Raw genomic sequence first — 144,179 nt, forward strand, 5'->3', positions numbered from 1 at the left:
CCACTGCGCGCTGAAACTCTTGAGACGACCCCCCACCGCACCTGAGTCCGCTTGTACGGCCCCAGCGTCATGCTGAGGACTTGGCAGAATCGGTGGAGGGCTTCTGTTCCTGGGAAGGGGCTGCCTGCTGCAGTCTTCTTCCCTTTCCTCTATCCCTGGGCAGATATGACTGGCCTTTTGCCCGCTTGCCCTTATGGGGACGAAAGGACTGAGGCTGAAAAGACGGTGTCTTTTTCTGCTGAGATGTGACTTGGGGTAAAAAAGGTGGATTTTCCAGCTGTTGCCGTGGCCACCAGGTCCGATGGACCGACCCCAAATAACTCCTCCCCTTTATACGGCAATACTTCCATGTGCCGTTTGGAATCTGCATCACCTGACCACTGTAGTGTCCATAAACATCTTCTGGCAGATATGGACATCGCACTTACTCTTGATGCCAGAGTGCAAATATCCCTCTGTGCATCTCGCATATATAGAAATGCATCCTTTAAATGCTCTATAGTCAATAAAATACTGTCCCTGTCAAGGGTATCAATATTTTCAGTCAGGGAATCCGACCAAGCCACCCCAGCGCTGCACATCCAGGCTGAGGCGATCGCTGGTCGCAGTATAACACCAGTATGTGTGTATATACTTTTTAGGATATTTTCCAGCCTCCTATCAGCTGGCTCTTTGAGGGCGGCCGTATCTGGAGACGGTAACGCCACTTGTTTTGATAAGCGTGTGAGCGCCTTATCCACCCTAAGGGGTGTTTCCCAACGCGCCCTAACTTCTGGCGGGAAAGGGTATAACGCCAATAATTTTCTATCGGGGGAAACCCACGCATCATCACACACTTCATTTAATTTATCTGATTCAGGAAAAACTACAGGTAGTTTTTTCACACCCCACATAATACCCTTTTTTGTGGTACTTGTAGTATCAGAAATATGTAACACCTCCTTCATTGCCCTTAACATGTAACGTGTGGCCCTAATGGAAAATACGTTTGTTTCTTCACCGTCGACACTGGAGTCAGTGTCCGTGTCTGTGTCGACCGACTGAGGTAAATGGGCGTTTTAAAGCCCCTGACGGTGTTTGAGACGCCTGGACAGGTACTAATTGGTTTGCCGGCCGTCTCATGTCGTCAACCGACCTTGCAGCGTGTTGACATTATCACGTAATTCCCTAAATAAGCCATCCATTCCGGTGTCGACTCCCTAGAGAGTGACATCACCATTACAGGCAATTGCTCCGCCTCCTCACCAACATCGTCCTCATACATGTCGACACACACGTACCGACACACAGCACACACACAGGGAATGCTCTGATAGAGGACAGGACCCCACTAGCCCTTTGGGGAGACAGAGGGAGAGTTTGCCAGCACACACCAAAACGCTATAATTATACAGGGACAACCTTATATAAGTGTTTTCCCTTATAGCATCTTAATATATAATAATATCGCCAAATAAGTGCCCCCCCTCTCTGTTTTAACCCTGTTTCTGTAGTGCAGTGCAGGGGAGAGCGTGGGAGCCTTCCTAGCAGCGGAGCTGTGTAGGAAAATGGCGCTGTGTGCTGAGAATAGGCCCCGCCCCCTTTTCGGCGGGCTTCTTCTCCCGTTTTTCTGACAACCTGGCAGGGGTTAAATACATCCATATAGCCCCAGAGGCTATATGTGATGTATTTTTAGCCAGCATAGGTACTTTCATTGCTGCCCAGGGCGCCCCCCCCAGCGCCCTGCACCCTCAGTGACCGTTAGTGTGAAGTGTGCTGAGAGCAATGGCGCACAGCTGCAGTGCTGTGCGCTACCTCATGAAGACTGAGAAGTCTTCAGCTGCCGATTTCTGGACCTCTTCTCTCTTCAGCATCTGCAAGGGGGTCGGCGGCGCGGCTCCGGTGACCCATCCAGGCTGTACCTGTGATCGTCCCTCTGGAGCTAGTGTCCAGTAGCCTAAGAAGCCAATCCATCCTGCACGCAGGTGAGTTCACTTCTTCTCCCCTAAGTCCCTCGTTGCAGTGAGCCTGTTGCCAGCAGGACTCACTGAAAATAAAAAACCTAACAAAACTTTTACTCTAAGCAGCTCTTTAGGAGAGCCACCTAGATTGCACCCTTCTCAGCCGGGCACAAAAACCTAACTGAGGCTTGGAGGAGGGTCATAGGGGGAGGAGCCAGTGCACACCACCTGATCCTAAAGCTTTTACTTTTGTGCCCTGTCTCCTGCGGAGCCGCTATCCCCATGGTCCTGACGGAGTCCCCAGCATCCACTTAGGACGTCAGAGAAAAGGGAGGTTGGATGTGCAGGAATCCTCTCAAAAAGGTCTGAACCTCAGGGAGGGCAGCCAATTGTTTCTGGAAGAAAATGGATAGGGCCGAAATCTGGACCTTTACGGATCCCAACCTCAGGCCCATATACACACCTGCTTGCAGGAAGAGGAGAAATCATCCCAGTTGAAACTCCACCGTAGGAAACTTCATGGACTCACACTAAGACACATTTTTTCCAAATACGATGGTAATGTTTAGACGTTACTCCTTTCCTAGCCTGTATCAGGGTAGGAATAACCTTGTTTGGAATGCCCTTCCGAACTAATATCTGGCGTTCAACCTCCATGCCGTCAAACGTAGCCGTGGTAAGTCTTGATAGGCGAATGGCCCCTGCTGCAGCAGGTCCTCTCAAAGAAGAAGAGGCCTTGGCTCTTCTCGTAGTAGATCCAGAAAGTCCGCGTACCAAGCCCTTCTCAGCCAGTCTGGAGCAATAAGGATCCTTAATAATAAGAACCCTTGTTCTCCTTATGAGCTTTAGGATTCTTGGGATGAGTGGGAGCGGTGGAAACACGTACACTGACTGGAACACCCACGGAGACACCAGGGCGTCCACTGCCACTGCCTGTGGGTCCCTCGACCTGGAACAATAACGCCAAAGCTTCTTGTTGAGACGAGAGGCCATCATGTCTATATGGGGAAATCCCAAAAGGTCTGTTATTTCCTTTAACACCTCCGGATGGAGACCCCACTCCCCTGGATAGAAATCGTGTCTGCTGATGAAGTCTGCTTCCCAGTTGTCCACTTCCGGAATGAAGATTGCTGACAGCGCCAACACGTGTTTTCCTGCCCAGAGGAGGATTCTTGCCACCTCTAACATTGCAGCTCTGCTCTTTGTTCCGCCCTGTTTATGTAAGCCACTGTCGTTACATTGTCCGACTGCACTTGAATGGCCCGATTTTTTAGAAGATGGGTCGCCTGAAGAAGACCGTTGTAATGGGCTCTTAATTCCAGAATGTTGATTGGTAGGCCGACTTCCAGAATTGACCACCTTCCTTGGAAGGTCTCCCCTTGAGTAACTGCGCCCCATCCCCGGAGGCTTGCATCCGTGGTTAGAAGGATCCAGTCCTGAATCCTGAACCTGCGGCCCTCCAGAAGGTGAGTTAATTGGAGCCACCAGAGGAGTGAAATCCCGGCTTTTGGCGACAGACAAATTCTCAGGTGCATGCAGATGAGATCCTGACCACTTGTCCAGGAGATCCAGCAGGAAAAACCTAGCATGAAACCTTCCATACTGGAGGGCCTCATAAGAGGCCACCATCTTCCCCAGAAGGCAATTGCAGTGATGAACCGGCACCCGGGCAGTCTTCAGGACATCCCACACCGATGTTTGCATCACCAACCCTGTTTCTCGTGGAAGAAACAACCTCAACACTTCCGTGTCAAGGCTCAATCCCAGAAAGGACAACTACCTGGATGGTTCCAAAGTGATTTTGGAATGTTCAGAATTCAAACGTGGACTCTGAATAGATGGGTCGTGAGAGTCATGGACCGCAACAGCTTCTCCTTGGACGATGCCTTTATCAGCAGAACGTCCAGATATGGAATCACGTTCACCCCTTGTGTGCGGAGGAGAACCATCATCCTTGCCATCACCTTGGTGAATACCCTTGGTGCTGTGGAGAGGCTGAATTGCAGGTCCTGGAACTGGAAATGACAGTTCAACAGAGCAAATCGGAGACTTGCTTAACGCGGCAGGCAAAACAGAATGTGGGGTTATGCATCCTCGATATCCAGGGATACCAGGAAAACCCCTTCTCCTGATGTCACCGCCCTTAAGAGACTCCATTTTGAACTTGCACTCACTCAGAAAAGGTTTTTTTTAGGTTTAGAATGGGTCTGACCGAACCATCCGGTTTCGGTATATGAAAAGGTTCGAATAGAAACCTTTATTTTGCATATGAGGTGGTAAGGGCACAATGACTTGCGACTCCACCAACTTCTGGACGGCGGCTTGTAGGACCGTCCTGTCTGCCAGCAGAGCTGGTAAACCCGATTTGAAAATCGGTGACGGGGAAGATTTTGAAACTCCAGCCTGTACCCCTGGGACATAGTATATTGCACCCAAGGATCCAGGTCGGACGACACCCAGACATGGCTGAAACGTCTGAGCTGCGCTCCCACCGGCCCCACCACCGGGGCGTGCAGTCCACCGTCATGCGGAGGACTTTAGTGCACCTGAAGCAGGCTTCTGTTCCCGGGAACCTGCAGCAGCAGGGTTTCTTAACATAGCAACATAGTATTTGAGGTTGAATAGAGGCAAGTTGCCCATCGTGTTCAACCTGTTTTAAGTTGTGATGATTCTACATACTTGCTAAAATAATGTTTTATGACTAGTTAGCTACTATAACTCATTTTACCCCCGGATTAACCACGTTGATAATAAGATTTTACTCACCGGTAAATCTATTTCTCGTAGTCCGTAGTGGATGCTGGGAACTCCGTAAGGACCATGGGGAATAGACGGGCTCCGCAGGAGACTGGGCACTCTAAAAGAAAGATTAGGTACTATCTGGTGTGCACTGGCTCCTCCCTCTATGCCCCTCCTCCAGACCTCAGTTAGGATACTGTGCCCGGAAGAGCTGACACAATAAGGAAGGATTTTGAATCCCGGGTAAGACTCATACCAGCCACACCAATCACACCGTATAACTCGTGATACTAAACCCAGTTAACAGTATGAAATATAACTGAGCCTCTCAACAGATGGTTCAACAATAACCCTTTAGTTAAGCAATAACTATATACAAGTATTGCAGACAATCCGCACTTGGGATGGGCGCCCAGCATCCACTACGGACTACGAGAAATAGATTTACCGGTGAGTAAAATCTTATTTTCTCTGACGTCCTAGTGGATGCTGGGAACTCCGTAAGTACCATGGGGATTATACCAAAGCTCCCAAACGGGCGGGAGAGTGCGGATGACTCTGCAGCACCGAATGAGAGAACTCAAGGTCCTCCTCAGCCAGGGTATCAAATTTGTAGAATTTAGCAAACGTGTTTGCCCCTGACCAAGTTGCAGCTCGGCAAAGTTGTAAAGCCGAGACCCCTCGGGCAGCCGCCCAAGATGAGCCCACTTTCCTTGTGGAATAGGCTTTTACTGATTTAGGATGCGGCAATCCAGCCGCAGAATGCGCCAGCTGAATTGTGCTACAAATCCAGCGAGCAATAGTCTGCTCAGAAGCAGGAGCACCTATTTTGTTGGGTGCCTACAGGATAAAAAGCGAGTCAGTTTTCCTGACTCCAGCCGTCCTGGAAATATAAATTTTCAAGGCCCTGACCACGTCCAGTAACTTGGAATCCTCCAAGTCCCTAGTAGCCGCAGGCACTACAATAGGTTGGTTCAAGTGAAAAGCTGATACCACCTTAGGGAGAAACTGGGGACGAGTCCTCAATTCTGCCCTATCCATATGGAAAATCAGATAAGGGCTTTTACATGACAAAGCCGCCAATTCTGACACACGCCTGGCCGAAGCCAAGGCCAATAACATGACCACTTTCCACGTGAGATATTTCAAATCCACAGTTTTAAGTGGCTCAAACCAATGTGATTTTAAGAAACTCAACACCACGTTGAGATCCCAAGGTGCCACAGAAGGCACAAAAAAGGGGCTGAATATGTAGCACTCCCTTTACAAATGTCTGAACTCCAGGCAGTGAAGCCAGTTCTTTCTGGAAGAAAATCGACAGAGCCGAAATCTGGACCTTAATGGAACCCAATTTTAGGCCCATAGTCACTCCTGACTGTAGGAAGTGCAGAAAACGACCCAGCTGAAATTCCTCTGTTGGGGCCTTCCTGGCCTCACACCACGCAACATATTTTCGCCAAATACGGTGATAATGGTTTGCGGTTACTTCTTTCCTGACTTTTATCAGCGTAGGAATGACTTCCTCCGGAATTCCCTTTTGCTTTAGGATCCGGAATTCAACCGCCATGCCGTCCAACGCAGCCGCGGTAAGTCTTGGAACAGACAGGGCCCCTGCTGTAGCAGATCCTGTCTGAGCGGTAGAGGCCATGGGTCCTCTGATATTATTTCTTGAAGTTCTGGGTACCAAGCTCTTCTTGGCCCATCCGGAACCACGAGTATCGTTCTTACTCCTCGTTTTCTTATTATTCTCAGTACCTTTGGTATGAGAGGCAGAGGAGGGAATACATAAACCGACTGGTACACCCACGGTGTCACTAGAGCGTCCACAGCTATTGCCTGAGGGTCCCTTGACCTGGCGCAATATCTAGTTTTTTGTTTAGGCGGGACGTCATCATGTCCACCTGTGGCCTTTCCCAACGGTTTACCAACAGTTGGAAGACTTCTGGATGAAGTCCCCACTCTCCCGGGTGTCGGTCGTGTCTGCTGAGGAAGTCTGCTTCCCAGTTGTCCACTCCCGGAAATGAACACTGCTGACAGTGCTAAGACGTGATTTTCCGCCCATCGGAGAATCCTTGTGGCTTCTGCCATCGCCATCCTGCTTCTTGTGCCGCCCTGTCGGTTTACATGGGTGACTGCCGTGATGTTGTCTGATTGGATCAGTACCGGCTGGTTTTGAAGCAGAGGCCTTGCCAGACTTAGGGCATTGTAAATGGCCCTCAGTTCCAGAATATTTATGTGTAGGGACGACTCCTGACTTGACCAAAGTCCTTGGAAATTTCTTCCCTGTGTGACTGCCCCCCCAGCCTCGAAGGCTGGCATCCGTGGTTACCAGGACCCAGTCCTGTATGCCGAATCTGCGGCCCTCTTGAAGATGAGCACTCTGCAGCCACCACAGTAGAGATACCCTGGTCCTTGGAGACAGGGTTATCAGCCGATGCATCTGAAGATGCGATTCCGACCACTTGTCCAAGAGGTCCCACTGAAAGGTTCTTGCATGGAACCTGTCGAATGGAATTTTGCTTCGTAAGAAGCTACCATTTTTCCCAGGACTCGTGTGCAGTGATGCACCGATACCTGTTTTGGTTTCAGGAGGTCTCTGACTAGAAATGACAGCTCCTTGGCTTTCTCCTGCGGGAGAAACACTTTTTTTCTGTTCTGTGTCCAGAACCATCCCCAGGAACAGCAGGCGTGTGGTAGGAACCAGCTGTGACTTTGGAATGTATAGAATCCATCCGTGCCGTTGTAGCACTTCCCGAGATAGTGCTACTCCGACCAACAACTGCTCCATGGACCTCGCCTTTATAAGGAGATCGTCCAAGTACGGGATAATTAAAAACTCCCTTTTTTCGAAGGAGTATCATCATTTCTGCCATTACCTTGGTAAAGACCCTCGGTGCCGTGGACAGTCCAAACGGCAGTGTTTGGAATTGGTAATGGCAATCCTGTACCACAAATCTGAGGTACTCCTGGTGAGGATGGTAAATGGGGACATGTAGGTAAGCATCCTTGATGTCCAGGGATACCATGTAATCCCCCTCCTCCAGGCTTGCAATAACCGCCCTGAGCGATTCCATCTTGAACTTGAATTTTTTTATGTATGTGTTCAAGGACTTCAAATTTAAAATGGGTCTCACCGAACCGTCCGGTTTCAGTACCACAAACAGTGTGGAATAGTAACCCCGTCCTTGTTGAAGTAGGGGCACCTTGACTATCACCTGCTGAGAATACAGCTTGTGAATTGCCTCTAGCACAGCCTCCCTGCCTGAGGGAGTTGTCGGCAAGGCAGATTTGAGGAAACGGCGGGGGGGAGACGCCTCGAATTCCAGCCTGTACCCCTGAGATACTACTTGAAGGATCCAGGGATCCACCTGTGAGCGAGCCCACTGATCGCTGAAATTTTTGAGGCGGCCCCCCACCGTACCTGGCTACGCCTGTGGAGCCCCCGCGTCATGCGGTGAACTCAGAGGAAGCGGGGGAAGAATTTTGATTCTGGGAACTGGCTGACTGGTGCAGCTTTTTCCCTCTTCCCTCGTCTCTGTGCAGAAAGGAAGCGCCTTTGACCCGCTTGCTTTTCTGAAGCCGAAAGGACTGTACCTGATAATACAGTGCTTTCTTAGGCTGTGAGGAAACCTGAGGTTAAAAATTTTCTTCCCAGCTGTTGCTGTGGATATGAGGTCCCAGAGACCATCCCCAAACAATTCCTCACCCTTATAAGGCTCTCTGTGCCTTTTAAAGTCAGCATCACCTGTCCAGTGTCGGGTCTCTAATACCCTCCTGACAGAATGGCCATTGCATTAATTCTGGATGCCAGCCGGCAAAATATCCCTCTGTGCATCCCTCATATATAAGACGACGACTTATGTTCGCAAAATAGTATCCCTGTTTGACAGGGTTACAGACCACGCTGCAGCAGCACTATCTGCAGGTCTCAGTCTAGTACCTGAGTGTGTAAATACAGACTTCAGGATAGCCTCCTGCTTTTTATTAGCAGGTACCTTCAAAGTGGCCGTATCCTAAGACGGCAGTGCCACCTTTTTTGACAAACGTGTGAGCGCCTTATCCACCCTAGGGGATATCTCCCAGCGTAACTTATCCTCTGGCGGGAAAAGGTACGCCATCAGTAACTTTTTAGAAATTACCAGTTTCTTATCGGGGGAACCCACGCTTTTTCACACTTCATTCACTCATTTGATGGGGGAACAAAACACTGCCTGCTTTTTCTCCCCAAACATAAAACCCTTTTTTAGTGGTACTTGGGTTAATGTCAGAAATGTGTAACACATTTTTTATTGCCGGGATCATGTAACGGATGTTCCTAGTGGATTGTGTATATGTCTCAACCTCGTCGACACTGGAGTCAGACTCCGTGTCGACATCTGTGTCTGCCATCTGAGGGAGCGGGCGTTTTTGAGCCCCTGATGGCCTTTGAGACGCCTGGGCAGGCGCGGGCTGAGAAGCCGGCTGTCCCATAGCTGTTACGTCATCCAGCCTTTTATGTAAGGAGTTGACACTGTCGGTTAATACCTTCCACCTATCCATCCACTCTGGTGTCGGCCCACAGGGGGCGACATCCCATTTATCGGCATCTGCTCCGCCTCCACATAAGCCTCTTCATCAAACATGTCGACACAGCCGTACCGACACACCGCACACACACAGGGAATGCTCTGACTGAGGACAGGACCCCACACAGCCCTTTGGGGAGACAGAGAGAGAGTATGCCAGCACACACCAGAGCGCTATATAATGTAGGGATAAACACTATCACTGAGTGAATTTTCCCCAATAGCTGCTTGTATAAACAATATTGCGCCTAAATTTAGTGCCCCCCCCTCTCTTTTTAACCCTTTGAGCCTGAAAACTACAGGGGAGAGCCTGGGGAGCTGTCTTCCAGCTACACTGTGAAGAGAAAATGGCGCCAGTGTGCCGAGGGAGATAGCTCCGCCCCTTTTTCGCTGACTTTTCTCCCGCTTTTTTATGGATTCTGGCAGGGGTAATTATCACATATATAGCCTCTGGGGCTATATATTGTGATTATTTTGCCAGCCAAGGTGTCAGTATTGCTGCTCAGGACGCCCCCCCCCCCCCCCCCAGCGCCCTGCACCCTCAGTGACCGGAGTGTGAAGTGTGTATGAGGAGCAATGGCGCACAGCTGCAGTGCTGTGCGCTACCTTGGTGAAGACTGAAGTCTTCTGCCGCCGATTTTCCGGACCATCTTCATGCTTCTGGCTCTGTAAGGGGGACGGCGGCGCGGCTCCGGGAACGAACACCAAGGACGGGTCCTGCGGTCGATCCCTCTGGAGCTAATGGTGTCCAGTAGCCTAAGAAGCCCAAGCTAACTGCAAGCAGGTAGGTTCGCTTCTTCTCCCCTTAGTCCCTCGTTGCAGTGAGCCTGTTGCCAGCAGGTCTCACTGTAAAATAAAAAACCTAACATATACTTTCTTTCTAGGAGCTCAGGAGAGCCCCTAGTGTGCATCCAGCGCGGCCGGGCACAGAAATCTAACTGAGGTCTGGAGGAGGGGCATAGAGCAGGCCTGGCCAACCTGTGGCTCTCCAGCTGTTGTAAAACTACAAGTCCCATCATGCTTTGCCACAGTTTTGCTATTAAGGAATGCTAAAACCATTGCAGGGCATGCTGGGATGTGTAGTTTCACAACATCTGGAGAGCCACAGGTTGGCCAGGCCTGGCATAGAGGGAGGAGCCAGTGCACACCAGATAGTACCTAATCTTTCTTTTAGAGTGCCCAGTCTCCTGCGGAGCCCGTCTATTCCCCATGGTCCTTACGGAGTTCCCAGCATCCACTAGGACGTCAGAGAAATTTTAAGTATTATAACCTTGGATAGCTTTTTCATTCAGAATTTTTTTTTAAATCCAATTACAGAGTCTGCCATTACCACCTTCCCTGGCAGGGAATTCCAGATCCTGATTGCCCTAACAGTGAAGAACCCTTTCCTCCGTTGTGTTCGGAACTTTCTCTCCTCCAGTCGCAGCGAGTGCCCACGTGTCCTACACTGTGTTCTTTTAATAAATAATTCTTCTGATAACTCTTTGTGATGTCCCTTTACATATTTGAAGATAATAATAATATCTCCTCTTAGGCGCCTCTTTTCTAGTGTATACATATTCAGCCTAGTAAGTCTTTCCTTATAGTCCAGTCCTTCTTGGGCCTACCTCCCCGAAAGGAGGCGTTGGATGGCCTGGCTTCTCTGGTTTGGCAGCCCCACAGGGCTGTGATGCAGTTGAAGAAAAGGGTTTCTTCAGAGCAGGCGTAGCTGAGGGAAGAAAAGGTGACTTACCCGCTGTAGCCGTGGAGATCCACGCATCTAGTGCTTCCCCAAAGAGAGCCTGACCTGTGTAGGGTAGGGTCTCCACACTTCACCTGGATTCTGCATCGGCAGACCACCGACGTAGCTATAGTCCACGACGAGCTGAGACAGACATGGAAGAAATTCCTGCAGACATGGAACTCAGGTCCTTCATGGATTCACGACCAGCAGGTATAAGCTGGGGTACGTAAGAGAAGGATAATATATAAACATTATAACGTATTAATAACAGACCATCGCTATACCTTCCCAGCGGGTGAGATAGAAATGCATGTGACACAAATTGAGACCATCAATATAGGCATATAAAAAACAGCACGTTGAGATCACTGATTTAGCAGTATCACATGCTGTGACTACTCTTAGTCTCACTATAAATTATATTACCTATATTAACAAATTTACAATTGATGATCTCAAGCTAAGTCAAATATAGTAGAAGATAATTATCATATCATATTGCATTAAGAATTAGGATTTGGGTGATAGGAGGCTACTTGGTATAATCGGTGAGATAGACAGTCACAATAAAGGACCCATTATAATAAATATTACATAGGGCATAAGTACCTGATTAATTTAATTTATGGTTAAAGTGGTGCGCACACTACCATAAACGAGAGACTGTCAGTTAGAACGACAATCTAGTCCTTCACAACTCTCACAGAGGTACTTTCAAAGGATAATTTGTTTCCAACAGGATAGTAAAGAAAAGATCCTTCTGCAACAAAAATGGATACATCTTAAACACTTGAGAGAGTGAAATATGAAAAGGCAGCAGTGACTGAATTTTTAACTTTATTTCACATTTTGTTTATTTTTGCACTTGATTTCACATGCACAATATTTTCGCAGATGTTTTAAGATACGAAATAAAAGTTATTTTTTAAATATCAGTGGTCAAATGTCAGTTTGATATTTGACTTTGAGTTTTGTGTCACAAGGTCCGAGTGTGCCCATGATAGGGAATACTTTCTTCTTCTGGTCTTTATACCTTCATGGATTCAGCCAGAAAACCTGCCAAACCCTGAATGTTACGCAAAAAACAATTTAACATAATTTTTGTCCATTTTATCCAAATCCTCAAGTAATGTGCCTGACCACTTTACTAAGGACTTGGCAATGCATGTACTGGCAATAGTGGGACTTGACATTGCCCCTAAAGCCGTGCACACTGATCTGAGCGTATTATCAATCTTACGGTCAGCCGACTGCAATACCGGTCAGGTTTCCCACTCAGTCCTATCCTCCACACGGAAAAGGAAAAACCACCTGGATCCTCTTAGGTATCTGGAATTTTTCGCAGGATTAACCCATGCTTTTTCTAACATAGCATATAAAGCCTTAGACGCAGGGAAGGTTCCCTTATCAGTGAAGGAAGCCTCCTCAACCTGCTCAGTCGTATCAGAAATACTCAACATATCTGTAATGGCCTCTATCATAAACTGCACTTGTGTAAGATATGCAGTCCCCCCAAACATATCCCCATCACTGTCCGCAATATCAGAAACGGTACCCGTGTCATCCTGCCTAATCTGTGCAAGAACACATGCTTGGGAACATACAGAGGAGGGTCCTGAGGCGACAGAACTGGGCCAGACTGCCACAGAGTCCTGTAAAGCCTGACGTGCAAATTCAGATTGTGCAGCTCAATTAGAAGTCTGAGAAATCACAGATTCGATAGAGGAAAAACACTCAGGTTCCCTTGCTGGTATCTGTGCTAAACCAGTGCTATCCTGATTACATGTAATGGGATCATCCCGTGAGGACATACCCTCTGCAGCACATGACACAGAGACCCTGGACATTGCTTTATGAAGACCACAGATACTCCACACACACACGGGAGGGCAGACAGAGTTTCCCACCCAAGAATGTCAAGAGACACACAGAGATTGGAGCCAACCCACAGACAGCGCTTTTAACACAGTCGTTTTGCAGCCCCCCCACAACCCCCTGGTACCGTGAGAGATAGCTGGAGAGATAGCTCCGCCCCCATAATGGCGCTGTCTTCCCGCTCTTCATAAGATTATACTGGCCTGAGGTTTGATGCTGGCTGTGATCCTGGGACCCCGACAGGCTGTGTGACCAGTGTAGGGTATAGGCGCTGGCTCAGGGCGCCCCTCACAATGTACCGCTTAGCCTCCCGGAGCGCAGTTAATACTGCGCTCCTACCCTGATGCCGCCATCTTCACACCGGCCCCCCGCTTGCTAGGGGGGTTGGTGTCTCACTCGCCACAATCTTCAGCTCTGCAAGGGGGTGGTGACATGCTGCTGGGGTGAGCGATCCCCTGTGGCGGGGAACGATCTATCCCCTCTGGAGCTCAGTGTCCAGTCAGCGGAGACAGTGGCTCAGACCCCGCAGGGCGGACACTGCTCCCCTAAGTCCCTCGCTGCAGGGAGGCTGTTGCCAGCAGCCTCCCTGTAAAACAATAAACTCTAAAAAATAACTTATACTAAGGAAACTCTGGAGAGCTCCCCTAGCTGTGACCGGCTCCTCCGTGCACATTTTCTAAACGGAGTCTGGTTGGAGGGGCATAGAGGGAGGAGCCAGCCCACACTCTCAAACTCTTAAAGTCCCAATGGCTCCTGGTGGACCCATCTATACCCCATGGTACTAATGTGGACCCCAGCATCCTCTAGGACGTAAGAGAAATTTTATTATTCCTTAACATATAAAAGTGCCCTCAGCCTGTATCTTCCAATGCTTGCATTTTTCCAGTAATTTAATGTGTACCAGAAGCCTTTTTAATATATCTAGAACATGGCTACCAAAGGGTGCACTTTATTCATATAGAACTCATTGGTGAATAGGCTGCTACCCATAGTGGATTCAGACACAAAAAAGGCATAAGTAGAAGTGATCTTTATTTTTCATATTTCTCTCTAAACTATGAAAAGTTTAAGACTACTAAATCTAGTTATTTCACCATGTCATCCCTGTCTGAAGCATTTAAGGACACAAGAATTTAAGTCCAGTAGCAGCATATTTATTTAAAAAAAAAGAGAAAAGGCAAAAATGGAACCCGTCTCAGTCCAGTCATAATTCAGTATATATTTAAAGCTTTAAAAAAAATAAAAATAAAAACATTGAAAAGAAATATCTGAAGTGCAAAAAGTGTGTACCGCACCATTACACTGTGGGATATTGACCATCCCAGACACATGCGGTGAGCTCTGTAAATTCCCTGAGCAAGCAGTAGGAGCGGTGCCCTTGAAGGGCTGTACGGAGCAGTCCCGGGCTCCACAGGGTTTAGGCTTTGACCTCAGGAGCTGGCTGTGGCAGTTTGGATTCTGTTAGATTCTTTTCTGGCACATCTGCATCTTGCACAGCTTTGCACTGAAGAGATCTCTCATATTTGGTTTTAAAAAGCAGTCCGTGACCTAAAGACACAGAAAACAATGAGTGCTTAGAATGCAATCTCTCCTAACATGCACAGAGGTGGCACTCTGGAGGTAGAACACTGGTACCCACCTGCACAGTCTGCCATCTCCTTGAAAGCGGTTTTCTTGCAGCAGCTACGACACAGGTGGAATACACACTTATTACCCTGCAAAACAGAAAGGATTACCAGTTCAGACACTGTACCCCACAGGTCATGCTGCAAGACAGTAAAATAAACCTCTGTAGAAGCATCGGCTTCAGGTAATGCTACAGTAATATTTACCAAGCTAAATTACCTCTGATACCTGGAAGTTGCAAGACAATGACTCTCAAAGTGGTCATAATTGCATCTGTGTGGCAGCAGGAGCCAGGTCTCCAAGTTGAAGGAAAGAGCTACCATCAGCGAGAGGTTTGAAAGACTACTTCAGAAATGTAACAGCCCCTAATCTAAGAAGAGGGCTTTCTGATAATAGGCAGCACTAGAACTGCTCCAACCCTCTGTAGTGACAGATTCCATTTTAAAGTGAAAATGTGCAGAGGTAGTACAAACACCCAAAATAATAAGATTTTACTCACCGGTAAATCTATTTCTCGTAGTCCGTAGTGGATGCTGGGAACTCCGTAAGGACCATGGGGAATAGCGGCTCCGCAGGAGACTGGGCACAACTAAAGAAAGCTTTAGGACTACCTGGTGTGCACTGGCTCCTCCCTCTATGCCCCTCCTCCAGACCTCAGTTAGGATACTGTGCCCGGAAGAGCTGACACAATAAGGAAGGATTTTGAATCCCGGGTAAGACTCATACCAGCCACACCAATCACACCGTATAACTCGTGATACTATACCCAGTTAACAGTATGAAATATAACTGAGCCTCAGTAACAGATGGCTCATAACAATAACCCTTTAGTTAGGCAATAACTATATACAAGTATTGCAGACAATCCGCACTTGGGACGGGCGCCCAGCATCCACTACGGACTACGAGAAATAGATTTACCGGTGAGTAAAATCTTATTTTCTCTAACGTCCTAAGTGGATGCTGGGAACTCCGTAAGGACCATGGGGATTATACCAAAGCACCCAAACGGGCGGGAGAGTGCGGATGACTCTGCAGCACCGAATGAGCAAACTCAAGGTCCTCCTCAGCCAGGGTATCAAACTTTTGCAAAAATGTTTGAACCCGACCAAGTAACAGCTCAGCAAAGTTGTCAAGCCAAGACCCCTCGGGCAGCCGCCCAAGAAGAGCCCACTTTCCTCGTGGAATGGGCTTTTACAGATTTAGGGTGCGGCAGTCCAGCCGCAGAATGTGCAAGTTGAATCGTGCTATAGATCCAGCGAGCAATAGTCTGCTTAGAAGCAGGAGCACCCAGCTTGTTGGGTGCATACAGGATAAATAGCGAGTCAGTTTTCCTGACTCCAGCCGTCCTGGAAACATATTTTCAGGGCCCTGACTACGTCCAGTAACTTGGAGTCCTCCAAGTCCCACGTAGCCGCAGGCACCACAATAGGTTGGTTCACATGAAAAGCTGATACCACCTTAGGAAGGAATTGGGAACGAGTCCTCAATTCCGCCCTATCCATATGAAAATCAGATAAGGGCTTTTGCATGACAAAACCTCCAATTCTGATACACGCCTGGCCGACGCCAAGGCCAACAGCATGACCACTTTCCACGTGAGGTATTTTAGCTCTACGGATTTAAGTGGCTCAACCCAATGCGACTTCAGGAAATCCAACACCACGTTGAGATCCCACGGTGCCACTAGAGGCACAAACGGGGCTGAATATGCAGCACTCCCTTAACAAAAGTCTGAACTTCAGGCAGTGAAGCCAGTTCTTTTTGGAAGAAAATGTACAGAGCCGAAATCTGGACCTTAATGGAACCCAATTTTAGGCCCGTAGTCACTCCTGACTGTTTGAATTGCAGAAATCGACCCAGTTGAAATTCCTCCGTTGGGGCCTTCCTGGCCGCACACCTAGCAACATATTTTTGCCATATGCTGTGTTTTTTGATCACATCTTTCCTAGCCTCAATCAGCGTAGGCTGAAAATATAGGAAAAGAAATACCCTAAGGTATTGCTACTCCCAGGCGCTTGATGCGAGGTTCCCCACAGCAGCTATATATATAAGGGGTTGGTCAGACCCCTATTAATGTGAACAAGTAAGGAAGATATTAGCGCTTGTTGGTCACAAATGCAAGGGTGTGTCACAATTAAATCACAATTTATTAAAGGAATATAGATCTAGGTATATTTACTAAAAACTTAAATGCAATGCACAATAGTGGTTAATACCACATAAAAACAATGAGAAAAAGTAGATAGTGTTACTCCCATTGTTGTATCATCCTATTTAAGAACTGATCAAAGGATGGACCTGTTCCTATAAGAGTCCCCTTGGTTAATAAGGTTCAGTGTCCTATCCGTGGGTTTATAGTTACCACCAACGTCTCTCGAGGTAATTAGGCGAATCTGCGTCCGCAAAACACTAGCAGGCAGGTCTCACCGACGCGTTTCGTTGCAATACAAGCAACTTTTTCAAGGTTTGAAAAAGTTGCTTGTATTGCAACGAAACGCGTCGGTGAGACCTGCCTGCTAGTGTTTTACTCCCTCACCTTTTGGAACTATTGGACCTGGACCAAGCCCTCGTTGGATATTCCTATTGGATTTACAAGGACATTCCTATTTTACCGTGGAAAGCCAATATCCACCACCCGCCGAGGAACAGCACTTTTGCGGACGCAGATTCGCCTAATTACCTCGAGAGACGTTGGTGGTAACTATAAACCCACGGATAGGACACTGAACCTTATTAACCAAGGGGACTCTTATAGGAACAGGTCCATCCTTTGATAAGTTCTTAAATAGGATGATACAACAATGGGAGTAACACTATCTACTTTTTCTCAGTGTTTTTATGTGGTATTAACCACTATTGTGCATTGCATTTAAGTTTTTAGTAAATATACCTAGATCTATATTCCTTTAATAAATTGTGATTTAATTGTGACACACCCTTGCATTTGTGACCAACAAGCGCTAATATCTTCCTTACTTGTTCAATCAGCGTAGGAATGACTTCCTCCGGAATGCCTTTTTCCTTTAGGATCCGGTGTTCAACCGCCATGCCGTCAAACACAGCCGTGGTAAGTCTTGGAACAGGCAGGGCCCCTGCTGCAGCAGGTCCTGTCTGAACGGCAGAGGCCATGGGTCCTCTGAGATCATTTCTTGAAGTTCTGGGTACCAAGCTCTTCTTGGCCAATCCGGAACCACGAGTATAGTTCTCACTCCTCTCCGTCTTAGTATTCTCAGTACCTTGGGTATGAGAGGCAAAGGAAGGAACACATACACCGACTGGTACACCCACGGTGTTACCAGAGCGTCCACAGCTATCGCCTGAGGGTCCCTTGACCTGGCGCAATATTTTTTTAGCTTTTTGTTGAGGCGGGACGCCATCATGTCCACCTGTGGCCTTTCCCAATGGTGTACAATCATTTTGAAGACTTCTGGATGAAGTCCCCACTCTCCCGGGTGGAGGTCGTGCCTGCTGAGAACGTCTGCTTCCCAGTTGTCCACTCCGGGAATGAACACTGCTGACAGTGCTAACCCATGATTTTCCGCCCATCGGAAAATCCTTGTGGCTTCTGCCATCACCATCCTGCTTCTTGTGCCGCCCTGCTGGTTTACATGGGCGACCGCCGTGATGTTGTCTGACTGGATCAGCACCGGCTGGTGTTGAAGCAGGGGTCTAGCCTGACTTAGGGCATTGTGAATGGCCCTTAGTCCCAGAATATTTTTGTGTAGGGAAGTCTCCTGACTTGACCATAGTCCTTGGAAGTTTCTTCCCTGTGTGACTGCCCCCCCAGCCTCGAAGGCTGGCATCCGTGGTCACCAGGACCCAGTCCTGTATGCCGAATCTGCGGCCCTCTAGAAGATGAGCACTCTGCAGCCACCACAACAGCGACACCCTGGCCCTTGGGGACAGGGTTATCAGCCGATGCATCTGAAGATGCGACCCGGACCACTTGTCCAACAGATCCCACTGGAAGATCCTTGCATGGAACCTGCCGAATGGAATTGCCTCGTAAGAAGCTACCATCTTTCCCAGGACTCGCATGCAGTGATGCATCGAGACCTGTTTTGGTTTCAGGAGATCTCTGACTAGAGACGACAACTCCTTGGCTTTCTCCTCCGGGAGAAACACCCTTTTCTGGTCTGTGTCCAGAACCATCCCCAAAAATAGTAGACGTGTCGTAGGAACCAGCTGTGACTTTGGAATATTCAGAATCCAACCGTGCTGTTGTAGCACCTCCCGAGATAGTGCTACCCCGACCAACAACTGCTCCCTGGACCTCGCCTTTATAAGGAGATCATCCAAGTATGGGATAATTAAAACTCCCTTTTTTCGAAGGAGTATCATCATTTCGGCCATTACCTTGGTAAATACCCTCGGTGCCAGGGACAGACCAACGGCAACGGCTGGAGTTGGTAATGACAGTCCTGTACCACAATTTTGAGGTACTCCTGGTGAGGTGGGTAAATGGGGACATGCAGGTAAGCATCCTTGATGTCCAGTGATACCATGTAATCCCCTTCGTCCAGGCTTGCAATAACCGCCCTGAGCGATTCCATTTTGAACTTGAACCTTCGTATATAAGTGTTCAAGGATTTCAATTTTAGAAAGGGTCTCACCGAACCGTCTGGTTTCGGTACCACCAACATTGTGGAATTTTATTAACCCCGGCTTTGTTGAAGGAGGGGTACCTTGATTATCACCTGCTGGAAGTACAGCTTGTGAATTGCCGCCAGTACTACCTCTCCTCGAGGGCAGCAGGCAAGGCTGATTTGAGGTAACGGCGAGGGGGAGTCGCCTCGAACTCCAGCTTGTATCCCTGTGATACTACTTGCAGAACCCAGGGATCCACCTGTGAGCGAGCCCACTGGTCGCTGAAGTTCCCGAGACGCGCCCCCCACCGCACCTGGCTCCACCTGTGGAGCCCCAGCGTCATGCGGTGGACTCAGAGGAAGCGGGGGAAGATTTTTGATCCTGGGAACTGGCTGTCTGGTGCAGCTTTTTCCCCTCTTCCCTTGTCTCTGTGCAGAAAGGAAGCGCCTTTGACCCGCTTGCTTTTCTGAAGCCGAAAGGACTGTACCTTATAATACGGTGCTTTCTTAGGCTGTGAGGAAACTTGAGGTAAATTTTTTCCTTCCCAGCTGTTGCTATGGATATGAGGTCCCAGAGACCATCCCCAAACAATTCCTCACCCTTATAAGGCAGAATCTTCATGTGCCTTCTAAAGTCAGCATCGCCTGTCCACTGCCGGGTCCCTAATACCCTCCTGGCAGAATGGACATTGCATTAATTCTAGATGCCAGCCGGCAAATATCCCTCTGTGCATCCCTCATATATAAGACGACGTCTTTAATATGCTCTATGGTTAGCAAATAGTATCCCTGTCCTAACAGGGTAATAGACCACGCTGCAGCAGCACTATCCATGCTGAGGCAATTGCAGGTCTCAGTATAGTACCTGAGTGTGTATATACAGACTTCAGGATAGCCTCCTGCTTTTTATCAGCAGGCTCCTTTCAAAGTGGCCGTATTCCTTGACGGCAGTGTCACCTTTTTTGACAAACGTGTGAGCGCCTTATCCACCCTAGGGGATATCTCCCAACGTGACCTATCCTCTGGCGGGAAAGGGTACGCCATCAGTAACTTTTTAGAAATTACTAGTTTCTTATCGGGGGAACCCACGCTTCTTCACACACTTCATTCACTCATCTGATGGGGGAACAAAACACTGTCTGCTTTTTCTCCCCAACATAAAACCCCTTTTGGTACCTGGGTTAATGTCAGAAATGTGTAACACATTTTTCATTGCCGAGATCATGCAACGGGTGTTCCTAGTGGATTGTGTATATGTCTCAACCTCGTCGACACTGGAGTCAGACTCCGTGTCGACATCTGTGTCAGCCATCTGAGGTAGCGGGCGTTTTTGAGCCCCTGATGGCCTTTGAGACGCCTGGGCAGGCGCGGGTTGAGAAGCCGGCTGTCCCACAGCTGTTACGTCATCCAGCCTTTTATGTAAGGAGTTGACACTGTCGGTTAATACCTTCCACCTATCCATCCACTCTGGTGTCGGCCCCACAGGGGGTGACATCACATTTATCGGCATCTGCTCCGCCTCCACATAAGCCTCCTCATCAACCATGTCGACACAGCCGTACTGACACACCGCACACACATAGGGAATGCTCTGACTGAGGACAGGACCCCACAAAGTCCTTTTGGGAGACAGAGAGAGAGTATGCCAGCACATACCAGAGCGCTATATAATGCAGGGATTCACACTACCCACACTGATTGTTCCCTTATAGCTGCTATAATACACAGATTTGCGCCTAAATTTAGTGCCCCCCCCCCCCCCTCTCTTTTTAACCCTTTGAGCCTGAAAACTACAGGGGAGAGCCTGGGGAGCTGTCTTCCAGCTGCACTGTGAAGAGAAAATGGCGCCAGTGTGCTGAGGGAGATAGCCCCGACCCTTTTTCGGCTGACTTTTCTCCCGCTTTTTTATGGATCCTGGCAGGGGTATTTTACACATATATTGCCTCTAGGACTATATATTGTGCTTATTTTGCCAGACAAGGTGTTAATATTGCTGCTCAGGGCGCCCCCCCCCCCCCCAGCGCCCTGCACCCATCAGTGACCGGAGTGTGAGGTGTGCATGAGGAGCAATGGCGCACAGCTGCAGTGCTGTGCGCTACCTTGTTGAAGACCGAAGTCTTCTGCCGCCGATTTTCAGGACCATCTTCATGCTTCTGGCTCTGTAAGGGGGGCTGCGGCGCGGCTCCGGGACCGAACGATCGAGGTCGGGTCCTGTGTTCGATCCCTCTGGAGCTAATGGTGTCCAGTAGCCTAAGAAGCCCAAAATAGCTCCAATCAGGTAGGTTCGCTTCTTCTCCCCTTAGTCCCTCGTAGCAGTGAGTCTGTTGCCAGCAGATCTCACTGAAAATAAAAAACCTAAAATATACTTTCTTTTCTAGGAGCTCAGGAGAGCCCCTAGTGTGCATCCAGCTCAGCCGGGCACAAGATTCTAACTGAGGTCTGGAGAAGGGTCATTGTGGGAGGAGCCAGTGCACACCAGGTAGTCCTAAAGCTTTCTTTAGTTGTGCCCAGTCTCCTGCGGAGCCGCTATTCCCCATGGTCCTTATGGAGTTCCCAGCATCCACTAGGACGTCAGAGAAAATATGCTGTATCAATACAAGGCTATTTGACTGTGGTTCACTATGGTAGTTCAGACCACATGTTAAAATAAGATTTTACTCACCGGTAAATCTATTTCTCGTAGTCCGTAGTGGATGCTGGGGACTCCGTAAGGACCATGGGGAATAGACGGCTCCGCAGGAGACTGGGCACATCTAAGAAAGATTTAGGACTATCTGGTGTGCACTGGCTCCTCCCCCTATGACCCTCCTCCAAGCCTCAGTTAGGAACTGTGCCCGGAAGAGCTGACACAATAAGGAAGGATTTTTGAATCCCGGGTAAGACTCATACCAGCCACACCAATCACACGTGATAGGAACCCCGGTTAACAGTATGATAACAAAATGGAGCCTCTGAAGAGATGGCTCACAACAAAACCCGATTTTTGTAACAATAACTATGTACAGGTATTGCAGACAATCCGCACTTGGGATGGGCGCCCAGCATCCACTACGGACTACGAGAAATAGATTTACCGGTGAGTAAAATCTTATTTTCTCTGACGTCCTAGTGGATGCTGGGGACTCCGTAAGGACCATGGGGATTATACCAAAGCTCCCAAACGGGCGGGAGAGTGCGGATGACTCTGCAGCACCGAATGAGAGAATTCCAGGTCCTCCTCAGCCAGGGTATCAAATTTGTAGAATTTTGCAAACGTGTTTGCCCCTGACCAAGTAGCTGCTCGGCAAAGTTGTAAAGCCGAGACCCCTCGGGCAGCCGCCCAAGATGAGCCCACCTTCCGTGTGGAATGGGCTTTTACAGATTTAGGCTGCGGTAAGCCTACCGCAGAATGCGCCAGCTTAATAGTGCTACAAATCCAGCGCGCAATAGACTGCTTAGAAGCAGGAGCACCCAGCTTGGTGGGTGCATACAGGATAAACAGCGAGTCAGTCTTTCTGACTCCAGCCGTCCTGGAAATATACATTTTTAGGGCCCTGACTACGTCCAGCAACTTGGAATCCTCCAAGTCCCTAGTAGCCGCAGGCACCACAATAGGTTGGTTCAAGTGAAAAGCTGAGACCACCTTTGGGAGAAACTGAGGACGAGTCCTCAATTCTGCCCTATCCATATGGAAAATCAGATAAGGGCTTTTACAAGACAAAGCCGCCAATTCTGAAACCCGCCTGGCCGACGCCAAGGCCAACAGCATGACCACTTTCCACGTGAGATATTTTAAATCCACAGTCTTAAGTGGTTCGAACCAATGTGATTTCAGGAATGCCAAAACCACATTGAGATCCCAAGGTGCCACTGGGGGCACAAAAGGAGGCTGAATATGCAGTACTTCTTTGACAAAAGTCTGAACTTCGGGCAGTGAAGCCAGTTCTTTTTGGAAGAAAATCGACAGAGACGAAATCTGGACCTTTATGGACCCCAATTTGAGGCCCAACGTCACCCCTGCTTGCAGGAAGTGCAGGAATCGACCCAGTTGAAATTCCTCCGTCGGGGCCTTCATGGCCTCACACCAAGCAACATATTTTCGCCAAATGCGGTGATAATGTCTTGCGGTGACATCCTTCCTGGCTTTGATCAGGGTAGGGATGACTTCCTCCGGGATACCCTTTTCCTTTAGGATCCGGTGTCCAACCGCCATGCCGTCAAACGCAGCCGCGGTAAGTCTTGGAACAGACAGGGTCCCTGCTGCAGCAGGTCTTGTCTGAGCGGCAGAGGCCAAGGGTCCTCTGTAAGCATCTCTTGAAGTTCCGGGTACCAAGCTCTTCTTGGCCAATCCGGAACCACGAGTATGGTTTTCACTCCTCGCCTTCTTATTATTCTCAGTACCTTGGGTATGAGAGGTAGAGGAGGAAACACATAAACCGACTGGTACACCCATGGTGTCACTAGAGCGTCCACCGCTATCGCCTGAGGGTCTCTTGACCGGGCGCAATATCTTTTCAACTTCTTGTTGAGGCGGGACGCAATCATGTCTACCTGTGGTTTTTCCCACCGGTTGACCAGCATTTGGAAGACTTCTGGATGAAGTCCCCATTCTCCCGGGTGGAGGTCGTGCCTGCTGAGGAAGTCTGCTTCCCAATTGTCCACTCCCGGAATGAACACTGCCGTCAGTGCTAACACATGATTCTCTGCCCATCTGAGAATCCTTGTGGCTTCTGCCATCGCCATCCTGCTTCTCGTGCCGCCCTGTCTGTTTACATGGGCGACCGCCGTGATGTTGTCTGACTGGATCAGTACCGGCTGGTTTTGAAGCAGAGGTCTTGCCTGGCTTAGGGCATTGTAAATGGTCCTTAGCTCCAGGATATTTATGTGAAGAGAAATCTCCTGATTTGACCACAGTCCTTGGAAATTTCTTCCTTTTGTGACTGCCCCCCAGCCCCGAAGGCTGGCATCCGTGGTCACCAGGACCCAGTCCTGTATTCCGAATCTGCGGCCCTCTAGTAGATGAGCCCTCTGCAGCCACCACAGCAGCGACACCCTGGTTCTGGCCGATAGGGTTATCCGCTGTTGCATCTGGAGATGGGACCCGGACCATTTGTCCAACAGGTCCCACTGGAACGTCCTTGCGTGGAACCTTCCGAATGGAATTGCTTCGTACGAAGCTACCATTTTTCCCAGGACTCGTGTGCATTGATGTACCGACACTTTTCCTGGTTTTAGAATGTCTCTGACCAGAGATGACAATTCCTCGGCTTTTTCCAGTGGAAGAAACACTCTTTTCTGGTCTGTGTCCAGAATCATTCCCAGGAACAGAAGACGTGTCGTCGGGACCAGCTGTGACTTTGGAATGTTTAGAATCCAGCCGTGCTGTTGTAGCACTTCCTGAGAAAGTGCCACCCCCACTATCAACTGTTCTTTGGACCTCGCCTTTATCAGGAGATCGTCCAAGTACGGGATAATTAAAACTCCCTTCTTGCGAAGGAGTATCATCATTTCGGCCATTACCTTGGTAAAGACCCTCGGTGCCGTGGATAACCCGAACGGCAGCGTCTGGAACTGATAGTGACAGTCCTGTACCACAAATCTGAGGTACTCCTGGTGCGGAGGGTAAATGGGGACATGCAGGTACGCATCCTTGATGTCCAGGGATACCATGTAATCCCCCTCCTCCAGGCTCGCAATAACCACCCTGAGCGATTCCATCTTGAACTTGAACCTTTTGATATAAGTGTTCAAGGTTTTTAAATTTAAGATGGGTCTCGCCGAACCGTCCGGTTTCGGTACCACAAACATTGTGGAGTAGTAACCCTTTCCTTGCTGAAGGAGGGGTACCTTGACGATCACTTTCTGTGAATACAGTTTTTGAATAGCCACCAACACTGCCTCCCTGGCAGAGGGAGTTGCCGGCATGGCAGATTTTAGGAAACGGCGGGGGGGAGACGTCTCGAATTCCAGCCTGTACCCCTGAGATACTACTTGAAGGACCCAGGGATCCACTTGTGAGAGAGCCCACTGTGTGCTGAAAAACCTGAGACGTGCCCCCACCGTTCCCGATTCCGCCTGAGCAGCCCCAGCGTCATGCTGTGGACTTACCGGACGCAGGGGAGGACTTCTGCTCCTGGGAACTAGCTGTGTGCTGCAGCTTTTTCCCCCTTCCTCTGCCCCTCGGCAGAAAGGATGAGCCTCTAGCCCGCTTATTTTTCTGGGGCCGAAAGGACTGTACCTGATAATACGGTGCTTTCTTTTGCTGTGGGGTAGCCTGTGGCAAAAAAGTCGATTTCCCAGCAGTAGCTGTGGAAACGAGGTCTGAAAGACCTTCCCCAAAAAGTTCCGCCTCTTTATAGGGTAAAACTTCCATGTGCCGCTTGGAGTCGGCATCACCTGACCATTGCCTAGTCCATAACCCCCGTCTGGCGGCAATGGACATAGCGCTTATTTTTGATGCCAGCCGGCAAATATCCCTCTGTGCATCACGCATGTATAAGACCGCGTCTTTTATATGGTCAATCGTTAGCAAAATATTGTCCCTATCCATGGTATCAATGTTTTCCGACAGGGAGTCAGACCACGCAGCAGCAGCACTGCACATCCAAGCTGATGCAATAGCGGGTCTCAATATAATGCCAGTGTGTGTGTATATAGCTTTTAGGGTACTTTCCAGCTTTCTATCAGCAGGTTCTTTTAGGGCGGCCGTATCCGGAGACGGTAGTGCCACCTTCTTTGATAAGCGTGTCAATGCTTTATCTACCCTAGGGGGTGTTTCCCAGCGTGACCTATCCTCTGGCGGGAAAGGGTACGCAGCCATTAACCGTTTAGAAATGATCAATTTCTTATCTGGGGAAGTCCACGCTTCCTCACACACCTCATTTAATTCGTCAGATGCAGGAAAAACTACTGGTAGTTTTTTCTCACCAAACATAATACCCTTTTTTGTGGTACCTGGGGTATCATCAGAAATGTGTAAAACATTTTTCATAGCCTCAATCATATAACGGGTGGATCTATTGGAGGGTACACTCGTCTCATCATCGTCGACACTGGAGTCGACATCTGTATCTGTCATCTGAGGTAGTGGGCGTTTTATAGCCCCTGATGACATTTGAGACGCTTGGACAGGCACAAGCTGAGTAGCCGGCTGTCCTATGTCGTCAAACCTTTTATGTAAGGAGCTGACACTGTCACGTAATTCCTTCCATAAGTCCATCCACACTGGTGTCGACCCCGCAGGGGGTGACATCACATTCACAGGCATTTGCTCCGCCTCCACATCATTATCCTCATCATACATGTCGACACAGCAGTACCGACACACAGCAGACACACAGGGAATGCTCTTACAGAGGACAGGACCCCACAAAGCCCTTTGGGGAGACAGAGGGAGAGTATGCCAGCACACACCAGGGCGCTATATAACACAGGGATATCACTATACAGAGTGTTTTCCCCTATAGCTGCCTATAATATATATATACTGCGCCTAAATTGTGCCCCCCCTCTCTTTTTTACCCTTTCTGTAGTGCAGGACTGCAGGGGAGAGCCAGGGAGCTTCCTTCCAGCGAAGCTGTGAGGGAATAATGGCGCCAGTGTGCTGAGGGAGTTGGCTCCGCCCCTTTTTCGGTGGGCTTTCTCCCGCTATTTTATCGTTTCTGGCAGGGGTTAATATACACCTATATAGCCTCTGGGGCTATATATGGTGTTAGTTTTGCCAGCCAAGGTGTTATTATTGCTGCTCAGGGCGCCCCCCCCAGCGCCCTGCACCCATCAGTGACCGCAGTGTGTGGTGTGCATGAGGAGCAATGGCGCACAGCTGCAGTGCTGTGCGCTACCTTGGAGAAGACAGAAGTCTTCAGCCGCCGATTTTCCGGACCACCTTCTTGTTTCTGGCTCTGTAAGGGGGACGGCGGCACGGCTCCGGGAACGGACGACGAGGTCGGGTCCTGTGTTCGATCCCTCTGGAGCTAATGGTGTCCAGTAGCCTAAGAAGCCCAAGCTACCACCACTTAGGTAGGTTCGCTTCTTCTCCCCTTAGTCCCTCGTTGCATTGAGCCTGTTGCCAGCAGGTCTCACTGAAAATAAAAAACCTAAACTATACTTTCTTCTAGGAGCTCAGGAGAGCCCCTAGTGTGCATCCAGCTCAGCCGGGCACAGAAATCTAACTGAGGCTTGGAGGAGGGTCATAGGGGGAGGAGCCAGTGCACACCAGATAGTCCTAAATCTTTCTTAGATGTGCCCAGTCTCCTGCGGAGCCGTCTATTCCCCATGGTCCTTACGGAGTCCCCAGCATCCACTAGGACGTCAGAGAAATATTATTAATTGCATTATATCCAACATTTTCTTGGAGTCCACGCCAGATCCAGTGTTCTGTATCTATAGGAGAGCTATAAATCCTACAGGTAAAACTCAGAAAATTACAATATTGTGTAAAAGTTCATATATTTCAGCAATTCAACTTAAAAGGTGAAACAAATATTATATAGACTCATTACATGCAAAGTGAGATATTTCAAGCCTTTATTTGTTATAATTATGATTGTGGCTTACAGCCTAAGAAAACCCCAAATTCAAAATCTCAGAAATTAGAATATTACATAAAATCAATAAAAAAGGATTTTAAATAAAGAAACGTCGGCCCTCTGAAAATAGGATTTTAATACCTATCGGTAAATCCTTTTCTCTTAGTCCGTAGAGGATGCTGGGAACTCCAAAAGGACCATGGGGTATAGACGGGATCCGCAGGAGACATGGGCACACTATAAGACTTTGAATGGGTGTGAACTGGCTCCTCCCTCTATGCCCCTCCTCCAGACTTCAGTTAGAGAACTGTGCCCAGGGAGATGGACATTTCGAGGAAAGAATTTATTGTTTAAACACGGTGAGTGTCATACCAGCTCACACCTCGAACATGCCGCAGAACGTGGCATTCAATAGAACATCAGCCGACGGCAGGAAAAAACATACAGCAATATGCTGACTGAAAATGTAACACAACCTGTGTGTAAACACGACCAATAATAACATACCGCCAGCCATGACAGAAATAACGTCAGCAACAGACTGACTGAAAAGAAACACCACAGGAGTGTAACCAAAACCAATAACTGCAGATACAGTACACACTGGGACGGGCGCCCAGCATACTCTACGGACTAAGAAAAAAGGATTTACCGGTAGGTATTAAAATCCTATTTTCTCATACGTCCTAGAGGATGCTGGGAACTCCAAAAGGACCATGGGGTTTATACCAAAGCTCCAGACCGGGCGGGAGAGTGCGGACGACTCTACAGCACCGATTGAGCAAACATGAGGTCCTCATCAGCCAGGGTATCAAACTCGTAGAATTTTGCAAAAGTGTTTGAACCCGACCAAGTAGCTACTCGGCAATTTTGAACCGCCAAGACTCCTCGGGCATCCGCCCAAGAAGAGCCCACCTGCCTGGTAGAATGGGCCTTCACCGACTTCGGTAACAGCAATCCAGCCGTAGAAAGAGCATGCCGAATCGTATCACAGGTCCAGCGTTGTAACAGTCTGCTTAGAAGCAGGGGCCCCAATTTTGTCTGGAGCATACAGGATAAACAGAGCCTCCGTTTCTCCAATCAGAGCCTTTCTGGCGACACAAATATTCAAAGCTCTGACTACATCGAGAGACTTCGAATCAGCCAAGGCTTAAGTAGCCACAGGTACCACAATAGGCTGGTTCCTGTGAAAAGCAGAAACCACTTTTGGCAAAAATTATTGCAGAGTTCTCAATTCTATCCACCTGGAAGATCAAATAGGGGCTCTTGTGAGACAAAGCCGCTAATTCCAACACCCGCCTTGCGGACGCCAAGGCCAATAGCATGACCACTTTCCAAGTGAGAAATTTTAACTCAACCTCTCGTAAAGGTTCCAACCAGTGTGACATAAGAAACTGCAACACCACATTAAGGTCCCATGGTGTCACTGGGGGCACAAAAGGAGGTTGGATGCGCAGCACTCCTTTCACGAAAGTCTGAACTTCTGGAAAGGCAGCCAATTCTTTTTGAAAGAAAATTGATAAGGCCGAAATCTGCACTTTAATGGAGCCTAACTTTAGACCTGCATCCACCTTTGCTTGCAAAAAATGGAGAAAACGACCCAGCTGAAATTCTGCCGTAGGAGCCTTCTTGGATTCACACCAAGGCACATACTTCCTCCAAATACGGTGGTAAAGCTTCGCCGTTACTCCTTTCCTAGCCTGAAGCAATGTGGGAATGACTTCACCGGAAATACCCCTTCGGGCTAGGATATGGCGTTCAACCGCCACGCCGTCAAATGCAGCCGCGGTAAATCTTGATACACGCCCGGTTCTTGCTGTAACAGGTCCTCTCGTAGAGGAAGAGGCCAGGGATCTTCTATGAGTAAGACTTGAAGATCTGGATACCAAGCCCACCTTTGCTAGACCGGAACAAAGAGGATCGCCTGAACCTTTTTTCTTCTTATGGTTATCCCCTTCGGAAAGAGTGAAAGTGGAGGGAACACATACATAGACCGACTGAAACATCCATGGTATCGGGAGGGCGTCCACTGCTATTGCCCGAGTGTCCCTTGACCTGGAACAATATCCTTGAAGTTTCTTGTTGAGGCGAGACGCCATCATGTCTAATTGAGGAATTCCCCCAAGACTTGTCACTTCTGTGAAACTTCTTGATGAAGACCCCCCTCTCCTGGATGGAGATCGTGTCTGCTGAGAAAGACTATTTCTCCGTTGTCTACACCCGGAACGAAGACCGTTAATAGAGCGTTTACATGCCTTTCCGCCCAGCGGAAAACTTTTGCGGCTTCAACCATTGCCGCTTTGCTCCTCGTTCCGCCCTAGCGGCTCACTTACGCCACTGCTGTTAAGTCGTCCGACAGAATTAAGACGGGCAGATCGCGGAGATGATGTTCCGTTGTAAATAGCTCTTAATTCAAGAATGCTTATTGCAGACAAGCTTCCCGGCTTGACCTTTTCCCCTGGAAAGACTGCTCCCCAGCCTCGGAGACTTGTATCCATGGACACCAGGATCTAATCCTGGATCCCGAACCTTCGTCCCTCTAGGAGGTGAGAACTGTGAAGTCACCACAGGAGAGATATCCTGGTCCTGGAAAATAGGATTATTTTCCGGTGCATGTGCAGGTGATACCCGGACCACATGTCCAACTGGTCCGCAAAAACCACTCTGGCATTTGTCCTGCTCACCAAATGGCCGCATAGGCAGCAACCATCTACTTCATCAACGGAACGTATTGATGGGTTTACACTGTTGCAAACCTGATCCGACTCTGGATCCTCAAATCTCTTTCCACAGGAAAAAACAAACTCTCAACAGTTCAGTATCTAATCTTATTTCCAACTCCGACCTCTGCGTCGTTGGGATCAACAGTGATTCCGTGTGTTGAAGAGCTGTCAGAGAGAAACAACGATTCGTACCACTTGTTTCTAGACTTCGCCGTAGTCAGTAGAGCATCCCAGTACAGAATAATAATGGCTCTTACTATTGAAGGCAAAACATCATACTGCCATCACTCCGGTGAAATGACAATGACAATCCTGAATAGCAAACCCAGGTAAGCTTAATGCGGATGAAACCGCATTTAAACCCTCTTACTTCTTTTACAGGCTGGAGATCCCTGCCCTGAGAGAATCCAACTTGCAGTTCAACTTCCTAAGTAGAAATCCTTTTGGGATTGTTCTGACTGAGCTGTCCGGGCTCAGAAGCACGAAAAAGCTTGAATAACAGCTTTTTTTTTTTTTTTTTGTGACAGGGACAGCCGGACCATGTCCTGATCCTGAACCAACGCTTGTATGGTGTCGCATACTACCTCCCCGTCCAGAGGAGAATCGGTAAGATCTATTTGAAGAATCAGTGAAGGGAATCATCTGGAAAACTCGAGTATGTCCCCCTTTGGACTCTATTCTTAAGTCACTGTGTCAAGTCCATTCCAGGACAGACTGAAGAGTGTTAGACGAGTACCCACCAGTGTGGGCTTCTCTGTGAAGTTGAATAGGCTGCAGACCTCTTACCTTTTCACCTCCCCCTACCTACTAAGGGGAATAAAAACTGTATCCAACCAGTCAAAAGGACTGTATCCCACAAAAAATGCGTCACCAACCGTTGTGATGGAACATAGCACAAGAAGGTAGACTTACCAGTGGTATCTGCCGAGATCAACTTAACCAAGCCATCCCCAAACCAGATTATCCCTTCATAGGGAAGATACTCCAGGATTTCTCGAAGTCAGTGCAATGTTCTAGATAAGACCCAAGGAATATCCCATTTCTCCCCAGGGTAATTATATCGGATAGCAAGATAACCAACCATTTCTGAATACAAGCACTCCCCCATACGTATGTAATGCAAATATCATCAAAGTATATAATTAAAATATCACTTAGCTTCCTGTATACGGTCCTTTGTGACAGGGCCCCGTGCAGACCAGGGGTTGACTTTCACTTTATTCTATCCACGGCGGGAAAAGAATAAACACTCGGACTCCTCGTGAGGATTCAAGACCATCTTGTCACGGCTGACTTAGTGCTTCATTAACAGAGCGACCAGCACATGAGAAGGAATAACTTTACTTCAGCATTCAGAATAAAATGTAATACAAATATACACATTTAAATACACATATATACACACACATATATGCACTGTATATGCCTATGCACTGTATACATCTTTGCCAGGCTTATTTTATGAGGTATATTGCTGCCCAGGGCGCCCCCCCCCCCTGCGCCCTGCATCCTTGTAGTGCCGCTTGTGTGTGGGAGCAATGGCGCGCAGCGCGACCGCTGCGCGTTACTTCCGAGACTCTGAAGACTTCTGCCGTCACTGAAGTCTTCTGTTCTTCCTATACTCACCCGATTTCTTTCTTCTGGCTCTGTGAGGGGGGTGACGGCGCGGCTCCGGGAACAAGCAGCTAGGCGAACCAAGTGATCAGACCCTCTGGAGCTAATGGTGTCCAGTAGCCTAAGATGCAGAGCCCTTGTACTCAGAAGAAGTAGGTCTGCTTCTCTCCCCTCACTCCCACGATGCAGGGAGCCTGTAGCCAGCAGGTCTCCCTGAAAATAATAAACCTAACAAAGTCTTTTCAGAGAAACTCAGGTGAGCTCCCCTAGTGTGTCCCCAGTCTCTCTGGGAAGAGTCTAACTGAAGTCTGGAGGAGGGGCATAGAGGGAGGAGCCAGCCCACACCCATTCAAAGTCTTATAGTGTGCCCATTTCTCCTGCGGATCCCGTCTATACCCCATGGTCCTTTTGGAGTCCCCAGCATCCTCTAGAACGTATGAGGAAAGTATAATCATGCATATGTACTCAGTACTTGGTTTGTGCCCCTTTTGCATGAATTACTGCCTCAATGCGGTGTGGCATGGATTCTATCAGCCTGTGGCACTGCTGAGGTGTTATGGAAGACCAGGACGCTACTACAGCAGCCTTCAGCTCTTCTGCATTATTCGGCCTCACGTCTCATCTTTCTCTTGGCAATGCCCCATAGATTCTCCATGGGGTTCAGGTCAGACGAGTTTTGCTGGCCAATCCAACACAGTAATCCCACGGTCATTGAACCAGGTTTTGGTACATTTGGCAGTGTGGGCAGGTGCTTAGTCCTGCTGGAAAATAGAGTCAGCATCTCCATAAAGCTTGTCTGCTGAAGGAAGCATGAAGTGCTCTAAAATGTCCTGGCAGACGGCTGCGTTGACTCTGGACTTAATAAAACGCAGTGAACCAACACCAGCAGATGACATGTCTCCCCAAATCAACACAGACTGTGGAAACTTCACACTGGACTTCAAGCATCTTGGATTGTGTGCCTCTCCATTCTTCCTCCATACTCTGGGTCCATGGTTTCCAAATGAGATGCAAAAACGAGATTTATGGTAAGAACTTACTTTTGTTAAATCTCTTTCTGCGAGGTACACTGGGCTCCACAAGGATAGACATTGGGGTGTAGAGTAGGATCTTGATCTGAGGCACCTACAGGCTCAAAGCTTTGACGGTTCCCAGAATGCACAGCGCCGCCTCCTCTATAACCCCGCCTCCCTGCACAGGAGCTCAGTTTTTAGTTAACCAGCCCAATGCAGTAGCAGGAAAAGAGACGACAACGGTTAGTAGCCACATACACCACACTCTCATGACAGGAGAAGTGTCAGCGGCTAATGCCATACCAACCAAAGAAGCCAAGTGCATTAGGGTGGGCCCCTTGTGGAGCTCAGTGTACCTCGCAGAAATAGATTTAACAAAGGTAAGTTCTTACCATAAATCTCGTTTTCTGCTGCGGGGTACACTGGGCTCCACAAGGATAGACACTGGGGATGTCCTAAAGCAGTTCCTTATGGGAGGGGACGCACTGTAGCGGGCACAAGAACCCGGCGTCCAAAGGAAGCATCCTGGGAAGCAGCAGTATCGAAGGCATAGAACCTTATGAACGTGTTCACTGAAGACCACGTAGCCGCCTTGCACAATTGTTCAAGGGTCGCACCACGGCGAGCCGCCCAAGAAGGTCCAACAGACCGAGTAGAATGGGCCGTAATGTGAGCAGGAGCCGACAGACCAGCCCTCACATAAGCATGTGCAATCACCATTCTGATCCATCTGGCCAAAGTCTGCTTGTGAGCAGGCCAGCCACATTTGTGAAATACAAACAGTACAAAGAGAGAATCAGATTTCCTAATGGAAGCAGTTCTCTTCACATAGATACGGAGAGCCCGTACCACATCCAAAGACTTCTCTTTGGGAGACAGATCAGGAGAAACAAGTGCCGGAACCACAATCTCCTGGTTAAGGTGGAACGAGGAAACCACCTTAGGTAAATACCCGGGACGAGTCCTAAGAACGCCCGGTCACGGTGAAATATCAGATATGGGGAACTACAGGACAAGGCACCCAAATCCGACACTCTTTTAGCTGAAGCAATAGCCAGCAGAAACACCACCTTAAGGGAAAGCCACTTAAGATCAGCTGAACCAAGAGGTTCAAACGGAGACTCTTGTAACGCCTCCAAAACCACAGACAAGTCCCAAGGAGCCACAGGCGGGACATAGGGAGGTTGGATACGCAACACACCCTGAGTAAAGGTATGCAAATCAGGTAAGGTCGCAATTTTTCTCTGAAACCACACCGACAAGGCAGAAATATGAACCTTGAGGGAGGCCAGACGTAGGCCTAAGTCCAGGCCCTGTTGAAGAAAAGCCAACAACTTGGCTATACTAAACTTGGAAGCGTCATAATCGTTAGATGCGCACCAAACAAAGTAAGAACGCCAGACCCTATAGTAAATCCGAGCCGAAGCCGGTTTCCGGGCCCGCAACATAGTTTGAATGACCGCCTCAGAAAACCCTTTAGCCCTTAAGACGGAAGCTTCAAGAGCCACGCCGTCAAAGACAGCCAGGCTAGGTCCTGGTAGACACAGGGGCCCTGAACGAGGAGGTCTGGGCGTTGTGGAAGTAGAATTGGACGCTCTGACGATAGGCCTTGCAGGTCTGAGAACCAGTGCCGTCTGGGCCACGCTGGAGCTATGAGAAGCAGAATTCCTTTTTCTTGCTTGAACTTCCGAATTACCCTGGGCAGGAGTGACACAGGAGGGAACACGTACAGCAGCCGAAACCTCCACGGCACCGCCAGCGCATCCACGAATGCTGCTTGAGGATCCCTTGTCCATGCTCCGAAGACCGGAACGTTGTGATTGTGTCGAGACGCCATCAGATCTACGTCTGGAAGACCCCACTTTTCCACTAGGAGTTGAAACACTACTGGATGGAGGCCCCACTCGCCGGCATGTACGTCCTGACGACTGAGAAAGTCCGCTTCCCAATTCAGGACTCCCGGAATGAAGACTGCCGATATGGCCGGCAGTCATCATTCCGGGAGTCCTGAATTGGGGAGTCCTGAATACGTTCCACCCAACGTAGAATCCGTGAGACTTCCTTCACTGCCAGACGGCTTCGAGTGCCGCCTTGATGATTTATGTAAGCCACTGTGGTGGCGTTGTCCGACTGCACTTGAACAGGACGGTTCTGAATTAAATGCTGGGCTAGGTTCAATGCACTGAAGACCGCCCGCAATTCCAGAATGTTGATTGAGAGGAGGGACTCTTCCTTGGTCCACCGACCCTGAAGGAAGTGTTGCTCCAGTACCGCGCCCCAACCTCTTAAGACTGGCATCTGTCGTCAACAGGACCCAGTCGGATATCCAGAAGGAACGGCCCCTGCACAATTGTTGGTCCTGGAGCCACCAGAGCAGCGACAGACGGACCTCCGGAGTCAATGAGATCATTTGAGACCTGATCCGGTGAGGCAGGCCGTCCCACTTGGCTAGAATCAGCCTCTGGAGGGGGCGAGAATGGAATTGAGCATACTCCACAATGTCGAATGCGGATTCCATGAGGCCCAGCACCTGCATCGCCGAATGTATAGACACTTGCGGACGAGAAAGTAAGCAACAAATCCTGTCCTGAAGCTTCAGGACTTTCTCCTGACACAAGAACAACCTCTGGTTGTGAGTGTCCAATAGCGCTCCCAGATGCACCATGCTCTGAGCAGGGATCAGGGAGGATTTCTTCCAGTTGATGAGCCACCCGTGGGCTTGTAGAAACCGGACCGTCATATCTAGATGACGTAGGACAGGCCTGGCCAACCTGTGACTCTCCAGCTGTTGTAAAACTACAAGTTCCATCATGCTTTGCCACAGTTTTGCCATTAGGGAAAGCTAAAACTGTGGCCGAGCATGCTGGGATGTGTAGTTTCACAACATCTGGAGAGCCACAGGTTGTCGAGGCCTAACGTAGGAGAAGTTCTGGGGGAATTTGCCAGGATTAACAAGTCGTCCAGATACGGCAGTATCCTGACCCCTTGACGGCGGAGTACCACCGTCATCACCGCCATAACTTTGGTGAAGACTCGCGGAGCCGTTGTTAAACCAAAAGGTAACGCCTGAAACTGGTAATGGAGGTTGCCAACCGCAAACCTCAGGTATTGCTGATGTGACGCTGCTATAGGAATATGCAGGTAAGCATCCTGTATGTCCAGGGAGACCATGTAGTCCCCAGGTTCCAAAGCCAGAACTACAGAGCGAAGGGTTTCCATACGGAACTTGGAAACATTCACAAACCTGTTCAATGCCTTGAGGTTGAGAATGGGCCGGGAGGACCCATTCGGTTTCGGGACTAGAAACAGCGGAGAATAGTACCCCCGGCCCCTCTGCGCAAGAGGCACCTGTACTACGACTCCTGTATCCAGGAGGGTCTGTACCACCGAATGCAGAGTTTTTGCCTTTGTCTGGTCCAACAGGACGTCTGTCTGGCAAAATCGATGAGGGGGTCGGTTTTTGAAGGCTATGGCGTAACCTCAAGTGACAACTTCCCGTACCCAGGCATCTGAAGTGGTTTTCAACCATTCCTGGGTATACCCTAGAAGCCGGCCCCCCACCCTGGGATCCCCCAGGGGGAGGCCCGCCCCGTCATGCGGCAGGCTTATCGGCCTTGTAAGCTGGCTGACGGGCCGCCCAGGCTAGTTTTGGCTTTGGCTTACCAGGTTTGGAAGTGCGGGCCTGCTTGTTGTACGCCTGACCTTTTGCTTTACCTGAAGGACGAAAGGGGCGAAAGGAAGTACCTTTAGCCTTCGACACAGAAGGAGCGGTACTTGGCAGTCAGGCAGTTTTGGCAGTAGCCAGGTCAGCCACTATCTTATTTAAGTCCTCCCCAAACAGAATATCTCCCTTGAAAGGGAGTACCTCCAGGGTTTTTCTAGAGTCCAGATCCACAGATCAGGATCTCAGCCACAATATCCGGCGAGCCAGGACTGACGTAGTAGAGGCCTTGGCTGCTAGGATACCATCATCAGAAGCCGCCTCTTTAATATAGTGAGAAGCTGTGACAATATATGACAAGCATTGTCTAGCATGGTCAAAAGAGATTTCAGCTTCTAACTCCAAGGCCCATGCTTCAATAGCCTCTGCAGCCCATGTTGCCGCAATAGTGGGCCTTTGTGCAGCACCCGTGAGGGTGTAAATAGCTTTAAGACAACCCTCCACACGTTTATCCGTAGGCTCTTTTAGAGACGTGACGGTAGTGACAGGTAGAGCTGAGGAAACCACCATCCTAGCCACATGTGAGTCTACTGGAGGCGTTTCCCAATTCTTTAGACAGCTCTGGTGCGAGGGGATAGCGAGCAAGCATCTTCTTTTGAGGCACAAACTTCGTACCCGGGTTTTCCCAGGGTTCCTGACTTATATCCACTAGGTGATCAGAGTGAGGTAAAACTTGTTTAACCACCTTCTGATGCTTGAACCTATCTGGTTTCTTAGGAGGGACGGATGGCTCGGGATCATCCGTAATCTGTAGAATTAACTAAATAGCCTCCAAAAGATCAGGAACATCCACATGTGAACCACCCTCCCCATCATCCGTATCTGAGTCAGAACCTGTGGGGTCAGTGTAAGTGCCGTCTTCATCAGATGAGGTGTCAGTGACAGCAGTGGATTGTGAGGAGACAAGCGCTCGCTTAGAGGACCCCTTGGACTTAGGTGAGCGATGGTTAGACTTTTTAGTAGTCAGGGACTAGTTCAACTTCTTCAATTGAGCAGATAAATCGTCCGCCCACGGCGTGTTAGCTGCAGGGACCACATACGGTTGTACCGGCATTGGGGGTCCCATAGGGGGTGTTAGTTTATTAACTAGCGTATGTAGAAGCGTGCAAAAAGCGGCCCACGTGGGTCATTATGTACCTCTGTTGCCACAGTCTCACTGGGGGGCAAGGAGCCCCCAGAACCAGAGCCCACAGTTGCTATATTCTCCTCATAGGGATCTGTGGCTTCAGCAACACCGGCAGTGTGTTCAGCCCCAGAACCGTTACCCTCAGAAGCAGACATGATATAACTTGCAGTATCAGGTAACAGTACAATTGGCAGCAGCACAATACCTCTTACTCAAACCCCTGCGCAGTGTAGTCCGCACTAGCAGAGATAAAGGAGAGATATGGAGACTAAATCACAGAGAAAAATACGTATTAAAGTATATCTTTGTGAAATCCTATATCAATATAAAACCTGACGCACCAAGCCCCCTCAGGTTATAGAATATAGGGATAGCAAGTTGAGTGAAAGACACAAAATGGACACCACTCAGCTATCTAATGCACACACAGATAGTCAGTTTGTACAATGCAGAGGTTATTACTAACAATAATACTGCACTGGACTAGCTTATATATATAGCTATATAGTCAATAGATATAACACTGCACAGTAAGAACTGGATGTATATCACAGGGTAATTGTACTAAAAAACCCTGACTAAATGCACTCTTTCTTAACTAGCACTGTCTAAAAAGGCAGGTAAAATACTTAAGTGTCATGTAAAGTCACAGCACTGACAACCAGGCGGCTTTACACAGGAGGATTTACCCAAGCAGTCCCAGGAACAGTGAAGCGGACAGATAATAACGCCCAGACACTGACAGGGAGTGAGGGAGAGATAGATATGCAGCTCCAGGGCGGGAACATTTGCGGGAAATGGCGCCCTGGGGCTGGGGGAGGGGCTTCAGGTCTAAGCCTTATCCCCCTGCTGGCAAAACCACCGGGTACTGTGGGCTACTGAAAATGGTTTAGAGAGAAAACCTGACCTGCACCCATGCCCTGGTGATCTAGTGGGATCGCCTGTACTGCCACAGTGTCCACCGCCAGCACGCGCGGCCCGCCTCCCACTGACCGCGCCGGATCGGATCGCGATAAAGACCGGGTCTTGCAAGCGGGACCCACTCACCACCTCCCGAAGCGCGGCCACGTGATCCCGTAGAGCCCCCGTCGTGTGTGCCTGACGTGAAGTAAACCGGAGCCTCCTGCTGTAGTTACCCGGCAACCAGGGCTCGGGAGTGTACAGCGCCGCTGGTGAAAGCTGGAGCTGAAGCAGTGAATGTCTTCTGACATTTACCACCGCTGCTGCCCTTGAAGTCTTCACTTTTTTCTTCAAAAAAAGCTCTTCTTAGGGCTGCCTGGAGCAGCCCCTCTGTTATGTGCCTGCTTACTGCAGCACCAACTACCAAACTGAGCTCCTGTGCAGGGAGGCGGGGTTATAGAGGAGGCGGCGCTGTGCATTCTGGGAACAGTCAAAGCTTTGAGCCTGTTGGTGCCTCGGATCAAGATCCTACTCTACACCCCAATGTCTATCCTTGTGGAGCCCAGTGTACCCCGCAGCAGAAATTTGCTCTCATCAGAAAAGAGGACTTTGGACCACTGAGCAACAGACCAGTTCTTTTTTTCTTTAGCCCAGGTAAGACACTTCTGACGTTGTTTGTTGTTCAGGAGCGACTTGACAAGAGATGGAGATGCCGACTTCATTTTCCAGCAGGACTTGGCAGCTGCCCACACTGCCAAAACTTCGTTCAATGACTGTGGGATTACTGTGCTGGATTGGCCAGCAAACTCGTCTGACCTGAACCCCATGGAGAATCTATGGGGCATTGCCAAGAGAAAGATGAGACATGAGACCAAACAATGCAGAAGAGCTGAAGGCAGCTATTGAAGCATCCTGGTCTTCCATAACACCTCAGCAGTGCCGCAGGCTGATAGAGTCCATGCCATGCTGCATTGAGGCAGTAATTGATGTAAAAGGGGGCCCAAACCAAGTACTGAGTACATATGCATGATTATGCTTTTCAGAGGGACGACATTTCTGTATTTAAAATCCTTTTTTGATTTTATGTAATATTCTAATTTTCTGAGATTTTGAATTGGGGATTTTAAGCTGTAAGCCATAATCATCAAAATTATAACAAATAAAGGCTTGAAATATCTCACTTTGCATGTAATGAGTCTATATAACACATTAGTTTCACCTTTTAAGTTGAAATACTGAAATAAATGAACTTTTGCACGAGATTCTAATTTTCTGAGTTTCATCTGTATGTAACTGAAAGAAATCAGCAAGTATTCCAATGTAGCTTAAACACACCATGCACAGCCTAAGGTGTGCAAAATGGCTGTATTATCAGCAGATGGAGAGGTAAAACACAAAAATACATACATAAGAAAAGCCCCCAAACATTATAGGAGATCATCTACAAGTGATACGGTTCTAATGGAGTATTTGTAATAATACTAACATTCCAGATTTTATACCAGAAATAGTCATGTAATTATATATGGCAGTCCCATGTGCAAGTGAAATGCTTGTCATCATGGGTATAATCAAAATGCAACTCTTACTGTGCAAAAAGAAACAGGCTATTGTATGTGATGCATTCAGGATACCGGCGGGCGGGATGCCGGCAGTCCATATCCCAGCATTGAATTCCGCCAACATCAATTGAAATGCCGATGCCAGAATGCAGTCAGCCGGCATTCCAAACGTAAATATGGTGGGGAATGTTAGAGTTAGGCCGCACGAGGGGTGGGGTGGTTAGGTTGGGGGAAACTTCTATACTTACCGAACCCCAGTCGGGATTCTCACCATCGGGATGCTGCTGATGGTCTTCTAACCGCGGTATCCTGTGTATATTCCTATTGTACAACAATCTACCCCTCTCCCTCTATCCATACAGTATAATTACTATGGAAACTAAACCGAAATTGCTGGAAGTACTATGATGATTTTGGAAAAATGTGTATGATGCTCACCTTTGGATTCCCACACTGGTCACATTTTGCATATTTAGCTGGAAAAAACAAACACGATTAATATTTTGTAAGTAGGAGAATATCTTAAGCAAAGGACATATATTATTCCCTTATATTAGACAGATAAAGCATTGTCTGCGTGTCAGAACATGGGCAAGTGCCACATACTGTATATATAATGTAATACAGTGGTTCTCAAACTCAGCCCTCATGACCACAAAAATAGCTCACGTTTCAACGTCACCTAGCAGGTGCACAGGTGTATTCATTCCTCACCGACACATTTTCAAAGATCCACAGGTGGAGCCAATTATTCTACTTGTGATTCTGTGAGGAGACCTGGAATACATGAACTGGGTTCTGAGGACAGAGCGTGAGAACCTTTGATTATCCATTTCCTTGATGCCTACATCAGCCAAGAAAATATGCATTAAAACTGAAACACTATAGATTGCAACTTACGTTTTATAGATGCGTCTAAACTTTTGTTTGGGTTACGCAGCTTTTTCTTCAGTTTGTTCTTTGAAAGCTGTTCCAAATTTGCATCATCTTCTTCCTCCAGAGCCCTTTTGCCGCGTACACCACTTTCCTTTTTCATAATATCTTTTGGCCTTATGACGACAAAACATGCACCTAGGGTTTCTCCATTTGAACGCTCAAAGATAATTCACAAGCTAAGGCTTGACCACTGTTGGTCAATTGCTAATCATGAATAAGCCCAAAATGCTACCATTTTTTGAAAACCAGGGAAAATATTGCAGACAGAAGATAAAAGCTTACGGTGGGCGGACATAAGGTTGGCAAATCCAGTGCGGAAACGGCAAGTCACCTTTCACTTCTTCACCTTCTTTACTTTTAGATATTTCTTCCTAAAAAGCAGATGAATCAGTGGAATAGTGATAAATAAATTACCATATACACGAATAAAACACCCAATTTCATTACCTGGCACTTCACCTTCAGTTCTTTATTTACTGCAATGATGCCTTCTAAGGACTTGGCTTTTGCCAGCTCATCGCGTAGGTCCTGGTACACCTGCAAACTAAAACAAAGGCAGTGAACAGTTACTGAAACGTCTCCTTATACTGCGCCATGAACAGACTCCTATTATTTCTTACTTACAGTTTCTTATATAGCGCAGCATATACAGTTGCGTTTTACAATCTGTCTGAACACAGGATGGAATGAGATATTATGGAAAAGATACCATTGGAAGTCCTAAGGGAGCATGTGACTACAGATACAATTTAAGAGCTTCTGTTAGTTTTACCCATGTGAATGGACTATCCTGATTAAAAGTACTGCATGGTTATTCTACCATCGCATCAGCATACGTTCTCATCCTCTACAGTACAGAATCTACATCACTTATTTAATAAACTCCCGTGATGGTGGTTCGTTCAACAGCTGGCACAGTAATGACGACAATACAAATAATCATTTGTATTTCTAACTTATATAAGTTGTGAGCAATATATGTTAATTTTAAGACCACAGGGCACTATGCATGTGCTTAATGAATGTGGAAATACTCATTAAGAGTATCTTATACAATATTTTTATTTGAAAAGGTGGGTTGGTTTCGTCTATTCTTTGAAGCCTGGAGTATCTGATACTAATTTATCCTTTACCCCCGTATTGGCTGGCATCATCAGAGTGTTAGCTCAGAAGAACTTCAAGCGGGGAGAAATGATACGCACAGTATGACTCTAGGGGGCATTCCTCCTAAGGATGCACAAAGAGTTTCTGCTGCACAGTAATAGAAGGAGCATAATGAGCAACACCAAGAAGTCTCATTACATTCTCAGGAAAGGAGAAATCTACATTTCAATTTCAAAAGGTGCAAACAGACCTCTGGAGAATCAGGCTTTAATGTACTTTACAGTAAATAGTGTAACAATTCTAATACACTTTCAGTATTAGTAGACAAAACAATCTAACACACTAATATGACTGCACACTTCAAAACAGATACACAGATAACAACAACCCAGGAGCATAGGGTTAACCGAGCGTAGGCAACCACTTCAACAAGTGCTCCCCCCCCCAATCAGCATCATAAATAGCAAGATGGTTTTTTTTTTCCATTGCGTTTTGGGATACATATCACCAAGATGAAGATAACATATCAGCACATTACAGACATTATTGTGCGTACAGCAAACTAATGCCTGAAATAACCTGTGAATCTCTATTTCTAATGTGCAATGTCCTTGCTCAGATCTGCCATGTCTAATCAGCTCTAGAGGCGTGTGGATCCCTCTGTAATCAGTTCAATCTGAGTGTCCCGCATTATGTGTACCAATTAATGAAAATAAACACAGCGTGAACAGGAAGGTTACAGCAAATATGAAAGCAAGTAACTCAGCATGCTCCTTCCTTATCCCAATCCAGCAGCTATTTATCCAGTGACAGCAAATTCAGTTTTCGGATATAAATAGGGGTAATACATTAGAAGAAGACTTTATGTTCACCTAGAGCTGCTATGAAGTGTCGAGATGAGTTTTAACTGAATCTTAACCAAGCGGGTGCAATATGCCAGTCAATATTCAAAAAGGGCAATACTCACCTGTGGTGCCAAAGTTTAAAAAGGTGTGCCCGTACAAAAGACAGAGGGCACCGGTATTGCTGTGCAAGCTCTATATATTCCTCTGCCATCTCCCACACCACAGGATTCTTCCCTTCAAACAAAGCTGGATTGTGAAGGTTTCCCTCTAAAACACAAGAAAGAACAGATACACGGACATTAGACACATCTGAGCTCACAGGAGAGTTCATAGTAACATCATATTAGCTCTAGTTTAAAACCCACTCTCTTTCCCCCAAACCCACTTGAGCCGGTTTTATAAAAATATCTTTACCAACAGACGAAATGTTATTATAACCAAGCAGAATAGTGGAAGGTCTTCCCTCTGCTGGCGCTTGGAGATAACGTTATCTCCGAGCACTGGTGATACGGCTCCCCATATAAATTTTAATGGGACCCGGGTCACTGAACCGCTACCTCGGTCGGATTCTTGGGTCACTGGACCGGGTAATTTTTTAAATTACCCTTTTCCACTGAGCCGCAACACAGATAGAACCGGCAATAACCCGGGATATTGCTGCAGGGAAAAAGGGGTATAAATCAATTATTGTTCCTTTGGTGCAAGTATTGGGGTTATCACAAAGTTGTAAACCCAAACACCTTGGTCCTTTATGAACTAAGGTGGTCATAGCGAGTTGTTCGCTCGCTAGCAGTTTTTAGCAGCCGTGCAAACGCTATGCCACCGCCCACTGGGAGTGTATCTTAGCAGAAGTGCGACCGAAAGGATCGCAGAGCGGCTACAAAATAATTTTGTGCAGTTTCAGAGTAGCTTCAGACCTACTCAGCACTTGCGATCACTTCAGACTATTCAGTTCCTGTTTTGACGTCACAAACACGCCCTGCGTTCGCCCAGCCACGCCTGCGTTTTTTCGAACACTCCCTGAAAATGGTCAGTTGACACCCAGAAACGGCCTCTTCCTGTCAATCACTCTGCGGCCAGCATTGCGACTGAAAAGCTTCGCTAAACCTTGTTTGAAACTACAAAATTCATTGTAATAGTACGACGCGCGTGCGCATTGCGCCGCATGCGCAGAAGTGTAGTTTTTTTTCCTAATCGCTGCATAGCGAACGAAAGCAGCTAGCGATCAACTCGGAATGACCCCCTAAGAACTAATTCAAAGCAAAACCATTTTACAGACTTGGGACCAAATTCATTTAGCTGTGAAATCACGGTAATTTTACCATGATTGCCGTTTTTGTGGCTTTCTTGCCGTGAAAAACAGGCTTTACACGGGTATGTGTGCTCCCTCGATTCGCCTAGTCAATTGCATATTTGCAAAAACAGGATTACCGCGAAAATTGTTGCAGAAAGTGAAAAATGGGTAAATCTGCCTGTACCCACCAAAAAAAGCTAAACTAACATCGTATAACAGTATAGAAGTTTATTATTGGTTAGAATAAAAGCATTTCTGGTACTTAAATTTGGTCAAATGGCTGTTATATGCATTTTTTTTTAAAAATGTAAACAAATTATAGAAAGCTATTTTTTTTCCAGCAAAATAAGTGCTAAAATTAAATTTGAGGTACATAAAAATGGGCGTAAGTACATGTTTGGATCATTTTAGGGGACTTAATAAAAAAAATTGGAAACAGACTGATTACTCCCTTATGCAAGTCTAAAAACACTTATCCCACTCATACAGCACCCCAGTATACCTGTCCCATACCTTGTACTCCATATATTCCACCATTTTGCACTTTCACTCCAAAATTCACGTCATTATTGGGCAATTAAAAGTAATTAAAAACTTCTAATTAGTCATTCATGAAGGTGTCCCAAGGGTTCTGAACCAAATCCCGTAATGTTTAACTTAAAATAGGGATTTTTCCCAACTTTTCATCTGAATACTGGCAGTCGGTATCCCGGCGGTCACAATACAGAAGCTGGAATCCGGATGTGGTGAAATGCTGCCGCCGGAATACCAGCAACACAGGCTATTCTCCCTCTGTGGGTATCCAAGACACCCACAGAGGGAGAATATAACCTGTGGCGAGCCACTGTGCCTCGGCGAGCGCAGCGAGCCCACTGTTCTGGAAGCCACACGATTGTATTTTTGAAAAACCATAATAAAATGTGTAAAGTAATTTTAACCCACATTTTAAGTAACTTCTGTCATTTTAACCCACGTATGTGACCTAAAACCGATCACATACCACCTAAGGAAATATAATGTCAGATGCCAATGGAAACTTCCATTCAAGTTTATGGTGCAATTCAAAGGTTCTCTCATGTCTGTGTCCCTTCTGACAGAGGACCAGAGAATTCTCCCAGACTCTTTGCCTAACCAGCCTGTGTCTATTAAGAACAATATCTTAAAAGGATTTGAATAGATGTCTCAACCTGTTTGGGCATCCCTGTTTGTTGCAGTGTCTTCATTCACTGCTTGCCCTTGGACAGGTGAGATGCAGTGCATCTGGAAAGTATTCACAGCACTTCACTTTTTCCACATTTTATGTTACAGCCTTATTCCAAAATGGAATAAATTAATTGTGTCCTTAAAATTCTACACACAATACCAACATGAAAAAAAGAAGTTTTTTTTTTTTTTAGATCTTTGCAAATTTATTAAGAATAAAAAAAACTTTGAAATCACATGTACATAAGTATTCACAGCCTTTACGATGAAGCTTAAAATTGCGCTCAGGTGCATCCTGTTTCCACTGATCATCCTTCAGATGTTCCTACAGCTTATTTGGAGTCCACCTGTGGTAAATTCAGTTGATTGGACATGATTTGGAAAGGCACACACCTTTTTATATAAGGTCCCACACTTGACAGGGCATGTCTGAGCACAAACCAAGCATGAAGTCAAAAGGAATTGTCTGTAGACCTCAGAGACAGGATTGTCTCGAGGCAAAAATCTGGGGAAAGGTACAGAAAAATATCTGCTGCTTTGAAGGTCCCAATGAGCGCAGTGGCCTCCATCATCTGTAAATGGAAGAAGTTCGGAACCACCAGGACTCTTCCTAGAGCTGGCCGTCCGTCTAAACTGAGTGATCAGGGGAGAAGGGCCCTAGTCAGGGAGGCGACCAAGAACCAGATGGTCACTCTATCAGAGCTACAGCATTCCTCTGTGTAGAGAGGAGAACCTTCCAGAAGGACAACCATCTCTGCAGCAATCCACCAAATTAGGCCTGTATGGTAGAGTGGCCAGACGGAAGCCACTCCTTAGTAAAAAGCATGGTGGTGGCAGCATTATGCTGTGGGGATGTTTTTCAGCGGCAGGAACTGGGAGACTAGTCAGGATAGAGGGAAAGATGAATGCAGCAATGTTCAGACACATACTGGATGAAAACCTGCTCCAGAGTGCTCTTGACATCAGACTAGGGCGACTGTTCATCTTTCAGCAGGACAACAACCCTAAGCACACAGCCCAGTTATCAGAGGAGTGGCTTCAGGACAACTGTGTAAATGTCCTTGAGTGGCTCAGCCAAAGCCTAGACTTGAATCTGATTGAACATCTGTGGAGAGATCTGAAAATGGCTGTGCACCAACAATCCCCATCCAACCTGATGGAGCTTAAGAAGTGCTGCAAAGAGGAATGGGCGAATCTGCCCAAAGATAGGTGTGCCAAGCTTGTGTCATCATATTCAAAAAGACTTGAGGCTGTAATTGCTGCCAAAGGTGCATCAACAAAGTACTGAGCAAAGGCTGTGAATACTTATGTACAAGTGATTTCTTAGTTTTTTATTTTTAATAAATATGAAAAAGCTCAAAAAAACCTTTTTTCACATTGTCATTATGGGGTATTGTGTGTATAATTTTGAGGGAAAAAAATTATTTATTCCATTTTGGAATAAGGCTGTTACATAACAAAATGTGGAAAAAGTGAAGCGTTGGGAATACTTCCGGATGCACTGTATAGTGTACACTCTAGTTGTAAGGTGCTGATCAGTGAGGAGGGCATATTGTAATTTTGAAGGACAAAATTTAGACATGATGTATCGCTAGTGTAGCTGTAGCGATACATCATGTCTAATATTTGGAATTACCATATCTGATACCCATAAATCTAATTTGTACCCATACTGGAGCACGATTTCCTGCAGTCTCCTTAGGATCAGGTTATGTGTATGATGAGTATAAATGGGGATACGTACGATTTACCAGCGGACAGGATGCCGGCTGTCATGACCCATACAGTGGTATCTCGTCCGCCAGAATGCCGGCAGCGGGGCGAGCACAGCATAACGTCTTACGGGAGAGGGTCCGTGGGGGGTGGGGGGGGGGCTAATCACAAACCCCAGACTTGGTGGGCACATGGTGCTCCCCAAAAGGATAACTAGGCTTTCCATTGTATCAGCTTCCTGGCCCTCCTAAAATATTTTATCTTTTTTCAACAGTGAGCCAGGCCTTGACGTTCCTCAAATGTCTCTTTGGCGAAGACAGCTAAATTGGACTTCATCCAATTTGTGGTGGACAATCTGAGTAAAATTTGCACTTATTCACATAGACAAACTCCTCCTCCTTAGCAACCTCTAGCACTGACCACTTGTCTATAATATGGGCCTGCTTTCTCAACATCGATCATCCCACCTACAAGCAATATAAGCCACATAAATCATAAGCTCCTACCCAGCACTAGCTGGATTGTCAGGTGGCACAGACATGGTTTCCTCCCACTCAGTTGGACACCACCACCTCCCCTAGATAAAAGGTGATTAGAGCAGGCCTTGTGACAGCTATATCCTGGAGCCTGCATGTTGTGAGAGAGGCCTATGCTAGACACAGTCAGTCACTTTGCTACCATTCAGTTGTCCAGTCTCCTGCTAATACCTTAAACAGAGAACAAGAACACATTATATACAGTACATACAATTCTGAATCCAATATAGATTGAATAACAAACACTGGGTGTTCCTCAGTAATTAGAATATCTTATCTTTAACTGTGTAGTGAGATTTACTGCAAGTCTGTACATGATGTCTGCTTGGTCTCCAAGTATAATTGGAAGGATTTTGCAGGGGATAAAACAAGACAGTCTAATTCTGTATTCATGTCTGAAACCTCTTCCTGTGAAATATGATTTAATAATTGATAGAGGAGACTGTACACACTATTCATTATTATGTCTCCACAGATGAGTGTTCTACGATGCAATGGGACATTAACAGTCAGAATGACAACAACAAGCTAACGTCTGGCAGGTGTTCCAGAGTTTTTCTATAGTTGTAGAATCCTGCCTTATTTATGTAATCTTTGCAATTTCCTATAAAAAAGGGAAATGTAAATATCACATTTAGTAGCCTAAACCCTTTTTTTAAAGAGAATAACCGTTGATTTCTGAAGCTTAGAGGATGGTGTGCATAATAGTCTACAATACCAGATAAAGGGTCACAAACCTGCGCTCATGACACCATGTACTCCGGTTTCCTGAATACAACGGTCCACGTCACAAAGGTATTGTATATTCCCATTTGCAAAGACAGGAATTTTGACCGCATTCCTGTATCACCCATGGAAGGAAAAATATTGTTACTAAAGGACTGTACAAAGCTACTGACAGCTAATGACACTGACAAATATACCCAGAGAAGTACCCACAGTCGGACAGAAGGGAAAGCTGTATGCATACTTTTTATTAGAGAGTAAAATCCTCATTAAGAGCAGCTTTTGTTCGGCCTGTTTGCAAGACAAACATTTATAAAAGCTAGTGTACAGGAAAAATGTGGTGCTCACCAAGCCAACCTATTAGAAGTGAGCTCACTGTCTGAACAGCACTTCCAAAATGACAACTATAATCTGGTTGCTCCACCACAGTACATACAAATGCTTTGAAAGACAAACCTCACAGCTTTAATATGTTCCCATGAAGCGATACCAGTTAGGGGACCTTTCTGTTCCTTGGTGCGACCATGAACTGTAAGCAGCTGAAACAAAACGATATTGTAAGCATCAGCATAGAGGGAAATAGGTTAGATGAAAGACGGCAACATACGGCATAAGAACACCTACCTGACACCCAGCTTTCTCCAGTAGTTTGGCATATGACACAGTTTTTTCAATTTCAGGGAAAACCCGGATCTTGCAAGTGATGGGCACAGATAACTTATGGTGTGCCAGCTGAACTAAGAATCAAAATTCAGAATAACTGACATGGCAGAAAAACAAGGGAGCAGTAAACCATGTAACTTGTAACATGAATATGGAACTTACTCATTTTCTCCACAAGCTCCCATTCATCCTGGAGAAAAGCACCATAGTGACCTGAATAATGAAAGCTATACATATTAATGGCAAACAAACATGATCTACAAGATTAACTGATAATATCAGTGTATCACGAGAAAAATACGTGTGTATTGTATTTATTCTAGGAAGACTACCGATTCACTTAGAGCTTAAAAATATAATGTGTAATAACAAAAACATCCAATTCCTACTGTTGTCTTTATTTGGTACTTTCACTTTAATTCTGACAAAATGGGGATTTTTGTTTACTTACCGTAAAATCTCTTTCTCTGAGTCCATCTGGGGGACGCTGCGCCGTTACTTGTGGGTTAGAGGTGTGTGGTAGTGGAGATTGGCACAGAACTATCAAAAGCTGACTCCTCCCCCCTCTAACCCCTCCCATCTCCTTCCTGCTCAGCCCTGTTCAGTTAACGTTTAGCCAAGCCAAAGGAGATAGACCAGAATAAAAAATTTACCAATTAAACCAGACAAACTATGGGAGGGATCGCAGCGTCCCCCAGATGGACTCAGAGAAAGATTTTACGGTAAGTAAACAAAAATCCCCATTTCTCTGTCCTCCATCTGGGGGACGCTGCGCCGTTACTTGTGGGATTTCCCAAAGCAAGCTAATGAGAGGAGGGAGACGTTGACGGCATAGCCGTCTGTAAAATACGACGCCCAACAGAGGCAGTCTCCAAACTAAAAGTATGAAACCGGTAAAACTTTGTGAACGTATGGACTGACGACCAGGTCGCCGCCCTGCATAGTTGCTCAACAGATGCACCACCGCGAACAGCCCAAGACGCTCCAACTGCTCTAGTCGAATGAGCCCTAATTGAGTCAGGAACCGAAACGTTTGAGGACACGTAAGCCTGTCTGATGGCCGAAGTTACCCAACGGGCCACAGTGTTCTTAGAGGCAGGCCAACCTCGTTTGGGAGCATCAATCAATACCAGCAAGGAATCCGTACGACGGAAAGACTCCGTGCGAGACAAATAAATACGTAAGGCCCGAACAACATCCCAGAGAGCCAAATGGGAATCCTCCCCCTGAGAAGATGACGGATTAAAAGCTGGAAGAACGATGTCCTGATTTAAATGGAATGCTGAAACAACCTTTGGAAGAAATGAAGGTTTTGTCCGCAGCACCACCCGATTTTCATGAAACACTAACAAGGGTGGCCTGCAAGAAAGAGCCGCCAACTCAGACACTCGTCTAGCTGAGGCAATCGCCAAAAGAAAAACAACTTTTTGTGTTAGATAACGTAGTTCCACAGATTCTAGAGGTTCAAATGGAGACTTTTGAAGAGCCTTAAGTACCAAGTTTAAATCCCAGGGAGGAATCGGAGGAACAAAAGGTGGTTGAATTCGAAGTACCCCCTGCAGGAATGTTTGAACCTCTGGAATGATTGCTAATTTCTTTTGAAAAAGGACCGACAAGGCCGAAACCTGACCCTTCAGGGAAGAAAGTTTTAAACCTTTGTCAAGACCCTCCTGGAGAAAGGAGAGCAGGCGAGGAAGTCTAAACAAATGCGGAGTCAAGTTCCTTTTCTCGCACCAAGCAATGTAAATACGCCATACTCTATGGTAAATGCCAGAAGTCACCGGCTTTCTAGCCCGAATCATTGTCTGAACAACCGCACAAGAAAGGCCCTTTGCCTTCAGAATGTTGGATTCAAGAACCAAGCCGTCAAAGCCAGCCGATTTAAATCTGGGTGGCGACAAGGTCCTTGAAGAAGAAGATCTGGTCGCAGAGGGAGGCGCAAGGGATCTCCGACGACCATGCTGCTTAGAAGAGTGTACCACTGTCGGCGCGGCCAATCCGGAGCCACCAGAATTACTGCAAGGCCTTCTCGCCGAATGCGTTGGAGTAGACGTGGGAGCAGTGGAATTGGTGGGAACACGTAACCCAGCTGAAATTGCCACGGAGCTGTTAGTGCATCGATCAGAAATGCTTGAGGATCCTGAGTTCTTGATCCGTAAACCGGAAGTTTTTTGTTGAGGCGTGACGCCATCAGGTCTATGTCTGGCATTCCCCAGCGATCCACTAGAGAAAGAAACACTTCCTGGTGAAGTTCCCATTCTCCCGGATGAATCGTGTGACGACTCAAAAAATCTGCTTCCCAGTTTTCGACTCCCGGAATGTGAATTGCTGAAATCACGGGAATCCAATGCTCCGCCCACGTGAGAATCTGAGCAACCTCTCTCATTGCGGACCAGCTGCGAGTTCCTCCCTGTTTGTTGATGTAAGCCACTGCCGTGGCATTGTCGGATTGCACCCGAACTGGATGGCCCTGCACCATGGTCTGAATCCGAATGAGAGCATACCGGATCGCTCTCAATTCCAGAATGTTGATTTGTAGTTTTGACTCTTGATTGCTCCAGCGCCCCTGTAAATGATGAGTCTGGAACACTGCTCCCCAACCGCTGAGGCTTGCGTCCGTGGTTACCATCATCCAAGACCAGACCGTGAACGGCGCACCCTTCCTCAGATTGTGACTGTGAAGCCACCAGTAGAGCGACTGACGAGTTCTTATCGACAAGCGTATCAACTGCCGTTCGAGACGTGAATCCGTCCGAGTCCAACAGTGGAGAATCTGAGCTTGAAGAGGTCGGGCGTGGAATCTGGCGTATGGAACTGCCTCGAATGAGGATACCATCTTGCCCAGTACCTGCATGCATCTGAGGACTGATACTGCCGGCAATTTTAACAGGGTTCTGATTCTGGCTTGTAAGTCCTGAATCTTGTCTGTAGGAAGAAACACCTTCTGGCTGTTGGTGTCGAATAGAAGACCCAGAAAAACCATTTTCTGTGACGGGAGTAAAGACGACTTTGGAAAATTGATTATCCACCCGAACGACTGTAGAGTCTCTATCGTTAGACGCAGGTTCTGATTGAGAATCTCCGGTGACGGGGCCTTGATCAACAGGTCGTCCAAGTATGGGGTGATGTTGACCCCTTTGCAACGGAGAACTGCGACGACATGACCCAGGACCTTCGTAAACACCCGGGGAGCCGTGGAGAGACCAAAGGGAAGGGCCCGAAACTGAAAATGCCACGGACCTACTGCAAATCTCAGAAGGGATTGATGTCCTGTCCAAATTGGAACATGTAGGTATGCGTCCTTTATGTCTATTGAAGCCAAATATTCCCCTGGCTCCATGGCTGCGATAATGGAGCGAATGGATTCCATCCTGAATTTTTGGGATGAAAGGTACGGATTGAGAGCTTTTAGATTTAGAATGGGTCGAAACGAACCGCCCGGTTTGTCTACGAGAAAAAGACCCGAGTAAAAGCCCCGACCTCTCTGAGGAGCTGGGACCGGAAGGATTACTCCATTTTGTAATAATGTTGCTGTTGCCTGAAGGAGAGCTTGACGTCTGGAGGGGTCGTCTGGGAGAGGTGTGACAAATAGTCGGGCTGGGACTGCCTCTTCGAAATCCAACATATATCCTCTGGAAATGACCCCTATTATCCACCGATCTGGTTTCGATAGGAGCCACACTTCCCTGAAGCGAAGTAAACGAGCCCCAACCTGTATTGATCCCTCCAGAGGGCCCGAAGCGTCATGCCTCAGGCTTGTCGGCAGGCTTACTGGCCGGTCTGCGAGTAGCCTGAGCTCCTCTACCTCTGAATGATCCCCTCCGTGGAAATCTGGAGAAGGGTCGAAAGGACTGGAAGTTACCTCTGCCCTGCGTACGAAAGGACCGAAATCTTGTAGGCTTTGGTTTGTTAGGAGCAGACGGAAGGAAAGGGCTCTTTCCTCCCGTAGTATCTGAAATTATCTTCTTTAACTCTGATCCAAAGAGAAATTCGCCTTCAAAAGGAACTGCCGTCAAGGTCTGCTTTGAGTCCGAATCAGCATTCCAAACCCTAAGCCAAAGAGATCGTCTTGCGGATACTGTTAAGGCAGAAACACGGGACTGTAGCGCCACCGAATCCAATAAGGCTTCGCCCACGTAAGGGCCTCAGAAATCTGTTCTGCTAATTGAATGGCCTCCGACGGATCGTCTGACTGCATCCCAGATACAACCTGTGCAAGCCACTCATCAACGGCTTTAAGCACCCAGGCACTCGCCAGAACTGGACGGAGAGAGACACCTGATAAGGAAAACATAGATTTTAGTAATGCTTCTATCTTCCTATCGGTAGAGTCTTTTAAAGTCACAGACTGTACTGACGGAATAACCGTAGCTTTTGCTAAATGCGAAATAGGGGCGTCTACCTTTGGGGCAGTTTCCCAAAATTTTGTATCCTCCTCTGTAAAAGGATATAGAAATTTTAACTTTTTAGGCGCCTGGAAACGGGAATCCGGTTTTAGCCAGGGTTCTTTTAAAATATCCGCAAAGTGCGAGTAAGAAGGGAAGGCAGTAACCTGTCTCTTCTGTCGTTTGAAGAAAGAGGAAGAAGTCTCGGCTACTGCCTCATCCTGAATATTAAGGGTCTGACGAATGGCTTCTATTAGCAGCCTCACACCTGAACTAGTAGATAAATCCTCATCTTCCCAAGCCGAATTTTCGTCCCCTTCAGGATCTACCTCCCCTTCTTCCAATGGAGATGTCAGAGTATCTAACTCCTCTCCCGGAAATGCAATAGCGGGCAACGGCTGCGTTCGCTTAGAAGCCGCCGAACTACTGGCCGAATTTACAAATTTATTTACAGACTGAGTCAAATCAGTGAGACATTTTCCCATATTCTGGGCCCACAGCGGTTCCACCTGAGTCTGGGTCAAAGCTGCTTCCGACCTTGACTGACGCAAATCTGAAATTGCATCCACCATGGCCTTGACCCAAGGGGGCATTGACTGATCTGTGGATCTGGCCTGCTGATCTGCCGCTGGTGCACCCGAGCATGATGTACAGAGGGTCCCTGCATCAGCACTCCCCTTAGCCAGCTTTGTGCCACATTGTGAACATGAGAAATAAACCACTGAGGTTGTTTTTCCCTTTGTAGGTTTCTCTGGCTTGCTGGTCATCCTTTACTCTGGTGTACTATGTCCCCCAAGTTTGTTAACAAATATCTCTGAGGTTCAAATCCACTAGAATGTGCTTATGTTAATATGCTGCTTTAGCCCACCGGACTAGAGGAGACACTGTGATCCCCCCCCCCCTTTTATACTTGCGGTTTTATGTAATCCCCCTCCGTAGCACAGCGTCCCCCTGTCTGCAGGCAGAGAAGATGGCGCCGTGACCAGCAGCGCGCGGGCAGAGCTGAGCGGGAAGACGGCTCTGCCCGCCTGACGTCACTCCTCTCACTCTCCGTCAAAACCGGAAGTTCGGCTCCCGTGCGCCGCTACACAGAGCGGTTGTCACGGCAGCAGCAGTAACGGTCCAGGGAGTGAATAACACCCTCCCGGACCTAAACACAGTCCTCCACCTCACATTTCACCCCAGATCAGCCTCCGTGCTGTCTGTGGATGGTCGCGCGCTCCGGGGGGGGGGGGGGGGGGGGGCGGATTGTGTATGTCCCCAATAAATTCCATTAGCAATAGGAAAATAGGGACAGCCCAATACTGTCAATGACAGATTGTGGCTGTCCTGTACCTGATGCTGCTTTCTTCTCTCTCTCTGAAGGCCCCAGTGACCAAGGTATAGTGGCCTCCATGCAGCAGTCTGGAATGGGATACTAACCCCTTCCACTGTTATACCTGTCACCTGTAAACAGGGACTAGGTATTTGTGAAAGAAGAAATAAAAAATCTAAAGAGAAATAAAAACTGTGTCTGTACTCCACAGGCACAAAACTAAAACTGAACAGGGCTGAGCAGGAAGGAGATGGGAGGGGTTAGAGGGGGGAGGAGTCAGCTTTTGATAGTTCTGTGCCAATCTCCACTACCACACACCTCTAACCCACAAGTAACGGCGCAGCGTCCCCCAGATGGAGGACAGAGAAATCGCATTTATTTCCGATTAGCTTGTTATGCTTTAATTACTGTAGTTATGTGTCATTTTATATTCTTGACACATGGATAAACACTTGTTGCATTTATTAGTTTTGTGTTCCATTCACTTTAGACTGCAACATTTGACGTTTACACATTATATTTTCTCTCTTTTTTCACCATTCTTTATTTTATACTTCCCCCGTTTTAAGAATTCAGAGATATTTTAATGCATATTAATAAAGTATAACATATTTTTAAATTAATTGTTTCAGTCCCAGGGCCCCCAGGTAAATGACTTACCTTTTTTCTTTAGTTTAAGATACACAGATGGAGCCACGCTAGTCGTGGCTCCATCTGTGACTAGGCGCGCCCACTCGGGTGCGCCTATCGCCGAGAGCTTCCCTGTTCAGCCGGGCGAGCGAGCGACGGAGACTCGCCCCATTCACTTGAATGGAGAGCGTCTACATTCGCACCCCCGGACAGAAACGCTCAGAATGGGAGCATCTCTGTGCACTTTAGGCGTGACTAGGCGGACGGATCGTCTAGTCACGCCAGGAGCGCACGTTTGGAATGGAGCCGCCTCAGATGAGCGCGGCTCCATCTGTATGTCCATATTAAGTAGTGGGTAGCCCCTCATGATAAGCCCTTAATAATGTGGCTGACATAGTTTGGCCTATACTGCGCAAATATGAGAGAGGACCAATATAAAAATAACCGAGACACTTATCTGTAACTGGTGCGGGATTCATTCTTGTATTAGTGTATATTAGATTACTGATTCACTTATGTTTTAGTTTCTGTGTGTACATAAAGAATATTCTTTTTCTACTTATAATAATCTTTATAACTGGCTTATACGGAGTGTGTGTAGAGGAACGTTATGTATATAATTTGTATAGTGGCCACTTTATTAATAAATAATAATAATTAAAATCCTATTTTAACAGTTTCTTATATAGCGCAGCATATTCCGTTGTGCCTTACAATTAGAACAGTAATAGAACAAAACTGGGTAAAAACAGGCAGACAGTGGTAGGAAGGCATTGATACACAAGGATAGATGCTACCTATTGCATAATGGTCCACCAGATTGCGAGGTTCTTAATGGGTTGTATGATATGATCACCCAGCAATGTTGGCCAAGGGACAGGAGGGCGTGAGAGTAAAGAAAGACAAAATATGTGATGTTATGTATACTGTACAGAGAGGATGTAACTGGATAGGGAAGCACTGAAGGTTATGTGGGTGGGTCTGGAATTTGATAGGCTTGTCTAAATAGGTGAGTTTTCAGGGAACGTTTAAAGGTTTGGAGACTAGAGGCGAGTCTTATTGTGCGTGGGAGGGCATCCCACAGAGTGGGTGAAGCCCGGATCAAGTTCTGTAATTTTGAGTGTGAACAAGTGATGCGTGTGGATGAGAGACATAGATCTTGTGCAGAGCGGAGAGGTCTGGTAAGGAGATATTTTGAGATGAGTGAAGAGATGTGTGTTGGTGCAGTTTGGTTAATAGCCTTGTATGTCAGTAAAAGTATTTTATATTTAATACGGTAGAATACCGGTAACCAATGGAGGGACTGTCAGAGCGGATCTGCAGACAATGAACGTCTAGCAAGGAAGATTATCCTCGCAGATGCATTCAAAATGGATTGTAGTGGTGAGGTTTGGGAAGACCGGTCAGGAGACTATTACAATAATCAATGCGGGAGATAATGAGTGCATGGATTAGAGTTTTTGCTGTGTCTTGTGCAAGATATGGTCGTATTTTGGATATGTTTCTTGGATGTATGTAACATGATCTTGAGACAGATTGAATGTGGGGAACAAAGGACAGTTCGGAGGCAGCGAGCTTGTGGGGCAGGGATGATTGCCGAGTTCTCAACAGTGATAGAGATATCAGGTTGGAAACTACTATTGGCCAGTGGAAATATAATTAATTCTGTTTTGGAAATATTAAGTTTGAGGTGGCGAGATGTCATCCAAGATGAAATGGCAGACAGGCATTCAGTGACACGGCCCAATACAGAAGGTGACAAATCTGGGGAGGATAGGTAGATTTGAGTATCATCCACATACAGATGGTACTGAAATCCAAAAGAGTTGATTAGTTTGCCAAGAGATGTGGTATAGATAGAGAAAAGCAGAGGACCTAGGACTGAGCCTTGCGGTACTCCAACTGAGAGAGGTAGCGAAGAGGAGGTGGAATCAGAGAAACGAACACTGAAGAAGCAATTAGATAGGTAGGATGAGAACCAAGAAAGGGCTGTGTCCTGAATACCTAGGGATTGTAGTGTTTGTATGAGAAGAGAGTGGTCAAAAGCAGCAGAGAGATACTACCGGTAAATCCTTTTCTTGTAGTCCATAAGAGATACTGGGGAGACTTAGGGGGTCATTCAGAGTTGATCACTCGCTGCCAATTTTTGCAGAGCAGCGATCAGGTAAAAAACCGGCAAAACTGCGCATGCACCACAATGCGCAGGCGCATCGTACAGGTACACTGAGGATCGGTGCTGGGCGATGGATTTAGCGAAGATTCCATTCGCACAGCCGATCGCAAGGAGATTGACAGGAAAAAGGCATTTATGGCTGTCAACTGACCATTTTCTGGGAGTGTTTGGAAAAACGCGAGCGTGTCCAAGCGGTTGCAGGGCGGGTGTCTGATGTCAATTCCGGACACGAACAGGCTGAAGTGATCACAAGGGCTGAGTAAGTCCAGATCTACTCTGAAACTGCACAAAATGTTTTTGCAGAGCTCGGCTGCAAAGGCGTTCGCACACTTGCAAAGCGAAAATACACTCCCACGTGGGCGGCGACTATGCGTTTGCACGACTGCTAAAAGTAGCTAGCGAGCGATCAACTCGGAATAAGGGCATTACTACGATGGGTATAGATGGGGTCCAAAGGAGCCGGTGCACTTTAAATTTCTTCAACTGGATGTGCTGGCTCCTACTTTCTATGCCCCCTCCCACAGGCAGTTCAAGTCAAGTTCTGACACTTCTGCTCCTCCGGAGGCACAGGCAGTGGGGCCACTGCACAGCCACAGTGTCCACGCCAGCGGCGCAGTCAGTCTCCTGGGACCGCGACCGGATCGCAATTTCGGTGGGTCCCACTTGGGGGACCCTCTTACCTCCTCCCTGAAGTGCGGCCACGCGATCCAGGAGAGCAGCAGCAGTGATGTGTGCCTGATGACCGGAGAGCCTCTGCTGTAAGTACCCGGCAAAGAGGGCGCGGGAGTATACAGCACGGCTGGGGGAGGTGATGGAGCCGCAGCACAGAATATCAGCATGACATACACAGCATCTAGTGCCTGTGCTGCGGCCCTTGAAGTCTTCTTTCTTCTTAAAAAAAAACTCTTATTAGGGCTGCCTAGCGCAGCCCCACCTGTTAGCTGCCAGCACTGCAGGCATCAATTTACAAACTAAACTCCAGTTCCTGGAGGCGGGGCTATAGAGGGGTCGGTGCAGTGCATCCTGGGAACAGTCAAAGCTTTAGCCTGTTGGTGCCTCGAATCAAGATCCAACTCTACACCCCAATGTTATTCCCTGTGGAATACCAGTGTACCCCACTGCAGAAAACTGGGTTATAGTGATATTTCAAACTAATTCCTTTCTTGAAATAGCATCACGTCTTCAATCATCTAAATCAGTCATTACGCCTATTTCAATTTAGAAAAGTAGTCACTGTTTGGTATTATTGTGTGCACCACACTGACCATGGACCAAAGAAAGCAAAGGAGAGAGTTGTTGGAGATCAGAAAGAAAATTATAGACAAGCTTATTAAAAGGCAAAGGCTATACAAACATCTACAAGTAGCTTGATGTGCCTGTGACTCCAGTTGCAAAGTAGTTTAGTTTAAAGTTCTTGGTACTGTAGCCACCCTCCCCGTTTCTGATTGCACCAACCAACGCTTTTTGAGAGAACATGAAATCCACTTTTGAAATAAATAAATAAATAAATAAATAAAAAGCCATACTGCAATTTTGCTAAAATGCATATTGACAAGCCACAATGCTACTGGGAGAATGTCCTTTGTACTGAGGAGTCAAAACTGGAACTTTTTGGCAAGTCACATTAGCTCCATGAAAAAAGAGGGGTGAAATCCTTAATGGCGCTTCTAGTAAACCGATTGCTGCCTTCTTGGTCCAACGGTGAACTTATCCCAGGTAATCCAAAAGTGGAACAGAGAGTTGTGGTGGTGTGGACTAGATGGCGCTATCGCTCAAGCGGTGATGGTGAATATGAGAGTGCTCAAAAAAATACTTAGCTGTGCCGTCTCCGGACGAAAAGTCAAGGATGTTCTATGTTCAATTACTTGATGGAGAGCTCAACCGTGTTTGAAAAATAGGAAATGAAAGAGAAGTATACAATGTGTAGTATTGTTGTGTGAAACAAAATGAAGAAATACGTAGTCTATGGTTTTTGCCGATATAGGCTAGTAGGCTTCACTAAGCAATGTAAATGGTCAGAGAATTGCTGATCTTTTTAAACCAAAATATGGAAACCGTATTCTCATATAAACACACCTGACTTACAAAAAACAGGTGTTGGCATGCCCATAAGGGTATCTTTTCAAGATGTGATGTGCTCTTTATCGATTGGTGGTTGAAGACCAGGGTCTAAATGGTATCTGCTATTGTGAGAGAGGGGCGTACCTAACACTCACGTGAGGGACAGTCGATATCCTCATATAGCGGTTTCTTTCAAGGACATCGTTCCAAAGGGGTTACCATGGTGGTTAAATATCCGATGCTGGAATACTCGACCATATATGAAATGTGAAACAGAAGTACACAATGTGTAGTATATCCAAAGAACGTGTGGTATCTTTACCACTGTTTATAGGCGTACTTAATTTCAAAAATATAAGTATCTTTCTATGCTGGTAACTAAACCATAGAATTCATATAAAACACACCTGACTTACATAGAGACAAGTGTCTGGACGCCCATAACAGTATCTTTCATAAAATATGGGGTTCTCTGTCAGTCAGTGGTGGATAGCCAAACTTATAATAGTGAGGGAGGCGTACCTAACACTCACGTGCAAAACGGTTAGTGTCCTCATATAGCAGTTTCTTTCAAGGACCTCGATCCAGGAGTAGTAAAAAGTAAAATTTCAAAGTACATAACATAAAAAACAGGCTGATCTTAGCGTAAGAGTCCGGCTCTGATGGAAGTGAGAACCGTCTTGGAACAATAAGTGGCCAACTTTGAGGTTCCAAAAAAAAAAGTAATTATGACAAGGTCCTACCTTCCTTCAGAGTCCAATAGACAGGTCCGCTGTTGAAGAGCCCCCTCTAATCCAACGCGTTTCGAGTCAGGAGACTCTTTTTCAAGGCATGAGGGTCCAAACAAACAGGTTCCCCTATTTATAGCAAGACATAGTGACATCACTTCTGGTCACATGACCGGAACTAGATGCTGAAAGTTCAGAAATTAAAAGAATTAATAAAAAGTTCTTCTTACTGTTTAGGATATGTGTTACCATATAAAATGCTCCATTATTGACATAAACAATGCTCATTTGGAATAATACCAGTTAAAAATAAGGATCAACTCTCCCTATGGATTGTGGGACATGTAGTCAAAAATGGGAGTACAGGTTGAGTATCCCATATCCAAATATTCCGAAATACGGAATATTCCGAAATACGGACTTTTTTGAGTGAGAGTGAAATAGTGAAACCTTTGTTTTTTGATGGCTCAATGTACACAAACTTTGTTTAATACACAAAGTTATTAATAATATTGTATTAAATGACCTTCAGGCTGTGTGTATAAGGTGTATAGGAAAAATAAATGATTTGTGTGAATGTACACACACTTTGTTTAATGCACAAAGTTATAAAAAATATTGTCTAAAATTACCTTCAGGCTGTGTGTATAAGGTGTATATGAAACAAATGCATTCTGTGCTTAGACTTAGGTCCCATCACCATGATATCTCATTATGGTATGCAATTATTCCAAAATACGGAAAAATCCGATATCCAAAAAACTTCTGGTCCCAAGCATTTTGGATAAGGGATACTCAACCTGTAATTAATGAAAAAAACGTCCGTGACCGTAATGTAGTGTAGTATATCCAAATAGACTGGGTAATGTAGTCTATATACAGGAAGTGGCGCTACTTGCGGCCAGAAAGCTTTGTTACTAACATAGAACAAAGCTTATTTAAATAGTCACATTTATAAACCAAAGTAAACTTTCACTGGGGATTATTGATGCTCATTGCTTGATTACTAGAAAAAAAAAAAGAATAATAGTGAATAACATTCTTATTGCTGTTTTTTTGGATATAGATGTTAAGTGAAGAGGAGATAAATTGGAAAGCAATTAAACATGGAAGGCAAGGCAAATTTCACTTGTTAGATAGGAGTTGAGGAAAAAGAAGTGACCCAAGTGATAGTAACTAGTGATGTGCACCGGAAATTTTTCGCGTTTTGGGTTCGGTTCCGCGTCCGTGTTTTGGATTCGGACGCGTTTTGGCAAAACCTCACCGAAAATTTTTTGTCGGATTCGGGTGTGTTTTGGATTCAGGTGTTTTTTTCAAAAAAACCCTAAAAAACAGCTTAAATCATAGAATTTGGGGGTCATTTTGATCCCATAGTATTATTAACCTCAATAACCATAATTTCCACTCATTTCCAGTCTATTCTGAACACCTCACAATATTATTTTTAGTCCTAAAATTTGCACCGAGGTCGCTGGATGGCTAAGCTAAGCGACACAAGTGGCCGACACAAACACCTGGCCCATCTAGGAGTGGCACTGCAGTGTCAGGCAGGATGGCCCTTCAAAAAAATACTCCCCAAACAGCACACGATGCAAAGAAAAAAAGAGGCGCACCAAGGTGGCTGTGTGACTAAGCTAAGCGACACAAGTGGCCGACACAAACACCTGGCCCATTTAGGAGTGGCACTGCAGTGTCAATCAAGACAGGATGGCCCTTCCAAAAAATTGTCCCCAAACAGCACATGATGCAAAGAAAAATTAAAGAAAAAAGAGGTGTAAGATGGAATTGTCCTTGGGCCCTCCCACCCACCCTTATGTTGTATAAACAGGACATGCACACTTTAACGAACCCATCATTTCAGTGACAGGGTCTGCCACACGACTGTGACTGAAATGACTGGTTGGTTTGGGCCCCCACCAAAAAAGAAGCAATCAATCTCTCCTTGCACAAACTGGCTCTACAGAGGCAAGATGTCCACCTCATCATCATCCTCCGATTCCTCACCCCTTTCACTGTGTACATCCCCCTCCTCACAGATTATTAATTAGTCCCCACTGGAATCCACCATCTCAGGTCCCCGTGTACTTTCTGGAGGCAATTGCTGCTGGTGAATGTCTCCACGGAGGAATTGATTATAATTCATTTTAATGAACATCATCTTCTCCACATTTTCTGGAAGTAACCTCGTACGCCGATTGCTGACAAGGTGAGCGGCTGCACTAAACACTCTTTCGGAGTACACACTGGAGGGAGGGCAACTTAGGTAGAATAAAGCCAGTTTCTGCAAGGGCCTCCAAATTGCCTCTTTTTCCTGCCAGTATACGTACGGACTGTCTGACGTGCCTACTTGGATGCGGTCACTCATATAATCCTCCACCATTCTTTCAATGGTGAGAGAATCATATGCAGTGACAATAGACTACATGTCAGTAATCGTTGGCAGGTCCTTCAATCCGGACCAGATGTCAGCACTCGCTCCAGACTGCCCTGCATCACCGCCAGCGGGTGGGCTCAGAATTCTTAGCCTTTTCCTCGCACCCCCAGTTGCAGGAGAATGTGAAGGAGGAGATGGTGACGGGTCACGTTCCGCTTGACTTGACAATTTTCTCACCAGCAGGTCTTTGAACCTCTGCAGACTTGTGTCTGCCGGAAAGAGAGATACAACGTAGGTTTTAAATCTAGGATCGAGCACGGTGGCCAAAATGTAGTGCTCTGATTTCAACAGATTGACCACCCGTGAATCCTGGTTAAGCGAATTAAGGGCTCCATCCCATCCACAAGTCCCACATGCCTAGCGGAATCGCTCTGTTTTAGCTCCTCCTTCAATGTCTCCAGCTTCTTCTGCAAAAGCCTGATGAGGGGAATGACCTGACTCAGGCTGGCAGTGTCTGAACTGACTTCACGTGTGGCAAGTTCAAAGGGTTGCAGAACCTTGCACAACGTTGAAATCATTCTCCACTGCGCTTGAGTCAGGTGCATTCCACCTCCTTTGCCTATATCGTGGCCAGATGTATAGGCTTAAATGGCCTTTTGCTGCTCCTCCATCCTCTGAAGCATATATAGGGTTGAATTCCACCTCGTTACCACCTCTTGCTTCAGATGATGGCAGGGCAGGTTCAGGAATGTTTGGTGGTGCTCCAGTCTTCTGTACGCGGTGCCTGAATGCCGAAAGTGGCCCGCAATTCTTCGGGCCACCGACAGCATCTCTTGCATGCCCCTGTCGTTTTTTAAAGAATTCTGCACCACCAAATTCAAGGTATGTGCAAAACATGGGACGTGATGGAATTTGCCCAGATGTAATGCACGCACAATATTGCTGGCGTTGTCCGATGTCACAAATCCCCAGGAGAGTCCAATTGGGGTAAGCCATTCTGCGATGATCTTCCTCAGTTGCCGTAAGAGGTTTTCAGCTGTGTGCCTATTCTGGAAAGCTGTGATACAAAGCGTAGCCTGCCTAGGAACGAGTTGGCGTTTGCGAGATGCTGCTACTGGTGCCGCCGCTGCTGTTCTTGCTGCGGGAGGCAATACATCTACCCAGTGGGCTGTCACAGTCATATAGTCCTGAGTCTGCCCTGCTCCACTTGTCCACATGTCCGTGGTTAAGTGGACATTGGGTACAACTGCATTTTTTAGGACACTGGTGAGTCTTTTTCTGAGGTCTGTGTACATTTTCGGTATCGCCTGCCTAGAGAAATGGAACCTAGATGGTATTTGGTACCGGGGACACAGTACCTCAATCAAGTCTCTAGTTGGCTCTGAATTAACGATGGATACCGGAACCACATTTCTCACCGCCCAGGCAGCCAAGGCCTCAGTTATCCGCTTTGCAGCAGGATGACTGCTGCGATATTTCATCTTCCTCGCAAAGGACTGTTGGACAGTCAATTGCTTACTGGAAGTAGTACAAGTGGTCTTCCGACTTCCCCTCTGGGATGACGATCGACTCCCAGCAGCAACAACAGCAGCGCCAGCAGCAGTAGGTGTTACACTCAAGGATGCATCGGAGGAATCCCAGGCAGGAGAGGACTAGTCAGACTTGACAGTGACATGGCCTGCAGGACTATTGGCTTTCCTGGGTAAGGAGGAAATTGACATTGAGGGAGTTGGTGGTGTGGTTTGCAGGAGCTTGGTTACAAGAGGAAGGGATTTAGTGGTCAGTGGACTGCTTCCGCTGTCACCCAAAGTTTTTGAACTTGTCACTGACTTATGATGAATGCGCTGCAGGTGACGTATAAGGGAGGATGTTCCGAGGTGGTTAACGTCCTTACCCCTACTTATTACAGCTTGACAAAGGCAACACACGGCTTGACACCTGTTGTCCGCATTTGTGTTGAAATAATTCCACACCGAAGAGCTGATTTTTTTTGTATTTTGACCAGGCATGTCAAGGGCCATATTCCTCCCACGGACAACAGGTGTCTCCCCGGGTGCCTGACTTAAACAAACCACCTAACCATCAGAATCCTCCTTGTCAATTTCCTCCCCAGCGCCAGCAACACCCATATCCTCATCCTGGTGACTTCAACAGTGACATCTTCAATTTGACTATCAGGAACTGGACTGCGGGTGCTCCTTCCAGCACTTGCAGGGGGCGTGCAAATGGTGGAAGGCGCAAGCTCTTCCCGTCCAGTGTTGGGAAGGTCAGGCATCGCAACCGACACAATTGGACTCTCCTTGGGGATTTGTGATTTTGAAGAACGCACAGTTCTTTGCTGTGCTTTTGCCAGCTTAAGTCTTTTCTTTTTTCTAGCGAGAGGATGAGTGCTTCCATCCTCATTTGAAGCTGAACCACTAGCCATGAACATAGGCCAGGGCCTCAGCCGTTCCTTGCCACTCCGTGTCGTAAATGGTATATTGGCAAGTTTACGCTTCTCCTCAGATGCTTTTAATTTTGATTTTTGGGTCATTTTACTGAACTTTTGTGTTTTGGATTTTACATGCTCTCTACTATGACATTGGGCATCGGCCTTGGCAGACGACGTTGATGGCATTTCATCGTCTCGGCCATGACTAGTGGCAGCAGCTTCAGCACGAGGTGGAAGTGGATCTTGATCTTTCCCTTTAACCTCCACATTTTTGTTCTCCATTTTTTAATGTGTGGAATTATATGCCAGTATCAATAGCAATGGCCTACTACTATATTTACTGCGCAAAACTAAAATGCACCACAGGTATACAATGTAGATGGATAGTATACTTAATGGATGACGAGTGACGACACAGAGGTAGGTACACAGCAGTGGCCTACCGTACTGCTATATATAGTATACTGGTGGACACTGTCAGCAAACTGCTAAACTAGTCTAAAATGCACCACAGGTATACAATGTAGATGGATAGTATACTTAATGGATGACGAGTGACGACACAGAGGTAGGTACAGCAGTGCACTCTGCACTGTACTACTCCTATATAATATTAATTATACGGGTGGTCCCCAGTCCCCACAATAAAGCAGCACACTGAGCACAGATATGGAGTGTTTTTCAGGCAGACAACGTATACTGGTGGTCACTGTCAGCAAAACTCTGCACTGTACTCCTGCTATAGCTGCTCCCCAGTCCCCACAATTAAGCAGTGTGAGCACTCAGCACAGATATATCATGCAGCACACCGAGCACAGATATGGTATGGAGCGTTTTTTTCAGGCAGAGAATGGATAAAAACTGGTGGTCACTTATCAGCAAAACTCTGCACTGTACTCCTCCTAACAGCTGCTCCCCAATCCTCCCCACAAATAAGAAATAAAGTAAACCAATCAACTTCTACAATAAACGGAGAGGACACCAGCCACGTCCTCTCCCTATCATCTCCAATGCACGAGCGAAAATGGCGGCGACGCGCGGCTGCTTATATAGAATCCGAATCTCGCGAGAATCCGACAGCGGGATGATGACGTTCGGGCGCGCTCGGGTAAGACGAGCAAGGCGGGAAGGTTCTAACCTGCCTCGGACCCGTGTGAAAAAGGTGAATAGTAACATGCATTTAAATTTCCTCAAGAAAGGATACAAAGAAGAAGTACTCGATCAAGTCATCAGTGAGGTAGAAATGATAGATCGCACATCTTTGTTTCTGAAGAAACCAGAAAAGAAGAAAAAAGAAAAGAAAACAGACAAACTCCAGTGGGCATTCATTTCCCAATATGATGGCCAACATAAACAAATAGAAAAAATTATCACCAAAAATTGGTATCTTTTAACAAAAGATCCCATTCTTACGGACATTATCCCAAAAAAACCTAATTTCATTTATAGAAAATCCAGAAACCTAAAGAATCAACTGGTAAGAAGCACGTTACCAATGCCAACCCGTAACCTTATTAGAACCAAAGGATTCCATCGCTGTGGTTTATGCATTGGGTGTAAAAACATTAAAGACTCCACCAGCAAATATTGTGAAGTAACGGTTAACAACGTCAAGTTCAAGATCAAAGATTTTATAACGTGTCACACTGCCAATGTTATTTATCTAATTGAATGCTCCTGTGGACTTTGCTATATCGGACGAACCCCTAGACCCTTAAAGATCAGAATAGGAGAACATTTGAGCAATGTCAAAAAATAAGATTTTACTTACCGATAAATCTATTTCTCATAGTCCGTAGTGGATGCTGGGGACTCCGTCAGGACCATGGGGAATAGCGGCTCCGCAGGAGACAGGGCACAAAAGCAAGCTTTTAGGATCACATGGTGTGTACTGGCTCCTCCCCCTATGACCCTCCTCCAAGCCTCAGTTAGGTACTGTGCCCGGACGAGCGTACACAATAAGGAAGGATCTTGAATCCCGGGTAAGACTCATACCAGCCACACCAATCACACCGTACAACTTGTGATTTGAACCCAGTTAACAGTATGATAACAATGAAGTAGCCTCTAAAAAAGATGGCTCACAACAATAATAACCCGATTTTTTTTGTAACAATAACTATGTACAAGTAATGCAGACAATCCGCACTTGGGATGGGCGCCCAGCATCCACTACGGACTATGAGAAATAGATTTATCGGTAAGTAAAATCTTATTTTCTCTAACGTCCTAGTGGATGCTGGGGACTCCGTCAGGACCATGGGGATTATACCAAAGCTCCCAAACGGGCGGGAGAGTGCGGATGACTCTGCAGCACCGAATGAGAGAACTCCAGGTCCTCCTCAGCCAGGGTATCAAATTTGTAGAATTTAGCAAACGTGTTTGCCCCTGACCAAGTAGCTGCTCGGCAAAGTTGTAAAGCCGAGACCCCTCGGGCAGCCGCCCAAGATGAGCCCACCTTCCTTATGGAATGGGCATTTACAGATTTTGGCTGTGGCAGGCCTGCCACAGAATGTGCAAGCTGAATTGTACTACAAATCCAACGAGCAATAGTCTGCTTAGAAGCAGGAGCACCCAGCTTTTTGGGTGCCTACAATATAAACAGCAAGTCAGACTTTCTGACTCCAGCCGTCCTGGAATTATATATATATATATATATATATATATATATATATATATATATATATATATATATATATATATATTTTCAGGGCCCTGACAACGTCTAGCAACTTGGAGTCCTCCAAGTCACTAGTAGCCGCAGGCACCACAATAGGTTGTTTCAGGTGAAACGCTGACACCACCTTAGGAAGAAACTGGGGACGAGTCCGCAGTTCTGCCCTGTCCGAATGGAAAATCAAATATGGGCTTTTGTAAGACAAAGCCGCCAATTTTGACAATCGCCTGGCCGAGGCCAGGGCCAACAGCATGGTCACTTTCCATGTGCGATATTTCAAATCCACAGATTTGAGTGGTTCAAACCAATATGATTTGAGGAATCCCAACACTACGTTGAGATCCCACGGTGCCACTGGAGGCACACAAGGGCTGTATATGCAATACTCCCTTGACAAACGTCTGGACATCAGGAACTGAAGCCAATTCTTTCTGGAAGAAAATCTATAGGGCCGAAACTTGAACCTTAATGGACCCCAATTTGAGGCTCATAGACACTCCTGTTTGCAGGAAGTGCAGAAATCGACCTAGTTGAAATTTTTTCGTGGGGCCCTCCTGGCCTCACCCACGCAACATATTTTTACCACATGTGGTGATAACGTTGTGCGGTCACCTCCTTCCTGGCTTTGACCAGGGTAGGTATGACCTCTTCCGGAATGCCTTTTCCCTTAGGATCCGGCGTTCAAACCGCCATGCCGTCAAACGCAGTCGCGGTAAGTCTTGGAACAGACAAGGTCCCTGCTGGAGCAGGTCCTTTCTTAAAGGCCGATGCCACGGTTCCTCTTGGAACAGACATGGTACTTGCTGAAAGCAAATCCCTTCTTAGCTCCCGAGGCCATTAGTCCTCTGTGAGCATCTCTTGAAGTTCCGGTTACCAAGTCCCTCTTGGCCAATCCGGAGCCACGAGTATAGTTCTTACTCCTCTATGTCTTATAATTCTCAATACCTTGGTTATGAGAAGCAGAGAAGGGAACACATACACCGACTGTTACACCCACGGTGTTACCAGGACGTCCACAGCTATCGCCTGAAGGTCTCGTGACCTGGCGCAATACCTGTCCCATTTTTTTGTTCGGGCGGGACGCCATCATGTCCACCTTTGGTCTTTCCCAACGGTTCACAATCATGCGGAAAACTTCCCGATGAAGTTCCCACTCTCCCGGGTGGAGGTCGTGTCTGCTGAGGAAGTCTGCTTCCCAGTCGTCCACTCCCGGAATGAACACTGCTGACAGTGCTATCACATGATTTTCCGCCTAGCGAAAAATCCTTGCAGTTTTGCCACTGCCCTCCTGCTTCTTGTGCCGCCCTTTCTGTTTACGTGGGCGACTGCCGTGATGTTATCCCACTGGATCAATACCGGCTGACCTTGAAGCAGAGGTCTTGCTGAGCTTAGAGCATTATAAATTTGCTCTTAGCTCCAGTATATTTATGTGGAGAGAATTCTCCAGACTTGATCACACTCCTTGTGTGACTGCTCCCCAGCCTCTCAGGCTGGCCTCCGTGGTCACGAGCATCCAATCCTGAATGCCGAATCTGCGGCCCTCTAGAAGATGAGCACTCTGTAATCACCACAGGAGAGACACCCTTGTCCTTGGATATAGGGTTATCCGCTGATGCATCTTCAGATGCGATCCGGACCATTTGTCCAGCAGATCCCACTGAAGAATTCTTGCGTGAAATCTGCCGAATGGAAGCGCTTCGTAATAAGCCACCATTTTTACCAGGACTCTTGTGCAATGATGCACTGACACTTTTCCTGGTTTTAGGAGGATCCCGATTAGCTCGGATAACTCCCTGGCTTTCTCCTCTGGGAGAAACACCTTTTCCTGGACTGTGTCCAGAATCATCCCTAGGACCAGCAGACGTGTCGTCGGAACAACTGCGGTTTTGGAATATTTAGAATCCACCCGTGCTGTTGTAGAACTACTTGAGATAGTGCTACTCCGACCTCCAACTGTTCTCTGGACCTTGTTCTTATCAGGAGGTCGTCCATTTTCTTTGAAGACGAATCCTCCTTTCGGTCATTACCTTGGTAAGGACCCGGGGTGCCTTGGACAATCCAACGGCATCGTCTTGAAACTGATAGTGACAGTTCTGTACCACGAACCTGAGGTACCCTTGGTGAGAAAAGGCAAATTTTGGGACATGGAGGTAAGCATCCCTGATGTCCCGGGACACCATATAGTCCCCTTGTTCTTTGCTATCACTGCTCTGAGTGACTCCATCTGGATTTGAACCCTTGTAAGTGTTCAAATTTTTCAGATTTAGAATAGGTCTCACCTAGCCTTCAGTACCACCATATAGTGTGGAGTAATACCCCTTTCCTTGTTGTCGGAGGGGTAAATTTATTATCACCTGCTGGGAATACAGCTTGTGAATTGTTTTCAATACTGCCTCCCTGTCGGAGGGAGACATTGGTACAGCAGACTACAGGAACCTGCGAGGGGGGAAACCTCTCGACATTCCAATCTGTACCCCTTGGATACTACTTGTAGGATCCAGGGGTCCTGTACGGTCCCAGCGTCATGCTGAGAACTTGGTAGAAGCGGTGGAGGGCTTCTGTTCCTGGGAATGGGCTGCCTGCTGCAGTCTTCTTCCCTTTCCTCTATCCCTGGGCAGATATGACTCTTATAGGGACGAAAGGACTGAGGCTGAAAAGACGGTGTCTTTTTCTGCAGAGATGTGACTTAGGGTAAAAAACGGTGGATTTTCCAGCAGTTGCCCTGGCCACCAGGTCCCATGGACCGACCCCAAATAACTCCTCCCCTTTATACGGCAATACATCTTTGTGCCGTTTGGAATCTGCATCACCTGACCACTGTCGTGTCCATAAACATCTTCTTGCAGATATGGACATCGCATTTACTCTTGATGCCAGAGTGCAAATATCCCTCTGCGCATCTCGCATATATAGAAATGCATCCTTTAAATGCTCTATAGTCAATAAAATACTGTCCCTGTCAAAGGTATCAATATTTTTAGTCAGGGAATCCGACCAAGCCACCTCAGCTCTGCACATCCAGGCTGAGGCGATCGCTGGTCGCAGTATAACACCAGCATGTGTGTGTATACTTTTTAGGATATTTTTCAGCCTCCTATCAGCTGGCTCCTTAAGTACGGCCCTATCCGTAGATGGTACCGCCACTTGTTCTGATAAGCGTGTGAGCGCCTTATCCACCCTGAGGGGTGTTTCCCACCGCGCCTTAACTTCTGGCGGGAAAGGGTATACCGCCAATAATTTTCTATCGGGGGAAACCCACGCATCATCACACACTTCATTTAATTTATCTGATTCAGGAAAAACTACAGGTAGTTTTTTCACCTCACACATAATACCCTTTTTTGTGGTACTTGGAGTATCAGAAATATGTAACACCTCCTTCATTGCCCTTAACGTGTGGCCCTAAAAGAAAATACGTTTGTTTCTTCACCGTCGACACTGAAATCAGTGTCCGTGTCTGGGTCTGTGTCGACCGACTGAGGTAAATGGGCATTTTACAGCCCCTGACGGTGTTTGAGACGCCTGGACAGATACTAATTTGTTCGCCGGCCCTCTCATGTCGTCAACCGGCTTGCAGCGTGTTGACATTGTCACGTAATTTCCATAAATAAGCCATCCATTCCGGTGTCGACTCCCTAGAGAGTGACATCACCATTACAGGCAATTTGCTCCGCCTCCTCACCAATATTTTTCTCATACATGTCGACACACACGTACCGACATACAGCACACACATAGGGAATGCTCTGATAGAGGACAGGACCCACTAGCCCTTTGGGGAGACAGAGGGAGAGTTTGCCAGCACACACCAAAACGCTATAATTATCCAGGGACAACCTTTATATAAGTGTTCCTCCCTTATAGCATTTTAATATATATACATATCGCCAAATCAGTGCCCCCCCTCTCTGTTTTAACCCTGTTTCTGTAGGGGAGAGCATGGGAGCCTTCCCACCAGCTTTTCTGTGAGGGAAAATGGCGCTGTGTGCTGAGGAGAATAGGCCCCGCCCCCTTTTCGGCGGGCTTCTTCTCCGGAGTTTTAGATATCTGGCAGGGGTTAAATACATCCATATAGCCTCAAGGGCTATATGTGATGTATTTTTCGCCATACAGGTATTATACATTGCTGCCCAGGGCGCCCCCCCCCAGCGCCCTGCACCCTCCGTGACCGCTGTGTGAAGTGTGCTGACAACAATGGCGCACAGCTGCAGTGCTGTGCGCTACCTGATGAAGACTGAGAGTCTTCTGCCGCCTGGTTCCGGACCTCTTCATCTTCAGCGTCTGCAAGGGGGGTCGGCGGCGCGGCTCCGGGACGAACCCCAGGGCGAGCCCTGTGTTCCGACTCCCTCTGGAGCTATGTCCAGTAGCCTAAGTATCCAATCCATCCTGCACGCAGGTGAGTTGAAAATCTCTCCCCTAAGTCCCTCGATGCAGTGAGCCTGTTGCCAGCAGGACTCACTGAAAATAAAGAACCTAAAAACTTTTTCTAAGTAACTCTTTAAGAGAGCCACCTAGATTGCACCCTTCTCGGCCGGGCACAAAAACCTAACTGAGGCTTGGAGGAGGGTCATAGGGGGAGGAGCCAGTACACACCATGTGATCCTAAAAGCTTGCTTTTGTGCCCTGTCTCCTGCGGAGCCGCTATTCCCCATGGTCCTGACGGAGTCCCCAGCATCCACTAGGACGTTAGAGAAAGGGAATAGAGACCCATCATCTCTCCAATCATTTTAAAACCAAACATGGATGCTCCACCCAACATATAAAAAAATTAATTGGAATCAAACACATCAAAGCCACATGGAAGGACAAGAACACAGAGAAAAATCAGAAATGAAAACCATCTTTCTACTCAATACTCTTACTCCAGGCGGACTGAACCATGATTTTGAACTGAAATGGTTCCTTTAACGAAAATATCACGGTGACAGTGAAAAAAACTCCAATATATCTATACCGTTATATGTCACCTTCTCAACCACTATTTGTTCCACTACATTTAAGATCGTGGAAAATAAATATTTTTCTGATAGAGGTTCACCTTAAAAAACAGCATGTCTTATTTGTAAAGCACAGCAGGTTTAATGTCATTTTCTAAGCACAGTATGTTTTATTACACACTGGCCCTTTAAAGGTTAAATCCTTTAAATGCATGTTACTATCACTTGGGTCACTTCTTTTTCCTCAAGTCCTAACTAACAAGTGAAATTTGCCTTTGCCTTCCATGTTTAATTGCTTTCCAATTTATCTCCTCTTCACTTAACATCTATATCCAAAAAAACAGCAATAAGAATGTTATTCACCATTATTCTTTTTTTCAGTAATCAAGCAATGAGCATCACTAGTTATGGTCGTTTCCTCCGCAACTTTTATAAAAAAATTACTTTTGCAAACATCAACCCTTTCATCCTGCTGTGACTGTTTTATTACAACAAGGAACTACAATACCCAGAATCAAAGCGGCTCTTTTACTTTCGTTTTAGCCGCTATGGACACACAAGAACTGGGAACTACATTACCCAGAATTATAGCGGCACTTCCGCCGCGGCTGGCGCTTCCGGAAATAAGATACACCTGATATGGACTTCCGCCCTGGCCACGGACAGCACGACTTCCTGTATGGGCAAAAGACTACATCACACAGGAGGCCGAGCGGCTTCCGGCAGCGGACGGCCTCTCCTTTTATGAATTACTTTCTCTTTCAATAATCCCCAGTGAAAGTTTACTTTGGTTTATAAATGTGACTATTTAAATAAGCTTTGTTCTATGTTAGTAACAAAGCTTTCTGGCCGCAAGTAGCGCCACTTCCTGTATATAGACTACATTACCCAGGAAGCCTAGCGGCTTCCGGTCACGGACGTTTTTTTCATTAATTACTCCCATTTTTGACTACATGTCCCACAATCCATAGGGAGAGTTGATCCTTATTTTTAACTGGTATTATTCCAAATGAGCATTGTTTATGTCAATAATGGAGCATTTTATATGGTAACACATATCCTAAACAGTAAGAAGAACTTTTTAGTAATTCTTTTAATTTCAGAACTTTCAGCATCTAGTTCCGGTCATGTGACCAGAAGTGATGCCACTATGTCTTGCTATAAATAGGGGAACCTGTTTCTTTGGACTCTCATGCCTTGAAAAAGAGTCTCCTGACTCGAAACGCGTTGGCTTAGAGGGGGCTCTTCAACAGCGGACCTGTCTATTGGACTCTGAAGGAAGGTAGGACCTTGTCATAATTACTTTTTTTTTGGAACCTCAAAGTTGGCCACTTATTGTTCCAAGACGGTTCTCACTTCCATCAGAGCCAGACTCTTACGCTAAGATCAGCCTGTTTTTTATGTTATGTAATTTGAATAAATTTAACTTTTTACTACTCCTGGATCGAGGTCCTTGAAAGAAACCGCTATATGAGGACATAGGAAATGAAAGAGAAGTATACAATGTGTAGTATTGTCGCGTGAAACAAAATGAAGAAATACGTAGTCTATGGTTTTTGCCGATATAGGCTAGTAGGCTTCACTAAGTAATGTAAATGGTCAAAGAATTGCTGATCTTTTTAAACCAAAATATGGAAACCGTATTCTCATATAAACACACCTGACTTACAAAAAACAGGTGTTGGCATGCCCATAAGGGTATCTTTTCAAGGTGTGATGTGCTCTTTATCGATTGGTGGTTGAAGACCAGGGTCTAAATGGTATCTGCTATTGTGAGAGAGGGGCGTACCTAACACTCACGTGAGGGACAGTCGATATCCTCATATAGCGGTTTCTTTCAAGGACATCGTTCCAAAGGGGTTACCATGGTGGTTAAATATCCGATGCTGGAATACTTGACCATATATGAAATGTGAAACAGAAGTACACAATGTGTAGTATATCCAAAGAACGTGTGGTATCTTTACCACTGTTTATAGGCGTACTTAATTTCAAAATTATAAGTATCTTTCTATGCTGGTAACGAAACCATAGAATTCCTATAAACACACCTGACTTACATAGAGACAGGTGTCTGGACGCCCATAACAGTATCTTTCATGAAATATGGGGTTCTCTATCAGTCAGTGGTGGATAGCCAAACTTATAATAGTGAGGGAGGCGTACCTAACACTCACGTGCAAAACGGTTAGTGTCCTCATATAGCGGTTTCTTTCAAGGACCTCGATCCAGGAGTAGTAAAAAGTAAAATGTATTCAAATTCATGGCGCTATCGCTCAAGCGGTGATGGTGAACATGAGAGTGCTCAAAAAAAAATAAGAATTTACTCACCGGTAATTCTATTTCTTGTAGTCCGTAGTGGATGCTGGGACTCCGTAAGGACCATGGGGAATAGCGGCTCCGCAGGAGACTGGGCACAACTATAAAGAAAGCTTTAGGTCTAACTGGTGTGCACTGGCTCCTCCCACTATGACCCTCCTCCAGACCTCAGTTAGGATACTGTGCCCGGAAGAGCTGACACAATAAGGAAGGATTTTGAATCCCGGGTAAGACTCATACCAGCCACTCCAATCACACCGTATAACTCGTGATACAATACCCAGTTAACAGTATGACAACAACTGAGCCTCTCAACAGATGGCTCAACAATAAACCTTTAGTTAAACAATAACTATATACAAGTATTGCAGACAATCCGCACTTGGGATGGGCGCCCAGCATCCACTACGGACTACGAGAAATAGAATTACCGGTGAGTAAATTCTTATTTTCTCCGACGTCCTAAGTGGATGCTGGGACTCCGTAAGGACCATGGGGATTATACCAAAGCTCCCAAACGGGCGGGAGAGTGCGGATGACTCTGCAGCACCGAATGGGCAAACTCTAGGTCCTCCTCAGCCAGGGTGTCAAACTTGTAGAATTTAGCAAATGTGTTTGACCCCGACCAAATAGCTGCTCGGCAAAGTTGTAAAGCAGCCGCCCAAGAAGAGCCCACCTTCCTTGTGGAATGGGCTTTCACTGATTTAGGATGCGGCAGTCCAGCCGCAGAATGTGCAAGCTGAATCGTACTACAGATCCAGCGAGCAATAGTCTGCTTAGAAGCAGGTGCACCCAACTTGTTGGGCGCATACAGGATAAATAGCGAGTCAGTCTTTCTGACTCCAGCTGTCCTGGAAACATAGATTTTCAGGGCCCTGACTACGTCCAACAACTTGGAAGCCTCCAAGTCTTTAGTAGCTGCAGGCACCACGATAGGTTGGTTCAGATGAAAAGCTGATACCACCTTAGGGAGAAACTGGGGACGAGTCCTCAATTCTGCCCTATCCATATGGAAAATCAGATAAGGGCTTTTACATGACAAAGCCGCCAATTCTGATACACGCCTGGCCGAAGCCAAGGCCAACAACATGACCACTTTCCACGTGAGATATTTCAATTCCACGGTTTTTAGTGGCTCAAACCAATGTGACTTTAGGAAATCCAACACCACGTTGAGATCCCAAGGTGCCACTGGAGGCACAAAAGGGGGCTGAATATGCAGCACTCCCTTAACAAAAGTCTGAACTTCAGGTAGTGAAGCCAGTTCTCTCTGGAAGAAAATCGATAGAGCCGAAATCTGGACCTTAATGGAACCCAATTTAAGGCCCATAGTCACCCCTGACTGTAGGAAGTGCAGAAAACGGCCCAGCTGAAATTCCTCCGTTGGGGCCTTCCTGGCCTCACACCACGCAACATATTTTCGCCAAATGCGGTGATAATGGTTTGCGGTAACTTCTTTCCTAGCTTTAATCAGCGTAGGAATGACTTCCTCCGGAATGCCCTTTTCCTTCAGGATCCGGTGTTCAACCGCCATGCCGTCAAACGCAGCCGCAGTAAGTCTTGGAACAGACAGGGCCCCTGCAGCAGCAGGTCCTGTCTGAGCGACAGAGGCCATGGGTCCTCTGAGATCATTTCTTGAAGTTCCGGGTACAAAGCTCTTCTTGGCCAATCCGGAACAATGAGTATAGTTCTTACTCCTCTTCTCCTTATTATCCTCAGTACCTTTGGTATGAGAGGAAGAGGAGGGAACACATAAACCGACCGGTACACCCACGGTGTCACTAGAGCGTCCACAGCCATCGCCTGAGGGTCTCTCGACCTGGCGCAATATCTTTCTAGCTTTTTGTTTAGGCGGGACGCCATCATGTCCACCTGTGGCTTTTCCCAACGGTTTACAATCAGTTGAAAAACTTCCGGATGAAGTCCCCACTCTCCCGGGTGGAGGTCGTGTCTGCTGAGGAAGTCTGCTTCCCAGTTGTCCACTCCCGGAATGAACACTGCTAACACGTGATTTTCCGCCCATCGGAGAATCCTTGTGGCTTCTGCCATCGCCGTCCTGCTTCTTGTGCCGCCCTGTCGGTTTACATGGGCGACTGCCGTGATGTTGTCTGACTGGATCAGTACCGGCTGGTTTTGAAGCAGGGGTTTTGCCTGACTTAGGGCATTGTAAATGGCCCTCAGTTCCAGAATATTTATGTGTAGGGAAGTCTCCTGACTTGACCATAGTCCTTGGAAGTTTCTTCCCTGTGTGACTGCCCCCCAGCCCCGAAGGCTGACATCCGTGGTCACCAGGACCCAGTCCTGTATGCCGAATCTGCGGCCCTCTTGAAGATGAGCACTTTGCAGCCACCACAGCAGAGACACCCTGGTCCTCGGAGACAGGGTTATCAGCCGATGCATCTGAAGATGCGATCCGGACCACTTGTCCAACAGGTCCCACTGAAAGGTTCTTGCATGGAACCTGCCGAATGGAATTGCTTCGTAGGAAGCTACCATCTTTCCCAGGATCCGCGTGCAGTGATGCACAGACACCTGTTTTGGTTTTAGGAGGCCTCTGACTAGAGATGACAGCTCCTTGGCCTTCTCCTCCGGGAGAAACACTTTTTTCTGTTCTGTGTCCAGAACCATCCCCAGGAACAGTAGACGCGTCGTAGGGACCAGCTGTGACTTTGGAATATTTAGAATCCAGCCGTGCTGTTGTAGCACCTCCCGAGATAGTGCTACCCCGACCAACAACTGCTCCCTGGACCTCGCCTTTATCAGGAGATCGTCCAAGTACGGGATAATTAAAACTCCCTTCTTTCGAAGGAGTATCATCATTTCGGCCATTACCTTGGTAAATACCCTCGGAGCTGTGGATAGACCAAATGGCAAACGTCTGGAATTGGTAATGACAATCTTGTACCACAAATCTGAGGTACTCCTGGTGAGGATGGTAAATGGGGACATGCAGGTAAGCATCCTTGATGTCCAGTGATACCATGTAATCCCCCTCGTCCAGGCTTGCAATAACCGCCCTGAGCGATTCCATCTTGAACTTGAATTTTTTTATATATGTGTTCAAGGATTTAAAATTTAAAATGGGTCTCACCGAACCGTCCGGTTTCGGTACCACAAACATTGTGGAATAGTAACCCCGTCCTTGTTGAAGTAGGGGCACTTTGACTATCACCTGCTGGGAATACAGCTTGTGAATTGCCTCTAACACTGCCTCCCTGCCTGAGGGAGTTGTTGGTAAGGCAGATTTGAGGAAACGGCGGGGGGGAGACGTCTCGAATTCCAGCTTGTACCCCTGAGATACTACTTGAAGGATCCAGGGATCCACCCGTGAGCGAGCCCACTGATTGCTGAAGTTTTTGAGACGGGCCCCCACCGTACCTGGCTCCACCTGTGGAGCACCAGCGTCATGCGGTGGACTTAGAGGAAGCGGGGGAGGACTTTTGCTCCTGGGAACTGGCTGTATGCTGCAGCTTTTTCCCCTACCTCTGCCTCTGGGCAGAAAGGACGCGCCTTTAACCCGCTTGCCCTTATTGGGCCGAAAGGACTGTACCTGATAATACGGTGCTTTCTTTGGCTGTGAGGGAACATGGGGTAAAAATGTAGACTTCCCAGCTGTTGCTGTGGAAACGAGGTCCGAGAGACCATCCCCGAACAACTCCTCACCCTTATAAGGCAAAACTTCCATGTGCCTTTTAGAATCTGCATCACCTGTCCACTGCCGAGTCCATAACCCTCTCCTGGCAGAAATGGACATTGCACTTATTTTAGATGCCAGCCGGCAAATATCCCTCTGTGCATCTCTCATGTATAAGACTGCGTCTTTAATATGCTCTACGGTTAGCAATATAGTGTCCCTGTCTAGGGTATCAATATTTTCCGACAGGGAATCTGACCACGCAGCTGCAGCACTGCACATCCATGCTGAAGCAATAGCTGGTCTTAGTATAATACCGGTGTGCGTATATACAGACTTCAGGATAGCCTCCTGCTTTCTATCAGCAGGTTCCTTTAGGGTGGCCGTATCCGGAGACGGTAGTGCCACCTTCTTTGACAAGCGTGTGAGTGCTTTATCCACCCTAGGGGATGTTTCCCAACGTGACCTATCCTCTGGCGGGAAAGGGTACGCCATTAGTAACCTTTTAGAGATTACCAGTTTCTTATCGGGGGAAGACCACGCTTCTTCACACACTTCATTTAATTCCTCAGATGGAGGAAAAACTACTGGTAGTTTTTTCTCTCCAAACATAATACCCTTTTTTGTGGTACCCGGGGTAACATCAGAAATATGCAACACATTTTTCAATGCCTCAATCATATAACGTGTGGCCCTATTGGAAGTTACATTTGTCTCATCGTCGTCGACACTGGAGTCAGTATCCGTGTCGACATCTGTGTCTGCCATCTGAGGTAGCGGGCGTTTTAGAGCCCCTGATGGCTTTTGAGACGCCTGGGCAGGTACAGGCTGAGAAGCCGGCTGTCCCATATTTGGTATGTCGTCAAACCTTTTATGCAAGGAGTCGACACTGTCACGTAATTCCATCCACAGAACCATCCACTCAGGTGTCGACCCCGCAGGGGGTGACATCACATTTATCGGCATCTGCTCCGCCTCCACATAAGCCTCCTCATCAAACATGTCGACACAGCCGTACCGACACACCGCACACACACAGGGAATGCTCTGACAGAGGACAGGACCCCACAAAGCCCTTTGGGGGGACAGAGAGAGAGTATGCCAGCACACACCAGAGCGCTATAATAATACAGGGATTAACTGAGTTATTTCCCCTTATAGCTGCTATATAAGTTATACTGCGCCTAAATTTAGTGCCCCCCCTCTCTTTTTTACCCTTTGTAGCTTGATACTGCAGGGGAGAGCCAGGGAGCGATCCTTCCAGCGGAGCGGTGAGGGAAAAATGGCGCCAGTGTGCTGAGGGAGTTAGCCCCACCCCTTTTCCGGCGGACTTCTCCCGCTTTTTTCAGGAATTCTGGCAGGGGTAATTTATCACATATATAGCCTCTGGGACTATATATTGTGATGATTTGCCAGCCAAGGTGTTTATATTGCTGCTCAGGGCGCCCCCTCCCCCAGCGCCCTGCACCCATCAGTGACCGGAGTGTGAGGTGTGCATGAGGAGCAATGGCGCACAGCTGCAGTGCTGTGCGCTACCTTGTTGAAGACCGAAGTCTTCTGCCGCCGATTTTCAGGATCATCTTCATGCTTCTGGCTCTGTAAGGGGGACGGCGGCGCGGCTCCGGGACCGAACGATCGAGGTCGGGTCCTGTGTTCGATCCCTCTGGAGCTAATGGTGTCCAGTAGCCTAAGAAGCCCAAACTATCTACAGTCAGGTAGGTTCGCTTCTTCTCCCCTTAGTCCCTCGCTGCAGTGAGTCTGTTGCCAGCAGATCTCACTGTAAAATAAAAAAACTAAAATATACTTTCTTTCTAGGAGCTCAGGAGAGCCCCTAGTGTGCATCCAGCTCAGCCGGGCACAAGATTCTAACTGAGGTCTGGAGGAGGGTCATAGTGGGAGGAGCCAGTGCACACCAGTTAGACCTAAAGCTTTCTTTATAGTTGTGCCCAGTCTCCTGCGGAGCCGCTATTCCCCATGGACCTTACGGAGTCCCAGCATCCACTTAGGACGTCAGAGAAATACTTAGCTGTGCCGTCTCCGGACGGAAAGTCAAGGATGTTCTATGTTCAATTCTTGATGGAGAGCTCAACCGTGTTTGAAAAATAGGAAATGAAAGAGAAGTATACAATGTGTAGTATTGTCGCGTGAAAGAAAATGAAGAAATACGTAGTCTATGGTTTTTGCAGATATAGGCTAGTAGGCTTCACTAGGCAATGTAAATGGTCAGAGAATTGGTGATCTTTTTAAACCAAAATATGGAAACAGTATTCTCATATAAACACACCTGACTTACAAAAAACAGGTGTTGGCATGCCCATAGGGTATCTTTTCAAGGTGTGACGTGCTCTTTATCGATTGGTGGTTGAAGACCAGGGTCTAAATGGTATCTGCTATTGTGAGAGAGGGGCGTACCTAACACTCACGTGAGGGACAGTCGATATCCTCATATAGCGGTTTCTTTCAAGGACATCGTTCCAAAGGGGTTACCATGGTGGTTAAATATCCGATGCTGGAATACTCGACCATATATGAAATGTGAAACAGAAGTACACAATGTGTAGTATATCCAAAGAACGTGTGGTATCTTTAGCACTGTTTATAGGCGTACTTAATTTCAAAATTATAAGTATCTTTCTATGCTGGTAACGAAACCATAGAATTCCTATAAACACACCTGACTTACATAGAGACAGGTGTCTGGACGCCCATAACAGTATCTTTCATGAAATATGGGGTTCTCTGTCAGTGGTGGATAGCCAAACTTATAATAGTGAGGGAGGCGTACCTAACACTCACGTGCAAAACAGTTAGTTTTTCAAACACGGTTGAGCTCTCCATCAAGGATTGAACATAGAACATCCTTGACTTTCCGTCCGGAGACGGCACAGCTAAGTATTTTTTGAGCACTCTCATATTCACCATCACCGCTTGAGCGATAGCGCCATCTAGTCCACACCACCACAACTCTTTCTGTTCCACATTAGCTCTATGTTTATAGACAAAAAAGTTAAGCTATCTGAAGTAGTCTTCTATAAGCCCTGACCTGAATTCCACTGAACAAATATGGAACGAGTTGAAACATACAGTCTGGAGTAGGAACTAAGTAAACGTAAGACCTAAACCCAAACTTAAAATAAGAATTTACTTACCGATAATTCTATTTCTCGGAGTCCGTAGTGGATGCTGGGGTTCCTGAAAGGACCATGGGGAATAGCGGCTCCGCAGGAGACAGGGCACAAAAAGTAAAGCTTTAGGATCAGGTGGTGTGCACTGGCTCCTCCCCCTATGACCCTCCTCCAAGCCAGTTAGGTACTGTGCCCGGACGAGCGTACACAATAAGGGAGGAATTTTGAATCCCGGGTAAGACTCATACCAGCCACACCAATCACACCGTACAACTTGTGATCTAAACCCAGTTAACAGTATGATAACAGCGGAGCCTCTAAAAAGATGGCTCACAACAATAATAACCCGATTTTTGTAACTATGTACAAGTATTGCAGATAATCCGCACTTGGGATGGGCGCCCAGCATCCACTACGGACTCCGAGAAATAGAATTATCGGTAAGTAAATTCTTATTTTCTCTATCGTCCTAGTGGATGCTGGGGTTCCTGAAAGGACCATGGGGATTATACCAAAGCTCCCAAACGGGCGGGAGAGTGCGGATGACTCTGCAGCACCGAATGAGAGAACTCCAGGTCCTCTTTTGCCAGGATATCAAATTTGTAGAATTTTACAAACGTGTTCTCCCCTGACCACGTAGCTGCTCGGCAGAGTTGTAATGCCGAGACCTCTCGGGCAGCCGCCCAAGATGAGCCCACCTTCCTTGTGGAATGGGCCTTAACCGATTTAGACTGTGGCAGGCCTGCCTCAGAATGTGCAAGTTGAATTGTGTTACAAATCCAACGAGCAATCGCCTGCTTAGAAGCAGGCGCACCCAACTTGTCGGGTGCATACAGTATAAACAGCGAGTCAGATTTTCTGACTCCAGCTGTCCTGGAACATATTTTCAGGGCCCTGACAACTCCTAGCAACTTGGAGTCCTCCAAGTCCCTAGTAGGTGCAAGGCACCACAATAAGCTGGTTCAGGTGAAACACTGACACCACCTTAGGGAGAGAACTGGGGACGAGTCCGCAGCTCTGCCCTGTCCGAATGGACAAACAGATATGGGCTTTTTTGAGAAAAAACCACCAATTTGACACTCGCCTGGTCCAGGCCAGGGCCAAGAGCATGGTCACTTTTTATGTGAGATGCTTCAAATCCACATATTTGACTGGTTTTAAACCAATGTGATTTGAGGAATCCCAGAACTACGTTGAGATCCCACAGTGCCACTGGAGGCACAAAAAAGGGGTTTGTATATGCAATACTCCCTTGACAAACTTCTGGACTTCAGGAACTGAAACCAATTCTTTCTGGAAGAAAATTTACAGGGCCGAATTTGAACCTTATTGGACCCCAATTTGAGGCCCATAGACACTCCTGTTTGCAGGAAATGCAGGAAACGACCGAGTTGAAATTTCTTTGTGGGGCCTTCCTGGCCTCACACCACGCAACATATTTTCGCCACACGTGGTGATAATGTTGTGCGGTCACCTCCTTTCTGGCTTTGACCAGGGTAGGAATGACCTCTTCCGGAATGCCTTTTTTCCCTTAGGATCCGGCTTTCCATCGCCATGCCGACAAACGCAGCTGCGGTAAGTCTTGGAACAGACATGGTACTTGCTGAAGCAAGTCCCTTCTTAGCGGCAGAGGCCATAAGACCTCTGTAAGCATCTCTTGAAGTTCCGGGTACCAAGTCTTTCTTGGCCAATCCGGAGCCATGAGTATAGTTCTTACTCCTCTACGTCTTATAATTCTCAGCACCTTAGGTATGAGAAGCAGAGGAGGGAACACATACACCGACTGGTACACCCACGGTGTTACCAGAACGTCCACATCTATTGCCTGAGGGTCTCTTGACCTGGCGCAATACCTGTCCCGTTTTTTGTTCAGACGGGACGCCATCATGTCCACCTTTGGTATTTCCCAACGGTTTACAATCATGTGGAAAAAACTTCTCAATGAAGTTTCCACTCTCCCGGGTGGAGGTCGTGCTGAGGAAGTCTGCTTCCCAGTTTCCATTCCCGGGATGAAAAACTGCTGACAGTGTTATCACATGATTTTCCGCCCAGCGAAAAGTCCTTGCAGTTTCTGCCATTGCCCTCCTGCTTCTTGTGTCGCCCTGTCTGTTTACGTGGGCGACTGCCGTGATGTTTTTCCCACTGGATCAATACCGGCTGACCTTGAAGCAGAGGTCTTGCTAAGCTTAGAGCATTATAAATTTACCCTTAGCTCCAGTATATTTATGTGGAGAAAAGTCTCCATACTTGATCACACTCCCTGGAAATTTTTTCCTTGTGTGACTGCTCCCCAGCCTCTCAGGCTGGGCTCCGTGGTTACCAGCATCCAATCCTGAATGCCGAATCTGCTGCCCTCTAGAAGATGAGCACTCTATAACCACCACAGGAGAGACACCCTTGTCCTTGGATATTGGGTTATCCGCTGATGCATCTGAAGATGCGATCCGGACCATTTGTCCAGCAGATCCCACTGAAAAGTTCTTACGTGAAATCTGCCGAATGGAATTGCTTCGTAGGAAGCCACCATTTTTACCAGGACCCTTGTGCAATGATGCACTGTTTTTAGGAGGTTCCTGACTTGCTCGGATAACTCCCTGGCTTTCTCTTCCGGGAGAAACACCTTTTTCTGGACTGTGTCCAGAATCATCCCTAGGCACAGCAGACGTGTCGTCGGGATCAGCTGCGATTTTGGAATATTTAGAATCCACCCGTGCTGATTGTAGCAGTATCCGAGATAGTGCTACTCCGACCTCCAACTGTTCCCTGGACTATGCCCCTATCAGGAGATCGTCCAAGTAAGGGATAATTAAGACGCCTTTTCTTCGAAGAAGAATCATCAATTCGGCCATTACCTTGGTAAAGACCCCAGGGTGCCGTGGACAATCCAAACGGCAGCGTCTGAAACTGATAGTGACAGTTCTGCACCACGAACCTGAGGTACCCTTAGTGAGAAGGGCAAATTTGGGACATAGAGGTAAGCATCCCTGATGTCCCGGGACACTATATAGTCCCCTTATTCCTGGTTCGTTATCACTGCTCTGAGTGACTTCATCTTAATTTGAACCTTTGTAAGTGTTCAAAAAAAAATTTTTAGAATAAGTCTCACCTAGCCTTCTGGCTTCAGTACCACAATATAGTGTGGAATAATACCCCTTTTCTGTAGTAGGAGGGGTAATTTAATTATCACCTGCTGGGAATACAGCTTGTGAATTTTTTCCCATACTACCTCCTTGTCGGAGGGAGACTTGGTAAAGCAGACTTCAGGAGCCTGCGAAGGGGAAACGTCTCGACATTCCCATCTGTACCCCCGGGATACTACTTGTAGGATCCAGGGGTCCTGTACGGTCTCAGCGCCATGCTGAGAACTTGTCAGACGCGGTGGAACGCTTCTGTTCCTGGGAATGGGCTGCCTGCTGCAGTCTTCTTCCCTTTCCTCTATCCCTGGGCAGATATGTTCTTATAGGGACGAGAGGACTGAGGCTGAAAAGACGGTGTCTTTTTCTGCAGAGATGTGACTTAGGGTAAAAAACGGTGGATTTTCCAGCAGTTGCCGTGACCACCAGGTCCGATGGACCGACCCCAAACAAGTCCTCTTCCTGTATACGGCCATACTGTGCCGTTTGGAATCTGCATCACCTGACCACTGTCGTGTCCATAACATCTTCTGGCAGTTATGGACATCGCGTTTATTCATGATGCCAGAGTGCAAATATCCCTCTGTGCATCTCGCATATATAGAAATGCTCTATAGTCAATAAAATACTGTCCCTGTCAAGGGTATCAATATTTTTAGTCAGGGAATCCGACCAAGCCACCCTAGCTCTGCACATCCAGGCTGAGGCGATCGCTGGCCGCAGTATAACACCAGTATGTGTGTATATACTTTTTATTATATTTTCCAGCCTTGTCAGCTGGTCCTTGAGGACGGCCCTATCTATAGACGGTACCGCCACTTGTTTTGATAAGCGTGTGAGCGCCTTATCCACCTTAAAGGGTGTTTCCCAACGCGCCCTAACTTCTGGCGGGAAAGGGTATACCGCCCATAATTTTCTATCGGGGGGAACCCACGCATCATCACACACTTTATTTAATTTATCTGATTCAGGAAAAACTATGGTAGTTTTTTCACATCCCACATAATACCCTCTTTTGTGGTACTTGTAGTATCAGAAATACGTAACACCTCCTTCATTGCCTTTAACGTGTGGCCCTAATAAGGAATACGTTTGTTTATTCACCGTCGACACTGGATTCAGTGTCCCTGTCTGTGTCTGTGTCGACCGACTAAAGTAAACGGGCGTTTTAAAACCCTTGACGGTGTTTTTGAGACGTCTGGACCGTACTAATTGTTTGTCGGCCGTCTCATGTCGTCAACCGACCTTGCAGCGTGTTGACATTATCACGTAATTTCCTAAATAAGCCATCCATTCCGGTGTCGACTCCCTAGAGAGTGACATCACCATTACAGGCAATTGCTCCGCCTCCTCACCAACATCGTCCTCCTACCTGTCGACACACACGTACCGACACACAGCACACACACAGGGAATGCTCTGATAGAGGACAGGACCCACTAGCCCTTTGGAGAGACAGAGGGAGAGTTTGCCAGCACACACCAAAAACGCTATAATTATATAGGGACAACCTTATATAAGTGTTTTCCCTTATAGCATCTTAATATATATATAAGCATATCGCCAAATTAGTGCCCCCCCTCTCTGTTTTAACCCTGTTTCTGTAGTGCAGTGCAGGGGAGAGCCTGGGAGCCTTCCCTCCAGCCTTTCTGTGAGGGAAAATGGCGCTGTGTGCTGAGGAGATAGGCCCCGCCCCTTTTTCGGCGGCCTCGTCTCCCGCTCTTAACGGATTCTGGCAGGGGTTAAATATCTCCATATAGCCTCCGGAGGCTATATGTGAGGTATTTTTAGCCAAAATAGGTATTCATTTGCCTCCCAGGGCGCCCCCCTCCCAGCGCCCTGCACCCTCAGTGACTGCCGTGTGAAGTGTGCTGAGAGGAAAATGGCGCACAGCTGCAGTGCTGTGCGCTACCTTTAGAAGACTGAGGAGTCTTCTGCCGCCGATTCTGGACCTCTTCTTACTTCAGCATCTGCAAGGGGGCCGGCGGCAAGGCTCCGGTGACCATCCAGGCTGTACCTGTGATCGTCCCTCTGGAGCTGATGTCCAGTAGCCAAGAAGCCAATCCATCCTGCACGCAGGTGAGTTCACTTCTTCTCCCCTAAGTCCCTCGTTGCAGTGATCCTGTTGCCAGCAGGACTCACTGTAAAATAAAAAACCTAAGCTAAACTTTCCTAAGCAGCTCTTTAGGAGAGCCACCTAGATTGCACCCTTCTCGGCCGGGCACAAAAATCTAACTGGCTTGGAGGAGGGTCATAGGGGGAGGAGCCAGTGCACACCACCTGATCCTAAAGCTTTACTTTTTGTGCCCTGTCTCCTGCGGAGCCGCTATTCCCCATGGTCCTTTCAGGAACCCCAGCATCCACTAGGACGATAGAGAAAACCAAATTGGAGCATTTACCTAACTCAAGAACAGGGGGCCAAACTACCGGTTGATAGGGGGCATATGTCTCATTGAAAGCTACAGAAATTACAATAACTGTCCCCTTTCCCCATTACTCTATGCATTAAGCATTGATCCTCTAGCAATTAAGATACATAAAAATCCCGATATCAAAAGGTATTTCTGTTTTGAATATGGACTACAAATTGTTGCTGTTTGTGGAGAATGTATTGTTGACCCTCTCTTCTCCCTTGACCTCACTCCCTAACTTGGAGGTTGCATTAGCCCTGTATGGTATATATTCTGGGTATAAAGTTAATAAGTCAAAATTGAGGCCCTGGCATTTCACCATTCCCCTTCAGTTTCTAAATTACTGGAATTTTACTTTGACTACCTCTGGCGACCAAAGTCTCTTACATATCTCGGTATTCAGATAACAAAATTATAAGATCAATTATACGCTGCTATGTCCCTCTCTTGCAACCCATTAAAGCGGATTTGGCCAGATGGAAGAAATAGGTGGAAATTGAAAGCCACTTGATTGTAGACCATTGGGTGGGTTTTCTTCCATGGCTCCGTCCACATACAAGGCCAGCGTCGGTACATTTAGTTCCTTGTGTCAAAACCACTCTGAGCATTTGTGACAAGGTAATCAAGCAATTAGATTTAGCATCATATTGGTCTCCACTGTCTCCTCTTTGGAGACACCCTCAGTTCCCTTAAGGATACATGGGCCCCTCCCCGCATGAATCCCTGGGTTGCAGCAGGTATCACTAGTCCTACATGTAGTTGGAGACTTTTCCCCCACTGACTTTCGAGGAATTGTGTGAAAAATATGGGCTACAGACTAAGCACCACTTTGCATATTTACACATTACCAACTTTAGTACATCCTTAAAGTTACGTGACTTACTGAGGGAACTGCGCACTGGTCGCAAGGATGCTATACCAGATGTTATATGGTCCCCGAAAAACTCCACTCTATTTACCCACTAACTTTAGACCTTTGTTCGTGTAAGTGTGGACAAAAGGGCTCCTAGTTTCATATAAGATGTGTATGTCCACTGATTTCTACATTTTGGCATGAACTTTCGTCATTGATAGGTGGAATTTTTAGCACTGCACCTACAAAAGATCCATTGCATGTCCTATTCTAAACCATATAACTATGTGGTCATGTGCTTAATGCTGCTAAACTCTTAATAGCCACCTTTTTGAACCAGTCTACCACACCCTCTATTACTGAACTAATCAATATAATTTGGTATACTGCTTCCATGGACTATATAACTGCTCTCCTCCATTATAAAGTTTTAAAATTCCATGAAGTCTGGACCGCTTGGTACTCTCATTTGCACAGAACCATTCCCAGGCCTGACCTAAACCTTATTTTAGAATATGAGCTACTTTTTGTCGATTATATATTTTTAGTACCTTCGTGACTCTAGCTGGTGTCGTCGCCCCTCCACCCCCCACCCCCCTCAGTTTTATAATTTTCATTTTTTAGTTGTTGTTGTATTTACTAAGTGTTACTGGTTAAGGCATCTTGATATAAAAAAAATTATGTATTTTTGTCTATTTGCAACTCTGTGATGCTTGAATGACACATTTTCTTTGTTCTTTTTTTTTGCCTGTCATCTAGCTACACAAAGAGAGGAGATGAAAAAAAAAAAAAAAAAGACGGTAGCCACATATGGTGGAAGGCAGTGCTCAGCATTGGCTAGCTTCTGGCAGCAAATACAATCTATCACTCGGCAGCTCAATGGATATCCAGTCCCTGAGACTCCGAAGTTTTGGCTTCTTAATCTAATGGATATCCCCCTATGCCAATTCAAGAAATCTTTGCGGCGACTTCTTATAAATGCTGCCAGAGCTACCATTCCATGCTTCTGGCGGTCTAATGTACAACCCTCATTTCCAAGTGGTTCCAAAGGATTGACTTTTATATGGCTATGGATGACCTTGCATTCTCCTCAAGCCAATCCTACTCTGGGTTTACTGTTACCTGGTTTGAATGATTGAACTTCAAGGAAACAATCAGCATATGCAGCTTACATGGTATCTTCTCCCTCCACTGTGCCATAGGGTTGCGATGATGAGGAGAATACTCTCTCACCCTACTATTCCTACTTTTCTCTAATCTTGTGCTTTCCCTTTTCATTTTCCTTTTCTTCATGCCTCCTGTCTATTTGATGTAGCTCTTGTCTTTTTTCTTGCTTTTATAAATCTTTCATTATCCTTTGGTTTTTCCTTTCTCTTTTACTGTTACAACAAGATGGCCTAGGTTATTTTTTTATTATATGCAGACCAGGGACTTATTTTGAGCTCTAATTATAGCGGCTCTTTGCATTTATCAATGGAACAATTTTATACTGCACTAAGTCTGCTATGTATCTTTATTGTCTTCTGTTGTGTATATTATTCCTTAATAAAGTTTGCAAAAAATAAAAAGTTGCTTGATTGCAGTGATGGAATCTAAAGGATGTGCAACAAAATATTAGGTTATGGGTCCCATTATTTTTGTCTACATGGACATATTTAATTTGTTATATTTCTTTCACTCCCAACACTCCACATAGACAGCACTGACTAAAGTAGTGAATGATCTGGTCACTGCGAAGTCTAAAGGCCATTACTCACTACTAAATAGCAGCGCTACAATCAACAATTAAAATGTAAAGTCAACACAGCGATCCATATCGGTTGGAACAAATGGAGATGAATGGACTGAAAAGAAAAAGGTACCAAATTATTTAATAGCATGAATAATTAAGAATGCACAACATTACTGAAACAGTAGATAAAATAAAATGATTGTTAAAATCAATAACCAGATCACCAGGGGGCTACTAGGTGAGTGTCCGTTCCTTAATTAGTGTGGACATCAGATGAGTAAGATCAGAATGAACATTAGAACTGGTGGCACAGTCCTGATGGTGATAATTACCACAATGATTACCGCTGGAGGGAAGGAGTCCTCTGGATAACGTCCCTTTATGTGGGTGGAATCTTTGGGATCCTAAGTCCTCACCAGATTGCGGAATCCTCAATGCTGAGTTGATATTATGGTGTCACCGGTAAGTAAGAGTAGTTTGTCTGATCATCTGTAAATGTAGTCAAAGTCCACTAAAGGTCCGGATGTAGCCCATACAGCTTCCAATAAGCAAGGTGATCTGGAATACCTGACGCGTTTCGCTGTAGGGCCTGCAGCTTTTTCAAAGGTGATCTGGTCAGTCTAAAAGTTACCATATTTACACCCTAAAATGGCTGCTAATTGGTCCACACCTGTTCAGTCCACTCATCTCCAATTCACAAAACAAACATTTTAAACTCATAGAACATAAAAATCAAAACTCCTTAGTGATACACAATTGATTACACATTTTTATATCTCTATAAAGAGATTTATGATGATTTTTCGTGTGTATGAATCACATCCAGGTTACTATAGCTCTTAAGGTCACATGTGTGTCTTGAATTCCAAACAGTGGTTCAGTTCCAGGTCAATTCACAATGTTGCCTAGCAACCATATTAAACATGTTATCTTCTTTAACGATCTGAGCTTTTTAATAAACATCTCCTCTTAATTGTGTCTTTCTTTAATTAATCACAATCCTTATTTTCTTATTTTCATTCTCTAATTGAGCAGTGTTTGTAATGTAATTATATCTGAGTGGGTCATTTAATCGATCCACACAGAAAAACGTCACTTCCGGTCGCGGGGAAGACCCCGGTAAAAAAACGGTATCGGCAACAGTGATTTGCAGTTAGACCCCCGGATCTCGCCCCTGTCTCCCAGCACATATATATGCCCGGAGTCCGGGGTCTAGCCCGCGACTTCTATCCGCAGGAAGCGGCCGTATCTGCGTCACGAATGTGAACACAGAATACGTCACTTCCGGTCAAATATGGATTAATTAGCACGAATAAGACCAGATGTGATGTGTTTCTCATAAAAAGAATCTGTCTATAATTATACTAATTAAAAATTTACTCCTAAAAAGTTCCTCCTTCCTTTTTCCTTCCTCCCCTCTATGGTGGTATATTACCAAAAGATAGGGGTTCTCAGAGTGATCTGTGGTCCAGACAGCCAATTGTTTATGGTTGCCTCAATACAGATCGGGATTATCTTCCTTAACCGGAAGTGATGTGCTCCATATCCTCTCCGGCGTTATACATGCTAGTGATGGGGATTCCCTCAGGGCGGTCCGTGAGCTAGAAACAGCCATTTGTTTATGGTTGCCTAGACACGGACCGGGGATTTTTGCCGCGACCGGAAGTGACGTATTCTGTGTTCACATTCGTGACACAGATACGGCCGCTTCCTGCGGATAGAAGTCGCGGGCTAGACCCCGGACTCCGGGCATATATATGTGCTGGGAGACAGGGGCGAGATCCGGGGGTCTAACTGCAAATCACTGTTGCCGATACCGTTTTTTTACCGGGGTCTTCCCCGCGACCGGAAGTGACGTTTTTCTGTGTGGATCGATTAAATGACCCACTCAGATATAATTACATTACAAACACTGCTCAATTAGAGAATGAAAATAAGAAAATAAGGATTGTGATTAATTAAAGAAAGACACAATTAAGAGGAGATGTTTATTAAAAAGCTGAGATCGTTAAAGAAGATAAAATGTTTAATATGGTTGCTAGGCAACATTGTGAATTGACCTGGAACTGAACCACTGTTTGGAATTCAAGACACACATGTGACCTTAAGAGCTATAGTAACCTGGATGTGATTCATACACACGAAAAATCATCATAAATCTCTTTATAGAGATATAAAAATGTGTAATCAATTGTGTATCACTAAGGAGTTTTGATTTTTATGTTCTATGAGTTTAAAATGTTTGTTTTGTGAATTGGAGATGAGTGGACTGAACAGGTGTGGACCAATTAGCAGCCATTTTAGGGTATAAATATGGTAACTTTTAGACTGACCAGATCACCTTTGAAAAAGCTGCAGGCCCTGCAGCGAAACGCATCAGGTATTCCAGATCACCTTGCTTATTGGAAGCTGTATGGGCTACATCCGGACCTTTAGTGGACTTTGACTACATTTACAGATGATCAGACAAACTACTCTTACTTACCGGTGACACCATAATATCAACTCAGCATTGAGGATTCCGCAATCTGGTGAGGACTTAGGATCCCAAAGATTCCACCCACATAAAGGGACGTTATCCAGAGGACTCCTTCCCTCCAGCGGTAATCATTGTGGTAATTATCACCATCAGGACTGTGCCACCAGTTCTAATGTTCATTCTGATCTTACTCATCTGATGTCCACACTAATTAAGGAACGGACACTCACCTAGTAGCCCCCTGGTGATCTGGTTATTGATTTTAACAATCATTTTATTTTATCTACTGTTTCAGTAATGTTGTGCATTCTTAATTATTCATGCTATTAAATAATTTGGTACCTTTTCTTTGCAGTCCATTCATCTCCATTTGTTCCAACCGATATGGATCGCTGTGTTGACTTTACATTTTAATTGTTGATTGTAGCGCTGCTATTTTGTTTGCTATATGTTGTTTCTGTATCTGCAGGATTGACTAGACCTGCTTGTGTGGCAGCTGCTTAAAATTAGCACAACAGCCCTCCTTGCGCCTGATTTAACCTTGGTTAAACCCCTTTTTTTGCATTACTCACTACTACTTCTTCTAGATCTCTCTGCTGCTTTTAACACTGTTGACCACTCTCCTCATACAAACACTACAATCCCTAGGTCTTCAGGACACAGCCCTCTCTTGGTTCCTATCCTACCTATCTAATCGTTCTTTCAGTGTCCGTTTCTCTGAATCCACCTCCTCTTAGCTACCTCTTTCAGTTGGAGTACTGCAGGGCTCAGTCTTAGGTCCTCTGCTATTCTCAATCTATACCTCATCTCTTGGGAAACTAATTAACTCTTTGGATTTCAGTATCATCTGTACGCAGATGATATTTAAATCTACCTATCCTCCCGTGATTTGTCTCTATCTGTATTGGGCTGTGTCACTGAATGCCTCTCTGCCATTTCATCTTGGATGTCATCTCGCCACCTCAAACTTAATATTTCCAAAACAGAGTTAATTATATTTCCACCGGCCAATAGCTGTTACCAACCTGATATTTCTATCACTGTTGAGAACGCTACAATCAGCCCTACATGACAAGCTCGCTGTCTAGGTGTCATACTTGACTCAGAATTGTCCTTTGCTCCCCACATTCAATCTGTCTCAAAATCATGTTACATGCATCTAAGAAACATATCCAAAATACGATCATATCTTACACAAGACACTGCTAAAACTCTAATCCATGCTCTCATTATCTCCCGCATTGATTATTGCAATAGTCTTCTTACTGGTCTTACTAAGAAGAGACTCTCACCATTACAATCCTTTCTGAATGCAGCTGCGAGGCTAATATTCCTCGTTAAGACGTTCATCGTCTGCAGATCCACTCTGTCAGTCCCTCCATTGGTTACCTGTATTCTACCGTATTCAATATAAAATACTGTTACTTACACACAAGGCTATTAACCATACTACACCAACATACATCTCTTCACTTATCTCAAAATATTTCCCAACCCGGCCCCTTCGCTCTTCACAAGATCTACATCTCTCATCCACACTCATTACTTGCTCCCATGCATGATTACAGGACTTTCTTCGGACTGCATCCACTCTGTGGAATGCCCTACCACGTACAATAAGACTCTCCTCTAGTCTTCAAACCTTCAAGCGTTCCCTGAAAACTCACCTATTCAGACAAGCTTATCAAATTCCAGAACCGCTCACATTACCTTCATAGCTCTCCTATCCAATTATATCCTCACAGTATAGTCCACACAACACCCACAAATTTCTTTCTTCAATCTCCTTTCCCCTGAACTTGGTTTATCACTGCTGTGATGTGATATCATGCAGCCCACCAAGAACCTTTACAATCTGGTGAATAACTATGCAATAGATAGCACCTATCCTTGTGTATCAATGCCTATTCCCCATAGATTGTAAGCAGGGTCCTCCTCCCTCTATGACTCTTTGTTTTTACCCAGTTTTGTCTTTTAATTGTGTCCAGTTGTAAAGCGCAACGGAATTTGCTGCGCTATATAAGAAACTGTTAGTAAATAATAAATAAAATAAATAATATATTATTTAATATTCTATTTGCGAGCGGCAACTGAATTGCTCCGTTGGGCGCCCATTAATTATAGTGACTATTTAAAATGAATCACCACCAAGAGATGCTTTTGGGAAGACACATTCATATTGTGACACAGGCTGGCACAGTTTCTGCATGATTTATTTTATTAGGACACACTATTATAAAAATTTGGTATGCGAAAAAGTACAAAATCCAGCAACTAGTTCATGGGTCCTACCTCTTTTTGCAATCATTTGCGGGCAACCAAGGTTCAAATCAATTGCATCACAATAGTCCTGAGCCATCACAGCTGCCTGTACAAATACTTCAGGATCATTTGCACAAAACTGTAAAAGAAAAAATAAGATTTTAAACCTACCGGTAAATCTTTTTCTCGTAGTCCGTAGAGGATGCTGGGGACTCCGTAAGGACCATGGGGATAGACGGGCTCCGCAGGAGACATGGGCACTTTAAGAAAGACTTTGACTCTGGGTGTGCAGTGGCTCCTCCCTCTATGCCCCTCCTCCAGACCTCAGTTAGAGAAACTGTGCCCAGAGGAGACGGACAGTACGAGGAAAGGATTTTAGTTAATCCAAGGGCAAGATTCACACCAGCCCACACCGTATAACTTGTGATATACTATCTAGTTAACAGTATGAAAAAACAACCTATCATCGGTCCAAAACCGATGAAACTATAACATAACCCTTATGTAAGCAATAACTATATACAAGTCTTGCAGAAGTAGTCCGCACTTGGGACAGGCGCCCAGCATCCTCTACGGACTACGAGAAAAAGATTTACCGGTAGGTTTAAAATCTTATTTTCTCTAACGTCCTAGAGGATGCTGGGGACTCCGTAAGGACCATGGGGATTATACCAAAGCTCCCAAAAGGGCGGATGACTCTGCAGCACCGATTGAGCAAACAGGAGGTCCTCCTCAGCCAGGGTATCAAACTTATAGAACTTTGCAAAGGTGTTTGACCCCGACCAAGAAGCAGCTCGGCACAGCTGTAGTGCCGAGACCCCTCTGGCAGCCGCCCAAGACGAGCCCACCTTCCTAGTGAAATAGGCCTTAACCGATTTCGGTAACGGCAATCCTGCCGTAGAATGCGCCTGCTGAATCGTGTTACAGATCCAGCGAGCAATAGTCTGCTATTGGCTGCATACAGGACAAACAGTGCTTCTGTTTTTCTGATCCTAGCCGTTCTGGCCACGTAAACTTTCAAAACCCTGACCACATCCAGGGACTCGGAATCCCCCAAGTCACGTGTAGCCACAGGCACGACAATAGGTTGGTTCATATGAAAGGATGAGACCACCTTAGGTAGGAATTGAGGACGGGTCTGCAATTCCGCTCTATCCATATGGAAAGCCAGATAAGGGCTTTTATGTGATAAAGCCGCCAATTCCGAAACTCGCCTAGTCGAAGCCAAGGCTAACAACATGACCACCTTCCAAGTGAGATATTTCAACTCCACTGATTTAAGTGGTTCAAACCAATGTGACTTAAGGAAACTTAACACCACGTTAAGGTCCCAAGGCGCCACCGGAGGTACAAAAGGAGGCTGAATATGCAGTACTCCCTTCACAAAAGTCTGTACTTCGGGGGTAATTCCAAGTTGATCGCAGCAGGATTTTTGATAGCAACTGGGCAAAACCATGTGCACTGCAGGGGAGGCAGATATAACATGTGCAGAGAGAGTTAGATTTGGGTGTGGTGTGTTCAATCTGCAATCTAATTTGCAGTGTAAAAATAAAGTAGCCAGTATTTACCCTGCACAGAAACAATATAACCCACCCAAATCTAACTCTTTCTGCACATGTTATATCCGCCTCCCCTGCAGTGCACATAGTTTTGCCCAGTTGCTATCAAAAATCCTGCTGCGATCAACTTGGAATTACCCCCTTCAGGTAAAGAGGCCAATTCCTTTTGAAAGAAAATGGATAAGGCCGAAATCTGAACTTTAATGGAGCCTAACTTTAGGCCCAAATTCACTCCAGTCTGTAGGAAGTGAAGAAAACGGCCTAGATGGAATTCTTCCGTAGGAGCAATCCTGGCCTCACACCAAGAAACATATTTACGCCATATTCGGTGATGATGTTTAGAGGTCACATCCTTCCTAGCCTTTATTAACGTAGGAATAACCTCATCCGGAATACCTTTTTCCGCTAGGATCCGGCGTTCAACCGTCATGCCGTCAAACGCAGCTGCGGTAAGTCTTGGAACAGACAGGGATCTTGTTGTAACAGGTCCTGCCTTAGAGGAAGAGGCCACGGATCTTCTGTGAGCATTTCCTGCAGATCCGGATACCAGGTCCTTCATGGCCAATCTGGAACAATGAGTATTGTTCTCATTCCTCTTTTTCTTATTATCCTCAACACCTTGGGTATGAGAGGAAGAGGAGGAAACACAGACCGACTGGAACACCCACGGTGTCACTAGGGCGTTCACAGCTACCGCCTGAGGGTCTCTTGACCTGGCGCAATACCTTTGTAGCTTTTTGTTGAGACGGGACGCCATCATGTCTATTTGGGGCAGTCCCCACCGACTTGCAATCTGCGCAAAGACTTCTTGATGAAGTCCCCACTCCCCCGGATGCAGGTCGTGTCTGCTGAGGAAGTCTGCTTCCCAGTTGTCCACTCCCGGAATGAACACTGCTGACAGAGCGCTTACATGATTCTCCGCCCAGCGAAGAATTCTGGTGGCTTCCGCCATTGCCACCCTGCTCCTTGTGCCGCCTTGGCAGTTTACATGAGCTACTGCGGTGACGTTGTCTGACTGGATCAGAACTGGTCGATCGCGAAGTAAGATCTCCGCTTGACGTAGGGCGTTGTATATGGCCCTTAGTTCCAGGATGTTGATGTGAAGACAAGTCTCTTGACTTGACCAAAGGCCTTGGAAATTTCTTCCCTGTGTGACTGCTTTCCAACCTCGGAGGCTCGCGTCCGTGGTCACCAGGATCCAGTCCTGAATGCCGAACCTGCGGCCCTCTAGAAGATGAGCACTTTTCAGCCACCACAGGAGAGATACTCTGGCCCTGGGGGACAGGGTGATCCGCTGATGCATTTGCAGATGTGACCCGGACCATTTCTTCAATAGGTCCCATTAGAATGTCCTTGCATGGAATCTGCCGTAGGGAATGGCTTCGTATGTCGCCACCATTTTTCCCAGGACTTGAGTGCAATGACGTATTGACACTTGATTTGGCTTCAACAGGTTCATGACTAGAGTCATGAGTTCCTGCGCTTTTTTTGTCGGAAGAAAAATCCTCTTCTGGTCTGTGTCCAGAATCATGCCCAAGAAGGGCAGACTACTTGTAGGATTCAGCTGCGACTTTGGAATATTGATAATCCAGCCGTGTCGCTGTAACACAGTCAGTGAAAGTGAGACGCTGTTCAGCAACTTCTCCCGTGATCTCGCTTTTATGAGATCGTCCAAGTACGGGATAATTGTGACACCCAGTTTGCGCAGGAGCACCATCATTTCCGCCATTACCTTGGTGAAAATTCTCGGGGCCGTGGAAAGCCCAAACGGCAACGTCTGAAATTGGTAATGACAATCCTGTACCGCAAATCTCAGGTACGCCTGATGAGGAGGATATATGGGAACATGCAGGTATCCATCCTTTATGTCCAGAGATACCATAAAATCTCCCCCTTCCAGGCTGGCGATGACCGCTCTGAGCGATTCCATCTTGAACTTGAACCGTTTTAAGTAAAGGTTCAGGGATTTTAAATTCAAAATGGGTCTGACCGAACCGTCCGGTTTCGGGACCACAAACAGAGTTGAGTAGTACCCCTTCCCTCTTTGAAGCAGGGGAACCTCTACCACCACTTGTTGAAGACACAATTTGCGAATCGCATGTAACACTATCTCCCTTTCCAGGGGGGAAGTCGGTAGGGCCGATTTGAAAAACCGGCGAGGAGGCACCTCTTCGAATTCCAGCTTGTAACCCTGTGAAACAATTTCTATTGCCCAGGGATCCACCTGTGAGTGAACCCAGATGTGGCTGAACAGTCGAAGACGTGCCTCCACTGGGGCGGACTCCCTCAGGGGAGCCCCAGCGCCATGCGGTGGATTTTGCAGAGGCCGGGGAGGACTTCTGTTCCTGGGAACTAGCTGTGTTATGCAGCTTCTTACCTCTGCCCTTAACTCTGGCAAAAAAAGGACGATCCACGTACTCTCTTGCTTTTTTTGGAACGAAAGGACTGCATTTGATAATGAGGCGCTTTCTTAGATTGTGAGGGAATATATGGCAAAAAATTAGAATCCTTTTGGGAATCTGCAGTTTTTTTGTCTGGAGTTTCCCACGCTTTTTCGCATAATTCGTTCAGCTCATGTGATGAGGGAAAGGTGACCTCAGGTTTCTTTCCCTTATACATGTGTACTCTCGTGTCAGCGACAGGGGGTTCCTCAGTTATATGCAAAACATCTTTTATTGCGATAATCATATATCGAATACATTTAGCCACCTTTGGCTGTAATTTTGCATCATCGTAGTCGACACTGGAGTCTGAATCCGTGTCGGTATCTGTGTCAACTATTTGGGATAGTGGGCGCTTCTGAGACCCCGAAGGTCCAGGCGACATTGGGACAGGCATGAGTTGACTCCCTGACTGTACCCCAGCTTCAGCTTTGTATAATCTTTTGTGCAATAAATTAACATTAGCACTTAAAACATTCCACATATCCATCCAGTCAGGTGTCGGCACTGCCGACGGAGACCTAACATTCATACACTCCCCCTCCTCCGTAGGTGAGCCTTCAATCTCAGACATGTCGACACACGCGTACTGACACACCACACACACACACACAGGGAAGCTCTTTTCTGAAGACAGGTTCCCCACCAGGCCCTTTGGAGAGACAGAGAGAGAGTATGCCAGCACACACCCCAGCGCTATATGACCCAGGAAAAAACACAGTATCCCAGTAACCCAGTAGCGCTTTTGTTATGTATATGCGCCCCCCCTCTACTTTAAAACCCTTCTTTCACCGTGTGTTAAGCAGGGGAGAGTCCGGGGAGCTTCCTCTCAGCGGTGCTGTGGAGAAAAATGGCGCTGGTGAGTGCTGAGACAGAAGCCCCGCCCCCTCGGCGGCGGGCTTCTGTCCCGCTCAAATTTCTCAATAACATGGCGGGGGCTCTTTATATACATGTACAGTGCCCAGCTGTACATGTATATATCTATATATGCCACAGGAGAGGTTTATATTGCTGCCCAGGGCGCCCCCCCTGCGCCCTGCACCCTTACAGTGACCGAGGTGTGTGAGGTGAATGGGAGCAATGGCGCACAGCTGCAGTGCTGTGCGTTACCTCTATGAAGATCAAGGTGTCTTCTGCCGCCTCTGATGTTCTTTTACTCAATACTCGCCCGGCTTCAATCTTCCGGCTCTGCGAGGAGGACGGCGGCGCGGCTCTGGGACGGACGGCTAGGGTGAGACCTGCGTACCGATCCCTCTGGAGCTAATGGTGTCCAGTAGCCTAAGAAACAGAGCCCTGAAACTCAGAGAAGTGGGTCTGTTTCTCTCTCTTTAGTCCCTCGATGCAGGGAGTCTGTTGCCAGCAGGCTCCCTGAACATAAAAAACCTAACTAAAATGCTTTCTTTACAGGAAACTCAGGAGAGCTCCTGAAATGCACCCAGTCTCCACTGGGCACAGTATCAAACTGAGGTCTGGAGGAGGGGCATAGAGGGAGGAGCCAGTGCACACCCAGAGTCAAAGTCTTTCTTAAAGTGCCCATGTCTCCTGCGGAGCCCGTCTATCCCCATGGTCCTTACGGAGTCCCCAGCATCCTCTAGGACGTTACAATTTGCACATCAGTAAAACAGACAAAAATACAAATAAACGGGTCAGTGACAAATGCAGTTCTGTGAACGCACCCATCTCCTAGCGACTGCGGCAAGTGCACAGGCAAACAGTCCAGTCCCCTGTGCCCTCGTATCTGTGAACAGAGCAGTCAAAAGTACCAATTTCCTTGCGTCGGTGACTAGTTCACTGCCGAGTGCACCCATCTACTTGCGTCGGTGACTAGTTCACTGCCGAGTGCACCCATCTTCTTGCATCAGTAACTAGTTCACCTCCAAGCACAGCTGCCTCATGTCGGCAATTAGTTCAAAGCAGAATGCACTCATACTCTTGTGTCCCTGACAAGGCACAGGTGAACGCACCTGTCTCCTGGCTTCCCTGACAAGCACCTGTCTCCTGGCTTCCCTGACAAGCACCTCAGTGAACGCACCCATCTCTATGAGCCCCTGGCAAGGGCATCAGTGAACGCACCCATCGCTATACGTCCATGACAAGGCACAGGTGAATGCAGCCGTCTTCTTGCATCCCTGACAAGGGCATCAGTGAAGGCATCAATTTCTATGCATCCCTGGCAAGTGCATCAGTGAAGGCATCAATCTCTATGCATCCCTGGAAGGGCATCAGTGAAGGCATCAATCTCTATGCATCCCTGACAGGCACAGGTAAACACACCCGTCTCCTTGCATCCCTGACAGGCACAGGTGAACGCACCCGTCTCCTTGCATCCCTGACAGGCACAGGGGAACGCACCCGTCGCCTTACATCCCTGACAGGCACAGGTGAACGCACCCGTCGCCTTACATCCCTGACAGGCACAGGTAAACACACCCGTCTCCTTGCATCCCTGACAGGCACAGGTGAACGCACCCGTCTCCTTGCATCCCTGACAGGCACAGGGGAACGCACCCGTCGCCTTACATCCCTGACAGGCACAGGTGAACGCACCCGTCGCCTTACATCCCTGACAGGCACAGGTGAACGCACCCGTCGCCTTACATCCCTGACAGGCACAGGTGAACGCACCCGTCGCCTTACATCCCTGACAGGCACAGGTGAACGCACCCGTCGCCTTACATCCCTGACAGGCACAGGTGAACGCACCCGTCGCCTTGCATCCCTGACAGGCACAGGTGAACGCACCCGTCGCCTTGCATCCCTGACAGGCACAGGTGAACGCACCCGTCGCCTTGCATCCCTGACAGGCACAGGTGAACGCACCCGTCGCCTTACATCCCTGACAGGCACAGGTGAACGCACCCGTCGCCTTACATCCCTGACAGGCACAGGTGAACGCACCCGTCGCCTTACATCCCTGACAGGCACAGGTGAACGCACCCGTCGCCTTACATCCCTGACAGGCACAGGTAAACACACCCGTCTCCTTGCATCCCTGACAGGCACAGGGGAACGCACCCGTCGCCTTACATCCCTGACAGGCACAGGTGAACGCACCCGTCGCCTTACATCCCTGACAGGCACAGGTGAACGCACCCGTCGCCTTACATCCCTGACAGGCACAGGTGAACGCACCCGTCGCCTTACATCCCTGACAGGCACAGGTGAACGCACCCGTCGCCTTACATCCCTGACAGGCACAGGTGAACGCACCCGTCGCCTTACATCCCTGACAGGCACAGGTGAACGCACCCGTCGCCTTACATCCCTGACAGGCACAGGTAAACACACCCGTCTCCTTGCATCCCTGACAGGCACAGGGGAACGCACCCGTCGCCTTACATCCCTGACAGGCACAGGTGAACGCACCCGTCGCCTTACATCCCTGACAGGCACAGGTGAACGCACCCGTCGCCTTACATCCCTGACAGGCACAGGTAAACACACCCGTCTCCTTGCATCCCTGACAGGCACAGGGGAACGCACCCGTCGCCTTACATCCCTGACAGGCACAGGTGAACGCACCCGTCGCCTTACATCCCTGACAGGCACAGGTGAACGCACCCGTCGCCTTACATCCCTGACAGGCACAGGTGAACGCACCCGTCGCCTTACATCCCTGACAGGCACAGGTGAACGCACCCGTCGCCTTACATCCCTGACAGGCACAGGTGAACGCACCCGTCGCCTTACATCCCTGACAGGCACAGGTGAACGCACCCGTCGCCTTACATCCCTGACAGGCACAGGTGAACGCACCCGTCGCCTTACATCCCTGACAGGCACAGGTGAACGCACCCGTCGCCTTGCATCCCTGACAGGCACAGGTGAACGCACCCGTCGCCTTACATCCCTGACAGGCACAGGTGAACGCACCCGTCGCCTTACATCCCTGACAGGCACAGGTGAACGCACCCGTCGCCTTACATCCCTGACAGGCACAGGTGAACGCACCCGTCGCCTTACATCCCTGACAGGCACAGGTGAACGCACCCGTCGCCTTACATCCCTGACAGGCACAGGTGAACGCACCCGTCGCCTTGCATCCCTGACAGGCACAGGTGAACGCACCCGTCGCCTTACATCCCTGACAGGCACAGGTGAACGCACCCGTCGCCTTACATCCCTGACAGGCACAGGTGAACGCACCCGTCGCCTTACATCCCTGACAGGCACAGGTGAACGCACCCGTCGCCTTACATCCCTGACAGGCACAGGTGAACGCACCCGTCGCCTTACATCCCTGACAGGCACAGGTGAACGCACCCGTCTCCTTACATCCCTGACAGGCACAGGTGAACGCACCCGTCGCCTTACATCCCTGACAGGCACAGGTGAACGCACCCGTCTCCTTGTGCCCCAGAGAAAGGAGATCAATTTTTAACGTAGATGAAATATGAACAAGCGAACTGACCCGTCTCGGTGTCTGTGACATGTGCGCAGGCGAGCTGATCCATCTCCTAGCGTCAAATTTAAAAAGGACACATAAATTGTGTCAGGAGTAACATATAATTTAAGTGAGTAGTCTTTGGATGTTACAGATAACAGGTAAGTGACGCGGCCTTCTAGTGTCAGGGCAATGTGCCAGCAAATGGAAACATCATGTAGTCAGTACCTGCACGATGAGGGGCCGGTCCTCTGGGCGCACCTCACAATACAGGTTCTCCTTGCGGTAGTTGGCATCTCGTACAAACACCTGTGCATGCAGCATGGGGGTGTAGCAGAGCTGAGCCCCGTGTCGCCGGCTTAACATCCTCCAAGCCAGTTCACTCTGATCCACCATCGGGGCCAGCACATAGCGGGGCTCTCCCAGGGTCTCCCTCCAGAAATCCATGCCCTGGAGCTTGGCCATGCTGCCTGGTCACAGCTAACGTCTCCTCCTCCGCACCCAACATAGGCGCCCGGTCTCACCTCCCCAGAGCGCAGCCTGGGATCTTCCCGAGGGTTCTCATGCCACGATCCCGTGGCCCGAGCCTACCACTTCCGGCCTGTCCTTTCTGACTTCATTCCCCGTGGGCCGACATTTCCGCCGCACTCAGAGACGGAGATTTCAGTTCCGTATTATCATTACGGGGTGTTAGCGCATCTGCTCCTTTTCCTCCGAGGCTCTGTATCAGTCGCCGTGCCGGTTACACGTACGGAGAAATGTTCATGTGACCGGGAGCTCATCACAGTGACTGTCCAGCTTCATCAGGGCCAAAAAGTCACAATGTCAGCGAGACTATAATGAGCGCAATGCCCGGGCAATGGTGCTGGGGGTGTTACGTAGGAGCCATGCGTTGCTTTGTGTGATTACGGGGTTTTTTATTAACGTTATTTATTAAAAAATACATAAAAAAATGTGAAAAAGGATATTTTCACACCCTTTTAACATTATTTTAGTGTTACTTAATTTTAATAACCCAGCTAGCCATACAATGGGAGATGCGATCTGGGCAAATTTACTAAAACAAATTGTGAAAAAACACTGCAATGAGCCCTGTGATAATTACGCCAGCTTCAGGGCAGCACTGCGATATGCAGCCTACAGCTTAACTTTTTCTGCCCTCCCCCGTCCTCTCCCTGGCAGAGAAAGCTGTGTGGTAACCCGGGCTCTGGTGATCAGCTTAGTTGGGGGGTATTCAATCACCAACGATCATTGATCGTGGGTAAATTTGTTGGCAGGGGGGAATTCAATTAGCCCCGATAAGCTGCATCAGGCAGGTAAAGCAAAATCCGAAAACGAAGCTGTTTCTACCAAAAACACAGGTTTCACTGAACCTGTGTGTTTTCAGGTGAAAAAGATTTTCTTTTCGGGTGACTTAACTGGGTATGCCGAAGAAACAGGGGGAAAAAATAGCTTCTTCGCAGGTAATTGAATACCCCCCTGTGTGTCTGATGGACACACAAGCTGATAATAGTTTAAAAAAAAATAGAGATTTTTTTTAAATATACTCACATTCCCTGATGATCAGTGCTCTCATTCGGCTCCGATCTTCTGGCCTTCGGCTCTTGGACTGTGACCATCTGACGCTGTAAACCGGCATTTGCAGCAGTTTGCAGCGCCAGATGATCGGGACACGGTGCAGGAGCCGAAGTGCATGTGACCGGAGCTGGAGAAGCGCACCAGAGCAGCGATCACTGGGCCAGTATGCAGGGATGGGGGGAGGTTGTGGCAGTGATGGTAGCGCATGCACAGCACACTGGGGGTATTTCTCTATCGTCCTAGTGGATGCTGGGGTTCCTGAAAGGACCATGGGGAATAGCGGCTCCGCAGGAGACAGGGCACAAAAAGTAAAGCTTTAGGATCAGGTGGTGTGCACTGGCTCCTCCCCCTATGACCCTCCTCCAAGCCTCAGTTAGATTTTTGTGCCCGGCCGAGAAGGGTGCAATCTAGGTGGCTCTCCTAAAGAGCTGCTTAGAAAAGTTTAGCTTAGGTTTTTTATTTTACAGTGAGTCCTGCTGGCAACAGGATCACTGCAACGAGGGACAGAGGGGAGAAGAAGTGAACTCACCTGCGTGCAGGATGGATTGGCTTCTTGGCTACTGGACATCAGCTCCAGAGGGACGATCACAGGTACAGCCTGGATGGTCACCGGAGCCGCGCCGCCGGCCCCCTTGCAGATGCTGAAACGAGAAGAGGTCCAGAATCGGCGGCAGAAGACTCCTCAGTCTTCTTAAGGTAGCGCACAGCACTGCAGCTGTGCGCCATTTTCCTCTCAGCACACTTCACACGGCAGTCACTGAGGGTGCAGGGCGCTGGGAGGGGGGCGCCCTGGGAGGCAAATGAAAACCTTTTTTGGCTAAAAATACCTCACATATAGCCTCCGGGGGCTATATGGAGATATTTAACCCCTGCCAGAATCCGTTAAGAGCGGGAGACGAGGCCGCCGAAAAAGGGGCGGGGCCTATCTCCTCAGCACACAGCGCCATTTTCCCTCACAGAAAGGCTGGAGGGAAGGCTCCCAGGCTCTCCCCTGCACTGCACTACAGAAACAGGGTTAAAACAGAGAGGGGGGGCACTAATTTGGCGTTAGAAATATATAAAAAAGATGCTATAAGGGAAAACACTTATATAAGGTTGTCCCTATATAATTATAGCGTTTTTGGTGTGTGCTGGCAAACTCTCCCTCTGTCTCTCCAAAGGGCTAGTGGGTCCTGTCCTCTATCAGAGCATTCCCTGTGTGTGTGCTGTGTGTCGGTACGTGTGTGTCGACATGTATGAGGACGATGTTGGTGAGGAGGCGGAGCAATTGCCTGTAATGGTGATGTCACTCTCTAGGGAGTCGACACCGGAATGGATGGCTTATTTAGGGAATTACGTGATAATGTCAACACGCGCCAAGGTCGGTTGACGACATGAGACGGCCGACAAACAATTAGTACCGGTCCAGACGTCTCAAAAACACCGTCAGGGGTTTTAAAACGCCCGTTTACTTTAGTCGGTCGACACAGACAGGGACACTGAATCCAGTGTCGACGGTGAATAAACAAACGTATTCCTTATTAGGGCCACACGTTAAGGGCAATGAAGGAGGTGTTACATATTTCTGATACTACAAGTACCACAAAAGAGGGTATTATGTGGGATGTGAAAAAACTACCGTAGTTTTTCCTGAATCAGATAAATTAAATGAAGTGTGTGATGATGCGTGGGTTCCCCCCGATAGAAAATATGGGCGGTATACCCTTTCCCGCCAGAAGTTAGGGCGCGTTGGGAAACACCCCTTAGGGTGGATAAGGCGCTCACACGCTTATCAGAACAAGTGGCGGTACCGTCTATAGATAGGGCCGTCCTCAAGGAGCCAGCTGACAGGAGGCTGGAAAAATATCATAAAAAGTATATACACACATACTGGTGTTATACTGCGACCAGCGATCGCCTCAGCCTGGATGTGCAGAGCTGGGGTGGCTTGGTCGGATTCCCTGACTAAAAATATTGATACCCTTGACAGGGACAGTATTTTATTGACTATAGAGCATTTAAAGGATGTATTTCTATATATGCGAGATGCACAGAGGGATATTTGCACTCTGGCATCAAGAGTAAGTGCGATGTCCATATCTGCCAGAAGATGTTTATGGACACGACAGTGGTCAGGTGATGCAGATTCCAAACGGCACAAAGGTGTATTGCCGTATAAAGGAAGAGGAGTTATTTGGGGTCGGTCCATCGGACCTGGTGGCCACGGCAACTGCTGGAAAATCCACCGTTTTTACCCTAAGTCACATCTCTGCAGAAAAAGACACCGTCTTTTCAGCTTCAGTCCTTTCGTCCCTATAAGAGTCATATCTGCCCAGGGATAGAGGAAAGGGAAGAAGACTGCAGCAGGCAGCCCATTCCCAGGAACAGAAGCGTTCCACCGCTTCTGACAAGCTCTCAGCATGACGCTGAGACCGTACAGGACCCCTGGATCCTACAAGTAGTATCCCAGGGGTACAGTTTGGAATGTCGAGACGTTTCCCCTGCGCAGGCTCCTGAAGTCTGCTTTACCAAGGTCTCCCTCCGACAAGGAGGCAGTATGGGAAAAAATTCACGAGCTGTATTCCCAGCAGGTGATAATTAAATTACCCCTCCTACAACAAGAAAAGGGGGTATTATTCCACACTATATTGTGGTACTGAAGCCAGAAGGCTAGGTGAGACCTATTCTAAATCTAAAAAAATGTGAACACTTACAAAGGTTCAAATCAAGATGGAGTCACTCAGAGCAGTGATAACGAACCGGGAAGAAGGGGACTATCTGGTGTCCCGAGACATCAGGGATGCTTACCTCCATGTCCCAAATTTGCCCTTATCACTAAGGGTACCTCAGGTTCGTGGTACAGAACTGTCACTATCAGTTTCAGACGCTGCCGTTTGGATTGTCTACGGCACCCCGGGTCTTTACCAAGGTAATGGCCGAAATGATGGTTCTTCTTCGAAGAAAAGGCGTCTTAATTATCCCTTACTTGGACGATCTCCTGATAAGGGCAAAGTCCAGGGAACAGTTGGAGGTCGGAGTAGCACTATCTCGGATACTGTTACAACAGCAGGGGTGGATTCTAAATATTCCAAAATCGCAGCTGATCCCGACAACAAGTCTCCTGTGCTTAGGGATGATTCTGGACACAGTCCAGAAAAAGGTGTTTCTCCCGGAAGAGAAAGCCAGGGAGTTATCCGAGCTAGTCAGGAACCTCCTAAAATCAGTGCATCATTGCACAAGGGCCATGGTAAAAAAAAAAAAAAAATGGTGACTTCCTTCGAAGCAATTCCAGTCGGCAGATTTCATGCAAGAACTTTTCAGTGGGATCTGCTGGACAAATGGTCCGGATCGCATCTTCAGATGCATCAGCGGATAACCCTATATCCAAGGACAAGGGTGTCTCTCCTGTGGTGGTTACAGAGTGCTCATCTTCTAGAGGGCCGCAGATTCGGCATTCAGTTTTGGATGTTGGTGACCACGGAGGCCAGCCCGAGAGGCTGGGGAGCAGTCACACAAGGAAAAAATTTCCAGGGAGTGTGATCAAGTCTGGAGATTTTTCTCCACATAAATATAGCTAAGGGTAAATTTATAATGCTCTAAGCTTAGCAAGACCTCTGCTTCAAGGTCAGCCGGTATTGATCCAGTGGGATAAAACATCACGGCAGTCGCCCACGTAAATAGACAGGGCGGCACAAGAAGCAGGAGGGCAGTGGCAAAAACTGCAAGGACTTTTCGCTGGGCGGAAAATCATGTGATAGCACTGTCAGCAGTGTTTCATTCCGGGAATGGAAACTGGGAAGCAGACTTCCTCAGTAGGCACGACCTCCACCCGGCAGAGTGGGAACTTCATGGGGAAGTTTTCCACATAATTGTAAACCGTTGGGAATTACCAAAGGTGGACATGATGGCGTCCCGTCTGAACGAAAAACGGGACAGGTATTGCGCCAGGTTAAGAGACCCTCAGGCAATAGCTGTGGACGTTCTGGTAACACCGTGGGTGTACCAGTCGGTGTATGTGTTCCATCCTCTGCTTTTCATACCTAAGGTACTGAGAATTATAAGACGTAGAGGAGTAAGAACTATACTCATGGCTCCGGATTGGCCAAGAAGGACTTGGTACCCGGAACTTCAAGAGATGCTCACAGAGGACTTATGGCCTCTGCCGCTAAGAAGGGACTTGTTTCAGCAAGTACCATGTCTGTTCCAAGACTTACCGCAGCTGCGTTTGACGGCATGGCGGTGGAACGCCGGATCCTAAGGGAAAAGGCATTCAGGAAGAGGTCATTCCTACCCTGGTCAAAGCCAGAAAGGAGGTGACCGCACAACATTATCACCACATGTGGCGAAAATATGTTGCGTGGTGTGAGGCCAGGAAGGCCCCACGAAGAAATTTCAACTCGGTCGATTCCTGCATTTCTTGCAAACAGGAGTGTCTATGGGCCTCAAATTGGGGTCCATTAAGGTTCAAATTTCGGCCCTGTCGATTTTTCTTCCAGAAAGAATTGGCTTCAGTTCCTGAAGTCCAGAAGTTTGTCAAGGGAGTATTGCATATACAACCCCCTTTTGTGCCTCCAGTGGCACTGTGGGATCTCAACGTAGTTCTGGGATTCCTCAAAACACATTGGTTTAAAACCAGTCAAATCTGTGGATTTGAAGCATCTCACATGAAAAGTGAACATGCTCTTGGACCTGGCCTGGACCAGGCGAGTGTCAAATTGGTGGTTTTTTTCTCAAAAAAAGCCCATATCTGTTTGTCCATTCGGACAGGGCAGAGCTGCGGACTCGTCCCCAGTTCTCTCCCTAAGGTGGTGTCAGTGTTTCACCTGAACCAGCTTATTGTGGTGTCTTGCGCCTACTAGGGACTTGGAGGACTCCAAGTTGCTAGATGTGGTCAGGGCCCTGAAAATATAGGTTCCAGGACGGCTGGAGTCAGGAAAACTGACTTGCTGTTATCCTGTATGCACCCAACAAACTGGGTGCTCTTGCTTTTAAGCAGACTTTTGCTAGTTGGATGTGTAATACAATTCAGCTTGCACATTCTGTGGCAGGCCTGCCACAGCCAAAATATGTAAATGCCCATTCCACAAGGAAGGTGGGCTCATTTTGGGCGGCTGCCCGAGGGGTCTCGGCTTTACAACTTTGCCGAGCGGCTATTTAGTCAGGGGCAAACACGTTTGTAAAATCCTACAAATTTGATACCCTGGCTAAGGAGGACCTGGAGTTCTCTCATTCGGTGCTGCAGAGTCATCCGCACTCTCCCGCCCGTTTGGGAGCTTTGGTATAATCCCCATGGTCCTTTCAGGAACCCCAGCATCCACTAGGACGATAGAGAAAATAAGAATTTACTTACCGATAATTCTATTTCTCGGAGTCCGTAGTGGATGCTGGGCGCCCATCCCAAGTGCGGATTGTCTGCATTACTTGTACATAGTTACAAAAATCGGGTTATTATTGTTGTGAGCCATCTTTTCAGAGGCTCCGCTGTTATCATACTGTTAACTGGGTTCAGATCACAGGTTGTACAGTGTGATTGGTGTGGCTGGTATGAGTCTTACCCGGGATTCATAAATCCTTCCTTATTGTGTACGCTCGTCCGGGCACAGTACCTAACTGAGGCTTGGAGGAGGGTCATAGGGGGAGGAGCCAGTGCACACCACCTGATCCTAAAGCTTTACTTTTTGTGCCCTGTCTCCTGCGGAGCCGCTATTCCCCATGGTCCTTTCAGGAACCCCAGCATCCACTACGGACTCCGAGAAATAGAATTATCGGTAAGTAAATTCTTGTTTTTTCACTAAAATACCCTGATAATGCTGCAGAGAGGCATCGCAGGGACATACAGTAAGCAAGCTCTGCCCCTGCATGCGGTTATTGATACACCCATGTCATGTAATTAGTAGTCGCATTGAGAGTTTGGTCGATTTGATTACCTGTCATCCGGTGATATAGCAGCCCCTATCAGCTACAAGTATCGCTATTAGAGGTTTTGTATCAGTTGTTTTCTGGTTTGTTACCATTGCCTGCAATGCTCAATTACAAATGGCAGTTAGCTTCTTATTCACTTCTTATTCGAGCTCCAGCTTCTTATTCAGAACAATGTTGTATTGAAACAATTAAATCAAGTTGGATCACTCAGTTAATATCATATAAACAAAAAAAACATTAGACTAACACAAATTTCAATTGTATTTTGCCTGTCCAACACTGTTGGGCATGAAATAGGCTGGCAAACTAGGCACGTGCATCCATTTTATCATTTTGAATAAGTAGCTGTACCCCAAGACTATTTAACCCTTTCTAAACTACAGCTACTTATTCCAATTGGTAACTTATAATATGGTGTTTGTGCCCACTTTTCCAGCCTATTTAATGCCCAAAACAGTGTTAAGGTGCACTCACACGGTGTAATGTGTGCTTACGATTTTGACTATGTACTCAAAATCGTATGAAAAGCACATATCGCACTGTGTGTATACAGCTTGCGATACCAATGCGGGGTCGGCATCGCAAGAAAAAAATAGGCTGTGCAGGCAAGGCAATTTTGACTAGAAAGTGTACAATCTAATTGCATATAGTCAAAATCGCACCGTGCGTACAGTCAATATCAGTGGTTCTGGGCTCCAGGGAGTTCAAGTGAAATCGCATAGTCAAAATCGGCCATAGTCAAAATCTCACTGTGTGTATGCACCTTTAGGCCATTCAAAAGTGGGTCATATGTAAGTGACCACCATCTGTGGGTTTTAGGTGTCAAGTTTGTGGCCCAAGATTATTTAACCCTTGCAAAACTACAGTTACTTATTCAAAATGGTAAAATATGGTATTTGTACCCACTTTGCCAGCATAATTCATACCCAAAAGCTTGTTGGGCCAGGATAAAAACAATTGAAATTTTTGTAAGGAATATGCATTTTTGTTTATACAAAATTGAGTGATCCATCTTGATTTAATTGTTTTAATACAACATGTTCTGAACAAGAAACTGGAGCTCGAACAAGAAGTGAATAAGAAGATGGAGCATGAATAAGAAGTGAATAATACCCCTTTAGGACTGACAAAAATTTCCCGGGTTATTGCACATGAACGCGCATCAACCCGGGAAATTGCTCAGTGTGCTCGACCAGGGTTGAATCCGGGATGGTCCCGGGATGCGGTGCAGTGTGAATGGGCATGCCGGGTCAAGGCGACCCGTCACCCGTTCTCTGCATAGGAGGAGGCTGTGCTTGAAGATGCTTATCTCCAAGCACAGCCTCCGGTAGCGTCAGTGGTGACGTCACCAACCCGGCAATATGCCGGGTCGGGCCGCAAGTCTGAAGGGGTCTCAAGCCAGGTCGCACCTGGGAAGCACCCGTGTACACATTCCCGGGTGCAATCCGGCTCTTGTCAGTCTGATAGGGGTTTGAGAAGCTGGCTGAAAAAGGAGCTAACTTCAGCCTCATCAAAACATGACCGTTTATTTTCAAAAGTGAGTTTATACTGTATGTCAGTCTAGAGCAGTGTTTCCCAATATCTGCCCCCGTGGAACCCTGTATGTGTTTAAGGTATCCTCAGGAATAATTAGTACCTCCTGTAGATCTATTGTGTTAAGGCGTTTTGCAGATGATTGTGTAAATAAATAAATAAAACTGTAATGTTTGGGTTTGTTAAATCAGGTTTTTCAACATGCTAGTGTATGGGTTAAGGCCCATACACATTAGACGATGTCGCTCTGTGAGCGACATCGTCTAACGTTTCCCCCTCCCGGGCCGGCCGGTCGGCGGCCGCCTGTACGCACTGAGCGATATGACACCTCATATCGCTCAGTGACGTCACGCCCCCGCCAGCCCTGCATGAAGGTCGTGGACGACAGTCCACATCCTTCATGCATGCCCTACCGACAGCGACGATCGTTGCCGCCCCGCGGGGCCGCGCATCGGTCGTCGCTGGCGGCATACACACTTAACGATAAAATGAGCGACGTCGCTCAAGGAGGGGGAAAATGAGCGACGTCGCTCATTATATCGTTAAGTGTGTATGGACCTTAACAGTCAGAAGATTTGCAGACCGTTTCTATATCCCCTTTGCTTCAATTAGCCCACGGTAAATTATTGCGGCTAATTGAATTCCCCAGTATAAGGAAAATGTATGGTTCCTGTATAGTACAGAAGCCAAAGAAGAAAAGAAGAAAGACTACAAGTCTCTTCTGGGGCACACTTTTGTTGTGAAATGTGTAATATTGTGGTATTTAAAATATAACTTTTATTAGTATTCCTCAAAAATAAGGGGCTATAAGGCAAAAAGGAACTGAAAAATGATAAGGATACTTTCAATTTATCGAAAGGTTAATCTATCCGATTTAAGCATAGTTGATTGTATAAGGTGATACAAATCAAACTGACTGGCTCCGTTTGGCGAAAATGTATATAGATCTCTCTGATGTTAGAAGAACTACAATTAAAGTATGAACAATGTATAGGTTATCTTCTTCCGAAAAAATGAAATGTACTTATGATAAAAAATACCAATGACAATATACCGGAAGAGAGGGGTATTTCTCTATCTAACAAGCCGGGCTCCACCCTGATAATTGGTGAGAATCTGCTTCCACAATCTGAAGTTGATATAGTGAGTAATAACAATACCTTGGCTCCGGGTCTTATGTTCTAAGTTAGGATATAAATACCTGCAGTACCAAGTATTCTCTGGTGGTCTCCCAACCAGGTACTGACCTGGCCCACAGTGCTTGGCTTCCAAGATCAGACGAGGTTGGGCATACTTAGTGTGGTTTGACCGCAGGTGAATATATCCTGCTTTATGATGCCCGGAACCAAGTATTAAGTACTGAAAGATCCCAAATTTTAGGTGAAATACTTGGGAGCTCTTTAAATCCAGACAATAGTAGCACCAAAATATGTATTAATAATGAAGGTAACAAATTGAGGATGAGTCCTGGACCAGAGTGCGGCTTACTAACAAGCCTGATGCAGTCCCATTGTTGCCATGTTTCACATGTATTTCAGGTCAATATAATGTACATAAGTGAAAAGTCACATCAGTATCTGAGAAACTTATAGTAACAAAAAAATATGCAATTTTGCGGAAGTATTAAATCCGATGGTGCATCAGACAGAAAGAATATATCCTACTGTTAGGTGGAGGGGTGAAATACCCCCCTTGGTCAGTGGAGACCGCCGCTAGAAGTCCATGATGGAGGGTGAGTCCAGCAGAGAGACGCCGGTGTCCGCGGTCCGCCGACCGGAAGTTCGGAAACCGGAACCGGAAGTGACGGCATACGTTTCGCTCGGGGAGCTTGTTCACGGAGTGCCTTTTTTTTTGTTACTATAAGTTTCTCAGATACTGATGTGACTTTTCACTTATGTACATTATATTGACCTGAAATACATGTGAAACATGGCAACAATGGGACTGCATCAGGCTTGTTAGTAAGCCGCACTCTGGTCCAGGACTCATCCTCAATTTGTTACCTTCATTATTAATACATATTTTGGTGCTACTATTGTCTGGATTTAAAGAGCTCCCAAGTATTTCACCTAAAATTTGGGATCTTTCAGTACTTAATACTTGGTTCCGGGCATCATAAAGCAGGATATATTCACCTGCGGTCAAACCACACTAAGTATGCCCAACCTCGTCTGATCTTGGAAGCCAAGCACTGTGGGCCAGGTCAGTACCTGGTTGGGAGACCACCAGAGAATACTTGGTACTGCAGGTATTTATATCCTAACTTAGAACATAAGACCCGGAGCCAAGGTATTGTTATTACTCACTATATCAACTTCAGATTGTGGAAGCAGATTCTCACCAATTATCAGAGTGGAGCCCGGCTTGTTAGATAGAGAAATACCCCTCTCTTCCGGTATATTGTCATTGGTATTTTTTATTATAAGTACATTTCATTTTTTCGGAAGAAGATAACCTATACATTGTTCATACTTTAATTGTAGTTCTTCTAACATCAGAGAGATCTATATACATTTTCGCCAAACGGAGCCAGTCAGTTTGATTTGTATCACCTTATACAATCAACTATGCTTAAATCGGATAGATTAACCTTTCGATAAATTGAAAGTATCCTAATCATTTTTCAGTTCCTTTTTGCCTTATAGCCCCTTATTTTTGAGGAATACTAATAAAAGTTATATTTTAAATACCACAATATTACACATTTCACAACAAAAGTGTGCCCCAGAAGAGACTTGTAGTCTTTCTTCTTTTCTTCTTTGGCTCCTGTACTACACAGGAACCATACATTTTCCTTATACTAGTTTACTGAACTACCTCTGGGAGCACCGCCAACCTAGTGCCAGATATTAATTATTCAATTACTCATGGCCAAATGTTGGTTAACGTTATAGCTATAGGTTTATCCTATATTAATTAAATTAGCAAGTTTTCAGATTGAGAGATCCTGTGCAGACTCTATCACCCTCCTTTCCAAAGTAATTGAATTCCCCCCCCAAACCTATTAATGCTAAATGTGAACGTGTCTGTTGTCCAACATGCTGTACTGAGACTAAAGGGGAGGCGTCAATCCCCACTGCAGTTTAAAGAATTGATAGCTTGAATGAAAGAATATTTTTGTTACTAATTAGGATCTCTATGCTTAATAAGGAGTTCTCAGTGCAAGATCCCATAAAAGTATTGCTGTAGAGAATACTTTTTACCAGTTAGAAGGGGATTCTACATACCCTCCAACATGACCCGCCCCACTAGGTACAAAATGCTCTGTTTCTGGACTTCCCTCTTAATTTATTATTGCCATCACCTGTGAAGAAACAGCTTTTTTATCATTTAACTAGTTCAACACAGGTGATGGAAATCATAAATTAAGAGGAAAGTCCAGGAACAGAGCATTTTGTACCTAGTGGGGCGGCTCATGTTGGAGGGTCTGGATTCTATAGGGGCTGGAGAAGACTCCTAGTAGTGAATCTAGATTGATTTTAAAAATACCTAGAATGTTTAATATGGATAATGGAAGCAGACTTTATAGTTGGAGACAAATTAGTCTACTGGAGGCAGGGGCGGATTAGGATGGAAAACCAGCCTGGGAAATTTATGGAAGCAGCCTTAACAGGGGTGCGGTCTGATAATGGGGTGGGGTCTGTTGAGGGGGGCGGGATCTCCTAATAGGGTCTGATTGTACAGAAATGCGGCCTTCCTTGCACCTTTTGCTGCAGACTAGGGTAGATTGGAAACCAAAAGTGGCCCTGTAAAATATGTGTATAAGTACCCCAACATGGGCAGTACAAGAGGTATAACATATCGTGTAGCCATGGCAGCATCACTGGATGGCAGAGTTGCTGTACTGCAGAGATGATATAACAATTAATGGGGACAATGCAGTGTACTGAGTGAGGTGGGCTGTCTGTCATGTGGGGGAAGGCACATGGCAACACACAAAACAGTTCCCACAGACACGTCGGCCTACCAGCAATCTTCCTGGTGAGCCCTATAGCCAATCCGCCCCTGCCTGGAGGTTATGTAGTAGGTTCCAATGTTATGGAACTGGCAACATTTCAGCGAGATTGCCACTAAATTGAAAGTAGCAATCAGATATAAGACCATACTTGCCTACCCTCCCGGAATGGCCGGGAGGCTCCCGAAAAACGGGTGACCCTCCCGGCCCCCCCGGAAGAGCAGGCAAGTCTCCCGATTTACGAGGGTCACCCCCTGCCCGCCGCCCACTTAACGAGTAAAGTGGGCGGTCCGGGCAGGCGATGACGCGATTCTTGTTGAATCGCGTCATCGTAACCACGCCCCCTGCTGTATAATGCCGGTAATCGCGGCATTACACAGCGGGGGCGTGGCTTAAATGACGCGATCCAGAAGCAACGCCCCGGCCCGCCTCCGCCACCCCCCCCCCCGCCACCCCGCCCCCGTTCCGCCCCCCTTGTGCGTCACCTGACTGCCAGCCCCCCCTGCTGAGCCGACGGGCTGCTCTCTCCCGGAGAGAGCAGCCCAGAAGTCGGTAAGTATGTATAAGACTCTACTAAACAAGGTTTTTAATTTCAGACTATTCCCTGCCATAAGATCATCAGGAGCTGTTTGAACTATTCTGTATATGAGGACACTCAACAAGTTTTCTCATACGTCCTAGAGCAGGGGTGGCCAACCAGTCAGAGACAAAGAGCCAAAAAATGTTGTTAGGTACATCAAAGAGCCGACTTCGAGCCGAAGGCGCACTTGCAAAAATGGGGTGTGACCTTGTGCCTGCTAGGCCACGCCCCGGTATAAAATACATTGAAAAAGCCAGATCCAACATAAAATACAATGAAAAAGCCACTTCTACATCAAATAATTTAAAAAGCCAGATCCGCAGAAAATATATTGAAAAACCAGATTCACATAATACACTTCAGTTCCCCCATGTGTCACTCCAGCCAGCACCCGCCTGTGTCACTCCAGCCAGCTCCCCCATGTGTATTTAGCTCCCTCAGTTCTCAGTCTACGTAGTGCTGCTGCATGTCTGGCTGGAGTGCAGCGGTTTACAGATCTCTTGTGGTCACGTGACTTTGGGGAACATTTACTAAACAGTGATAAGAGAGGAGAAGTGAGCCAGTGGAGAAATTTCCCCATCAACCAATCAGCAGCTCTGTAACATTTTATAGTATGCAAGTTATAGATGTTACTTCAGTGCTGATTGGTTGCCATGGGCAACTTCTCCACTGGCTCACTTCTCAGCTCTTATCACTGCTTAGTAAATGTACCCCTTAGAGTGTTGGGAGCCACATTTGAATAAAGAAAGAGCCGCATGTGGCTCAAGAGCCACGCGTTGGCCACCACTGTCCTAGAGGATGCTGGGGTCACAACAAGAACCATGGGGTATAGACGGGATCCACAGGAGACATGGGCACTTTAAGACTTTCAAAGGGGTGTGAACTGGCTCCCCTCTCTATGCCCCTCCTCCAGACTCCAGTTTAGAATCTGTGCCCAGGCAGACTGGATGCACACTGAGAAGCTCTACTGAGTTTCTCTGAAAATACTTTATGTTAGGTTTTTTATTTTCAGGGAGCACTGCTGGCAACAGACTCCCTGCTTCGTGGTACTTAGGAGAGAGAAGTCAGACCTACTTCTGTGAGTTTAAAGGCTCTGCTTCTTTGGCTACAGGACACCATTAGCTCCTGAGGGTCTGATCGCTAGGTACGCCTAGATGCTCGTTCCCAGAGCCCGCCGTCACCCCCCTTGCAGAGCCAGAAGTCAGAAGACAGGTGAGTAGAAGAAGATCAGAAGACTTCAGTGATGGCTTTGAGGTACCGCACAGCGACCGCGCTGCGCGCCATGCTCCCACACTCAGAGGCACTACAGGGTGCAGGGCGCGGGGGGGCACACTGGGCAGCATTTTAACCTCAAAATAACTGACAGGCAAGAGCGGACATAGTGCCAGGGCACTGTCCGGACCCCCGCCAATATAAAAAAGTTTTAAAAAAAGAGCGGGTCTGAAGCGCGCCATTACGGGGCGGGGCTTAGACCTCACAGCACACAGCCCGGCGCCATTTTATCTGCACAGGCTGCAGAGACGCTGGTCCTTCCTCACACTGCTGTACAAGTAACAGGGTGCAAAACGGGGGGGGGGGGGCACAGTGATTTTGGTGCATTGTATGTAATTTATAAAAGTGCTGCAGGTCTGGGACATTTTCTGTAGTGTTCAGACCGGGTTTGGGCGCTGGGGTGTGAGCTGGCAATATCTCCCTCTGTGTCTCTCTGACAGGTTTTACTGTGGGTCTGTCCCCTATAGGCCCAGTGTATCTGCGTGTGGTGGGTGCACGTGTGTCGGCATGTCTGAGGCGGAGTGCTCTTCCCAGGAGGAGACTATGTTAGGGAAACAAACAGCTGTGGGAGTGACCCTGTTGTCACCGCCGACACATGATTGGGTGAATGTTTTGAGTGCTTTGAGTGCAAATGTGGCTCTGATAAATAAAAGATTGGATAAATCTGAGTCTCAGAACCAGGCTTGGAAGAAATCCGTAGAGGATGTGTTGTTTCAAGTCCAGACTCCCTCGGGGTCACAAAAACGTTAATTTGCCCAGCTGACAGACACGGATACCGACACGGGCACTGACTGAAGTGTCGACTATAGTGATGCCAGATTAGATCCAAAACTGGCAAAGAGCATTCAGTACATGATTATGGCTATAAAAGATGTATTACATATCACTGAGGACCCTACTGTTCCTGATACTAGGGTCTGTATGTTTAAAGGAAAGAAACCCGTGGTAACGTTTCCTCCCTCTCATGAACTGAACACGCTTTGTGAAAAGGTTTGGGAAAGTCCTGACAAAAAGTTTCAGATTCCCAAAAGGATTGTAGTGGCGTATCCGTTTCCCTCTAGGGATAGGGAAAAATGGGAGTCACCCCCCATTGTGGACAAAGCTCTGTCACGGCTGTCCAAAAAGGTAGCTCTTCTGTCCCCTGACACGGCAGCCCTAAAGGATCCTGCGGATCATAGGCAGGAAAATACATTGAAATCCATTTATGTCACCATAGGTACGCTACTCAGACCAGCCATTGCGTCTGCGTGGGTGAGTAATGCTATCGAAAAATGGGCAGATAACTTGTCATCTGAAATGGATACCCTAGATAGGGATAGCATTCTTTTGACACTAGGTCATATCAGGGACGCTGCAGTCTACCTAAAGGAAGCTGCGAGAGATATTGGCCTCTTGGGATCACGGGCCAATGCCATGGCAGTCTCAGCTAGGAGAGCATTGTGGATTCATCAATGGAATGCTGATGCTGACTCTAAGAAAGCTATGGAGTCTCTACCGTATAGGGGTGGTGTGTTGTTTGGTGACGGCCTCGCTGATTTGGTATCTACGGCTACCGCGGGTAAGTCATAATTTTTACCTTATGTGCCTGCACCACAAAAGAAAGCACACCACTATCAGATGCAGTCCTTTCGGCCCAATAAATACAGAAGGGGCCGAGGGTCTTCCTTCGTTGCTACGAGAGGAAAGGGAAAAGGTAAACGATCACGGCCGTGGCCGGTTCCCAGGAGCAGAAGTCCTCCCCGGATTCTGCCAAGTCCACCGCATGACGCTGGGGCTCCTCTGCGGGAGTCCGCACCGGTGGGGGCACGTCTCAGGCTCTTCAGTCAGTTCTGGGCTCGTTCGGCCCTGGACCCATGGGTTTTAGAAATAGTGTCCCAAGGGTACAAACTGGAGTTTCAAGACGTCCCCCCTCACAGATTTTTCAAATCAGCCTTACCAGCTTCTCTTCCAGACAGGGAGATGGTATGCGTCGCAATACAAATATTGTGTCAAAATCAAGTCATTTTCAGGGTTCCCCCGTCACAACAGGGAGAAGGCTTTTATTCGAGCCTGTTCGTGGTCCCGAAGCCGGACGGCTCAGTCAGACCAATCCTGAACCTCAAATCCCTCAATTTCTACCTAAAAAAATTCAAATTCAAGATGGAATCTCTCCGGGCAGTGATCTCCAGTCTGGAGGAGGGGGATCTTATGGTGTCGGTAGACATAAAGGATGCCTACTTGCATGTTCCAATTTGTCCCCCACATCAGGCTTACCTGAGGTTTGCAGTTTGGGATTGTCATTACCAATTTCAGACGTTGCCGTTTGGTCTGTCCACGGCTCCAAGGGTTTTCACCAAAGTAATGGCCGAAATGATGGTTCTCCTATGCAAGCAAGGAGTCACGATTATCCCATACTTGGACAATCTCCTGATAAAGGCGAGATCCAGGGACCAATTGATGCAGAACATTACATTCTCCCTGACAATTCTGCAGCAACATGGTTGGCTCCTAAACTTGCCAAAATCACAGTTGATTCCGACGAGACGGCTGTTGTTTTTGGGAATGATTCTGGACACAGAATTACAGAGAGTTTATCTTCCAGTGGAAAAGGCTCTGGAAATTCAGAACCTGGTCAAACAAATGCTGAAACCAACAAGAGTATCGATCCATCAATGCACTCAGTTGCTGGGGAAGATGGTGGTGACCTACGAGGCCATTCAGTTTGGCAGATTCCATGCCAGAGTGTTTCAGTGGGACCTGTTGGACAAGTGGTCCGGGTCCCATCTGCACATGCACCGAAGGATAACCTTGTCTTCCAAGACAAGAATCTCACTCCTGTGGTGGCTGCACAGCTCTCACCTTCTAGAGGAACGCAGGTTCGGGATCCAGGACTGGATCTTAGTGACCACGGATGCGAGTCTCCGAGGCTGGGGAGCAGTCACGCAGAGAGAAAGCTTCCAGGGAAGATGGTCAAGCCAGGAAATGTGTCTACACATAAACGTTCTGGAGTTAAGGGCCATTCACAACGGCCTTCTGCAAGCGGAACATCTTCTTCGCAATCGGCCCATCTTGATTCAGTCGGACAACATAACAGCAGTAGCGTACATAAACCGCCAGGGGGGAACAAACAGCAGAGCGGCGATGGCAGAGGCCACAAAGGTGCTCCGTTGGGCGGAAAGGTATACAAGCCCTCTATCAGCGATCTTCATTCCAGGAGTGGACAACTGGGAAGCAGACTTCCTCAGCAGACACGATCTCCATCCAGGAGAGTGGGGTCTTCATCAAGAGGTCTTTGCAGAAGTGACAAGTCTTTGGGGAATTCCTCAAATAGACATGATGGCATCTCGCCTCAACAAGAAACTTCAGAGATATTGTTCCAGGTCGAGAGACCCTCAAGCAATAGCAGTGGACGCTCTGGTGACACCGTGGGTATTTCAGTCGGTGTACGTGTTTCTTCCGCTTCCACTCATTCCAAAAGTGATAAAGATCATAAGAAGAACAAAGGTTCAAGCGATCCTCATTGTTCCAGACTGGCCAAGAAGGGCTTGGTATCCAGATCTGCAGGAATTACTCATAGGAGATCCCTGGCCTCTTTCTCTGAGGGAGGATCTGTTACAGCAGGGGCCGTGCGTGTTCCAAGACTCACTGCGACTTTGTTTGACGGCTTGGAGGTTGAACGCCGGATCCTAGCCCGAGAGGGTATTCCCAAGGAAGTCATCCCCACTCTTATTCAGGCCAGGAAAGGAGTAACGTCTACACATTACCACCGTATTTGGAGAAAATATGTGTCTTGGTGTGAATCCAAGAAGGCTCCTACGGAAGAATTTCAGTTAGGACGTTTTCTCCATTTTCTACAAACTGGTGTGGATGCGGGCCTAAAGTTGGGCTCAATTAAAGTTCAAATTTCAGCTTTATCGTTTTTTTTCCAAAAACAATTGGCCTCCCTTCCAGAAGTTCAGACCTTCGTGAAAGGCGTGTTGCACATCCAACCTCCCTTTGTGCCCCCTGTGGCACCATGGGATCTTAACATGGTGTTGCAATTCCTTCAATCTCATTGGTTTGAACCTTTACAGAAGGTAGAGTTGAAATTCCTTACTTGGAAAGTGGTCATGCTGTTGGCCTTGGCATACGCAAGGCGGGTGTCTGAATTGGCGGCCTTGTCTCACAAGAGCCCATATTTGATCTTCCATGAAGATAGAGCAGAGTTGAGGACTCGTCAGCAGTTTCTGCCAAAAGTGGTTTTGTAGTTCCGCTTGAACCAACCTATTGTGGTGCCAGTGGCTACTAACGCCTTGCTGGAATAGAAGTTTCTCGATGTAGTAAGAGCTTTGAAAATGTATGTCGCCAGAACGGCTCAGTTTAGGAAAACTGAGACTTTGTTTGTCCTGTATGCTCACAATAAAATTGGGGCTCCTGCTTCCAAGCAGACTATTGCGCGCTGGATCTGTCATATGATTCAGCAGGCTCATTCTACGGCTGGATTGCCGTTACCGAAATCGGTGAAGGCCCATTTTGCCCGAAAGGTGGGCTCGTCCTGGGCGGCTGCCCTGGGGGTTTTGGCATTGCAACTCTGCCGAGCGGCTACTTGGTCGGGTTCAAACACCTTTGCGAAGTTCTACAAGTTTGATGCCCTGGCTAGTGAGGACCTCATGTTTGGTCAATCTGTGCTGCAGAGTCATCCACACTCTCACGCCCGTTCTAGAGCTTTGGTATAACCCCATGGTTCTTGATGTGACCCCAGCATCCTCTAGGACAGGGCTGGCCAAACCGGTCCTCGAGATCTACCAACAGTTCATGTTTTCCAGGCCTCCTGGAGACCTGTAGAATTGTCAGTTAGGAATGAATGCAGCACATCTTAATTAGTAATGATTACACCTGTGCACCAGCTAGGTGGTCTGGAAAATGTGAACTGTTGGTAGATCTCGAGGACTGGTTTGGCCAGCCCTGCTCTAGGACATATGAGAAAATAGGATTTTAATACCTACCGGTAAATCCTTTTCTCTTAGTCCGTAGAGGATGCTGGGCACCCGTCCCAGTGCGTACTGTATCTGCAGTTATTAGTTGTGGTTACACACATGTTATGTTACGTTTATAGTCAGCCTGTTGCTGATAATGTTCATGCCGTTGACTTGCGTTGTGTTAAATGCCATGTTGTACGGCGTGCTTGAGGTGTGAGCTGGTATGTATCTCACCTTAGTTTAACAATAAATCCTTTTCCTCTAAATGTCCGTCTCCCTGGGCACAGTTTCTATAACTGGAGTCTGGAGGAGGGGCATAGAGGGAGGAACCAGTTCACACCCCTTTGAAAGTCTTAAAGTGCCCATGTCTCCTGTGGATCCCGTCTATACCCCCATGGTTCTTGATGTGACCCCAGCATCCTCTACGGACTAAGAGAAAAGGATTTACCGGTAGGTATTAAAATCCTGTTTATCAATGCCAGTCAATTTTACATGTAATAAACACATCATGTGCTCATGACCATCAGCATAGGATATTTTCTCACATCCATAGATATCCAAGATGCGTACTCATGTTCCTGTTGCAGTTCAGCATAAGAAGTTTCTTAGGTTCAGGATCATGGGGCAGCACTTCCAACTCATCTTTTTGGCTTGGCAAAGTGTTGCAGATCCTAGTGGCGGAATTAAACAAATGGGCTTAGGATATGACCATATTTGGAGAACATCATGGTGATTGGGAGGTCGGAAAATTTTGTTTGTTCCAAGATAATGCAAGTGATAACCTTTTTCGAAACGCATGGTTGGATTGTGAGTCAACTTATTCAATTACAATAAACACATTTCTTTCACGTGTAAATAAATCCCATATTAAACAATGTAATTCTCTTAAGAAGAAAGGTGTGTTCAAATACAGTCTTTAGCATATCAACTATAGATCTATCATTTGTTGACAGTAAGGAAAGGGCTTCAACTGTAGGGAATGATAGACTCAGCCGTAGGGATGTTCCCCTGTCCAAGATGGCACATGCAAAGTCTTCAGATGGATTTACTAACCCTGTGAGATTACATCTAAGCATCACTGGGTCATAATTTCAGATTGTTAAAAACCGCCAAGAAGTCTCTTACCTTGTGGCAAAATTACTGGATTATTATGTCATATTCCAACACTACACGCTTTGGAGCTCACCTTACAAATCTAGCCATGGGAAGATAATAAAGTTTACATAAATGTACAGAAATAAGAGCAGTATGGAAAATATTCCAACACTTTCATCAACAGTTACTGTGGAAACACCTCAGAGTATTCTCAGACATGATGGTAGTGGACTTCATAAATTGTCGGGGAGGCACAGAAGCAAAACTACGATGGTGGGGGGTAGCAAAACTGATATACAAAAAAATCTAAAGCCACTTTCAGCATTTTTGTGGCAGGCAGCGTCCGAATCCCTCATTGAAAGCAAGTTGTTCAATGGAAATGATTTGGGTTTCCTCATGTAGATTTTATGGCAACAAACCAGAATGCCTAAGTGCCCAGATTTTCTCTCAGCACAAAGGTTCAGGGACAGAAGGAGTAGATGCATTTACAGTACCATAGACGTTTTAGCTAGCTAATGTCTTCCATCTGTTTAATCTATTTCCTTGCACGCTAAGAAATATAAAAAAGAGACAGTGGAGGTGATATCAAGTCTATGGCAGCTCGGGAAGTGTTTCAGGAATAACCATGGTATCTACCTCATGGTCCAGATTTTATGTTCCAGGCTCCAATCTTTCCACCAAATATAGAACATCGACATTTAATGTCATTTACACTGAGTAGGGTTTGGTCAGAGATAAAGAAATAACAGAGTCTGGAATCAATGAGCTCCTGCAGGCAAGAAATAAACTCTTCAATAGTATCTTACAGCGTCTGAAATAGATTAATTATCTGGTGTGACTTCTGTCTATCAGCTTATTATATTGTGCAGCAGTGCTCTTCATAGTAGGAAGAAATGATTGATATATTGTATATGTAGCTACTGTCACTGAGCTGAAGCAATTATTAACGTCTTTCTACTTAGGAGATTTTTTTTTTACTTTTCTTTCAGCTTTTTGGAACTTTCTACATAATAGCTTTAGAATAAGAAATTCCCTACTTGTATCAGTGAGCATATTAAAGACCTGCAAGCTGCCAGTGGCACGCTAGTTACCTTAATCTGCAGAGTAAATAAGATTTTACTCACCGGTAAATCTATTTCTCGTAGTCCGTAGTGGATGCTGGGACTCCGCAAGGACCATGGGGAATAGCGGCTCCGCAGGAGACTGGGCACAACTAAAGAAAGCTTTAGGACTACCTGGTGTGCACTGGCTCCTCCCACTATGACCCTCCTCCAGACCTCAGTTAGGATACTGTGCCCGGAAGAGCTGACACAATAAGGAAGAATTTTGAATCCCGGGTAAGACTTATACCAGCCACACCAATCACACCGTATAACTCGTGATACTATACCCAGTTAACAGTATGAAATATAACTGAGCCTCTCAACAGATGGCTCAACAATAACCCTTTAGTTAAGCAATAACCACTAACAAGTATTGCAGACAATCCGCACTTGGGATGGGCGCCCAGCATCCACTACAGACTACGAGAAATAGATTTACCGGTGAGTAAAATCTTATTTTCTCTGACGTCCTAAGTGGATGCTGGGACTCCGTAAGGACCATGGGGATTATACCAAAGCTCCCAAACGGGCGGGAGAGTGCGGATGACTCTGCAGCACCGAATGAGCAAACTTTAGGTCCTCCTCAGCCAGGGTGTCAAACTTGTAGACTCTTGCAAAAATGTTTGAACCCGACCAAGTAACAGCTCGGCAAAGTTGTAAAGCCGAGACCCCTCGGGCAGCCGCCCAAGAAGAGCCCACTTTCCTCGTGGAATGGGCTTTTACAGATTTAGGGTGCGGCAGTCCAGCCGCAGAATGTGCAAGTTGAATCGTGCTACAGATCCAGCGAGCAATAGTCTGCTTAGAAGCAGGAGCACCCAGCTTGTTGGGTGCATACAGGATAAATAGCGAGTCAGTTTTCCTGACTCCAGCCGTCCTGGAAACATATACATTTCAGGGCCCTGACTACGTCCAGTAACTTGGAACCCTCCAAGTCCTAAGTAGCCGCAGGCACCACAATAGGTTGGTTCACATGAAAAACTGATACCACCTTAGGAAGGAATTGGGAACGAGTCCTCAATTCCGCCTTATCCATATAAAATACAGATAAGGGCTTTGTATGACAAAGCCGCCAATTCTGATACACGCCTGGCCGACGCCAAGGCCCACAGCATGACCACTTTCCAGTTTCCACGTGAGGTATTGTAGCTCCACGGATTTAAGTGGCTCAACCCAATGCGACTTCAGGAAATCCAACACCACGTTGAGATCCCACGGTGCCACTGGAGGCACAAACGGGGGCTGACTATGCAGCACTCCCTTAACAAAAGTCTGAACTTCAGGCAGTGAAGCCAGTTCTATTTTGGAAGAAAATCGATAGAGCCGAAATCTGGACCTTAATGGAACCCAATTTTAGGCCCATCGTCACCTCTGACTGTAGGAAGTGCAGAAATCGACCTAGCTGAAATTCCTCCTTTGGGGCCTTACTGGCCTCACAGCACGCAACATATTTCCGCCATATGCGGTGATAATGGTTTGCGTTCACTTCTTTCCTAGCTTTAAATAGCGTTGGGATAACTTCCTCCGAAATGCCCTTTTCCTTCAGGATCCGGCGTTCAACCGCCATGCCGTCAAACGCAGCCGCGGTACGTCTTGGAACAGACAGGCCCCCTGCTGCAGCAGGTCCTGTCTGAGCGGCAGAGGCCATGGGTCCTCTGAGATCATTTCTTGGAGTTCTGGGTACCAAGCTCTTCTTGGCCAATCCGGAACAATGAGTATAGTTCTTACTCCTCTCCTTCTTATTATTCTCATTACCCTGGGTATGAGAGGCAGAGAAGGGAACACATACACCGATTGGTACACCCACGGTGTTACCAGAGCGTCCACAGCTATCGCCTGAGGGTCCCTTGACCTGGCGCAATATCTTTGTAGCTTTTTGTTGAGGCGGGACGCCATCATGTCCACCTGTGGCCTTTCCCAACGGTGTACAATCAGTTGGAAGACTTCTGGATGAAGTCCCCACTCTCCCGGGTGGAAGTCGTGTCTTCTGAGAAAGTCTGCTTCTCAGTTGTCCACTCCGGAAATGAACACTGCTGACAGTGCTAACACATGATTTTCCGCCCATCGGAGAATCCTTGTGGCTTCTGCCATCGCCATCCTGCTTCTTGTGCCGCCCTGTCGGTTTACATGAGCGACCGCCGTGATGTTGTCTGACTGGATCAGCACCGGCCGGTGTTGAAGCAGGGGTCTAGCCTGACTTAGGGCATTGTGAATGGCCCTTAGTCCCATAATACTTATGTGTAGGGAAGTCTCCTGACTTTTCCATAGCCTTGGAAGTTTCTTCCCTGTGTGACTGCCCCCCAGCCTCGAAGGCTGGCATCCGTGGTCACCAGGACCCAGTCCTGTATGCCGAATCTGCGGCCCCCTAGAAGATGAGCACTCTGCAGCCACCACAACAGCGACACCCTGGCCCCTGGAGACAGGGTTATCCGCCGATGCATCTGAAGATGCGACCCGGACCACTTGTCCAACAGATCCCACTGGAAGATCCTTGCATGGGACCTAGCGAATGGAATTTCTTCGTAAGAAGCTACCATCTTTCCCAGGGCTCGTGTGCATTGATGCACCGACACCTTTATTTGTATTAGGAGGTCTCTGTCTAGAGACGACCACTCCTTGGACTTCTCCTCCGGGAGAAACCCTTTTTATCCTGTTCTGTGTCCAGAACCATACCCAGGAACAGTAGACGCGTCGTAGGAACCAGCTGCGACTTTGGAATATTCAGAATCCAGCCGTGCTGTTGTAGCACTTCCCGAGAAAGTGCTACTCCGACGAACAACTGCTCCCTGGACCTCGCCTTTATAAGGAGATCGTCCAAGTACGGGATAATTATTTCGGCCATTACCTTGGTAAATACCTCGGTGCCGGGGACAGAGCAACGGCAACGTCTGGAATTGGTAATGACAATCCTGTACCACAATTTTGAGGTACTCCTGGTGAAGAGGGTAAATAGGGACATGCAGGTAAGCATCCTTGATGTCCAGTGATACCATGAAATTCTCCAGGCTTGCAATAATCGCCCTGAGCGATTCCATTTTGAACTTGAACCTTCGTATATAAGTGTTCAAGGATTTCAATTTTAGAATGGGTCTCACCGAACCGTCTGGTTTCGGTACCACAACATTTTGGAATAGTAACCCCGGCCTTGTTGAAGGAGGGGTACCTTGATTTCACCTGCTGGGAGTACAGCTTGTGAATTGCCGCCAGTACTACCTTTCTCCGAGGGCAGCAGGCAAGGCTGATGTGATGTAACGGCGAGGGGGAGTCGCCTCGAACTCCAGCCTGTATCCCTGTGATACTACTTGCAGAACCTAGGGATCCACCTGTGGGCAAGCCCACTAGTCCCTGAAGTTCCCGAGACGCGCCCCCACCGCACCTGTCTCCACCTGTGGAGCCCCAGCGTCATGCGGTGGACTCAGAGGAAGCGGGGGAAGATTTTTGATCCTGGGAACTGGCTGTCTGGTGCAGCTTTTTCCTTCTTCCCTTGTCTCTGTGCAGAAAGGAAGCGCCTTTGACCCGCTTGCTTTTCTGAAGCCGAAAGGACTGTACCTGAAAATACGGTGCTTTCTTAGGCTTTTGTGAGGAAACCTGAGGTAAAAAATTTTCTTCCCAGCTGTTGCTGTGGATACGAGGTCCCAGAGACCATCCCCAAACAATTCCTCACCCTTATAAGGCAGAATCTCCATGTGCCTTTTAAAGGCAGCATCACCTGTCCACTGCCGGGTTTCATACCCTCCTGGCAGAATGGACATTGCATTAATTCTGGATGCCAGCCGGCAAATATCCCTCTGTGCATCCTTCATATATAAGACGACGTCTTTAAAATGCTCTATGTTAGCAAAATATTATCCCTGTCTAGGGTATTAATATTATCTGACAGGGTATCAGACCACGCTGCAGCAGCACTATTTATGCTGAGGCAAATGCAGGTCTCAGTATAGAACCTGAGTGTGTATATACAGACTTCAGGATAGCCTCCTGCTTTTTATCAGCAGGCTCCTTCAAGGTGGCCGTATCCTAAGACGGCAGTGCCACCTTTTTTGACAAACGTGTGAGCGCCTTATCCACCCTAGGGGATATCTCCCAACGTGACCTATCCTCTGGCGGGAAAGGGTACGCCATCAGTAACTGTTTAGAAATTACCAGTTTCTTATCGGGGGAACCCACGCTTCTTTACACACTTCATTCACTCATCTGATGGGGGAACAAAACACTGGCTGCTTTTTCTCCCCAAAAATAAAACCCCTTTTATGTGGTACTTGGGTTCATGTCAGAAATGTGTAACACATTTTTCATTGCCGAGATCATGTAACGGATGTTCCTAGTGGATTGTGTATATATCTCAACCTCGTCGACACTGGAGTCAGACTCTGTGTCGACATCTGTGTCTGCCATCTGAGGTAACGGGCGTTTTTTGAGCCCCTGATGGCCTTTGAGACGCCTGGGCAGGCGCGGGCTGAGAAGCCGGCTGTCCCACAGCTGTTACGTCATCCAGCCTTTTATGTAAGGAGTTGACATTGTCGGTTAATACCTTCCACCTATCCATCCACTCTGGTGTCGGCCCCACAGGGGGCGACATCCCATTTATCGGCCTCTGCTCCGCCTCCACGTAACCTTCCTCATCCAACATGTCGACACAGCCGTACCGACACACCGCACACACACAGGGAATGCTCTGACTGAGGACAGGACCCCACAAAGTCCTTTGGGGAGACAGAGAGAGAGTATGCCAGCACACACCAGAGCGCTATATAATGCAGGAAGTAACACTATAACTGAGTGATTTTTCCCCCCAATAGCTGCTTGTATACATATATTGCGCCTAAATTTAGTGCCCCCCCTCTCTTTTTAACCCTTTGAGCCTGAAAACTACAGGGGAGAGCCTGGGGAGCTGTCTTCCAGCTGCACTGTGAAGAAAAAATGGCGCCAGTGTGCTGAGGGAGATAGCCCCGCCCCTTTTTCGGCTGACTTTTCTCCCGCTTTTTTATGGATTCTGGCAGGGGTAATTTATCACATATATAGCCCTGGGACTATATATTGTGATGATTTGCCAGCCAAGGTGTCTTATACTGCCCTCAGGGCGCCTCCCCCCCCCACCCCCAGCGCCCTGCTCCCATCAGTGACCGGAGTGTGAGGTGTGCATGAGGAGCAATGGCGCACAGCTACCTTGTTGAAGACAGAAGTCTTCTGCCGCCGATTTTCCGGAACACTTCTTGCTTCTGGCTCTGTAAGGGGGCCGGCGGCGCGGCTCCGGGAACGAACACCAAGGTCGGGTCCTGCGGTCGATCCCTCTGGAGCTAATGGTGTCCAGTAGCCTAAGAAGCCCAAACTACCACCTGTTAGGTAGGTTCGCTTCTTCTCCCCTTAGTCCCTCGCTGCAGTGAGTCTGTTGCCAGCAGATCTCACTGTAAAATAAAAAACCTAAATATACTTTCTTTCTAGGAGCTCAGGAGAGCCCCTATTGTGCATCCAGCTCAGCCGGGCACAAGATTCTAACTGAGGTCTGGAGGAGGGTCATAGTGGGAGGAGCCAGTGCACACCAGGTAGTCCTAAAGCTTTCTTTAGTTGTGCCCAGTCTCCTGCGGAGCCGCTATTCCCCATGGTCCTTACGGAGTCCCAGCATCCACTTAGGACGTCAGAGAAAACCCATTTGCTGCCTCCCTAAGAATGTTTGTATGCAATATGGGGGTCATTCCGAGTTGATCGCACGTAGCAACTTTTTGCTCCTCATGCGATCAACCTGACGCCACCTATGGGGGAGTGTATTTTAGCATAGCAGGGCTGCGATCGCTTGTGCAGCCCTGCTATGCTAAAAAAGTTTCAAGTAAAACAAGACTAGCCCTGCAGCTACTTAACCAGTGCGACGGATCCAGCGATGAAGGTCTCGTCTGTGACATCAGACATCTGCCCTCCAAACGCCTGGATTCGCCTGCGTTGGACTCACCATGCCTGGAAAACGGTGAGTATTCGCCCCGGAACGCCTCCCGTCTGTCCGTCTTGTTGCGATCGCCGCTGCGATCACTTCTCGCTGGCGGTGGCACGGATTGTTGCCGGGCAATGACGTGCGTGCGCAATTCATCCGGTGCGCATGCGCATTTCCGACCCGTTCGCACCGCAGCGTAGAACCACTGCGTGCGAACAGGTCAGAATGACCCCCTATATCGATAACCCCTGTTCCCTTGTCGTGGATGCACTAGTCTGCTCTCCACTCTGAGTGCTTGGGATAATGCAGGTATCATGGAAAGTGTCCGTGAGCTAGCTGTCCATCTGTTTTCGTTAATGTACGATAGCCACGTGTTTTTTTAGGTTTAACGCAAAAGGGCAAGAGATGCAACTGTATTGTATATGACTCTGAGTACACAGAGCAAAAACATGTATCAGAAGCTGCACAAACGTGTGTACGGTCAACTCTGTATTGCCCCATAGAATGTTAGGGGTTTAAATGATCTGATTAAAAGAATTCTTATAGTGTGACAGAATACTATCCTGGTGTGGCACGCCTGTTAGAAACACATCTGGCTGGGAATAGTGTACTGTTTTTGAATAGGCTCTTGGTGTGTTACCATTTTGTACATTCATCGAACTCAAAAGGAGTTTTAGTTCTCTTTAGAAGTAGCTAGGCATTGATCCCTAAGGCTGATATATTTTATACATGCATTGGTCAACTGTGTTCCACTGATATTGCCAGCAGTGTGTATGCTACCTCTATTTAACAACAAAGTCCTGAAAAAAATGTGACAGCTATATGGCACTGCCTCCTGAAACTCTGGTGGTTAGGCTAGAATTACTTAATAATACCCCTTTCAGACCGCCACCTATGAACACGGGTTATTGGCACATGAGTGAGCATAACCCGTGTTCCGGTCTGGAAGGTGCAAGGGTTGAAATACCGGGTTGAGCGACCCGGTATTTCAACCCTGGTCACGAGCAGGGTTGAATTCGTGTTCAACTTGGCTCACTGTGCGGTGTGAACGGGAGCCGACGATGCGACCCGTTTCCCGTTCACCCTCTGTGTATGGGCGGCACTCATGTGATCTCCAAGCACCGCCCCCGCCGTGTCACCCCTGATGTCACCAACACGGCAATATGCCGGGTTGCAGGCAGCGGTGCGCCTGAGACAGGTCGCACACTGTGAGCTCCCGTGTCAGGCTCCCGTATGTGACCCACCTCAGATGGTCTGATAGGGGTATTATATTGCCCTCCAGTTCCTGGTAACCAGCTTATCCTTTCTTGCACATTCATTCATGATATATTTGTGCATCATTATCATCTGTTCATTCTGCCAGTGATAGCCTCATGCCTCATTTGTCATCTGTTCATTCCGCCAGTGATAGCCTCATGCCTCATAGTCATCTGTACATTCTGCCAGTGATAGCCTAATGCCTCATAGTCATCTGTACATTCTACCAGTGGTAACCTCATGCCTTAATGTCATCTGTTCATTCTGCCATTGATAGCCTCATGCCTCATTTGTCATCTGTTCTTTCTGCCAGTAATAGACTTGTGCCTCATTTGTCATCTGTTCATTCTGCCAGTGGTAGCCTCATGCCTCATAGTCATCTGTTCATTCTGCCAGTGGTAGCCTCATGCCTCATAGTCATCTGTACATTCTGCCAGTGATATTTTCATGCCTCATTGTCATCTGTACATTCTGCCAGTGATAGCCTAATGCCTCATAGTCATCTGTACATTCTACCAGTGGTAACCTCATGCCTTAATGTCATCTGTTCATTCTGCCATTGATAGCCTCATTGTCATCTGTACATTCTGCCAGTGGTAACCCCATGCCTCATTGTCATCTGTTCATTCTGCAACTGATAGCCTCATGCCTCATAGTCATCTGTACATTCTGCCAGTGGTAACCTCATGCCTTAATGTCATCTGTTAATTCTGCCACTGATAGCCTCATTGTCATCTGTACATTCTGCCAGTGGTAACCTCATGCCTCATTGTCATCTGTTCATTCTGCAACTGATAGCCTCATGCCTCATAGTCATCTGTACATTCTGCCAGTGATATTTTCATGCCTCATTGTCATCTGTACATTCTGCCAGTGGTAACCTCATGCCTTAATGTCATCTGTTCATTCTGCCACTGATAGCCTCATGCCTCATTGTCATCTGTACATTCTGCCAGTGAAGTTCATTTGCAGAGGACAATATGGATGTTGTATGCATTGGAGTGATTTTTGCCACTCTGTATGCATAGAAATTGCCCTGCACATGTGCCATGATTAGGGTTGCCACCTCTCCCCGATTTCCTGGATTCTCCAGGATTTGGTGGCAACCCTCCAGGAGGCTTTTACTCTCTCCCGGAATCCGGGATTCTCCCAGAATATGGAGCCCCGCCCCCTCCCACGCGTCATTGTACATTGTGCTGCCGGACGATAATTACAGCACAGGAGAGGATGTCCCAGCGTGCTGCCCCCACATGACCCCACCCGGCCGTCTGGAAGAGGAGGTCTGCATCGCTGCGCGCCAAACTTCGTGGACATCATCGCACTGACGCAGACCTCAGGAGACGGTGGGGACGGCGGCGGGCGGCCATGGTCAGGGTTGATCCAGCAGCAGGAGTCAGGACAGGAGAGGTGAGTATGACTGTATATGACACTAACCATCCATTGATGTTATGTGACATGTGGTGGAGTATTTAAAGAATTTACGTGGAACAATAGGGGAGCCGAGCCTGTACAGCCTGGGAGAGAGCCTGAGGTTATGATGACTATGTTGTTGCCTGGTGGAACAATATAATGCACCATTTGGTAAATTTGATCCCACTGTTCAATTAAATCTCTCTTCACAACATGGAAAAGCTGCAGGAAAACTGTTTAGGCCAATATAATGTATTGTAAAAACTAAAAAGAGGTGTGTTGTGAAGAGAGATTTAATTGAACAATGGGATCAAATGCACCAAATCCTTTAATCATGCAGCCTAGGAAGTTATGGAAGGCAATAACAGTTCTAGTGAGCAGAAATGGGGTCCTATAAAGAGTTTTAGGGAGCAGACTCTGCCTGAAAAAAACATTTGGTGCATTTTATCCCACTGTTCAATTAAATCTCTCTTCACAACATGGAAAAGCTGCAGGAAAACTGTTTAGGCCAATATAATGCATTGTAAAAAGAGGTGTGTTGTGAAGAGAGTAATATGGTACATCGTCTTATTTACATGAACGTTGCTTGGTGTCGGGAGGGGGGGGGGGGGGGTTGTTGGGATTGGGGTAGTGGATCTCCAGGAATCGATGATGCATGAGGTTGCAACCCCAGCCATGATGGTCTTGCAACAGCACCAAATAGAAAAGGGCATAGGGAATAATTAGTTCTGGGGAATATCCAGATTCTGGCAATGAGCCAAATCCAAGTCTGGCAACAGATATCTAAAGTATAAAGTACTAGAGCTGAGGCACACGAGTTAGGAACCAAGGTGTCTGCAAGGAATTACCTAACATCTGTTGTTAGGTGAAACTACTTTAAATAGGCTGGAGAGTTTAGATCCTTGCATGCTGGTCAAGGAAGCCCATATATCGCAGGTGCCAAAACTTAACAATTTTGCATTCCATTAGCTTGAGGCATAAGTGTTCTGTGCAGACACCTAGGGTCTTGGATCAGTAGATAGCTCCAGCGGCAATATAGCTGTGACTGTGCAGAATCCAGGTACAGTAGCTTGCCTCAAGGAGAGCAGGCTGGAGTGCTGACACATTTTTCCTATTTTCTTTTTCTTTGCTCCCAACTTTGCATCAGTTCCTTAAAGTACAAAAGGAAAATAAATCTAAAAAGATGTAAAGTTGGTGCACACATGAGCTGCTGCATTTAACTGGATTAGGATAATAAACTTGGCAAGAGTTTTATCCTATGAACCAAGAGCCAGATTCAGAGATGGGCGCAGTAGCACAGTCGCTGTAATGCAATGCTGTGGCTGTGCTAAAGATTGTAAAAGCAGCAGCTTTTGTGATCCACAGCTGTGTCTGCAGACCCTGCCCCTTTAAGAGAAGAAGCAAGACCTATAACAGTTGCTCAATTTGGAGAAAACTATTTTGGCCAGATATGCAAAAGAAAGTGAGTGTGCAGAACCAAAGACTTTTAATACAGAAGTCAAAGTTCTGTGGCATTGGTTTGCTCCCTGTCAGAGGCATTGGAGTGTAATGCTGATTTTTTAAAGACTCAACAATCAATGGTATAATGAGATGGAACACTTCGAAAGCACTAATGAGACAGTACACATTTGTGAAGCCCAAGTCTAAGGGCTTTAACAAGAACTTTCCCATTTTGTTGAGGACCTGTATGAGCAGCTGGAAAAGACAAATCGCATGAAAGAGAACTTAGAAAAGGTTAACCAAACTAATGAGCTACCATATCAGGTGAAGCCTCATTAAGATTCAAAGTTTGCAGATCATTTAAAGATGAGTTGCTAACTAGAGAGACCAAAGATATGTATAATGGGGGTAATTCCAAGTTGATCGCAGCAGGAAATTTTTTAGCAGTTGGGCAAAACCATGTGCACTGCAGGGGAGGCAGATATAACGTGCAGAGAGAGTTAGATTTGGGTGGGTTATTTTGTTTCTGTGCAGGGTAAATACTGCCTGCTTTATTTTTACACTGCAATTTAGATTGCAGATTGAACACACCACACCCAAATCTAACTCTCTCTGCACATGTTATATCTGCCTCCCCTGCAGTGCACATGGTTTTGCCCAACTGCTAAAAAATTTCCTGCTGCAATCAACTTGTAATTACCCCCAATGAGCGGACCAAGATCAGGGTATACAAAGCACTGGAGGAGGAAACTCTGGATATGACAGTATGTGTGGCGACGTGTAGAAGATGGGCAGAAAGAAGACTCACCCTAGTTGCTGTTTGATGACAATTTGTCTAATCAGTATAACGTTGGAGGGGAAAAGCTAAACACCTAGGTAGCTGATTTATACCCCTTTCACAACGTGCAAATAACCCGGTATTGACCCGGGTCGCTGTGCGGTATGAAAGGGCCCATGGAAAATTCCCGGGTCGCCTGACCCGGTAATTCAAACCGGAAATAAAGCAGTGTTAATCCCGGGTTGCATACCGGGTCAGTGGCAGGTGCGAACGGGTTGCCGGGTCGATGTTCACTACATAGGGAGAGGCGGCGCGGAGATGAGCTCATCATCCAGCACTGCCCCTGCCCTCAATGCCGGCTCCACCCCCGCCGCTATGGCTACCTGACCCGGCATATTGCTGGGTCAGGTCAGGTAGCTAGTTGTAAGGGTCAAATGCTGAGTCCCACCCGGTAAGTACCCGTTTCCAATTACCGGGTGGGATCTGGCATTTGCAGTGTGAAAGGGGTATTATATGTGATTCAAAAAAGTTATCATATATCCACAATTTCAGTCAAATATAGAAAAGTCTCTAGTGTGAAGGTGCAACCAGAGAGTAACTGTATATCAAGTAGCAGGGGTAAAAAAGGAACCTTTATTTTTTCCCCCAGCTAATTTGTCTAATCAGTCTGTGAAGCACTGGCATATTCATAATGGGTGCAGTGCACGCGGGCCCCCTGGGTCGAGAGGGGCCTTTACCGCACACCCTGCACCCATTATTTTTAATACTTACACTCCAGAGTCCTGTGGCACAGCAGCAGTGCTACAGAAATCACTGGGAAAATGATGTGGCGCCATTTTCCCGTTGCTTCGCACATGCGCAGTAGGAAAATCACTGGGAATAGGGACGTGGCACCATTTTCCCAGGGATCTGAGCATGCGCTGTAGACTCTGGGATAGCGCTAGGGACCCTAGTGCCCAGAAATACAGCTCTGCTAGCTATAGAGGAGGGGACCCAGGCGGAGCCTGCACATGGGCCTTCTCCTTTCTAGAAACGGTCCTCCTTTGAAAATCACGTCAAAGGAGTTATATACAGTTTGTATTTATCATATAGAAAAAGCCGCTAAAAGGATAGCAGAAAAAAGCAAGCTAGTCCACAGAAAGATTTCTCTGACCTGTTGGAGGGACCTGGGCCAACTGCTTATAGCAGGGATGGGGAACCTTCGGCCCTCCAGCTGTTGTTGAACTACACATCCCAGCATGCCCTGCAACAGTTTTAGCATGGTCAAATAGCAAAACTGTAGCAAGGCATGATGGTATGTGTAGTTCAACAACAGCTGGAGGGCCAAAGGTTCCCCACCCCTGGCTTATAGGGACAAAAGTCTCCCTTTGTAGCTTTGAAGGAACAGCGCATAGTATTTTTCAGGGCTTTCCTCTGGAGAGAGCATGGCCACATGTCCCAGATTTGGTGACGCTCCCCCAGTACGCTTGCCCTGTTGACCTCTTAGTGTCCATGCCTAAAACAATAGAAGTTGTAAAAGAGATCTGAAGAAACTGCAAATATTAGAAGAAAGTTATAGTGTAGACAAGAAATGAAATGTGGCTGGCTGTCACCATGGACAGTACAGATACAAGCAGCTCCAGAGTCGGTGTTACATGGTAGTAGCCATAAGAAGAAAAGGCACCAATCTGTTTAAAATGAAAGAACACTTTTCTGGTGCCAGCTATTTGGCTAAGTGGATAAGATGTTAAAATGTAATGTTCCCAAGGGCCAAACGGTAAATAGACAAAGGAACATGGAAGGCTGCTGCGGCTCTGCTCTTTAAAGCGCCAATTTCATGTTTATACCCTACAAAAGGAAATCTCTAAACACTTCCCAATGCCATAGTATAGGCTACATACAAGCCTTGTGATTCCTAATGTGTTTCCCAGCTGAATACGTTCCTGATTCCTAGTTCTTCTGTGTTCTTTTCCTTACCTGCCCCTTTCCTTTTTCCTGCCTTGTTCTGGTCTGTTCCTGTACTTGTGTTCCCATCGGGTCCCATCCAAGTTTGGTGACTACATTACAGCATGGTTCATGGCAAATAGTCAGTTCTTGCTCCAGTGTACACCAGTCCCAATACTTAGGAACCCAGTCAGAGGGCCACGATCTGCATGTCATAGCCCAAATCCCCTTGATGGGGTCCCTGGTGAAAATCTCTGACATGTTAGACTCCACACCTCTGTTCTGGATTTCAGCCAATCCTAAATTATGGCCCAGCATCCTCTGCTATATGCTGCACTGACTCTATTGGCTGTGTGCTGTATACAGACTCTCAAGTTCCTCTGTTATAGGGTGGCACGCTGCTGTATGCTGCACTGTACTCTGCTGTATTGTGCTGTGTTCAGACTCATTAGTGGCTCTGCAGTATACTGACTGTGTATCGGGGGCATGCTGCACGCTGCTGTGTGCTGTGCTGTGCTATAATCTGCTGTATTGTGCTGTGACCAGATTCAGAAGTGGCTGTGCTCTGTATAATGACTGTGTATAGGGACATGCTGCTGTATGCTGCATTTATAATAAGCCCTGTCATCCACACATTTTTACGGAGCTGAAAATGAAAAAATACAAATAAAAAATCTACAGTGCATCCGGAAAGTATTAACAGTGCTTCGCTTTTTCCACATTTTGTTATGTTACAGACTTATTCCAAAATTTAATAAATTTACTTTTTCCCTCAAAATTCTACACACAATGGCCCTCATTCCGAGTTGATTGCTCGCTAGCTGCTTTTAGCAGCAGTGCTAACGCTAGGCCACCGCCCTCTGGGAGTGTATCTTAGCTTAGCAGAAGTGCGACCGAAAGGATCACAGCATTGCTACAAAAAAAGATTGTGCAGTTTCAGAGTAGCTCGAGACTTACTCCTAGCTAGCGATCACTTCAGACTATTTAGTTCCCGTTTTGACGTCAAACACGCCCTGCGTTTGGCCAGCCACTCCCCCTTTACCCCAGGCACGCCTGCGTTTTTATCCGACACGCCTGCGTTTTTTCACTCACTCCCCGAAAACAGTCAGTTACCACCCAGAAACACCCACTTCCTGTCAATCACTCACCGATCAGCAGTGCGACTGAAAAGTGTCGCTAGACCTTGTGTGAAACTGCATCCGCTTTTGTGAAAGTACATTGCGCGTGTGCACTGCGCGCCATACGCATGCGCAGAAGTGCCGAATCTTTGCCTGATCACTGCGCTGCGAACAACGGCAGCTAGCGATCAACTCTGAATGACCCCCTATACCCCCAGTTTTTTAAAATATTTTTGCAAATTAATTAAAAATATAAAACTAAGAAATCACATGTACATAAGTATTCACAGCCTTTGCTCAATACTTTGTTGATGCACCTTTGGCAGCAATTACAGCCTCGAGTCTTTTTGAATATGATGCCACAAGTTTGGCACACCTACCTTTGGGCAGTATCGCCCATTCCTCTCTGCAGCACCTCTCAAGCTCCATCAGGTTGGATGAGAAGCGTCGGTACACAGTCATTTTCAGATTTTTCCAGAGATGTTCAATCAGATTCAAGTCTGGGCTCTGGCTGGGCCACTCAAGGACATTCACAGAATTGTCCTGAAGCCACTCCTTTGATATCTTGGCTGTATGCTTATGGTCGTTGTCCTGCTGAAAGATGATCCATCGCTCCAGTCAGGTCAAAAGTGCTCTGGAGCAGATTTTCATCCAGGATGTCTCTGTACATTGCCGCATTCATCTTTCCCTCTTTCCTGACTAGTCTCCCAGTTCCTGACATGGAAAAACATCCCCACAGCATGATGCTGCCACCACCATTCTTCACTTCAGGGATGGTATTGGCCTGGTGATGAGCGGTGCCTGGTTTCCTCCAAACATGACGCCTGGCATTCACGCCAAAGAGTTCAATCTTTGTCTCATCAGACCAGAGAATTTTGTTTCTCATGGTCTGAGAGACCTTCAGGTGCATTTTGGCAAACTCCAGGCGGCTGCCATGTGCTTTTTACTAAGGAGTGGCATCCGTCTGGCTACTCTACCATATGGGCCAGATTGGTGGATTGCTGCAGAGATGGTTGTCCTTCTGGAAGGCGCTGGATCGCCTAGTCCCGCCGGGAGTGCACGTCTGTAATGGAGCCACACTAGATGAGCGCGGCTCCATATGTATATATTTATGAATCTACTGTTTGTACTAGTTGGTGTGCTGTTCTCTAGTGTGCTTTGTTCATGTACATCTATAAGCCCTGTGATCCACTCAGTGATCTGCGACTTGACAAATGGAATACTATCATTTTATATAAGTGCAACCAAAAACTAGTGCAGCAAACTCTGCCACCAGTCATGATGACCATGCTAGTCCAGTAACAGCATCTACTGAAGCTGATACTCAAGGGCATAGCGGATCTAAGTCAGGGCATCTTAAATCCAAAACCCAATATACAGTGTTAAAGAAAAAGATACCTCATAAAAAGTGAATGTTTGGTGCAGAAAAACATAAAATTGCCAACATGCCATTCACCACACGTACTGGCAAGGAAAGGCCTTGGGCTTTATTTCTGTGTGGTGGGTCTGCAACTGTCAGTGAGACATCTTCTGCCTCTCATGATGATGCAAGACCTTTTCACTCAGAGTCTAGAAGAGGTTTAAAAAACTGAAAAGCACTAAGCCAGTAGAACAAACTGCATTAAGAAACAGAAATGTCACAAATCCCTGTGAGCCTGACCATTCTGATACTGGAGATGAGGGGGGTATTTGTGTAGCTACCATTTATGAGGATGTTGAGGATGAGGATGTTGTTTGTGCAAGCCAGGCACCAGTGGAAGCAGTTCTTGGCCATGCTGAGAAGATGGCCATTGTCATGACTGAGCATAGGACCAACAAATGCACCTCTTATGTGTGGAATTATTTTTACCCAAATCCTGGCAACATTTGTCAAGCCATCTGTAGCCTTTGTGATACCACAGTAAGTAGAGGTAGGGCTGCTAAGCATCTAGGAACCTCCACCCTGTTACATCATTTGCAGCTAACGCATGACAAGTTTTTGATAACATTAGAAACTTGTGCTAAAAAAATAACAACAAGCAGTCCAGCATCAGCTAGCTCCCTTCTCTTATCTAGATCCCAGCACTTGCAATCTCCACCACCAAATCTTCATCCTCAGTATCCTCCGTCATGACCAGAGGTAGTCCTGCATCCAATTTGTCAAGGCTAGACGATTCCTCCCCATTTTAAAATTCCTCAGAAGAATCATTGAGCACTAGGCCTGCTGCAGCTGCTGCTAGAAGTGGATCTTCATCCAGGAAGGTGACCAAGAAGACTACTAATAGTATTGTAAAGAAACAATTGACTGTGAAACAATCATTTGAAGCATGTATAACAGCTCTTACCCAGCCATACAGCGGATCACTGATGCCATCACGGATATGCTAGTATAGATCTGCGTCCAATATCCGCCATTAATGCAATGGGTTTTACACACTTAATTGAGGTCCTGTATCTCCGGTACCAAATTCAATCTCATTTCCATTTTAGCTGAAAAGCCATTCCTCGGTTGTAGCAGGATGTTAAAAAACCTAATAATTGACTTACAAAATGCCCCTGTACCCACTGTCCACTTAACCACAGATATGTGGACAAGCAGTAGTGGGCAAACTAAAGATTACATGACTGTGACAGCCCACTGGGTGGTTGAATCACCTTCAGCAGCAGCAGAAACAGTATCTAACAAACAATGCCAGCTCATTTAGAGGCAGGCTACTCTGTGTATCACTGGATTCAATAAGAGGCATACTGCTGACAACCTCTTAGAAAAACTCAGGGATGTCATAGAAACATGGCTTACTCCACTTGGACTCTCCACAGGATTTGTGGTGCCACAATTATTGTGAAAGCATTACAGCTGGGTGAATTTCAACACTTCCCCTGATTTGCTCACACGATCAACTTAAATGACAGGGGCATATAGGAGATGCTGTCTGTGTCCCAAAAATTTTTGAGACCTTTTCAGCATTCAGCAGCAGCATGCAGAAGATAGCCACCTGCAAGAACAGGTTAATTTGCACTGCCATCAACTGAATCAAGAGGTGGTAACATGGTGGAACTTCACCCTTTATATGCTTCAGCGGATGGAGGAACAGCAAAAAGCCATCCATAGCTATACAACAAGCCATGACTTTGGTAGAGGAGGGGGAATGTAACAGCCCAGTGGAGTGGAGAGCACTTTCTGTCTTGTGCAAGGTGCTCAACCCCTTTGAAGTAGCCACCTGTGAAGTGAGTGCTGGCACTGCTATCTTGTGTAAGGTGATTCCCCTAATTAGGCTATTGGAAAGTCATCTGGAGAAATTGAAGGAGGAGATTAAACAAAACGAATCCACAAAGTATGCCGGATTTATAGATCAAGTCTTTTATTCACTTCACCAGGATCTACGGGTTGCCAATATCTTGAAATCTGAGTACTACATTTTAGCAACCGTACTTGATCCTAGGTTTAAGTAGTATGCTGTGTCTTTCTTTTCAACTGACCCAGATATTAAGAAATGCAAAGAGCTCCTGGTGAGCAAGTTGGTAGCTCAAGTGATACATGGCACTACAACGTCCCCTCATTCAGTTTCTACAGCAAGACCCAGAAAACCGATTTTCCAAAAGTGGTGATGCAAATAAGTCAACACAACATTTTGACATCTGGTCAGGTCTAAAAGAATTGCCCAACATTAGTGACACCTCTATCATAACTCCATCTGATACAATCACCATCCAAAGAATGGGGGAGGATTATTTTCATGACACCGTACAAATAGGCATGTCACAAAGTCCCTTCGAGTACGGTAAGGAAGAAAAGGCAATTTGGAGGCCCTTGTACAAATTTGCTTTGCATTACTTAAGCACTGTACTCGGAGAGAGTTTTCATCACACTCGGGAACCTTGTGAGCGAATGGCGTAGGAGGCTACTTCCTCAAAATGTATAAGAGGTGATGTTACATAGTCAGTGAGGTTGAAAAGAGGCAAAATGCCCATCGGGTTCAACCTGTATTCTGCATTAATCTGTTTATTTTATAATGTGCATGCTGAAGTAATGGTTTAGTACCGATTTACAACAATGATTCCTACCACTCCCAGATAATTTTAATGTCAATATGCTAAATGCTAAAGCCCTTGATACGTTTTCCTGTTAGAAATTTGTCCAATCCGTTTTTAAATGCATTTATAGAGTCTACCATTACTACTTCCTCCGGCAGTGAGTTCCAAATCTTTATTCCCCTTACAGAGAAGTACCCTGTTCAAAATGAACTGGAAATTCCATGAGGAAGACGTTTCCCAGCAATTATGTCAAAGTACAGAGACTTCTGTAATGGTGGATTCCAGTGGGGATGAATTAATATTGTGTGAGGATGATGTACACACTGATGATGGTGAGGATGGCATTGTCATCTTGCCACTATACAGTTATTGCCTTAAGCCGATTGAGAGCTTATTTTGTGCGGGCCTAAACAAACCAAGCACTTCAGCCACAAAAGTGGCAGTCCCTGTAACTGAAGTGCTTGGTTTGTTAAAGTATGCATGTCCTTTTTAATATCCAACATCAGGGTGGGTCGGAGGGCCCAAAGACAATTCCATCTTGTACAACCTTTCATTTCTGCACTGATGTGTGGAAATGTTTCAAAGATATCCTACAGTATAAACTGCCATGTGTTTGTGCCACTGCTCTGTCGTATAGTAACCAGCCAGCTTGCTGTAGCCTTTGGCCGGTATTGTGAGCAGTGAGGTGGTCAAAATTAACTGGAAATGAATGTTATTGAGGTTAATAATACTGATAGAACAAAAAAAATACCAACTTTATGCGATTTTAGCTTTTTTGTAAATTTAAAAAAAAAATCCCAAATCAGTCACAGTGGTTTGGCAAATCTAAAGCCAGATAATGAATCAGAGCCAAATCCAAATACAGCAAAAATGGTCTGGCGTATATTTCTAATACATGCAGACAAACAGTGGTAGCTGATCAATAATTCCTGGATATTTCAAACACACCACATATTTATATACCCCAACCACCTCCCTCTCACATACACAAACCTAGCCCTATCCCAGCCACCTCCCTCTCACACACATATACTCCAGCCACCTACCTCTTGTACATATATGCTCCTGTTCCAGCCAA

The 144,179-nt window shown here is 46.9% G+C and overlaps 1 protein-coding gene and 2 pseudogenes across 1 annotated transcript; 1 reads left to right on the top strand and 2 right to left on the bottom strand.

The window, feature by feature from the left end:
- Positions 1-13,857: 13,857 nt before the first annotated feature.
- DUS1L (dihydrouridine synthase 1 like) lies at positions 13,858-104,081 on the bottom strand. The gene is made up of 13 exons (XM_063961238.1): positions 103,516-104,081; positions 94,934-95,042; positions 49,406-49,456; positions 49,205-49,317; positions 49,037-49,119; positions 48,592-48,695; positions 43,231-43,375; positions 41,607-41,703; positions 41,442-41,530; positions 41,124-41,272; positions 40,662-40,699; positions 14,482-14,557; positions 13,858-14,390 (listed from the first exon to the last, which is right to left on the bottom strand). The coding sequence occupies exons 1-13, from the start codon at positions 103,750-103,752 to the stop codon at positions 14,260-14,262; spliced, it is 1,422 nt and encodes a 473-aa protein (XP_063817308.1). The 5' UTR covers positions 103,753-104,081; the 3' UTR covers positions 13,858-14,259.
- A 9,416-nt stretch (positions 104,082-113,497) lies between these two features.
- Positions 113,498-113,615, bottom strand: LOC134898431 (5S ribosomal RNA; annotated as a pseudogene).
- Positions 113,616-114,432: 817 nt separating this feature from the next.
- LOC134898433 (5S ribosomal RNA) lies at positions 114,433-114,550 on the top strand (annotated as a pseudogene).
- Positions 114,551-144,179: the final 29,629 nt, after the last annotated feature.

The sequence above is a fragment of the Pseudophryne corroboree genome, chromosome 3 (assembly GCF_028390025.1).
Source record: "Pseudophryne corroboree isolate aPseCor3 chromosome 3, aPseCor3.hap2, whole genome shotgun sequence".
NCBI classification, from domain to species: domain Eukaryota; kingdom Metazoa; phylum Chordata; class Amphibia; order Anura; family Myobatrachidae; genus Pseudophryne; species Pseudophryne corroboree.

What these genes read in the sequence shown, in the direction of transcription:
- DUS1L (XM_063961238.1), bottom strand. Translation starts at nt 103,752, where the DNA reads ATGGCCAAGCTCCAGGGCATGGATTTCTGGAGGGAGACCCTGGGAGAG. An exon ending in TGGAGAAAGCTGGGTGTCAG is followed by an intron (nt 49,120 to 49,204) that starts GTAGGTGTTCTT and finishes GTTTTGTTTCAG; the next exon opens with CTGCTTACAGTTCATGGTCG. An exon ending in ACATGGTGTCATGAGCGCAG is followed by an intron (nt 43,376 to 48,591) that starts GTTTGTGACCCT and finishes CTTGTGTTTTAG; the next exon opens with AGGGAAACCTTCACAATCCA.